The sequence below is a fragment of the Lutjanus erythropterus genome, chromosome 14 (genome assembly GCF_056507025.1).
Source record: "Lutjanus erythropterus isolate fLutEry1 chromosome 14, fLutEry1.hap2, whole genome shotgun sequence".
Lineage (NCBI taxonomy): Eukaryota > Metazoa > Chordata > Actinopteri > Lutjaniformes > Lutjanidae > Lutjanus > Lutjanus erythropterus.
In genome coordinates this window covers 23,466,900-23,611,078 of record NC_139330.1, presented here as the reverse complement: position 1 = coordinate 23,611,078, position 144,179 = coordinate 23,466,900, and the positions used below count along the sequence as shown (strand labels likewise).

The following is a 144,179-nucleotide window of genomic DNA, read 5'->3' as shown; positions in this document are numbered from 1 at the left end:
GTCAAGATGCAATACATTTTCAAATCAGCAGAGATCAGGAGCAGCATGTGTCTCACATCCATTTGTCAGTTTATAATAACCTTTAACTTGACACAAGTTTAAGATTTGAAACTTTGGAGCGAAACATCAGAGCTTTTCCTGACCCATTTAGAGAAGTTTCTCAGCAGCTGGTGACAAAAGCAGTGTTACATGTCTGTGTTACAGGGTTCAGTAGATTTTGAACAAAACGCCTGGTGAATGAGTTGATTTGATTCTGCCATAAACAACAAACATATAACACAAAGGAAATGAAGAAATCCCCCCAAAAATCCCACTGATTCAATCTAAAATGAATTCCAAAATGAAAAAAATGAAACAAACTGTAAATAGCATGTAACACAATCAAGGTGTTATGCATAACATTGAAGCATGCCGCAGGATAAAAAACACAAAAAAATACACCTCATCCACTGGAAAGAGAATTGGTAGTGACCGATATGATGCCTTCTGTTACAATGCCATGCAATGTGATATGATACAATACGGCACGGTGTGATACAGCACAATATGTTACAATACCACATGATAATTAAAGTGTGAGACTAGGCAGGTAGACACAACCACAGGTTTTAGATAAAAAAAAGTGGTTTTTATTTACAAAATTGAACTGAATGCAAAATACAACGGCTCAAATGACTCAGTTTGATCTTGTCTTCATTAGGCTCGAAACAGTACAAACTTGAACAGTGATTTAAAAAAAATCTGTCTGTGTGTGTGTAGTAACAGTGTATGGATTCTGCTTTTTGCCACCATTCAGTGCAGTGCAATAAAATACAGATAAAATCGAGAGGTGAAGTCCCTCCCCTTCCAGTGTGCCCCACAGGACCTTACTTCAGAAAAAATAGAGAGACAAATATGTTTTTGATCACAGATGAATTGTGTTATGAATTACACATATAATCCTGTCAATTTAAACAGTCATGTTCAAGTCAAGAAAGCCGTAGTTTGTGGCAGCTTTGTCATATTTTCATGGGAAATTGCTCAGTAAATTTCTTGTCTTGCACAATACAGTATGTGTCATCAACACCAACACTGTAGCGTTTTCTTACTTCAAGTATTTTATCCAGTGAGTTCCTGGTCCTTTTATCAGACAGGAAGTGAAAAAACAAGCAAGACCTGTTGACTACATCCTGGTATGAAAAGCAATTTTCTTGATTTGTAAAATTATCTTTGAAACCGACAAACACCATATGTGTAATCGACTCGAATGGCATGTCTCTTATCATATTTTTTTGGAAGTTGGTCCAGTGTAAGGGGAGTGACAGAGTTATTCTATTTTTTTTTGCATTTATTTCTCATACACTTTATATTTATTATTCTATTGTCTTTATTTTTATGTTACTGTATATTTTTTGAGCAATCTCTGGCACAAAAAGTGTGTCTTCATGCAGGATTAATAACATTCTGTCTTATCTTATCTTGTCTAAATGTCCAAAACAGTATATATATTGAGGTTTAACTTCAAAGTGCTTGCATGCTTTCAGCAGTTCAGCAGGTCATGTTGATACCACTGACTGCTGCAGACATGAGCTTGATTTCTAGCTCAACTTTTGAGAAATTCTGATGTGAAAGCATGAATTAGACTCAGCATATTGAACTATTATCTCAGCCTGCCAACGCAGAGATTGATTGCAAGAGCAGAAAATAAATTTATGCAAACAGTATGTCGAAACATGTCCGCTGCGCCATCTATTTGTCTATTTATCATATGGTCGACGTTTTCTTGACACAAGGAAAGACATCGAAAACACTCCTGACAGCAGAGAGTGTGCATGAGAGGAGTTAACTGGCGCACATGCATGTATGCGTGCAGTTATTGTGTGTGTATGTGTGTGTGTGTGTGTGTGTGTGTGTGTGTTTGTGTGTGTTCTCTCACCCTGTGATGCCAACCTCTCCGCTCCCTCCCAGCTCTGGCCAGGCACGACCCATCTGTCACATTCCTCCTTCCATCCCTTCTTCCATCCCTCCCCCATCCGCCGCATCCATCCCTCCCTCTGCGTACCCATCCCTTCTTTTCCATCCCTCCTGTTTCTCTATCTGCCTTCATCCCTCCATCTCTCCCTGCCTCCGTCACCCTCCACCCGCCCTCCCTCACACTCTGTTCCGTCTTCTTTTTCCGCTCCTTCCTGCAAACTCCTCGTCTCTCTGGCTCTTTTCCTCTTAAGAAGTTCCTTTCTAGTGTCCGCTCCTCTCCCTTTCGCTGCTTTTCTCTCTGCCTTTATTGTCTGTGTCAGCTCTAAACAACCGGGCTTGAAGAGATGAAAACACAAACATGTGGTCACTCCAGCTTGTGTAATAATAACAATAGTCATCATCAAAAGACAACACAATCGAGCCCAAGAGCTTTTTTCCATTGTAGCCCAGCTACTTGAGGCCAACGTGGGACCCTGCAGGCCCATGTAGAGGCCTAAGGCCCAGTGTTACTGCTCCATGCTGAACCAAACTGATCCAATCTGGGCTAGAGAGACAGGGGTCCTGCCTAGGGAACTGGCACTGTCTCCCTGTATGTGTGTGTGTGTGTGTGTGTGTGTGTGAGTAGTGTAGCATCAGGGGTGTAGCCTGGGGTGTACTGGCATGGCTGTGCATTGGATTATTGAAGGCAGCTTGGGACCATCTGTATGGTGGTGGGGAAGAAGTACAGAAGGAGGAGAGGAGACTGAAAGACCAAAAGAGTTCTTTCTTTCTTTCTTTTTGCATCTTTAATTTTTTCCTTATTTTGCATCTGTGCAAACAAATGAACAGAACTGAATTATTTCAGTTTGATCACCATGACCGCACTGTATATATTGTCATGTCTGCTGCCCTCATTTAGGGCCAATAGAGGGTCAGGACCCGTCAAAGTGGTAAGAGGATAGGAAAAAGGGAACAAGATAGGAAAGGACAAAAGCATAGTTTACTTTTTCTTTTACACTAGTATTGCTTTGATGGCAATGTTAGCACTTCAGCTGTTCCACCGCTTTTGAGAAAGTGAATACCTACTGTGATGCCACCCATTGGTTTGTGGACTACCGTTTTGAAACCTCAAGTCTGGAATTATGGCCGTCACCATCTTTATTTTTTTGGAGCCAGAAGTGACCAGAAGTCTAGACGCCAGAAGTGGAGCTGGGAACTGTATACAATGCTATGCCTTTATTCTGATTGGATCTGACTGAGAACCTGAGGACACTGTGGTAGTGACTTGTAAATCACAAGGTAGCCAAATGCCCAAAGTCAGTTAAACATTGTCTTTTGGGCTGAAACTGATTGGCCCATCGTGGCTTTTATTTGGACCAACATAGATGTGAAAACTGTGCCGTGTTTACCAACTGTTTTGGTCCAAAAGTTGGTATTGTGGTAGCCACAGTCTAAGCTGTACTTTGTATTTAGTGCTAATGTTGCAATAACATGTTGTAGCATGATAAATACATGCTAAACATTATACCAGCTAAACATCTGCAAACATCTACACCTCTTAACTTTGCCATTGTATGTGTGGGGCATTCATGTGGACTTATAGACATACATACAATACATCATTGATGCAGTGCACATCAACAGACGCTGTGTCAGAGACAAAGCGTTCCAGGTGCACAACGCCAAAAATAAGCAAAACAACATGTCTGACCTTGAATAATTGATGACTTTGTTTGCAAAAATAACTTTTTCCATTTTTTTCTTTTATAACTCTTCTTATTTGAAACCCCAGCAGTGAAGCTTCCTTGCACAGAGGAGTAAAAACGCAGCATGAGGTAACAGACACCATCATACAGTTTATTTTCTGCCACTTAATAACATTGGCAACATATTATTGCTTGTATTTTTAAAACATAGGTTTTACTACATGGTATAATGTATTATTTTAGCCTGCTGCCATTATTGTGTGACATCAAACAACTGCTTCTTCTTGAAGTCGGGGTAGATGGCTTTGCCCATTTTTGTTCACAAGTGGGAACTCAGTCAGAAATTTTCAAGTACCAAGTTGTCTGGAGCGCAACAATAGAGGACCGCGCATATGCATGCCTCATAATAGTATATGTATTAAAGTAGCATGTATTAAAGAATTTCTCAACTTTTCGTGAGTCTAGGTTTGTTGGAATGACATCCACATCAGTGAACTGCTCCAGAGTTCACTTGACAGTGGTCCAAGACCACCGCTTTGAGGCAGAGTTGAGTTTGAGTCTGGCGTTCATGCCAACCGTAACGAAGCGCACCATGGTGTTAAACACTCCAGGGTTCAGTTCAACCATAGTAAACAAAGCTGGTGTGAACCTGCCCTTAGTCTATTTTTTGTAAAATACTGAAGAGTTGGATCTATTTCAAATGAGCGGAAGTATCGCAGTTTTAGCAATGCATTTACACCAAAGACCCCAAAGTCTCAACTGTACAGCAACTAATCAGCCGCACAATCAGCAAACATGATTAAATGTGAGACATCAGAGCCTGTGAGAAAATTCTCAGTTTCTCGAGAGATCTCTCCTTTCTCTCCTGATACCACCTCTGATACCAGAACTCAGAGAACTGTATGATACAGAGTACAAATCTGACACCAGTGACCCGATTTCTTTTTTAATTCATAATCTCATTGTGTGGATCTGAGTCACTGTTTCACGTAAGGTCAAGAAAGTTCAATAAAGTCAGTATTGACGCAGACAGTTTGTATGTGGGCTTTCCCTCGGATAGAAAGTCTCAGAGGAAAGCCAACAAATCATCTTGACGACCTATTTTCCTTCCTCTTCCATCGAAGCAATTATACTGAACCAGGACATGGGCTGCTGAAAGAAACCTGCAGTATTACAGATAAGTGGAAAGCATTCACTCCACTTACTTGCAGTACTTATTTATACTGAACGGGGCTTGGAGCATTTCCCAGCACATGTCGAATGAGAACCTGGACAGGCCGTCAGTCTATCACAGCACTGACACACACAGACAAACAGTTTCACTCACACTGCGATTTCCAGTTCATCTGACCTGCGTTTCTTCGGACTGTAGGATGAAACCGGAGCACATGGAGAACACGCAAACTTGACTTGACTATTTCCAGTAGTCCAGGTGCAATAACAAATAAATCTGATGCCTCAGCCCAGGTATCTGATACCAGTGCTGTGTAAACCTCAGTACATGGAATTTATCAGAATCATTATCGTCCATCCATCTACATGGGTCTAACCAGGGGTCTTCTCCCAGTACGATGTGTATGAGGCTAATCACATGACCAAACCACCTCAGCTGGCTCCTTTTGACACAAAGGAGCAGCAGCTGTGCTCTGAGCTCCTAACCCTTTCTCTAAAGAAACTCATTTTGGCCACTTGTATCCATGATCTCATTTTTTTCAGTCACTACCCAAAGCTCATGACCATAGGTGAGGGTTGGAACGTAGACTCACATCATAATCACTATGTTTACTAAATTTTAGGACACAAAGAAGCTGTATTTATTGTGGATCTATAGCGTCATGGCTGATACCAGATACCAGTATCAGGGTCAGTGCTGGTCCCGTATATCAGATCAATGCACCTTCAGAATCTGGGACCTTCTTGCCTTGAGTGGACAGAGGACCAGCATGTTGTTCAAAAATCTTTAACTGTAAACCTAAAAATTAAGAAACTGTTGCTGCTCAACCTCTCCAGAAAGTCTTTATTCATAAAACTGAATATTACCTGAGAGTCTGAGCTTCTGACAGTTATTTGACTCTTCCTTGAGCATTACAGTAAGCCCTGATGTTTAACGTGGTCATAGTAAAAAGAGTCATCTGGAGACAGTGGTTTCAATTTCCCCTCTCTGCTATATGAGCTATATGACTTGAAAATATTTGGTACATATCCACCTCAAGTTTCTTAAGATGTGGGGATCCTTTATTGAGAGGTATGGACTCGGGAACTATATTGTACTCTGCTTTGATCCACCATGTTTTCAGTTTTCTGGGCTTCCTTGACCTCAGTTACTCTTGGTTCCATGGTCCTCTAACCCGAGATCCGCTTGTGGACATCTTATAGATTGGCATGCATACTGTTTGCTTTATTTTGTTCAAGTTTTTCATGTATATTTGTTCACTTTTGTTGTTTGTGCTGTGGAAAAATTTAAAAAGTTTGAGCCTGTCTACCTCATGAAGCACTTTGGATATATGAACGTGCAGATCAACATTAAAAAACAGCTGTGTCTCTGTGCATGTGTGTGTGCGTGTGCATGGGCGTGCATGTAACATGTATGGTTGTGTGTGTGTGTGTGTGTGTGTGTGTGTGTGTGTGTGTATTGTGGGTCTTCCAGCAGGTCTTCTCAAGAAGGCAGACAGGCTGGCAAGCAGCTGTGGTTGTAACTCTCTTTCTCACATACACACACACACACACACACACACACACACACACACACAAACCTTAGAACCCACACACGCACACGCTCACTCTCTCTCTCACACACACTTACACACACACACACACACACACACACACACACACAAAACACAAGCTGTTGTTGCTTAACGACTGGGCTGCTCCGGAGCACATCTGCACTCTGCATTATCATTAGCTCTCTCCCGCATCCCCAGGATCGCTGACAAAGTGAACAATACCGACAATCACCCCCATCAGCTGTGGCCATATGGGCGCCATCCATAGCCGTAGCCCCCCCTGGCTGGCTGGGTGGGTGGAGGGGATGAGGGGTAGAGTTGGTGGTGTTGGGGTGGGCGGGGGGGAGCATAGCAGCAATTGTGCCAGCATCTGTTTGGCACTCACTTGCTCACTCGGCCATTTTTGAAGATGAGTCGGCCGAGCTGGCGATGAAGAAAGTTTCTTTTTGCAGTTATCACAACAAACCCGATCTGTGTGTGTGTGTGTGTGTGTGTGTGTGTGTGTGTTTTCTTATTATCTCTTTTCCCACCCATCTCATTTATTACTCCTCCTCTGTTGCCCCTGTCTCCATTTACTCTCTTGGAAATAAAGGTGCTAACCAGAACTTTGACATGTTCCCACTGGAGAACCCTTGCACTTGGAACCCTTTCAGAGAGTCCTACCTAGAACCCAACATAATGGGTTATATCTAGAACCATCTGTGAAAGGTTTCACCCAGAGCCCCCAGAAGAGGTTCAACAACTAACCCTTCTATGGTTTAATGGTTCCACTCAGAACCCACTCATTTTACAGTCCAAGGGTTGTATTTAGAACCCACCAAGAGGGTTCTACTGAGAACCTTTTTATATTCCCAGGGTTCTATCTAGAACCCAGCCAAGGGATTCAACTGAGAAACTTTTTATATTTTTATATTAACTCTAACAAAGATTTCAACAATCCAGAACCCATGGTCTTACAAAGAACCCTTGACAAAGCCCTGTCCTCAAACAAGGATTCTTTAGAAGCAAATGGTTCTGGGTAGAACCTCAACCCTTCAGAAAGAACCCTTATTTCTAAGAGTGAACCTCTCTACCTCCACTTTTCCTCCGCTCCTCTCCCACCCTCCCGTCTCCCTCCCCTGGACAGTTAAATGTATTGCCAGGTACGCTCCTGTCGGCTGCGTCTTGTAATTGCCACCACCTTAATCCTCCGTCCTAATGGGCTGGGAGGAGGAGGAGGAGAATGGGAAGGAGAGGTGTGTGTGTGTGTTTGTGTGTGTGTGTGTGTGTGTGTGTGTGTGTGTGTGTTTGTGGTGGGGGAGTCAGCCCAGATGGCACAACAAGGTGCGCTCCACCACTCTTCTGCTAGATCCCCAAATCTCTCCCTTCCTGTGGCCCTCTCCGTCTTCTCTCCTACTTGTCTTTTCTCCCTCCTGGACTTTGAACCCAGCTGGCGGAGGTGTTTTTTCTGGGATCAGCAGCAGAATCCTTCACTGCTGTTCTAATTATCTTTCAACTCCAAACCCCAACTGTATATCATTCTTTTATATCCACATTCCTCTCTAACTTCTTTCTCTCTCTTTGCATTTCTTTTTCTCTCTCTCTGATGGATCACAAGCAGAAGCTTCAGTCGCTCCTTGGAGATTTTTGGAAAAACAGACACTTCACAGCGCATGTGTCACCTTGAGATTAGTGTTTGTTGATGCATAGTTTTAGTCTATTGGTGTTTTGGATGTTGTTCTTGTGCAAAATATGAAAATGTTGACAACAGGTGTAGCCATTCATTGATTTTTCTTTTGTTTAGCTATTTGCTCCACCAGCAGTTGCTTTAAACCCAGGAGGAATTATTTGGAAATACTTACAGCAAACTGCTGTGCAGAATCAGAAGGAATCATACATTCCCTTTGATTTTCATGTGCAGATAACTATGTTACTGCACTCTTTCTACAGTGTAGTTGGTAGAGAATCATGAGTTCCATAGTTGCATACACACACAGTAATACACACTTATCAGGAACTTTCATACAAGTTTACTCAATTACAACCAAGGCCAATTCATGAAAAGCTGATTGGTGGACTTTGTGATACAGTAAGATTTTGTTAGATCAGGAAGTTGATTTCTACATTTATGTGATTTATTTGATGGGCAGAAATGACTAAAAACTGCAACTGATAAGGTAAAATATCCTTTAAAGCAGCATTAATCAACAAAGCAGAGGAACAAGCTGTAAATATACCATGGGCAAATCACCTTCAGATGGCAATTAGTTGTCTGTTTACAAGAAGGAGTAGAATTCACGTTCATTTAGAGACATGTTTTAGGTTACCTAAGGAATGTAAGTCCAATATTCACTCTACTTTTAGCTCTGTTTTGGTCTCCATCAGCTCCTCTGAGAAATATCAGGCTCTTTAGCTACTAAATGCTCCACTATGTTCATCAGCTAGTTGTTAACTTTGCCTTCAGTTGATGAAAATATTGATTGGTGCAGCTTTTTCTCCCACTGCCCTCCCATTTGAATATTTTCCAATAATTTCCTGGAAGAAGAAGAAGAAGAAGAAGAAGAAGAAGAAGAAGAAGAAGAAGAAGAAGAGATAATGAATGTGAAAGTTTGTGCAAGTATCTCAACAAATGGAAGGAAGCTTATCATAATGATGAGCCACATCAGCCAAAGTCATTTTTTTGTAAAATATGACACATATTTTATCACACGGAGGGAATTTCATTACTTTTGGTGGTAACTAGACAAGTAACTGATGTCTACTGCTGTTTTAAACTAATAATACAATTACAATTAGTAAAATTTAAAGATTTAAATGGCTTGTTTCCCATTACTGGTGTCTTACATTAAAGTAGTGGCCAAATGCAGAGGATAGCGAGCTAAATTATTGGCTGTTCAAACGTTAGATAGAAAGGTAATGTTAAGTGTAAGCTATGTTAGTCCTGGCTTTAAATCGTTAATGCATTTTATTGAGAAGACATATCATTAATGTAAAATGTAATCAGGGGACTGATTTGAGACGATATAAGCAGTTGACTGGTATCTGGTTTGACTTGGTTTGTCTTCCTCGGCTTACAGCAGGGACTTGACTCGTGTGATTCTCACTGCAGTAACACGGGTCTTGCTTAAAACCTGAAGAGAAAGACTTGAGACCTGCTTATGACTTGCACGTTACCCCCACCTCTGCTTAGAGGTGCCAGTTCTCTGAAGATCCATTTGCTCTCAGCTGTCAGTTCCTGGTGTTTTTCCCAGCTGCCAGCTGATCTTCACCATCAGGGCCACAGATCAGTTGGTGAACGTTTTTTTTTTTTTCTCCCTGTTAGCAGCTTTTATCCTGGTGAGACAAAAACAGGACAAACCAGCCCTCAACCTCTGCCCATACAGCTGTGTGTGTACATGAGGTGCTCATAGGTCTCCATTCATAAACAGAGAGCATGTTTGTATGTGTGTGTCAGGTTGCAGTCCTACCCTGCTCTTCTTCAACTACCCCCCCCCTCACAGAGCAGAACAAGCGCCTCCTGGGCAAATATTTAAAGTCAAAACAGACTAGGCCCATAAAAAGCTGAGAGGTGGTGGTGGTGTGGCTACATCTGTCAGGGGGGAAGGAGAGGGAGAGATGAGAGGAGAGAACTGGGGGAGAAGAGGGGTGACAGCAGCTGCCGAAACGAGTCTGGACACTGCTGACGCCAACACCTGTCCATACTGGAGACAACGCGGCTAGCAAATGTCCAGCAGCCACAGCCCCTCAAAGATCACACACATGCAAACACACGCCTGAATGTTTCTATCTAAATGTGGAATACACTTATCAACACACACACACATACACACACACACACACACACACACACGAAGACACACAGATACAGACACAAACACACACCTAACCCAGCCCTTTGTAGCCCACCACACCCCTTTCCTCTGGCTGACCCCCATCTGTTGCCTCCCTGGGGAGTGTGTGCATGCATCTGTGTGGATGTGTGTGTGTGTGTGTGTGTGTGTGTGTATGGGTAGGAGGTCAGGGGAGGGGACAGGCAGGCGTTGGCCCCGGCTGCCCATTGATCAACAGCTGCTAGGCTTCTCATGCTGAGCTGGACGGCTGGGAAGGCGACAGCAGCTGGGTCGGGGAGAAGGTAAAAGCTCAGGGCCAGAGGCTGGGGGCCGGGGTCGGGGCCGGGGGCCGAAGCTTACAGGCTGGGACCGGGAGCAGGGTTGAAGCCGGGGCTTGGGCCACGGTAAAGGCCAGACATGAGTGAGTTTTCAGCTGAGGGAAGGGAAGCAGTCGGGGCAACAGGCGAGGGATGGAGCTGCCAGAGATGGGTAGCAAAGCTTTGGACGGCAGCCAGATGCTGAGCAGAGGACGGATGCCAGAAAGAAACAATGAGGGTAGATAAAGTAGAGTTTAGGCCGGGATGTAACTGAAACAAACTAGTTAAAGTCATCCGGACACATATAAAGAGTGTTAATACCTGTTCCCAGTGACCACACTCGAAGGTGAAATGAAAGCCTGCTGTCGTGGCGTAGCCATCCAACATGATGGAAGTGGTTGTGTAAAGAATAACGAGAGCTTCAGATCCCACCCTCTTCCACACTTTCACACATCTGGTCAATCGCTGCAAAAAGTGAATGAATGTTGGACTTGTCTGTTTTGGACGGCGTGGGTGGGGGGCTGTTTAGACACAGAACAGGAAAACTAGGGAATAGTATGCAGGCAAACTTTCTCACAGGAAATTAGTTCTCTTGATCTGAAAAAATATATGAAAAATGACTCTTGGGTTCAGTACGTAGGTGTTTATGAAGAATTGCGGAGCTTTTAATGGCATCAGTAGTGCAAATTTGTGCTTTCTATACAGGTGTTGGTTGGACAAATGAAGCAATTTGAAGACGTCACTTTGAGGCTCTGGGAAATTATGATGAACATTTTTCACAATTTCTTGATATTATACAGACTAAACAATATTCAATTAATCGATAATGACAATAATTGTCAGTTGTCTAATATATATTATTGAATCATAATTATCTAAGAGGCACATGACTTTAATGTTCCAGCTAAGAAAGGTGGAGTGGTTCTCTAGTGCCAGGGAGATCAATAAAGGATCATCTTATCTTAACCTCTTATGATATTAATTCCTTTGTTGATTATATTTTTATTATTAATCTGAATTTACAAAGTAACAAAAGGTATAAAATAAAGTAATAAAATAAAATATTGCAGCAAAAAATACAATACTTCCCTCTGAGTATTAGTGGCCTAGAAATAGAAAGCAGCAGAAAATGGAAATAATTGTGCAACAGTTACCTTAAAACTGTACTTAAGTACAGTACTTATGAATTTTCTTAGTTACTTTCCACCTCTACGTAGGTACAAAACAATGTGTCACAAAAACTGATGATAAATCTAAGTCTAGTACATATCAGTTACTGCGCTCTAATTTTTTTTTACAGCAGAAGTATTTAATATTTAGAACAACTTTTCTTCTTGGACTAGGAGTATTTGAGTTTTAAAAGTGATTAAAATAATAAATTTATTGATTTGAATAACATTTAGATAAAAGCTTTTCATGACTTAAGACTAAATGAAAGTGACATGACCGTGTGTGCACTCAAATTTTATCAAAAGGACAAGGATTACATGACTGAATATGTGTATAACTGCAGATGTTAGAAATATTTATTGTTTAATTGTTTATTGTTTTCAATCAAATTGAATTTCAGGATACTTATGTATTTGTTTCTTTTTTTTTTTTCTTTTTTTTTATAAATGGTGAATTCCCTTTGCAAACAACAACAACAACAAAAACTTTGCACAGGTTGGGTTTCACCCCTTGAAGTTTGTGCCACAACTGCTGCTGATCGCTGTTCGGAGCGTATATACTGTGGTTTGGTGTGTGTGCGTGTGTGTGGGGTGAGAGACTAAACAGGAGCTGATATAAGAGCTGACAGCTGTTAACGGTGTCGGCCGTCACACATCTGCTGCGTTTGGGCTCTTTTACAGAGCGGCCACAGTTCAGGGGGTGAGAAGAGGAGGGGAGGAGGGGGAGGAAGGGAGGGGCTGGAAAGAGGAGGAGAGAAGAACTGAAGCAGGTGAAGGAGGCTTTTTACAGCCATGCATTCCTCAGAGAGGTTGGAGTCATGGGTCAGCAGCAGAGCAGATCAGGTAGAGGTTTTCTGGGCGGCTCAAGGGCACTGTGGCAGCGGTGCAGAGCCTTAAATCACCTCCATGTTTGGTCCAGCCTCTTTAATGATTCTGGTAGTGTTTGATGAGGCATGAGAGACAAAGGACAGTGCGCTGAATTTCATTAAAGGAGTGAATACTGCCCAGTTTAAGAGAGAAAAAGCTCGACTTGACCTGACCTTTAATCTCTAAACTTTTCCCGTCTTGGCAGCAGGAGTTACGATAATATTTTAGATGCTAAACTTTTTTTTTATCTTCAGTTTGCTTTAGGGTGGAATGTCTCTTTTAAATGTGGTCTAACACACGTGTAACCTAAATGTCAGTAGCTACCTGACCTTTGCACACAAGTCAGACCACCTTAACAGAGAAACAGAGAAAATAACAAGAGCTGCGGGTAAACTCATCAAATGCATATTACCACCTTAAGCCCAGACTGCAGGACCCAAGTACTATCTGCTATTTAAAGGAATAGTTTGATAGATTTGGAAATATACTTATTGAAGTTACATGAGAATGCTGATATAACTATCTGTATCATGTCATACCTTGTATAGCTTAGCTTAGCATAAAAGCAGGAAATGGGGGAAACAGCTTGACTGGCTCTGTCCAAAGGTAACAAAATGTGCCTACCTGTTAAAGCTGGGGTAGTTTCATAATAACCTTTGAGCTTGATGTAATTCAAGTTGTCTGAGAGGAAACTAGGACTTCCACTCCTCTTGGGTCTGTTTTCAGGCTTTAGAAAAGTCTGTGATGGGAGACTTTGTCCAAGTTGTTGATTATTGAGTGTCATAGCGACCGATGAATGAGACTCAACAATCAACTATCATTCTTCAGAATCGATTCTTGAACCTTTAAATATTTTAAGTTTAATCTGTATAAAAACTGAATTGTGAAAATGAGCAGTTGTGATTTCACAGGTGGTTATGTTCCAGACTATTTCTTGGCTGAGAGCAGCACTTCATGTTTTCAGCTAAACTCTTGGCAGAAACTTCATATGTACGATACAGACATGAGAGAGGCATCGATCTGATTAACTAACTCTCCACAAGAAAATGCTGAACTATTCTTTTAACCACTGTCGCTGTTGAGAGATCTTGTAATCATTAGCTTCATGTTAATGGAACAATTTGTTTTAAAATAGCAAAAACTGGTCTTTGTCAGAGAATCTAAAACATGGTTGCAGATTTCATTCTCTCCTCTGGCTGCTGATGTTTTGGGGTTTATATTTGAATCTAGTTGTGTTTTGTCTCAATAACTAATATTATTATTATTTTTTCCGTGTGGTGCCATGTTTTGATATTTTATGTAATTTTTATATGTTTTAGGTGATTCTGATCACTTGAATGTTATTTTCTGTTTCTGTAACTCATCACTATTGCTGCATATCTTGACCAGGACACTACCTGAGAGGTTAAAGCTGCATTATCCACATTTCTATTTTAAAAATTGATCAAATGACTGCATACTGGGAAAGGATACAGATAATTATCACCAAACTCAGCAGTTCTTTTGATTCTTTTAGCACCTTTAAGCTCATTATTTTGGTTTTACACCCCTTAACATTTTTTTTTTCCGTTTTTCTCCTCAGGATGACAATAAAGCAAGGTGCAATCACTAAATGAACAATAAACATTTGTAAACAACCCCGTCCACCCTCACCGTGATACATAGCTTCCCCCAAATACAAAAAACAACCATAATAAAAAGAACATACATAAATCATAAACTATAATAAACTAGACCAACAGTAATATGACTATATTGATAATGAAAAAATAAACAAATATAAATATATCAGCCTGAAAGACAACACTCCTGACATGTAAAAGAGAGGCATTTCAGATCTTCTCTAATTCTTTAAAGGAACCACAAAAGATTAGTTCAGCATTTTCTAATTTAAGAAAATACAGAATATCTCTAATCCAGTGAGTAAAGGTAGGTGGAATTACAGCCTGTAACTATAGTGTTTGGTTTTACTCTCGCTGCTCTTATCACATTTCCAGCTGCAGGCAGCTGTTTGTAGGAAGAAAGCTCATAAAAAACTTGATTGTATGCTATTTGCCCAGCATCAATCAGCAGAGAGACAAAGTTAGCGACTACATGTAGCTGGTGAACATACTGGAGCTAAAAAGCCCTTCAAGAGAGTGTGGAGAGCAAAACAGAGATCATTTAGACTCATCAGGTGTCCAGATCCATATCTGCCACATCAATTTATGGTTTTAAAATGATAATACATCAATGTTTTGTTTACAGAGAACAAGTGGCCAAAGAAATCAAATAATGCAGATTTAAATAAGTAAGACTTTACATAATGTTCCTATAATAATGTGAATGTAAAGCAATAAAGAAACAACATTTTCCACAGCAGCAGAGCTCAGACACTGATGGAGGACATAATGGATGTGATGATATGGACACACTCTGCTGTATGTCTTGGCATTTCCATTTCACGAAGAGGTCTTTGTCTTCAAGTCAAAGGTCATGGACGCACGAACGAAACATGTCAGTTTAAGAAAACGTCTTCCTGAAAGGGTGCGTGTATGTTTGCGTGTATATTTGTGTAGGGGTGCATGTAGCTGAGTGCACCAGAGTGTGTTTATGTGTGTGTGTGCGTACTAACACCACAGTTGGCTGAAGGAGAAAACTCATTTGCTTGTCCATTTACTCTGCTTCCCTTTGCAGCACAATGCAGCGGCAGCCATTGGACAAAGAGGCCGCACTGTGGGATTCAAATGAAGGAGGGAGGAGGGGAGCAGCGCAGAGAAAGGATGAAGGGGTTGGTAGTGGTGGGGTACGGAGGTTGAGTTTGGAGGGTGGAGAGGATTGAAAGAGTTGTACAAGGAGGGGGGAGGAGGTGATAGATGATGAGGACTAAAGAGGAGGGAGGGGCGGCCGCCTGGTCACGAAATTAGCGCGGCCCCGACCCAAATCATGGGGCAGTGGTGCCCTCCGGCCTGCTGCGACGCCGTCCAGCCTCTCATCAACATAGTCGCACAATACAGAGGAAGGCTAGGCTTCATGCCAGATGCTACTGTGTGTGTGTGTGTGTTTTTTATGCGTGTTCAAGGTGACACAGTTTATTCAATGGGATGACCTCACCGCGGACAGCTGTGGAGGTTGGTGCACAAGAAGGCGATGGAAGTCCAGAAAATCAGGCGAGATGTTTTTGTGCTCTGAAAGCTGGACACATCTGCAGGTTGGATTCTGGATGTGTGAGACTTTGTGGGTTTTTAGAGGTTGTTGGCGCATTCAGATGTAGTCAAATAGGAGAGGAAGCGTGGTGAAGGCAGGGAAATGAGCTGCAGGTGAGGCTGTGGTTAAAGCTAAAGCTGTGGTCACAGAGTATTAATAGGAAACACTAAGAGAAAGGAGATAGAAAGGGAAATGTTTTTGCTTTGGTGGAAAAAGTACTCTGAACTTTTACTTAAGTTAAAGTAGCAACACTACACTGTAAAAGTACAGAAAAAAAATCTTAACATCAAAAAATACTTAAGTAAAAGTAAGTATTTAAGAATATGTGGCATCCTGCATGTTATGTTATGTAAGGAAAAGTGAGCAGGTGATTATTGCAAAATAAATAATTCATGATTAATAATTTAGCAATAATGGCCTGATTACTGTACATAACTCCACATATTATATAGCTACTTAACAGTAATTTAACACAAAATATTGATTAAAAATGTTTTTTATTCATTCAAAAAAGATTTCATTGCGTCTATGATCAGAGCTGTGTCCATATCACTGGTCTGTTATGCAGAAATAACAGACCTTAGAATACAGTAATTGACCAATCAGAATCAAGTATTTAACAAAGACATGTAATAATGGATTATAATTAATGGGTTACAATAAGTGATGCAGTAATGTGTACATTGCTTGTATGTGACAGCTGGTGAAAAATGGGACTCATTTTAATTACTTATATACTGCAAGGTAGCTTGTGAATTTCCCCCTAGTTCAGTTCAGTTCAGTTTAGTTTAGTTTTACATGATTTAAAAAATGCACAAAAATAGCAAAGATAATGAATATATAGTGCAGGGAGCAGCAAAAAATCCAGAGGCTTTATTTGAAGCTTCCACCTAAATAAGGTTAAAATTTCACAAAGATAACACACAGAAAATAACACAACTGATGACAAATGAATAGTAACAAAATATGTATAGCAAAAATAATAACAACAATAATAACATGGATGAATACAGTCTTATCTAATTTTAACCTATTATAAAATATCAGTTTATTTGCTGATTATATTGTGGATTATTAACCTGGATCTACAAAGTTACTGAAGTCATCAAATAAATGTACTTACTTTCCACCCCTGGATTTTAGCTGTGTGTGGTTTGTTTGGTTTCTCAGTAGATTAATATTGTGTTTAAAAACATTTGAACCATTTATAGCCTCTGTGTGTCTGTGACTTCATGATATCGTCCATAAAAGATTCCAGAGGAGAGAACAACTCTCAGTCGGGCTGCGAGTTCATTAACAAGTGTTTAAAATTCTCAGTCATTTATAATCAAATGCCTCCCTCTAGTGCTCGTCCAGAAAACTGGTCTCTGTACGCTCAGGACGATGCTGTGTCATGTCAGTAAATTATGAAAGAAAGTAAACTTTTGACTATTTCACTTACGTAATGAACAGATATATGAAAAATGGAAAGCTTTATAACTTTTTTTGTGGAAAACAGATTAGAAGACAATAATAACATGATGGTGAAAAACATTTTTTTTACAGGTTAATTTATTTGCCATAAATATTTTGACCTCTTTGTGCATCAAACAAATTTGAATGAAACCATAAGAAGTTTAGGGGTGAAACATGTCTTTGGTGAAGCTGCTTACAACGCACAAATAAATTCTGTTTTATTATCGGAGGTCACAAGCAAAAAGAGACTGGGGATTGGGAAGCATTGGATTAATCTAAGATTTGTAGAAACTGAATGCCTGCTATTGATAACGCATTTAACATGAATAGTTTTGCTTAGATATTCAGCTCTCCTTCCACCACTGATAATAATATACATTTCACATGCACATTTGTGCTCTCTTACATATTCATGTAATAACACATTTACTGTAATATAAAATATGTAATGTAAAATAATTACTGTAACAAAGGCTACAATTTAAGCAGAATTGATTTTTTCATCATATTTCAACACCTGCAGCACGTGCAGTACTGTGCAGAGAGTAACAGTTTGTAATATTAATAAATTATTTACTGTCTATCATGGAAATTTGTCTTTTTAACTCTCTAATTTATTGAGACAACCCCTCCATTTGATCTTACCATATGGGAATCTTTTGCAGAGCCACAGAACCAAAACCAGACTTTATGTCTATTCGTCATATAAAGCAGAGGAGTTTTTCACAATTAGGAAACCCAAAATCTGTTCTCATTAATGGCTTGTAAAATATCAATAAACACGAGTAAATGGATTATTAACCATTTATAAAGCCAATAGCTACTACTTCCAAATCATGACTTTGGTGTTATTGGGAATTTTATCACAGCAGTACTTCAAACACAACAGTAACCTGGATGTTGAGTCTTAATACCCTGATTATTTCTATTTCAAACACTCCAAGAAACAAACGACAACTAACAAATAATGAAGTAGAATAGCGCACAAGCCTCATTTATTTGACAAATGACACCAAATATAAACTCTTGAGCTTCAAACACAGTCGTACTGTTGACCACAGACTTTGTTTGTGGACCAGAAGGAATCAATCTGCCTTCATATTTGACAAACAAATTAAGTAATTTCATTAACACATCTATTAAATGTAGCCTATTCCTGGTTGTTAGCAACACTCAGTCTCATTTTAACATCTCAGTTCTCTGGTTCTACCTGTGACAGACAGGTGTGTGTGTATAAAAGGCATATTGTCAAATAAAGAATTTATTTGACAGTGCTACTTAAAATCAGGGCTGAATGTGACAATATTAAAGGTCCAGTGAGAAAGACTGAGGAATTTATTGGCAGAATATGCCTATAGTATATAGTATATATACTTACATGTAATTATGCAAATAACTTTATTGGTTATAAGACTTATTTGTAACATTCAAAGTTGAATCCAAGTTGTTTGTAGACGCAACAGAAAGATAGTTGAATACTGAGTGTCATTCCCAGGACGTCAAATACCAACACTTTGTGCCGGGGAAGTGTCCTGAACGCAGACAAATAATGAGAAATAGAAGACATAAAGGCAGAGGACAGGCTCTCTGAAGACTCAACCACTACCATATATTTTTAGTGGGTCAAAAGTGATGATTATGTTTATGAGTCTATATGTTTTCTTATGGACAGTATTGCGCATTATGCCTTTAACAGTTCTACTTTGATTGAATTGGGTAATATTTTCTCCTGCAGTAATATTTTGTAAAAACAAAAAATGTGTCTGGAGTAGGACAGATTCTTGATTGCGTTCTTTTGTTTCTTTTTGTTTACTTCTGGTGCTACTTGTAAATATTCAATAGGACAGTGTAATTTTGATAATGGAAACAACTTCTCTTTGATTTTCATTACTGAGTAAAAACATGTATGGGACCTTCATTAGGTTATTGCCTGTCTAATATTGTAGAACTGTGAGTATTTTCTTGGGTAGGGTACTCAGACTTCCCACTCTCACAACACAAACGGCAAAGGCCTACGTTTTGAAACTCTGATGCTGAATTGAGTCCAAATGATTGTCCATGTGATTAAGTACATGTGTGTGTATGTGTTATGAAGCCAGTGGTGTCAAAATCACACTTCAATCATTTTGTTCATCCAGGACTAGCGAATCGACTCATTAATGACTCTTTTGGTTCTGCATGTTTTTACACTCCCTCTCTTAAGCTTGACAGTTTACAGAATATTACAGACAAAAGACGAAACGGACAGAAGGGCGGGACTTGGAGAAAAAAAACAATCACATTTTCAAATCCATCTGCTATTTCAGCAGTGCAGACAGCGCCATGGATTCATCAGTACACAGCACAGTAAGTCTGCTGAAATTTCACAGCCATGGGGGCCATAGCTTCTAATTTGCACGAACCTCAAGTAAGATAAAGGATCAGTGAGTCAGGCAGACTAGACAACCATACTCAACTAAACAACCCTCTGCACCTGCACTCACTCTGCTACAAGGGGGTGAAGAGGGATGCACTTTGGTGCGGCATCCCCCATCAATTCACCTGCTAGTTATTGTTAGATATATCAATATGCTAGACAGCTAGACATCAGCTGATGTGTGTGTTTTGATCTCTTAAAGACTCTTGAACATTGTTCAAACCCACAGAATTTTATTTTTAATTCTAGTGGACATCCCAAAGTTTCCACAGACACCAAATAACATGTCAGGATAATTTTTTTTTGAAAAATGTGATGGTTGTTTCACCCTGAAAGTTACTTTACTGGAAATAAAAAAGGGGTTAACCACATGTGAAGAGGTTGAATGAGAACAAAAGAGTTAACATGATAACTTACAGTGTGTGTTGAGGGGTTTTGTGTGTATATTGTGCGTACATAGCCTTAAAACATTCATTTAGTCATAACCAGATGTCAAGATGGGAGGCTGCCCTTAAAAACTCAATGGGCTAAACAGTGAAGATGTAAATGTTCAGAATAAGGATTTAGTAAAGAAAAGACAGGAGGATGTAAAGGAGAAAATACAGACATGGACACTGTAGATCTTCAGATTTGAGAAATGTGATTCAGTGAGTGTTGGCAGTGTGAGCATGTAGAGAGATAAATGTTCATTATAATACAGTAAAAGAGAGAAAACAAGGAGTTGCTGTTAGGGAACAAGGACAAACAGATACCAAACATACACAATTCAGCCGACCAGACAGATGAGTGAATGATCCTGGTTCACTGTTTTCGTCCCTCTCAACCACCACCAGGGGGCAGACAGGAGCAACAGTCCGACAATGAATCAAAGCACAGTATGAAAATGACTTATTTTAATCAGTGAGAGCAGCTTTGCTTCTAACAAACGCAAAACCGCTTTTCCACAATTCAGACAACACCATTTTAAATTTAAAAGAGTTGTTGAGAGGCATTGTTTTCTGGAGTTTCACAACCGGTTACACACAATCTCAAGACAAAACAATCATGAAGAGTTAATACATTAAAAATTCCCCTTTTAATCAATGTCCTGAGAAAAATATTTCAGACTGAGTGAGTGGTCGTGTTTAGGTCACCAGAGAAGAGGTGGATTAGACGCTATTTTCAGCAAATAGAAGAGTTTTATTCCAAAATTACATATCAATCATTTGACTAAATGTTTCTCAGCAAAACTGATTTAATGATTAACTGCTTCTTTTTTTTAATTTCTGATATCAAACCCATTAATGTGTTCATGTTCATAGTTCATTGTGTTTTGGAATAAAACCCCAAAATGTGTAACTGTCTTGCTGCCACAGCTCAACAGGCTGAGTTTCTAATATCAGACATAAAAAAAAAACACATTCAACCTACCTATCTACAAATAATTCTTGTGGTGATGTTAAAGTGGAATATTTTAAGAATTTGTTCATATTTCAAATGACCACAATGTGTTTTAAGTACTTGGTGCAACAGCTGTGTGTCTATGAAACCTCTGCGACAACTTCAACACCAAAACCTTTTCAGCTTTACCAAGACTTGTTTGGTTTCCAGTTCTCAACTAAAACCTCTAATCAAACAAACCATTAGGCACTCATTAAAGGAGGATTCTGTCAATTTCATACAAAGCTCAGTTTAGTCTACCCGTCATGGAGAGCCTGTGAACAGGTGTGTGTCCTCTGTGGCTCTGGAGGAGCTTTCTGAAGTATGGCCTAATGCCACATTCATGTCATATCAAAGTTTTAAATAATGTTCATGTCAGTGTCCAAGTGGTGATTACAACTGGGATTTTCCCTGAAAGCTCTGATACATCCAACTTTGCACTTTATAATACAAATGTATATAGTGTTACATTGTCAATGCACAGTCAGCATGATGAATCCTGTAATCAAACAACCATCTTCATATATCAGATTGTGTCAAAGCTCACAAATCATTTACATTGAAGTATTTACTGTCTCTACCATCGATCCCATACAGTGTGATCATGGCATAATGAAAGATGCCACTGAGTAGCACTACGGAAAATGTAGGATCCAGCATTTTATGAAGCTTGACTCGACACTAGGGACTAAAAGTTAGGATATCTTGACCTGCGCTGCTTTGACAGTTTAAATAAATAATTGTCTGTTGTTATTCCAACTTATGGGAAAAACGATACTAAATCACTGGAGTACCCCTTTAAAAAAATATCTAAAGAACATATCTGGCAGTATACTAAACTAATTTAGACGTTTGTGTCATACTGTTAAGGCTGTAATTACCTGCAACCCAATTAGAAAAACACACAGCCTCAGCCTCCTAGTTGTGATTCACAGTCGGATATCACCAACAAACTGTTGGCAAAATGTCTGGAAAGCATCACTAACAATTACATCTAAATACAACACAATCATCATGTTGGAACAACGTGTGAACACAAGTTGGGAGTAAAAGGAGATTTTCCCGTTGTTCCCATTCTGCCAACATTGTGTGAACGAAGCATTAGACACATTACCATTTTCCAAGCTGTGACATCACATCAGCTCAGGTAGCTCTGATTGGCTTATTAGGATGGTGCCATTTCACTGGTGAAACAGTGAGGAGTAACAGCTTTTTTTCCCCCCTGGTCGCAAAATGCACCCAGACTAAACTTATTTAAACCTTTTTAAGAAGACTGGTCAGAAATGGAGACAGATGACTGTCTGTCTTATACAGTATTTATGAATCAATATTTACACTTTGCTTTGTGTAAAAGTTGTTACTGTTGCCTTCCTCTACACTTTCACAGAACATTGTTCTTGCACTTGAAGTGCAATAAGATCAACTATTAAAAGAATGTGAGTATAAAGATGCTGGCCTAATGAATTGGTTTCTGTTTGTTATAGCAGATTCTCTGTACTAGTTCATGGAAAACTCACCTGCTAAAATTAAACCAAAAAACATGAGCCTTCTCACAGTACAGGAAGCAGCATTCGGTGGAAGCAGTCCCTCGCTACAAGAAATTTAAAAGCAAATTTTTTTGGCTGAATAACAAGGCAATAAAAGAAGTCTTTACCCCAAACATCTGTCAGACAGATGACGAAAAAACAAAGACAAAAAGACACATTACAAATATTAAAGGATCCCTTTATCATGTCAGGATGTGCTGTAAACCTGGCAGAATAAAACATAAAGCAGATATAGTCCAAAGCATCTAAAGTGCTGAGGTTAAAACTCTGAAACTGATTTACACCAGACTGGCACAGCGCAGTTAAAACACAGCATAGATTAACAAAAATACACTTGAACAAAGTTTGACAAACCAAACGTCTGTGGACAGTTCCTCCGGGCAGTGGTCCCGTGTCTGCGTCAGCATGTCTGTGTGTGTGTTAGTGTGTGTGTTGAGTTCATTCCCTCGTGTCCTTTGTCAGACCTGATGCCAGCTGGTATTGCAGAGTGTGTTGTACGTCTGAAGTTAATGGCTACGATATAAACGGAGACAAATTAAAGAGGGATTGACTGTGGTACCGTTTTCTTAAAGTTTAAAAATCAAGATGGAGACGCTGGGAACCCTTCACACAGGGAGGTCAATCTGATGGAGTCTGATCCAGAGAGGTCCGGTCTTTAACACGGGACAGTCTGATGATACAGTGATAAAGCATTAACAATAGACATGATGCTCATGTCTCTGTCGGAGAGTTGAGACAGGTAGGTAGGCTGTGTGTGTGGGCGGGGGCGGGCAGAAGGGTACAGTTGATTGGCTGCTGTGCATCCTCTTTGCTTGTGTTTCTCATCCCTTCGTCTAGAACAGCTGGATCATGGACTCCCGGGACTTGCCAACTCCGATCCACTTGACTGTGGAAACAGAAGAGCAGAGGAAGGTGTTAATACCTCTACAGTACAGCCTGTCCTGCTGTGTGTCAATCAGTGTGTTTACATCAGAGAAACCAGGTTACATTGATAAGAACATGTTTACGTGCACTGTAGTAACCTGTGGTGGCTGCCCCGTAACAGCTGAGCAAGTTTTCATTAGTTAGTTAGTCGCAGAGGTAGTGTTTTTGCTAATGGAGTCTGGTTAATTTGGAGAGAGCAACATTGTGGTGATGTTTCCTGTCGGAAGGGGCTTTGAGGAGTTGTAGTAGAGGTGTTCTGGATGTGGATTTTTTTCAAATGTGTTTTAGTGCTGACCCTTTAAGCTTGATTGGATTTAAAACTGTTGTTTCACACACAGGAGACAGAGGCTAAAAGAATAGATGTCTCTGTTTGAAACTGGATTTGTGCAAGTCAGATTCAGATAGTTTTTTTTTCACATTTCTGAGCAAAGACCCTGTTTTATCAGAAAATTAATCAGCAACCATGTTAATAATTGATTAATCATTTTTCATGCAAAAATTCTAGACGTTCTCTGGCTCCAGCTCCTTTTTCTTCTTTTCGTTGTGATAATAAGTTGAATACCTTTGGGTTTTGGACTTTGAACACTGTAGTTCAAGGTATCTGTGATGACCAATTTTCCCCATTTTCTGACACAATAATTCATCAATAATGAAAATAATCACAGGTTGCAGCCCCCTTCCAGGTAGATTATCCATTATAGTCAACAATGACAACAATCCAAACTGGATTAAAATAGCATTGGGATTAAAAATGAGCATGCTGACAGAATGATACTGGGGAAAAAATAGTCAACAATCCCCATCTAGTGCAAATTCAAACATGTTAGTAATTCAGTTTAGTTGACCGTGTATTTTTGATACAGTCAGTTTAGACATTTAAAATCATATAATCTATAACTTAAATCATTTTCTATGTATTCTGAGTTCTGAGTGTATATGTGGGGTCATACCAGGCACTCCCACATGCTCCTCAACGAAGCGAACATATTTCTGGGCGTTCTCGGGCAGCTCCTCAAAGCTTCTCACAGCCGAGGTGTCGCTGTTCCAGCCCGGCAGCGTCTCATACTGGACCTCCACACGCTGCAACACCTCCTGATTGGCTGGCACAGAATCAGTGAAAAGAGGGGTTGGGTTTGGGCGAGGGGGTGATATCACACCATTAGTTTTACAGGAGACCTCAATCATGCAGCTATGACAACAGATCAATGTGTTTCTGTCTTGACATGGAGCTCCTGCTCCACCAGTGGGAGATTAGACAATATCCTCTTCAGGCACAAATACATCAACTCAATTTTTTCGCTGACAATGTCAGTTAAGATCTAATGTCAAAAGTCAGTAACAGTGTGATCCACTTGTAAGGTGGAAAACAACTGTATCACGGCACATTTTTTGCCTTTGGGATTCACTCCGAGTTATGTGAGGGGAAAAGGTAAAGGTAATATTTGTCTTAAAAACAAATATTTTGCACTCAGCTTCTCTGAGACCGATCATACCTATTAGCCTGACACTGCTCTACATTAATACTCTAACCCTGTCCTGTCTACCTGAGTACTGAGAGACTAGAGCCACGTTTCCACTGCATGGCACAGCTCAACTTGACTAGTTTTCCATAACAGATGGTACCTGATACTTTTTTTGGTGTCACTTTTGTGTCTCACATTTTGTGACTGACTGAGAGCAAGTGGCACAGAGTGAAGCTTCAAGGGCTGAAAGCAGCAGAGCAGAAAAAATGCTTGCAGTGAAGTTGTCAATCTGGCAGTAAATGTACAAGGTAGGTTACAGTCAGTGAATAATGACTGCAGCTTCTCAAGACAAAAAGCATGCGAATGTGTGTTGCTTTCCAACTGCTATGATGATCAGCTCTGCCTAAGTTGAGGGAGTACTATCCACAGTGGAAAAGCACCAAAAGCGAGTAGAGTCAAGAACTGCTGCACCACGTATTAGAAACACTGCTTAGTAATCTGTTTTTAACATTATTCTAGTACTGTCAGTTATTCTCTTAATATGTATTGGAATGTACTCATTCACACGTGAGCTCACCTGGAAAGTGAGGTATAGTTTGGTTGTCGACTTTGTACGCTACGCCCACTTTGATCTCTGCGAACACGTCAAGTATGTCCAGTTTGGTGAGGGCTAAACTGGGAGGACAAAAAGGGACAGGAAGGTTATAAATGTGCGCCCACAGATGGCAGAGCATCCTAAGGAATATACAGGTTACTTCTAAACAGTTTAAAACCAACCCTAATCATTCTCTGAGATGAAAGTATTTTATGAAGACAACAAAAATAATTAATAAATAATAAATAAAATAATAAATAACAAAAGTAATTTTGCAAATTTTAGACAAAGAGGCTGCAAACATCTGGTGAAACTCAATATGTATACCAAGCGATATGTACTGCAAAAGACCCCCAAAATGTATTTCTTCTACATTAGAACCTCTGATACACACACACAAACTACTGTAATCAATACAAACACACACTGAACTCACGCGGTGAAGCCGTTAATCATGTGTGCATATTTGATGAGCACCAGGTCCAGCCAACCACATCGCCTCTTCCTGCCTGTGGTCACGCCCACCTCCTTCCCCCGAGTCTGAAGTAGCTCTCCAATCTCCTGAAGACAAGATGAGAGCAGAAGGTTCATGAGTCTCAAGTCTTGTGAGGTTTTTTTTTTAGAAATATTCATCATTATACATGACTGGAGAGATAGACGAACCAGTCACAGACACACAAAACATTCAGCCAGTAAAGATCAGTTTCTGCATTCAGGCTTTAGCAAATCAAATTTGTTACAGCTTGTTATTGGTGGCAGTGTAGTAAAACCTCTGGGTGGTGCTGTTTGAGAGCAAAGCTATTCATAGTCACCTTCCGCTGTATACAGTACATATTCAAGTCATTACATGATTTAAAGTACATAGCTCAAAAGTTTTTACGTCATGTTTGCAAACCGCTGGCTGGTATAAGTAACTATGTGTGTCCTCTTACGTTGCTCTGCTCTGAGGGGAAAGCTCCGATGCCAACTCTGGTCGTGTACGCCTTGACAACCCCGTAAACCTCCCCAACATTCTGAGGTGGCATGCCGAGACCCGTACACACCCCACCCACTGTGCAGTTCGACGATGTCACAAACGGATACGTTCCTGCAATGACATGAAGAGCAAACATCGATCATACTTTCATTTATATTGTAGACATGGTTAAACAGTCTGACTCTGTGGCCAACCCTCAGACAAAATCAAAACAACTGGGACAAAGTTAATAAGGAATGGATTTTTTCACCTCAGTTAATTTTCTTTGGTCTATTTGGTAGATAATTAAGCCCCAAGTTTTGGAAATGCGGTTCACATAATGCACTGAGGGATGTTGCAATAGTTTCAGTGAGTAAAACTATTAGTTACAACTTGAACCGTGTTCAACAATTATCACTGGATTACTGGATACTGAAGAAAACTTAAAAATATCACGATCCTCAGGCAAGTCCTTTGATTTCTAAGGGATTTATTAGGCTCTTTCTCAGGTTGAACATCAGAGATCACAGTATCGTTGAAAAATGTTAATCACATTGAAATCTGAAAACACACTTGTTTTGTTTGTTTTGTTTCACACAGTTTTAGATTCAGTGTGTTGTAAGCAGGTTAGAAACTGGTCAAATGCACGTTAATTTGTGGTGTAGGTGAATTTAATCAATGTAGGAGCCACGGTGGCAGGTAAACAAAGCAGACCAATAAAACAAAATGAAAACGTCTTAATTTAAAAATGTGTTACTTTGTCTCTGATGCAGCTGCCTCTCTCACTTAACTCTTCACCTTAACTGTTTCCATGAGATGTGTGTCACAACCGCAGCTCCAACTGCTGACAATGTCGGTGAGCAGTCAAACCAGTGTGTCTTTTTTTTTTTTTTTTTTTTTACATCAGCTACAGTGGTTTGAGAGCGTGGCAAGATGAGGGTGATGTGCTGTTCCAGGACAAGGCACTGTGTTGAAAGTATATATATTTGTTTCACCACATGTCCTCATGTAGTTGACTAGACCTGAGAACTTGTCTCTCACATGCTCCTTCAACCACTGGACACTACATTTCATGTAGTATGTTCTCAAATACCGAGCTGTCACTGAGCTCGTCTTGAGGCAAAATGTCTTCTTGATAATTAAGCTGACTTCTCAAAACAAGAAGCAATCAACCATCTGACGCTTCTTCCAAACAGAACAAAACAGTCAAAAGTTTAAAGCAACTTTACTAGTCTGTCTTTTGTTTAGTCATGCCTGAGGAAGTCCCTGAAGTGGTAAGAACTTACCCCAGCTCTACCTCAGACATTCAAAAAATGAGGATTTTCAGAAATTGTCTTTCAACTACTGCAATAAAAGCAATGGACTAAATTTACACGTATATGCTAGAGGCTGCTCACATGCAGATCATCCCAGTGTTCGGAGAGACTGTTGTGTAATCAAAGAAGAACAGGTTTCCTGTCTATAGCAGCTAGTGTGTCTATCAGCAGTCCTGTCAAAGTGCTCTTTAGCTCGACACTGGTGCTCTACATGCTCCCAAATTCAACAAGTCTTGGTAAGAGTTTTGTGAACACATACGCTTTATGTAAAATACTACAGATTAACGTTACTGTGAGATTTACAAAAACTTGTAATCAAGTGTAGATACAGCCAGTCAAAAAGTGAGCTTGTGCAGGACACTGTGCCCTGATGCCATCAGAGTGATGGTGTTTTGATAATAACCAGTATTGAACCACAACTGTAATTTAATCTGCTCAGCGTCAGCACTGGTCTCAATAATGACACGTCTGCTCTATCACAGCAACAACGTCTAGAAGATTAGCATGTTAAATCTGCAGAATCATTATCTGCAAGGAAAAAAAGACACCATTGTCGTGCTTTGAAACAACCTCTTGTGCATATTTCTGGTTTACTCTGAAAATGTGATCGACTGACTGACAGACTGCTGATACAGGACAGCTTCGTGCTCATGCACAGTCAGGTGGCATTAAGTGGTTCAACTGTGAGCGTGCACGTCAAGCCTGGATGCCAGACCACATCAGTAGCAGTTAGTAGACTTACCATCATCTCTAGTCTGAGCTCCAAGCAGGCTTTTGTAAAGAGCATCACAAAGCTTTAAGTGTTTCAGGGCAACATCACTGGGTCACTGTAAATGCACTTGACAGCGCTTGGCAATTAGAAATAGCATTTAATTTCAGAGCACAGGTTAGCACACAGACGGCTTATTTTCAAAGGGATAATTGGAAAATATACAGAGTAAGGTGTACGGTGCACATGCATGCTCACACATGCACACGCAACAACATACTGACCAAAGTCTATGTCCAGCAGCGCCGCATTGGCTCCTTCCACCAGGATCTTCTTAGGAGGACCATGAAGAGCCTCGTACATGTAGTGCACCCCGTCTCTCACCATGGGCTTGATTCGCTCCACATAGTCCTGAAATTAGGCAACATAAAATATTACTACAAAGAGGAGAATTGAATGTTTCAAGAAATATTTTTCTGTTTAATTTCTGTTACCTTTAATTTGACCAGCTCTCCCTCTATGTCAATCTCCAGAGTGGGGTACATACCCTTGTACTGCTGAGCCAATACTTTATACCTGTAACAGTCAAAATTGATCGGTTTGGATAAATTCCCTCTCACTGTCATTTAAACCAGCAACTGAACCTTTTGAGTATTCCTGTTTGGGTTCCCCCACATCTGAAGAACCGTGAAGATTAGCTAAACTAAAACAAAACAAGTGTTGTGGCCAGTCTGTGAAGTCCCTTGGCCACCAGATAGCTTTATCCCTGGAAGATTTTATAGTGGGGAGCAGGAACTACACCCTAGGAACCACATTTTGGCCATGTTCAGACCGACATCAGCCCTGTGTAACAAACAAACAAACAAAAAGTCTCCTTATTCATTTGAATGAGGCACATCCAGTGATGCAGCATGGGGCCATAGCAGAGAGCTTCAGCAAATAAAAAAGTGTTCCTGGTGATTTTTGTCACAGTCCTTACTTCAGCTGTCCTGCTCACAAAACAAGACAACTCAAAAAAACGTCTCTTGAGTTTTACCCTGCAGCCCCACAAAAACAAACCAAATCAGGAAATAAAGACATAATATACATACAGACATAAATAACTGTCTGTATTCACAGTTCAATAACAGAGATTATGTACGATCTATACAGTGGGTACTCAAGAAACTGTCTAGGAAATATACAATCCACTGGATTTTTCCCTCTCCTGTCACAGATTCCAGAGATCTTCTGCTAACCACGAACTGATGCCATGGTAAAGCTGGCATGTCTCTACTCCACTGACCACAGAACTTAGCGTAAGGCACGCTGCTAGCAAGTAGCAGGGCCTTGTTAAAGGGCTAATAAATTACGTGATATTGGATTGGTGCACAGATACCACATTTTACGCAGAACTGAAGACATTTTCAGACTCTGGTATCAGTTATCACCAATGCAGCCCCTTGCATTGCTTTAATGCAGGGCTGTTTTCGGTCTGAACACTGCTTAGCCATGGGTTTCTCTGATCAAAGTGCAGGTAAAATCCTGAGTTTCCAAAAAGGTTCCTGGTAAAGTACCTGCTGCTGAAACAGGCAATAAAACTGAAACTATGTGTGTGTAGTGGAAATGCAGGTAAAGTTTCTGAGTGCTTTGGTTCAAGGAAAAGTTTCAGCGAAGGAAAGAGCCTGCAAGGCATGAAACAAACAATTATATTCTAAACTCACCGCCCAGTGCTCTTGAAGAGCATTATCATTACCACACTGGGCAAATACACTTCAATAAAGATTTCATCAAAACCCCAGACATAGTAATCCTTTACTATTGGCACAGACCTTTCAGAGAACTGAGTGAAGTCAGCCAGCAGGTCACATATCCTGAGACCGCTACGTGCTGCCTTGGCCGAGTACACTGGACCAATCCCCTTCTTTGTTGTTCCGAGACTGGATTGGGCCGCGAGAGGAGGGAGAGAGAAAAAAAAGAATAGAAGCAACATTAAAAACACACCTAAAACACACCTTTTTACAGTTTCGAAGTTCATCATGTCATCCATTTCATTAATGTGACACTCCTTTACACCTCCAGGCACAGTAACGGTAGTTTAAATTTACAGGAAAATCACAGCGTCTTAGAAAACCAAAAGTTCATACAACTGCTCTTGAGCATGTGATTTGGATTTAAGATAACACATGATTGTAGAAACTCTCTCACCAAAAAACAGACAGAGTGTTAACTGAGCATGGTGACAGTTTAACCTTACATGAACAGTCCAATGCTGATATTTTGCTACCTACCAAAAACAAAAAGCAGATGTTCTACAGTGTCATTGGGGCATTTTCTGCATCTCAGCAGACTTCAGGTGACACTGATGATTCCTTTAGAAACCCTTTAGACTTTTACTGACACAGTCTGATCCCTTTATACATGACACAGCATCTGCAAAGGACTGCTCAAATAGTAAAACGCTAAACTAGTTAACCATTTACATATGACATACTCAACACCTCTTTCGACTCAGCCTATTAAAATGAAGGCTTGCCACAGCAAACTTTACCCTACATGCAAACTACAGAATAGACAACAGGCAAAGATCCAGCCCATGTAAACATGCAGAATTCAGAAACCATGTATGCTCAGTGTATCAGTGAAAAGCCGATATGTTTTTGAGACCTGTTGCCAGTGCTGAAAGAAGTACTCAGATCTTTTAGGTAACTGTACCAAAATGATGTAAAAAAAACACTTCATTAAAAGTCCTGCACTCCTCCATTGTTTACTTATGTAAAAATACATAAGTACTATACACAAAAATGATCAAAAGCATAAGTATCTAGCCCAGCATTTGATTGATACATTATTATATTCTACGTTACCATTACCGTTGAAAATTAATATATACAGTGTAACATATTTTACTGCAGATGTGATACTGATCTTTGGGCTAATTTGTAATCAATTACATCTTTTGCAGTAAATTGAGCACACTACATTAGGATCAAATTTGAGTGAAGAGGAGTTGCTGCATCCTGTCATTAATATATTTATAACACAGGAAATTTTATACCAGTTTTTGTCTGTGTAGATGTTTCTATAGCTACCATGAAAATGGGCGTCTTCATCAATTTACATGAGTTGGTTTCAGCTGTTCTTTAACTGTGACAGTACTGTCAGTCTGATGTATGTTTTAGCATGTCAGTGGAGTTCAGGCTAAATTATGTGACCCGACTCTGTGACTGAGTTCTGCTCTTAGTTCCAGCAGCAGAGCTTGAAGGATGTCTGGAGAAATCCACCAGCCTGTTATACAATCTGCTGGAAGCTTAGAATGACTGTGCCATTAAGGCACCATGGTGAACATTTGTCTCCTCTCTGTCTCACACACACACTGTCACACACACTCATACGCGCACACACACAGTAGCTGGCTGGGAGTTTGGGGCTTTGGTTTCTGAGCTGGTAAAGACAACTGAGCTTTGGACAGGAATACACTGGATCTCTTGAGCTTAATATTGTGAATTCTCCACAGACTCAGCTTAACATTCCTAACGCACATTAGTACAGTTCACTGCCTGGGCTAATAATACAGGAGAGCTGAACTGTTTAAAAACTAAAAATAAACCTGCTGGTTTATGTGATGAAGCTCAGTCAGTCAGTCAGTCAATCAGTTTGTCTGTCTGAGGACGCCTCCAGGCAGAGCAGTATGGAGGTGTATCAGTATGCATGTGTGTCATTGTGCAAATTAATAGAGGGAAATTTAGATTTTTCTTTCATCGTAATTAAAAATAATAATAATATTCCGAATATGTCAACATTGTCCTATAGGAAAATTGACTGTATCGACTGCTTCTAATTTGGCAGCTACATGTATGTACAGTATGTACTGTGTATATAGATACAGTTTATGTAGTGCTCAATTAAGCACAGATCTGTTTTAAAAAATCTGGGACAGACCCCAGCAAAAAAAAAAAAAAAAAAAAAAAAAATCAGCATCATTTTTAATATTTTTTCCAGTGAAAATGAAATGCAAAAATAACCATTCCCACTAAAAGTGTGACTCACAATATCTGCACACTTTCTGTCAAAATAATGACATTTTGATTTTTTTCCATATCGTTCAGCCCTACTGTCGACATGTTGACCTTCTGACCCATGAGTAATTATTACTACATTGTTACATGAGTACTAAGTACTTATGAGTCAGACCACACCCATCTTTGAACACTGCCTTCGAACATGTAAACAACTGAGAAAAGTACTCAAAATCGCTTCTGTGGTGGTTCCTGCTATAGTAGACATCGCTAGGGCCACAATTTACCATGACGATACACACCCACACCCAGCTGGTAATAATCTCTCTCCTGAGGGAAACATCTGGCTCTTTAGCTCTTAAATGCTTGTACATCATATAGTGCTGAACAGGTAGTGCACAGTGGGTTTTTACTGTGAAAACTGCTGTGGCTGAAAACAACGCCATGAGATTATACCAAGAAGTTGCAGGTCAGAAAACTAATTAATGAGCTGAAACTCACTCCAAACTTCTGTAAAGCCGAGAGGAGCTGCATATTCAGGTGATAAATCTCATCAACACATTATTATCAGAAAAATATTGATTACTGCTGCTTGAAGTTTGAAAGAAAGGACCACAGTGTTGTTTAAGATACGTGTGGATATAAGACTACAGACTATAGTGGGTCTAAGTAACAGTAAGTTTACAATGCAATATACAGTGTTCAGATACAAAGAAGTTGCTTTGTTTTCCTTGAATGAAAATTATTAGATTACAACTGCAATAACATTTGCATACCACATTTAGCAACACACTCAGGATTATTGTATGTTAATTTTACAGCCTTGGTTTATAATATTTGGTTGATTTCTGTGTTAACAACAACAAATAATCTCCAAAATCATCCAGACAGAAGGACATAGACCTTACTAAAATTCACATGACTCAGGTGTTTGCATTTTGAAACCATTTACATTACTAAGGCTGAGGAATGCAAGACATGATGTATTGTTTTATCCATGTGCTGCTTTAGTGTTAGGAGGTTTGATTTCGAAGTTGTTGAGACAAAAAGTGTATGCTCATCTCAGGATTTTGACTGAGTGTTGGCAGCGACTCATAAGATCAAAGTGTGTGTGTGTGTGTGTGTGTGTGTGTGTGTGTACAGCAACCATTTTTAAGCAACAGGTTTCTTACTTCTTGCCTGCTTGCTCTTGTCTCTGCTGTTCTTGAACGCCATCAACCGCTTGGTGGAAGTCAAACACTGCGGAGGAGGGAGAGAGGGGACACACACTCTCACACACCTCAGAGAAAGCAGGGCTCACACATCCACACACACACACAAACACACATTTTTGCATGCATACATTCACACATAAGTCAGTCCAGGGGCAGACCTGGGAGGACTCACCAATATGTGCTCTGTCTGAGATGATCAACCTTTTCTCCCAATCTTTTAGACCTACACACACACACAAATACAATTTGAGTCTCCGCACATTAAAGCACAGTCTTGTCCTGTGACTGTCTACCAAATCCTCTATGTGTTAGAAACAACTCACCTTTTCCTTTGCGTTCGTTCTTTTCTGCCTCTTCAAACAGGCCGGGAAGGTGGATCACGACACCGTTGCCTGAGGAGAAAAATAATTAGGCGATGTTTAAGTTTGCAGTCTCTGATAAAACAGAACCATACAGAGTTTGATGGTTGTGTGCAAAGATACATCTGTTTCACATAAATTCATGATGGCTTTAATTCTAACCAACTGCTATGACCCACATCTATAAACCGACCAATCAGAATCCTATACGAAACTAAGCAGAATACACTGGCTGACACGATATTTCGTAAGCACCATTTTTTAATGAAGTTTGGAGGGAAAATACATACCTACACACATGCAAACCAATACAGCAGAGGTGAAAATAAAAAAAGGGGGTGGGACCTGATGGGAACTTTTGTGGGATTCTCTTATATTACTCCTGTGTTTCTTAACATAATTCCTATGTTTCCTGGAATAGCTTTAATGTTTTGTTGTAGATTAATAAATAAGCTGATGATGGACCTCTGTTCTCATAAATTTCTTTTTATTTACATTGGAGCACTGCAATTCACCACACATTCATTGACACAATCTGACATGCCTCCAAACTGTTTCTGTACATTCAGACAGAAGATTTTATTTGACCCATCTTGACCAGTGTTACATGTAATAAACCTAAATGTTCATGGCTGTTACACAGTCTAAAGACACCTTTAATCGTCTAGTTAAAAGTTACATCCAAACCAGAGTCAGAGTCAGTGTGAAAGCAGCCTCAGGTGTGTACTGACAGCCTAACTGTGATGTTAAGGGACACATTTCTGTCAGACAGAGCTGCTCACAAGAGTATTCAAACAGCTGGCCCCAATTATCTTTTTAATTTGGTTGCATTAACTGGAGGAGGTGAGGTAATTACTTTGGCCAAATTAAATATAAGAAATGTTGAAAAAACAAATGCTTTCAATGACATTAGGAATAAATGTGGGGGATGCAGATAGAAACCATTTGCAGCTCACAAATGTGAAAGACAGAAGCACAGATTTGCTCCCATAGCTGGAGGCCATGAACGTACTTTAACAGGCGGGGAGGAGAATGATGGTAAAACAAACAGAAAAATGTCTCCACTCTGGACAATGAAATGATTATAATGACTGTACAAATGATCATTGTTTGTTTGTTTTTCTGCCTCACGGTTTGAAAAGTAACACCGATAATAGTAAATGCTGCTACTGCAAGAGAAGTTTAGATTTTCTTTGCAAAATGACAAAAGTACAGAATGCAACTGAAAAGCAATAGTAATAACTGACTGGGGTTCAAGGTATGACAGCAGTAAGAGCTTTATATTAGGTCAACTTTCTATTAATTTGAAGTATTTGTATGACATATTACTATTAGGTTATTAATGGCTCTATGAAAACTGAATGTGAAACTAGTGCACCGACTTCTTGGTAAACTCAGAGACCTGTTATTCTAGACTATCTGGTTGACTGATCTATACATTGAATGTGATTAAAACAACGATGACAACAACAACAAAAGAATAAGACAGAAGTCTACACCCATGCATCCACTTGTTGCTGAGATATTTCAGTCTGGACTGAAGTGGCAGACAAACTGACAAACCAACCATCGCAATCCATAAAGCTGCTAGCACACTATGAATATCCATATACACAAATTGGCATCATCAAGCAAGATATGCCAATCTTTATATTTCCAATTTGGCCTCCATTCACTGTGAAATAATCCCTCTGCAGCTTTTAATGGAAAGAAGTGAGAAGAAAATGCCAACCATGGCACAGACCAGCCTGCTGTCTGTCATTTTAAAAATAATCTTAACACCTTCCCCCGTCACAGCAAACCCAAACTGTGATCTCAGACTCAGAGAGGGAAATTCTGACCACATCTACAGAGGAACACAAAAATGATCATTGCATTTTACAGCTTTTGCATTCTGGAAAGCTCAATGTGCAGAGCATGAATTGCTTAGAGAGTAGTGCCCTCACAGAGCTGATAGTACTTCAGTACACAGTTATAGTACTATTGGGCACTTTGGAATAAAAGCTTCCAACAAATTGAAAATATTGTTATGAAAATGCTGTTCACAGTGTCTACTGCTGGGGCTAATTGTTGCTTTTTGACAAGAACAGATCAGAAAAAGCTCCTTGTGCTAAAAGAAATTGAGTGAAAATGGCAAGAAAAGACAAAGTAGTAGTTGATGCAATTCTGTATGCAATTTAATCAAGGTTTTTTTTTTAAAGATGTCCTATTTCTATTTAAATATTCAAAATAGAAAAACAGATAAAGTAATAAAGCTAAATGCTTATGGAAACAACATGGGTGGGGCAAGCTCAAAATGCGCTGAAACATTGAGCCAAGTGCATGTCATACTTGATACACCATGCCACAAGTCTTTCTGAGTGTGTGAGCCAGCACATTAGCATCAATGTGTCATACATCAAAAAGGAAAAAGCAGAAATGTGATTAAGTATTGACGGATCATATGGTCTTACATGTTAAAGTGAAGACGTGTGGAGGGTTGGAAGCCAGAAAGAAAGAGTAAGACACCATTAGCTAATGAAGTTACTGCAGATGAGTGGATGTGATGTAGCCTGCAGTCTGGCTCTGAGTCAAGCTGATCACACTAACTGTAGCAGTCGTCAAAATGGAGGCCGTAACGCCAGCAATGACGAGTGCCAGACTAAAAGGAGACTCGATCAATTCATAAAGAAAATAGCAAGGAAAGATGGCCTTGGAACGAGAGCCAGTGCGTAATTGTGTGTGTGGGCAAATATGTGTGTGCATTACACACCAATGAAGGCGGTGACCTTGGGGTTGATGATGCCGCTGGGGAGGAGATGGAAGTCGTACTCCACCGAGTCGACCACCACTGTGTGTCCTGCGTTGTTGCCGCCCTGCAGAGAGGAGACAGAGAGTGATGAGGAGAGACAAACAGAAACACAGAGGGGCATGAGACTAATGGAGGCTCTCTAACTTTGTTTGGCGGTGCTGGAAGGCAGACTGAATAGTTTGGCGAGTAGCAACAAGCATCATACATAAACCAATGGCCTCTGTCTGTAAGTACGTGTGCCGCTGTGTGTTGTTGCTTAGAGACTCCTGCTCACTGTACACTCAGATCCCAAGTAAAGGTCTCAGTCCAATCTAAACCCACTGACAAATGTGTCAGCAGAGAAAAAGTAAAATGGATTGTTGGTACAATAGATTCAACAACAAAAAACCACAACCTGTCAGGGTGTGCTGCTCCCAACTCCTACATCCAAAAACAAACATCTAGCTGGAGGTATAATGTGCTGTTTTACAACACTCTAATAAATTACCCTTTCTTTTCTGGCACACTGTGCAATGCAAAAAAAGTGCAATGACAAAAACAAGGCCAAAAACAAACTGAAGCTTTGGAAGTCAGTGAGCCTCATGCAAGAATCACTTTTTTTCTGTGAGGTCTGTTTGTAGTGTTGGGGTCAGATTCCCAAAAGAGTAAAATTCAAGCCCTTTTCAAGGTACCTTAATCAAATATTTCTACACTCCTGAAGCCTTCATAATCACATCTAAACCGTGACTGCTGGGCGGAACAGGAAAATGGAAATTCACCAGAATGGAAAAATTGTCCCTTTGTCAGATAATCTAGCCCTGCTATGCGTCTGGTGTGTGACAGCATGAGACAAGAAACAAAAGTGAGGACCGAATTTTAAATTTCAAATCAATTTTAACTTTCAGAACCCTGTCATTAGCATAGTCCACACCTACAGTATTGTCATGTAAGGCTACCTGTTGTGCTTCATTTGTGGGCAAGTTTCATTCACAAAAAGGAGCAAAATGCAGAATTTCACATGGCGGAGCTTCAAGTCCTGATTTTAGACATCAGCAGACAAAAAGATACCAAGTTTAGCAGTGTCAGTATAGTGGTGTTTATTCAATAATGCAATGGCTAATCCTGGCTTAAAACTTGTTAACCATCCAAGCAGCAGAAAAACACAAAAACAAGTTTGGAGAAATCAAAATGCTAACAATGGACTGCTTAATGGTGATTGGCTTATCAAAAGCTGACGGTATGTGCCTGCTGAGTATGAATCTAGACAATGCATACAGGCCTGCACAGGATTTTGCACAGCTGATAAAAAATATAAAAATGCTAAAGTGGAGCCCAAAAGGAGAACAGTGAGTCCTAGGACAAGAACGTCACTATCTGGCCTGTTTTGCTCCTCACTGTTTTACATTTCACTCTGCAGCTCACGGATGCACAGAGGGGAAAAAATAGAGGATATCATCAGTAAAAAGGATGCATGCAGAGCATCAAAAACGAGGGTGAGAAAGGAAGGGACAAATGAATGAAGGAAAGTATTTTTTCCTGTGATAATAACGATGCAGCTGCAGATCCATTCATGCCTTTGCAGCTTGCGTCACTGCTCAGTACCTGAGGTGCCAATTCAACTTAAGTCTGTCCTGTGACCAGGATGTGTTCCTATTAATGCTGTGGCCTGTGGATATAAATCAAGGCCAGCATGTGCTTTGACCACATGGGGTTATTCCTGGCCACCACAGTACCCTGAAGGTGGACAGGGGGAACAGATGGGGGGGCAGATGCCTCTCCTTTTTAAATACTTTTACGATCTAGCCCAGCCCCCATCGAACATAACTCTGGTTCTCATACAGTCCCGTGATCAGGCTCTTATTCCCATCATGAGAAACTCAGCTTTTGATACTCACCTGCTACTGTGGTTTGTGCTCTGCTGTGGTGAAACTGATTATCCATGGTGTTTGGAGATTATCATAAGAGAGAGGATTTGATTTAACAGAATGGTGTCAGGGAAAATGAGCTGTTTGGCAAGATAGTGCTCACCTGACATTACCCGAGCTCAGTGATTTTACAGAAACAATAAAGAAATATACTTCACATATGTTCAAATTATATGAATAATTCTGTCATCCTGATTGTCAAGGACCAAAATTAGCACCAGGCAAATGCAGGTTTTTCTTTGCTTCACTCACAAGCCATAAAATACAATGGTACTCCATTCACAAGCCTTATGGCTGGTAGAAATTTGTGCTATTAGGCTATATAAATAAAATTGACACATTGAGAAAAATGCAGAACAAGGTTTTGGTATGAAATGAATGACAGGTCAATGAAAGTTTCTCCAATACCCCATACAGAATAAAGCAAGGACTGGGGGTGTAGGTAGGTGAGGGTGGGGGTCTTAATGGATCAGGACATGATTCCTGATTTGGACCTGTGACCCTGCTCCTCAACAAGGACGATGAAATGGTTACAATTTATAACTGTTCGTAGCAGCCATGGGTAGTTTGATAACTAGATATTTAAGGATCAATTGAACCTATCATATAATCTGTAGTTAGGTATTGTGATTATCATCAGCCCAAAATTAAGTTAAAGTTCTCACATAGACTCTTCAGAGGCAGAATTGAGTAAATAAAACTTTAATGTTACACCAAACATCATACTGAATCTTTTGTTGAAAAAAAAAATATATAAAATGTGACTTATGTGTATATTTAGCAGCAGTGAGCACTGCTACTAGTGATTATTTTCATAATTAATCAGACACTTATTTCCTCAATCAACTTTTATGTCTAGTAAATGTAAAACAAATGTCCTAATTTCTTTCTCTTTAAATGTTTCGACCGTCCGAAACCCAAAAATATTCAACCTCCAGTTGTGATTGAGAAGTTGTAACGAGTGTAAGTTTGGCATTGTGTAAAAGAACAACTCACTACAGACTTTTCTTGTGTCAAAGATGACAATCAGATATTGAATGTCAGTTCATTCTTTGCTTCCAACGTGTGTGTTGTGTATACCTGTGTCTCTAAGTGGCAGGGGTGCCTTGGTGAGCACAAACACCACTTCCTGAATAGGTTCAAGGTCTTGAGTTTTGATATAGAGTACCTAAGTTACACCCCTTCTGGTGGACTACCATGTGACCTAACTACAGAAAACATTTGAAATGTAGTCAATGACAAGTGAGAAATGAATTTTTGATCCCATTTGAATTGTGCCACTAATCACACATGTTTGTCAAATCAAAAAATAGTTTTACAAATTAAGAAAATTGCAGTTTATCATACAACTGTTAAAGTATAACACTGTGAACAACTGTAACTAGAAAGACTACACACCCAGAAATCATGTCTGTGACATCATGATTTTCTCCCTCTAAAAGCTAACGTTAGCCGCTGAAACTATGGTGCCTGTGTGTTTTCATACCAGGATGTAGTCACACAACAGCATCTTACTCATTCTTTCTCTTCACTGCTGATAAAAGCACCAGGAGTCGCTGGATAAAACACTTCAGGTAAGATAACATTACAAGGGGCAGTGAGATTGATGTTGGTGGCGTATACTGGGTGAGACAAGAGATGTAGTTGCTAAGTGGTTTCACACAAAACTAAACTATGACAAACTGAGACTTTCTTGACTTGTAAAATTATGTTTTAAATTGACAAACGACACGTGTGATTTGTGGCACAGTTCAAATGGGATCAAATAAATAATTTGTCTCTTGGCATTGACTATGGTTTATATTCTTTCTGAATTTAGGTCCTGTGGGGCACACCGCAAGGGGCGACATTTAGGCACGCTATTGGCAACCACCTGCATTTTAAGTATAGTTAAACATGAAATTGAGAACTTGTGTCAGTTCTGTGTGCCTTTTCCAGTAAATTGAAGCAGGTATTTATGCTAGGTGGATTTGACAGGCCTATCTGACCCTTTTAATTAACCCCTTTAAGTCTTGAAAGAGCTTATGCATACAATGTCTGTTTACCAAAATGTCCAGTGAAAGGGCTAACAAGCAAACAATAGTCTCTATGAGTCAAACCAAGTCTTGGTTTCAGTGAACATCTCCATAGCAACTGCGTCAAGCACATTCAAACCGTGTGCCTGAAGCTGAAATCATATATCATCATGACAGAGTCCATGGCAAATAAAGTGTCTCCTGGCATGCAAATACCAAGCACCGACTAAACCAGCAGTGCTCCAAACAGGAAATATCATCCGTTTAACTGGACAAGCTTGTTTCAGAGCCGTTCAGCCTGTTTCAAGTATGCCTCTGGTGCATAATTAACCATGAATTCATTTACGAATACTGTTTTTGAGGCAACCTCTTGATATTGTTTAATTTGAAAAGTCTGAACATTCAGTGCAATTCATTCAATAATGTACTTAAGTAACCCTCAGACAAGAGGCTAGACTACTGCTGGAAAATAATTCAGTACTATCAAAGTTCACCAATCTTGGTTCTGTGTCTGACTGATTATTTAATTTCTTCAGCTACTGATTACTTTCTCAATAATCACTTAATTGTTTTGACTTTGATAGGGTTGGGCCCTCTATCGTCCAAACATTGTGATTGAAATGACTTTTGGATTTGAGGTAGTGTGTCCTCTCAGAGTTGCCCTTATGCAGGAGTTGTTGGAGATATTTGTTTATTTGACATGTGGAAAATAAAGAAAGAAGTTGCTGCTGCTGGTCATTGTAGTACGTCCGTGTCTGTGTCCTGTCCTAACCTCCTCAGTTAGTCTCTCTTAGATATCATCATCCATCATTACATTACAAAGTGGATAAGTCGGCAGACATCGCCCAACTTAGGCTCTAAAATGTCAGGACTGTCAAAAATTCCAATTATATCTTTCCACTGTGACAATCAAATTGTTTGTTTTGTTCCACTAACAATGGAAAATATGAAGATTTTCAGTTTATAAACATGTGACATTTACCACAGCCACAGCTTGTGCTAACTTTGTTTTCATTATTTAACCCCTACAACACTGAGTTGAGTACACTGGAGCCTTTAAAGATGCTAATTAGCAAATACTTGCACCATTTTATTTTGTGAAGCATGATATGGATATATGACATTCCACAATAATGACAATCCTGTCACAAATCTCCTGAGGACACCCCTCAGCTACACACTCTTCTTTCCTTTCCTGTAACCCCAACAGTGACTTCTAGGATCTAAGCGGTCTGGACTGTAAGGAACACCATGCAAAGACTGCTGGCATGGCTAATTTTATAAAAAGATCAACACAGCACTTCACTGCTCACTCATATGCCAACAACCCCCCCACCCCCCAACAAACACACACACCATGATGTATATGTACGCAGTGAGGGACCCCTGCCAGAAAGTGGTTTATTTTTACACATCTCCCACCTTGGCAGGACTGCATTAGGCTCAGGAGAATCCTTGTAATGTCAACTTGTTATCAGCAGACTCAAATAATAGTCCTCTGATCTTCAGTTTATACAAGTAGTCACAAGATTAGCAAGAGTGTCTGTATTATCAAGGCAGCTAAGGAACGTGGTGTTAAATCTCACAGTTGAGAGACTGGAACAAGCAAGTATTGTTCGTCAACTGTTTTCGCTTGACCAATGACTCAAAGCGGTTAATCAGTTTTCACATCAGTTGCTGGTTAAATTTCTTCCAGTCGATAAAAAGTCATATTCCTCAGCTGGTATTAGCTTATCGTAGATACATGGCTCTGGTATCAGAGCATATTGCAGCCAGTAGTTACAAGAAATTGCAGTATGAAGAGATAATTTACTGTAGAAACTGTCTCCATTACACAGGCCTAGTTTGACTGACGAAAAATGTCCTGCTCAGTTCATATATTCAGTTCATTTTTAAGGCATCTTTAAGGGATCCATATGAAAAATTATTCTTATATGTTTCAGTGGAAAAAGAATGTCACCTGATAACTCATTATCTGGTTTTCAAATTCTCGATTATTGACTGTCCTGAATCCCAACAAGTTAAGATGCATTCAGTATTATATTGACACACCCAGTTTGACTCCAGGCAGTGACTTTAGTTTCACCCTCTCTCACTCTTTACGTCATCAGCTGCCCCATAATATGCAAAAAAAAAAGCCAAAATAGAAAAAACAATATAATACTACATATATTGTACAGTATACATATACAAACATTGGCCTCAAAATTGAGCCTATACTTACCTTGATGTGACTTTTCAAATCAATCGTTGTGATAAAAAGAGTGAAACATGGAAAAACATTTCCATTGCACTGCACAGTAAGCTTGTTATCCTGACTTTTTCACCTTTTTGCTTTCGCTCAGATCAGTTTATTTCCCCAGTCGGAGGACCCTTTCACCAGAGCATCGTGCACAGACAGTACAACAGGCAAAGTGTCAACAGAAACTACTGAGAGACTGCGAGGGTTTGAAGTCTATTCAACAGAAATAGGAAGTACTCCACACAATGAGTTGTTCACACGTTTTTTTGCCAGACAATCACTACTGCCAAAACATAAGGTTATTATTTTTTTTAAGTGCAGACAGGTTGACTGAACACACTGTACACAGTTACACGTCGTACACCACAGACCAAATATGACCAGTCCACTACAGGCAGGCTGGAGTTCAGCTTTCTTGGAGTAGTTGCGGTTTAAGTATGTGGCTCTAGGCCATCAGAGCAGAGGCTTTTTAAACATTTTAGGATGAAGCTCTGTCCTCTTTCCACTGCTTTCACTCGCTGTCTCCCCTAATTCTGTTCAGTGAGACCGAGGACAGGAATCCTTCCAGTACACAATGGGCAAAGAGCAGAGAAAGCCCTGGCCATGTCACAAGTCCAAGACAACAACATCTCATGGCATGTCAGAATCTCCAATCCACACATTTTGCATGAGGAAAGCACGGTGCAATGCAAACTCAACATAAAGCGCCAGGAGTTGAACCACTGAACCAACATGCTGACCAAGTCCAGATAGAGAGCAAGCACAGGCGTCACATAGCTTGATAAGATAACATAACAATTACAATAATTTCATGTGCTAAAACACTGAAGGTGAACAACAACTTGCCATTAACTGGAGAATCACTCTTTTTACATATACTGTGTGTCCACAGCCCGTATAGAGGATCATTCATAATCCATTTAAGACAAAGCCTCACTGTACATCTATGCACACTTTAATCATGACTGTAGAGACCTACATCTGATTGTATATTCTGACATAGTTAAGTAAATGTTATCAACACATGTATGTATGTATTCTCTTGTCTTGCACTGCACCATGCCCCATCCCAGCCTGTCTGAAATGATAAGGTGGTGTATTTATCGGCCCCTCAAAGCTGGACAGTGTGTGTGTGATCAGTGTATAGATAATTGTAAGTGTGGCTTGCAGGATCAGGCCGTTTGTTCTAAAGAAAAAACAGCATCCTAAAGCACAGGTATGTAGAGGTGTAACAATATATTGAATATTGTAATAAATAATGCCTTGATACCATATTGGACTGTGATGTTTATCTACTGTGATATTTTATATACATATTTTATAAAAGGACTGCTACTGACTGTTGCATTGTTTTTGTTTTGTAATTGTTCATGCATAAGTCAAACTTCCATTGCCAAAGACAACTAATGCCATTTTTTAAACATTCCTAGACAGTGGCTGGCTACTTTTATTTTACTAAAGAAGGAAAGCAGAAGCACTTTAAAAGAAAAAAAATGACACTGACAGTCAAATTTGAAAATATACTGCAGCCTTCAAGACCAGGAAGAGACAACATCTGAGACATAACGATCAGAACCCTACGATAAACACAATCCCCGATGAATCCCTGATACAGTAACATTATATCCCAGCTGTGTAATTAAAACTCATCATGTAAAGAGCTGCTCAGCCACAATGAATCAAAACCCAGCCTGCTGCCAACATTAGCAGCGAGCTTAACTTTCTAGCATTAATGCAGTAATGGTGACCATAAAAGCCCAGTGTGGAGTGATGCACCTGGTCACTTCAGTTAGCCAAAGGTGCCTTCAGCTCTCTCGTCATGTGCACACGACAGGAGACTGTCCATCACAGCAGTGTAGGTGTCTGAGGAGCTAAGCAGCTAGCAGGAATTCAAGGTGACATTAGCAAAACACTGACAACAACACTGACAGGGATGTTGGTTAGCTAGCAAAATTTCGTCAGCTAGCTGTAACTAAACGTCTAACTTGACTTGTTTTAGCTGATGAGGGGCCGCTAGCTACCTGCGGGGTTTCCCGTGACTGGCAGCACCGTGAACGGGCTCATAACAAGTGAATGCAGCATGAGGGCTAATAACCAACCTGACATCTGCACACCATGTCCGCGTCTTGTGCCAGAAGGTCCACAACTTTTCCTTTCCCCTCGTCGCCCCATTGAGCCCCGAGCACCACAGTCACCCTGTTGCCGACAGCCGGTATGGGTGCCCGTTTTGTCGGGCTCCCGCTGCCGTTTGGGGCCACGGCGGCTTCCTGACTCCCACTTTCCGACATTTCTCCTGGGTCGCTGCTGGCTGACTACACTTGTGCGCCCTTTCGCACCGCGCTGCGCCGTTACACCAAAGATAGACGACAGAGAGGAGTGAGGGAGTCCCTGTACGGTAACGTTTACAGGCCAGGAAGTAACACCGCTCGCACATGCGTACGAGTGTCTGATTTACAGTTACCATACATACAGGGTGCAAGTGTGAAGAGAAAAAAACATGAAAAACCGACGTAAATGAAGCTTTACACCTCAGTCAGGTAAGCTCGCAGTTTAAATTGAATAAAATAAAATACGTGTCCCTCACATGTTTAATACTGTAATTTTAGGGACTTTGCCGACAAAGTGTATTGGAGTCTAGTGGCAGGTGAACCATCTTGATGTTTTTATAATCTCAGAAGACACTCCCACCACTCTGGAGGTGTGTTCAGATCCAAAGAGGTGCACCGGTGGAAGAAGTACTCAACTAAAGGAGTTGTCAGTGTAGAAATAGTCCTGCACTTATAGTTCGACCCATATACAATTACAAACATATTGGTATCAAAATATACTTAAAGTGCCAAAATTTATCATGCAGAATGGTCCATTTCAGAATCATATATATTATATTGATGGGTTAAAATTATACATGCATGCAATTATGCTTGCATTGATGATGATGTATAGCTTGTGACCTAACCTTGTTGACGTAAAAGCACACAATACCAAAAAAAAGTACATAAAATACTGGCTAATTTACAGAAGAATAGTCTAAATGTATGCGTGTCTTTGAAAACCCCTGGTGAAAGTAACACTATAAAATATGGTTTTAATATTTTTATTACCAGAGCAATATTTGCAATGTGAATAATAAACTTGCCCATAGTTAAGATGAAAAAAGTTATTTATTTAATGTAAATCTTTATAGAGCCAAGTGCAAGGCATGGACCCATGCCACATACCACAGAATTTATTGCCCAGGCTCATTTGCAACTTGGACCCCAGATGGGCCTGTATACAAATACACAAATCTCAACAGGAAAGCACATACAGAGCAACACAATGACGCAATTAAAAAAATACCATACATTACTATGATCGTTTATGGGTATTAGAATGATCTGCCTGCTGTAGAAGAGAGAGACTGCACAAATTTATCAAAGCCAGATCTCATGTCTGTGTCATTGCAGGCTCTTTACAATGTTTTATCACAGTATTGCAGTAAATATAATAAATAAAGTCTTTACATGCATAGTTTCAGGGAAGTGGAGGCTTGACGTATATACATGAAGAATGCCTTACATAAATGTATATAGTCACATGATAGGTAACTCCACTTGAGGTTTTCAGTGGGAGTGACTGGATTTACAGACTGAGCAACTCTGTGTGTAGAAGCAGACAAGCATCTTATAGGTGAATAAAGATGAGATATGACATTTTTAATAAGTAACATGTTTAGTGCATTAATCATTTATTAAGGAGAATGCAGAACTCCCTCACTTCTAACCCTCCACTAACATTGTATTTTATATTCAGTAAATGCCATCTCCATTAGCTTCCAAATGGTCGCCACTCTTCCTGAGGTCCACACATCAAGGACAACAACAACAAGGAACAACCTCAAATCACACTGAAACTTGAACCATGGATATTGTCCATACAGTAGACTAATAAAGAACAAGGCTGGTTTTCATTCATATACAAACTACTTTTCATTCATATACAAACTACGTCAAGTATTGTGTTCTGAACCCACCTGCCCACACAAAGTAAAACTATAGAAAAAAACCCCCCCTCAAATTCTGCATAGGACTATATGACGTGTTTTCTATCTTGAATTATTTGGCTCCCTCTGGTGGTAATTATAGATGCATGTACATGCCCTGTTGCTCACATTTTGAAGCCTAATGTTGTTTTGATAGTGCACCTATATTTGATCCAGTTTAACACCCTCAAAAATGGCCCCACCAGAAATGCAAAAGCAACTTAAAACTGCAACATTTTTGAAGCAATGTCTGCCATACACAAGATGTTGTTTAGAATATTATAAATACAGGCTGATCATCCGTTAATTCTCAGTCATTCTCCAACTTTTTTCTTTTTTGTAGACATTGTAATTGTTATTTGTGCCTGTTTGCACCTGCTGCAGATGGAGGTGCATAGTGCCAGGTACAGATCACATCATGACTGTCCTTTCATCTCCTCTGCAGCTTAGCGTGGGACAGATGGTGAACATGAGTGAGTGCTGGGAGCAATGGGCACAGGTCACGACTCAGCCTCCTCCTCTTTAAAAGGGTCTTTTATTTGCTAATTTATGTCATTCTTTCAGGTTTTTCACATTGATTTTGTGACATAAGCACAGATAGAAGCACTGATTTCATGTTAGTGGTTTTATATTTGTGAAATTTCATGTCCACATACCTTAAAACATACCCCTTTATATGTATTTGTGTTCAATCAACCAACCAACATGCTAGTTGTACACAGATGTAGTGCACTGCTTCACAGCCAGAACCCTCAGAACCCTCAGAACCGGGTGTATTTGTTCATTTCTTGCAGAACTGTCAAAAGAAACGTGAAAGGAATATTAGCCTTTTTAGCCTGATAAGTAAAAATACCAATAAAACACTGTGAAAATACTCCTAATAAAAGTCAAAACCTTACTTACCTCAAAACCTTATCAATCTAATTTAGAAGCAAAAGTATTTACTGAATAATAATGATAATCTGCTCAAAATATATTCAAATCACTCATTTTACTCAAACTTCCTACAGTAGTTGTGTTCACTATTTAGGTGAATTGAACAATTTATGAGTTGTTCTGTACTGTTACTGTTATATTATGCATTAAATATAAGATGAGATATCCTTAGATTATGTCACTTAGTCAGGGACAGTCAGTTTACTCAATGATAGAAAGGGGGTGCCTTTAGGAAAAGGGTTGGTAACCACAGATCTAAAGCAATGTGTCATATTCTACAATATCATCATGTTTTTTGTGTGGCTGTCCAGGAACCATATAACAAAAAAACAGACCTGTTTTCAGCATTGTGACAGTGTATTTATCAGGCAATCCAAAGATGCTTTTGAATATTTAATTTAGCTTAAGAAGTGGGAGAATTTTTTCAACACACAAAGGAATCCTTAATCCTTCAGTCTGTTGGGGAAAAAAGTCATATTTAAAAATGAAATCACTAGGCAGGAACTATAGTGGCATTGAATAGAAATAAAAAAAAAGTACAAGTATTTCGGATTTGTATTTGAATAAATGCACAGCTACTTCCTCCACTATACAGTGAAGTTGAAGTAATGACACTTCCTCATGATGTGTATTTAGCTGTGCTCGGTGTTGTCCTGCAGGGGGCAGCAGAGATCTGACGTCGACACTCTTGTTGTGTGGTTTGTTTGTTGTTACTTCCGTAGCTTTTAAGCTAGCACCATAGAGCTAGCACCATAAGAAACTGACTCTGTTAAGTCTTCTGTTGGCGTTATTCACATTCATATAACGGTTGTTTAAAAATGTCTGCTCGGTTGACATTCAGGGCTGTCGTAAATGAAAGACTGACCGCCGCTCTCGAGGAGATATTTCAGGTTTTTGACAGAACAATCGCCAAATATGAAGAAGAAGCTTCCAGCTCCAAACAGGAGATTGAACGGCTCAGAGGTCTGCTGCTGGAGTTTGTGTCAAACCAAAAAACAGGTCTGTTCAGTGTCAGACAAGATTATAATAATGAGCCTTAACTTGTATGTTTATTTTCTGTAATCCTACGTGGTTTTATTTAACTGTTTGTTTTGTTTTCATGGCTGCGTATCAATAAGGTTGCTGATTGAAAAATCAACTCTTGTGCTGAAACTAGTGATTAGTTGGATCACGGTTTAGTAGTTCTACTTTACCACTTTGTTCTTTTCTACTCACATTTATATTTATATTATCATACACACTCAGTACGTATTATATGATTTAAATGTGTACAATTATCCTCTGTATGCGATTATTCAATACAGTTATCCATATATCTCTACATATGAAAGATGGACACAGATTAATTCATTAAATGAACATTTTTGAAACTTTTTTTTTTTTTTTTTTTACAATGGAAGATGACCATTCTTAGCCTGTCTAGTTGGGTAAATAATTGGAATTGTGAATTATTTATACATTTATATATATTTTATTTATTTTAAGTAATATCTAAAACTAAAAGGTAAATCTGTATTCTTATAACTCACTTAAAATTCAGAATCAGATTTGAGGAACATTGATGGAAAAAATTAACAACTGCAGTCTTTACAGTTTTTTTTTTATACAGCAGCTTTGGAAAAGTTGGAAATCAAATAAACAGTTTCTGATGCAGCAATATTTTATGCAAATAAGTACTTGCCCACTGTTCATACTACAGTATGTTAAATATGGATAAAGTAAAGTATAGTAAATCACTGAATAGCTCACTTGTCTCAATTAATTGAACACTTTCCCATGACATTTGAAACACATTCACCAATACTGCTATAAGGGCCAAGACATTTGAATATGTCTCGTTCAGCTGTGGGAAATAAAGGGCAGTTTTCACTATTTTCTGGCATTTTATAGACAGTTGAATTATTGAGAAAATAATAATATAATATAATATAATATAGTATAATATAATATAATATATATTAATGGCATACTGTATATAACCAACTTCTATCTGGCAACATCCACAACTTAGTCACTATTTTGATGCTGAAACTTCTAAATAATAAGTATACAAATTACAAAAGCTGCCAAAGTTTTAAATTGTTTTTACTATTTTTCCAGACTTCTCTCAGTCGTCCATCTGTAAAGAGGAAACTTCCCCTGAGCAGCACCACTGTGAGCAGGAGCCGAGCCTGAGCGTCTGTCAGAGGGACCCAGAGCCTCGACACATTAAACAGGAAGATCATGAACTCTGGACCAATCGGCAGCAAGACGAGGGAGAAGAAGAACAACAACAACAGGTCCAAGAGTTTGAGGATGCTTGTGATGGCTCATATTTACCTCATTCATCTGTCTGGGAGAAAAATGAGCAGGAGGACACAAAACCGCCTTTACAACCTCAGACTCAAAACAGTGAAAGTGAGGAGCAGTTTGAGGAAAGTAAAACTGTCCAGTTCACTCTACCTCTCGCCTCAACTTCACACACTCTGATCCAGAATGAAAGGGCCCAAGATGGAAGGGAAAATGAGAGACCTGCTGCAAGTTTTACAAACCAAACACAGACAGACCAAAATCAGAGCTCCTTTATCTTTTCCACAGAGTTTTCTCATTTGAACCCAGTTGCACCTGACTATCGTTGCCATTTGTGCGAGAAATCTTTTTCCTCCAATCACCACTTGATAAATCATGCTTTTCGCTTGCATTCAAAGGAGTCAGATGTCCTCTGTGCAGTCTGTGGAAAGACTTTGGCATCCACTGAAAGTCTCAAAGTGCACCTTCAATCACACAAAGGCTTGAGGTGCTGTCACGTGTGCGGTAAACACTGCAGCAGTACGACCGCTCTGGCCGAACACATGGCAAGCCACGCCGGGGTGAAGCTGCATCGCTGTCATGTCTGTGGGAAAGAGTGCAGCCGGAAAGGAGATTTAAAGATACACATGAGGATTCACACGGGTGAGAAGCCTTTCTGTTGCTCATACTGCTGTAAAAGTTTCACCCACAGTGGACATCTGAGGAAGCACATGAGGAGCCACACAGGAGAGAGGCCGCACCGCTGTGACATCTGCGGCAGAGGGTTTCTGCAGAGTGCACACCTGAAGTACCACCTCGGGACTCATCAGAGATACTGACTTTTCCATCCACTTGCATGGGGCTGGATTTATTGAAGAATTACACAAAAGTATAACTCACAAATCTTTTAAAGGGCCAGCTTAGGAGTAAAATGTTCTTCCTCTAAGACACTTTTATTGAATGACTTAGTCTTTACAGTGAAGTGTTCAAATGATCACATGATTAATCATATGCATCTATACAGCAGGAATAGCCAACCAGAGACAATGATTTACTCCACATCTGAAATATTGTTTGCTCTTTTTGTTTGTTTTTTTTTTACAAAAAAAACAGGTAACACTTTATTTGAATGGGTGTGTATAACATACTGACATGACAGAAGCATAGCCATGACACCTGTCATGAACACAAATGTCTTAATGAATCTTCACAAATGTCATGAAAGGTCATTTGTTCAGTTTTGTAATTTTTGATGCAACATGATGGTTGGAGTTCCCAAATAATGTCAGCTTTGCAAAGGTCCAAAATAACCTGTAAGCATAATGTAATTCAAGTGGTCTGAGAGAAAACGATACTTCTGCTTCTCCTCTTGGCTCTGTTTTCAGGCTTTAGAAAATCTATCCCATGATGGGAGACTTTGGCCAGTCACAGGCTACCAAGATAGTTTATTGTTAAATTGCATTGTCATAAGTCAGTATTCGACAACCTGTGAATGAGAACAATCAACTATCTTTCTCCACAATTATGTCCTGCACTTATAATGACAGTAGTCATAAACATTCATAAAGATTCTTTTGTGTTCAAGACAGGTGTCATGTCATTGTTATGACAATATTATGTCAGTATTAGGCTGGAGAAATACTTGCTTATAACCATGTGTTTGCATATGCCTCATGGCTGCCTCATGCATCTTGCATCTGTTTGTGCACATCCTCCAAAATTAACGCTATGCCTATGCGAATGCTTGGGTAAATGCAAACCCCTTCAAATAAAGTGTTACCAAAATCCTTAAATTTGACTGAGAGATATGTTCTTATTTTTTAAAATGCACAGTTTGTTTGCCTTAATAACATCATATAAATGTCTTAAATTGAAGCAAATAGACAACTGAACTGGAGCAGGAAACAAATTCTGCAGCTGATTTTCTTATTAAAAAATCATAACATTTTTCTTAGTTTGCAAGTAGGAGTAAGTTAAGTCCAGAATTTCACTTTTAGTAGTTTGATAAATACGGGCCTGGAGGTATACTGTATGTTCCTCTTCACTGACCTGACCTGTGCTCTGGTTGGAACTCATCACTCATTGACAGCTAATAGAAATGTGCACCTCACTCTTCGGAGTAATAACACTGCTGTTAACAATAGAAAATTAAAGTGTTTTATTCTTATTGCTCCTTTCACGTAACAGAATTTAAATGACCTAAATCTCTGTGTGTTGTTGCTGTAAACAGTAGTAGAACAAGCTGGATCAGGGTTCTCTTTTATTCCACATGAGTTGTCAATGAAGTTTTATTGAGCAGCTTGTCTCACACCAATAAAAACAAAACTGAACACTTTCATAGCTGGGTGTTAGCTTCTTCAACAACAGATTTTTTTTCTGTTGTATTCTGGTTTATTCTCTTTCAGGTAATGCCATATGTAACATGTCCGTTATTTGATTAAGCATTTCTAATTTGGAGCTAATTATAGGGAAAAGAGCAATTTTATCTATCCATCTGTCCATTTAATCCATTTTACGCCAAGTACATACTCATTCATTCTTATGTGTAGGAAATTATATTCTTCATATATGTTGAACTGTATTCTTGCCTGTTGTCAAATTTTACATTTTTGCACATTCAGCTGACCTGGTATATACTCACTTAAAGACTCTTGTTTTTTTTTTTTTCTCTTGGAGAAGAACTCCACATCAAAGCTAACAACATATTATTGAACATGTTAGAAAACACTGACACAGCCTGCAAAACATAGCTTTAATTTCTAAGAGTCTTGTTTCGGGTCATTGAATAAATTTAAGTCCATTATTTACATTTATTACTTTTTTTTTTTTTTTTCTGAAAACGGGGAACGATGAGCAGGGATGAGAGCAGTGACACTGAGCCAAACAGTTCGTTTTAGGACGTTAAAACAAAACAATTAGCTTAAAGAGTCAAATTAAGCTGTTGTGTAACAGTTGTGTTGTGAGTTGTGTAATAATTCTCTTGTTAGTTTGTCACTAAGAGCCTCCATTTATTATTATTTATAGTGTGTATTTATTATTACACACTCACACGATTGTTACTGCAATATTACAGCTTTAGTATCTAGCAGATGTTACTGTTACAACTGTATTTTATTTGTTATTAGGCAGTCTGTCAGTGTGATTAGAGACATGAAGTATTTGTATTCATGCTGCAGGTGATGTCACACTGACATTGACATTTTGGGCTTAATTCACATCTGTCTGTATGGGATCAGATCACCCACAATGCATTTTAGTGCTGACATGAACCCACTAGAGGGACAAGGATTGCTGTGGTTATGCAACATGAACTTCTGGGCAAAAACAACCTCATGAATCACTAAAAACAATGCAAACATGTTTCCTGACATTTTATGACTTTAGCCAAACTGACCTCAAAACCTTTTTTTTGTAGCTCAGATTCTCCAGAGGACTTTGAAAACGAGCCATCATGAAAATATGTATGCGCACCAGTTGTTCCTGTGAATTTTAAGAGAAGTCATTCACTATCAAGTGGTGAGGGGGAGTTGATGTTTTTAGAGTCTCTAAAGGGTCGATATGACCTCAAAACTCACAGGAGGGTCTGGCAACAGTAAACATTCCTAAAGTCTGATCATGAAGTGTGGTTTCAAAGAAAAACATGCTGAGAAAACCTCGGTGACACGGTAATAAAATATTTCCATTTGTTTACATATACAGGTATGTGTCAGAATATTTAAGGCTATCTGACCTACTGGACTTTTAAAACAGCTGATTAACTGGGTTTAAATATGCTAGTTTTTTGGAAAACAAGTAATAGTGTTAAAGAGACAGTTCACCCCAAAATCAAAAGTACAGTGGACACCTCACATCATGTCTGCGTAAAAATTTTCACTGTAAGCAGATGATTATTAGAATAAATTTATTACTACTACAATACTACTACTACTATACTAATACTAAACTATATATATTATTGTTTAGAGAAATAAGGCACATATCTTTACATACTCTTGTTATATATATTTTGCTATATTATCTATTATTGCCATTTTGTCTCTGTGTATATGGTAGTAGATTGTACAGATTTTCACACACTTTAAAAAAATATTTTCTCTATGCTATATATTTTTATATTCTTGAATGGGGGCATCTGTAATGTGAGCCGTGTAACCCAGGGATCAGTTTCTGATCAGCATATGAATCTTAAATTTCAGGTTTGTAACACATCATGGTTGTACTCAGATATAAGGACATTTCTCTTACAAAACAACTTTATATTATATTATCACAACTGTGTTTTATATTATTCAACTGTGCCCACAGGAGGAGTTATAGTTGTTGACCAATATATTAACAAATAATATAAATGTTCTCGTCTGAGAGGAATATATTTTCCACTAGATGGCACTGCAGGAGCCTTTATTTATCCATGTATCCTGCAAGTCAGTGAGGGTTCTTCATAGTCCACACAAAAATGGCAAAGTTTTACTTTCTTTGAGTTCAAATGAAGATTGTTGCAAGTCAAGCTCCAAATTTCTTGAGGGACAGGTTCAGTGTCGTTCAAAGATTTTATTAAAACTGATAAATGCTGCAGAATTACATTCACACAGTCACCGGGTTTTGAACCATTCGTCCATGACTTTTTCGGTATGATCAGAGGACTATAAAGGCCTAAAAAGCTCGACTTGGATCGCTCCCAGGTGGCCTGAAATTCTCACCCAGAACAGGGGCTCATTCAGGAATCTGTGTGTTTAGGAATCTGCTTCAGGCGATTCAGATTTTAGATTGTAAAGCCAAAGAGCTAATCGGGCCTCAGTGACCCTCAAGACTAAAACCAACTATCCTAATCTGGTTATGTAACCCTCCCCCCTAAAGACACAGGATCACTAGCAAACACCCCTCAATCCTTAGGAACAGTTTCCCACATGTCCAGCCTTCATGGGAGGATTCAATCACACAACTCTGCAAACCTTGGCTGGTCTGATCTGTTCAAATCACTGCTAAACTAGCTAGTACACTGCTCTATAGTCTTCTGTATGTACTCACAGCAGCATCTGACCCAGAATATGGCTACTTGGGAAAATAGCCCCATACTTTTCTGAAAAAAAGAGGGCAAGAGGTTAATCTTCTGTGAAGTTAAATTATGTGAAACTTACCCAAGGGAACTGGAGGGATTTTCTTTATGTGGGTCAGGCTGTCTCTCATAGATTAACACAGAAGAAGAGGGGTTATGTTGGCAGTGTGTATGTGTGTGAAAAGTGACATTTTGCACCCCCAAGCTGTTATAAAGAATTCACTCAGCAATCATCAGGAATTCCACTGGCCCTTGGTTGCATAACTGGGTCATTGAGTTACTCACCAGTCTCTGCACAGCACCGAGTGAGCCCAAATTATGTGAAGGGAATCCAGATCTACAGCCAGGTGTGGATGGAGGTGATCCAAGAGGAGTTCCTTGTGCAAAGGAGATGGAGCAAGATCTGACAGGATAATCCTCATGGGGTTGGATTGGTGTGGAGGCGGACAGCAAACATCTGGTGGATGTGCAAAGAAATAAGTTGCCGGTCAAAAACTATTTTCCTGTTTCTGTAATTATTTTCCAAACATCTGTTTAATGTTGGAGTTAATGGGAGGAGACGGTGTCAAAGAAAGTGCAGCAACATGAACAGTGATAAAATCTCTTGAGTTCATTAGCTGCAAACAGCAGCTCTAGGTCGCTCCATTGGTCAGTGGACAAAAATTTGTCCTCCCTTTGTGTTCAACAGTTTTTTCCCTAGGAGGCTGAAATTTGGCATGGAGGTTAAGTGTGGGTGTGGATGTGTATTACTCTTGTTGTGAGGACATAAATCTGCTTATACATTGATATTGTGGGGACTCGTAAATCGTAAATCATTGAATTTTAGGGTGAGGACTTGAGTTTGAGGTTTAAGTTAAGTTTATGGTTAGGGTTAGGCAAGTAGTCGTTACAGGTAAGTCTCTGGGAAATTAATGTATGTCAATGTAATGTGCCCTGAAGTGATGGAAACATGACTGTGTGTATCTGTTCGTGTCCATGCCAACTGACTAAAAAGGGGTGTAGCAAAGAGAGTAGCGTATCGTTAAAGGGCGCATAACTTCCAAATGGATTCATAGACTCGCAAAAAATTTGGTGGAAAGATTGATCATGAACCAAAGGAAATGATTAACTGTTCTTGCCAACTGGTTAAAAAGGGGTGTGGTAGGAGGTGCGGCCAATGACAATAAGGCGCATAACTGCTAAATGGATTCACGTATCATAACTCATCATAAACTCATGAACTGTTTGTTGTAGACTGTTGTGAGAAGCATCATTGCACTCAGCAGAGTTCCTTTATCATAAGAGACTGTTTGTCCCGCCCTTACTCTTTAGCCACGCCCCTTTCATCACTCATGAACCATTTGTTATAGAGCCCTCTGGTAGGTTTCACTGGACCTGGCAGAGAGTCCCTTTTCCCATCAGTGTGAGTTAGTCCCACTCCTTATACTTATGGTCATGGAGGACAATGGTTTCTGTTGTTGTGTGTGTGTGAGTGTGTGTGTCTGTGAGCGCATGCATACATGACTGCATGCATATATGTACGCTGCAGTAGCTGGTCAGAGATATTACAAATTTGCGCTTGTTTGGACACTCAAATACTGATGAAGAAATGTGTTTTTATTTTGCAGTGCATGTAATCATATTCCTGCAGTAGATGTTCTTCCAGGCCTCCATGGTGGAGAGTTTGTATGACTCAGGTCCCACAGCCGACACTCGAAGTTGTTCAACTCTTTATATATATTTTATAATTTTATATATCAGCAATTTTGTCAAGTTCTGTATTTAATGTAATTTTGTTATACATGTAATATCTATTGCATGTCTTTCCATCCTGCAAGGGGAATCTCTGGCTTTCCTTGAGTTTTTTTTTTCCATTTCTTCTCCGTTAAAAGGGTTTTTTGAGAGGAATTTTTCTTTATAGACAACGTACAGACACACACACTGTACAGATTGAAAAGCTCCCTGTGGCAAACTGTGATATGTGATATTGGGCAATACAAATTTGACTTGACTTGAGATGCTTTAGATCCATGGTATAAATTCAAAGACAGTTTGTTTTGTGGAAAAAAGAACTTGAGGAAGTCCAGATGATACATTTGCCTTGTTGTTTACCTTCTATTGCTAATCCTAGTGTATATAAATCACATGGTGGACCTTTCACTGACCTTACTTTGCTATTAGAAGCAGTGAGAATGACTGACGCTGCTGCAGCAGTTGTTGCTGTGGGGAGGTTTCCAACACAGTTGCTTCCCCATATACCTCTGTACACTCGTCCTTTACAGATCTAATAACTGGATCAAGTGATGCCTCACTTGTCATCTGTTACCTTTTTTATACAGTGTGGTTTACCAAATTATTTTTAGCATGGAATGAAAATTGGATTTTTCACTCATATGTTTCATATAGGAGAACAGACATTTTTCACAGCAGAACAATCTGGTGCTTGATACTATTCTTTAAATGTTAATGTTTTACAAAAATAATGAGCATGGCACAACTCACGCCACTAACACTATGATGATCAGTTTCAGTCATCCACCTGCAGTCTGTTCATCAGCAGACTTCACTAGTTGACATCAGGAGAAGATCCAGCTCTCTTATCTTCACAGGTCAGCATGCTTCGATTGCTAAAACCTTCCTCAGTTTTCACAAGTATACAATGAATATGCTTGCATCTCACTCTGATTACTGTTCAATGAAACACTGTCTAGAAAATCTGTGTATACTCTGTATAGGCTACTATATATCACTGATACTGTGTTCCAGAAACACAGTATGTTACATGGATGGTTTTCATTAATTGAGTCTTGTTTTTTATTGCTGCCAGGCGTAAAGCTGGAGGGAATCGTGATCGCCCATGTGTGCACGTGTGAATGACTAATGGACCCACAATTTGTCTGCAGATAAACTTGAATATTAATGGACCGATCAGTTTTTGTGCACATTTATGACTGCATGCTGAAGGGACTCTGTGATTCACAGTTTTTGAAAAGCCTTGGAAAACCTTTATTATGGCTCGACATCAGCGGCAGTCATGGCCACAGCCATTCTTATGAACACAATATCTCAAGAACACCTTGATGGAATTTACTTCAAACTTGAAGCAAATGTCCAATTTGACTTAAAAATATACTGATTAAATCTTGGTGAAGGTCACTGTGACCTTACAACACACATTTTGGCCATAACTCAAGAATTCATACACTACAAAAATTTACACAAATGTCTACTAGGATACTGGCAGTGTTTTAGGGTGACAAATGTACTTGTAATCTGTTATCTTTACTGAGAAAAAATATGTAATGTATTTACAGTTACTAATCAAAATGTTGGTGATTATAAAGGGGTTACATCCAAATATTATTTTCAGAACTTTTCTAGTTGCCAGTTTAGTCACTTCTGTGCCCTCTGAACAACCCTGTCTCCTCAAAATTACATGCAGTATACTGCTTCTTCGTAACTGTAAAACATGCCTACATTCTGAAATAAACATGTTAAAAAATGTTATAAGTTAACGTATCTGGCAAGTCACAAATTGCTTATTCAGAACGAATCTGCAAAATGTTCACTGACGATGTATTTCGTTCATTTAATTTGTTTTCTCAAAGCATCTGCTCATCTTGCAGCTAAAGCTGAACTTTGTTCATTAAAATGTCCTCATACTTCTTTCACTCCCACAATGACATAATTGTTGGAGGAAGACTAGTTACAGATGAACCTGATCTTTGTTATCATGGCAACAATAATAAATATGTAGTTAACAATATGAAACAGTTGTTTGGTTAGGTTTAGGCACCAAAACTACTTGGTTGGGCTTAAGAAAAGATGTGTTGAATGTGTTAAATATGCAAGTTAGTAAATGTATGTAAGTTAAGTTATGAGATGTAAGTTAAGCATGTTGCTTAAGTTAACTTGTGCATGTAAGGCATTTCAGTCAAAGGTTGCTGTCTGACAATAAATGTAAATATGGATCATAATAAGATGCTTAGACAGACGAGATAGCTGTATTCTTGGGGAGGACAGTCAGTTTACTAACAGCACCTGCTTAAGGTTAGGGAAAGATCATGGTGTGGGTTTAATATTGAAAATGTCAAGTCAGTGACTTGAACCATAAGAAATAATGTTTTTTCTTCATTAACAAAACCAGCATGTTTTCTTTGACTTTAAATAAAGTGTTTTAGTTGCCTAAACCTGCACCACACATGAGATTCAGGATGCAAAGCATTCAAGGGCAATTAAGTACTGAGCTCTGCACACCCACTGTTCACCCTGACCACTTCCCCACAACTTGCATCACGAACAGAAAACACAGCACTTTGTTCTGTAACCAAACAAACAAACAGACAAAACCCGGGTTGCAATTACATTTCTCTCAAAATAGATTTGGCAAAAATAAATGAATGTATAAATAAATAAATAATAGAGGGCCTACAGAAATGTAAGTTCCAGGTTGCTCTGACTGCTTTACAGTTGATAGGTGATCAATAAATCAACAGAGGAAATCGGATTGTGGTATGGTGATTGTCCTTAGTGCTGGATCAGGACCCAAACAGCTGTACCATGTGTTTATTAGGCTATTATTTCCTATATTTGGACTGTACTGGCATCTCTGAACTATCAGTAGAAGTGTGTATTGAGTAGTTTGTTCTGTGAATAAAGACCATTTAACTATCCCCTCTCCCTCTCTGTGACCCAGTATCTGGCCATGGACTCTGGTATGTTGTAAAAGGATTATAATCTGGTGGTTTATTTGTAAAAATCCAAAGTAACCAGCTGGCCTGCTATTTGTTGGAATCTGGACCAGTCAGTCACAGACCCCCCCCCCTGCCTGCCTGCCAACCCCCTGCAGCCTGCAACCCGTCTCTGCCTGTCTTTGTGTGCCCGTTGCATGAATGCGGAGCGTTGAGTTGAGTTTTTTGCTGCTGAATGAGACGAGACACAAACAGACGAATGAATGCATGAACGAACCGACGTGCTGCTCACATGTGAGGGCATCGCAGGGTAAGTGTGCGCTTCTCTCGCGGTGGTGATTGAGAGTGAAGGACGGTGTTCAGACTGCTGACACAGCCTGCCAAAAATACTGAGCCGTGAGGGGGAAGAGGGGGGAGCAGAGCGTGCAGGGTGCTCATGCAGTGCACGGTGCTATGCTCTGCTCGACAACAGGGCCACTGCAGATCCGTGGAGCAGCTGGAGGTCTAATGGTCAAGGTCAAATGGTCACAAAGTCGCAGTGCGCTGCAGGGACTTGACGGACGCATCAGTTCAGCTCAACGTGTGACTCAGGCCATTTGCTGATGACTGCACTTGATATGTGTTATCAGCCTGCTTGAATGTGTGCTGCTGCTGCTTTGATAGTCTATATTAAGAGCTGGAGTATCTCATCTCTCTCTGTCAATAATCCAGCAGCGTGCATGTTGATATAGCTGCAGAGGAAGTTGAAAGGACTCAAGTTGCTGTGGTTCAAAGGTGGAGGCTTGTACACAGTCTGAGTTGAGGCATCGCAGCAGGTGACAGTGTGAGAATATAGATGCTCCTAACACACACTCACACAGCAGGGGACAGCATGAAAGAGCTCAGAGAATAAACCCCATTGAGCCAAAAACCACTACTGTATCATGTCAACATTTGTACTACGCTATGTTTTCACACACACACACACACACATTTCACTCCCACGTCTCCTCAGTGTGCTTGATACAATGTTGGTGAAGTGTGTTTGACAACTTCTGAAGCTGCTTACTTATCAGCGCTCCTGGGGCTTTGAGAAAGCTGCCATTCTCACAGTGATAAGCCGTTCAGTTCATGCCAGTTGTCTAAGTGTTCAGCACGTAAAGAGGAGAGAGTTCAAGATGGCAGGCAGACGCTGAAACTAGGGGCAGATTAAGTGATTTTGGGGCCTGAGGCAAGCTCACACATGGGGCCCTCAACATACCTTGTCCTCCCCCGTATATCAATCCTTGAATAAATAATAAGTCTTAAAAATGAATGCTTATGTATGGTGGAGTGCAAAGGATGAATTCAGGAGTCTAAGTCTAGAGGCTGCTCTGAAGTCTTGTGGTACAGCAGCGGTTGCTTCTGCACTATTGCTAGATGGTGGAAGGGTGAAGAGTCTGTGGCTGGGGTGGGTATCATCTTTTTGCATCCTACCACTTCTTCTTCTCTTCAGCACCACTGGGGAAGTGTTGCTTCATCTGTCTGTACACCACACCAAGGTGGCTACTGTCTTCCTGAATCATTTTTGTATGTGCAGTGCGATCACACATGTTAGTGTAGTGGGCAAGCCCTGAGACACTCATGAATTAAGCATTATGATCCAGTTTTCAAATCACCAGCTGTTACTTTAATCGATAATCAAGTAGTTGATCATGAATATTTGAGCTTGCCTTTAGACAAAATAAGCAGCTGCAAGACAACTTTGTCTTATTTTTGTGACACTTTGATAGACTAAACAGTTAAAGGGAGTTTTTCCTTTAAACATGTTATACATGTGAACATAGTTGCTGAAAACGTAAAAAGACTGAGAACTATAGCACTACGTACTGAATTGTGGAGCTAGAACAGTAAACTGCTGTTCACAATTACTGTATTCAGGATTTTTGGGGTGGACCTGAAACATGAATCAGAGACGTGTCAGAGCCATGATCCCTCAGCACTATATAAGCCCCATGAACTGACACACTACTGACACCGCCTCACCCTCCCTAGAGTAAGTCTTGAACGTACCTTCAGCAACTCTCTCAGCAGTTAACTTCAGCTCACTTCAATTCAAACAACCCAACACAGAGGGAAAAAAAAACATCCTGTCAGTGTCCTTTGGCTCTGGTGGCTCAACCATGTCTGGACATGTCCAATAACACTGTTAGATGGAGCATCTGTGTTTCAGATAATTTTTCAGGTTCTTGGAGGTTAATAACATGTTTCTGTGGTGTGACTTATGCTTTATGTGATCTTTAAGTGGAAAGACTCACAAATGAAAGAGTTTAAAAAAGACTGGACAAAGACAAAGCAGCAGGGGCAGAGACATCCTGGCTTGTAGTCCCCTATGTGGGCCAACATATCCCATAATGCAACTGATAGTAACATATTTTCATTGGGCCCTACCTGCTATCTCCAAATTTCCAGTGTGTGCTGAGACTTTCTGTTTTAAGTCCATGTCCATATACACTACAGGAATGTTTTTTAAAATGTAGGCTTTCTGTCCATTTTGGGCTTTCGTCCACACACACAGTGTTTTACGTCACTTAAAACCTAGCTTTTGGAACACTCCTTCCAGGGTAAAGAAAGTGTTGACTTATAGACAGGGAATAAGTTTGATGTTTTCAGCCCAAATCTGTATCACAGGGATTATTTTGTCAGACTTGACAAAGTTCCTCCAGCTGTTTTCACTGTAGTTCTCCCTGTTACTGCCAAACTGATATTTATGTGCAAAATCAACAGAATTCCCCTTTAAACAATTATCTTAAAAGTCTTCTTAAGAACCAGACACAGAAAGAAAGGTCACAGGTCTTGATGAAATGCAAGACACTACTAGCCTTGTAGTCAGCCTTCAGCTCTGCAACTTTTGGCAACATTAATCAAGTTGTATTGCCCTTTTTTTTTGTTCCTCTCTGAATCACCTGATCTCTGACCGGGACCATGTGTCCCGTGACAACTAATTGCTATAATTAGAAAGTTCAATCTGAAAACCACACAAGGCTAACAGCACACAAGTATGTAGCAGGGTAATATGATGCAGTCAAGTGAAACCAGGTGACCAAGATTGGATCGTGAAAAGCGTCATTGTGTTTACCTTGTGTGCCCTCTTGCAGAAAAGGTCATGAATACTGATGAATCAGGGAGATTTACTTAGGGCAAAACAATAGTAGGGAAATAGAGACGAGCAGACTTTGATTAATCTATTGATTATTCAATTATTTGATGAATTGTTTAGTCTATAAAATGTCCAAATAATAAAAAAAGCCCCTCACAATTTCCTAGAGCTCAAATATATTAACAATGAGGTAAAACAGAAAAAGTAGAAGATTCATACATTTAACAAATGTTTGGCTTTTTTCAAGCCATGCTACTATCCTGGATCTGTGGATGGCAAAATCTGTCAGTCAGCTACTTTGGTCCAGACTGAAAAATCTCTGCAAATACTGACAAGAATAGACAAGAAACTTTGTACACAAATTTGTGTCCCCTTGAGGATGAACTGTATTAACTCTGGTGATTCTTACTTTTCATGTAGTGCCACCATCAGGTCAACATTTCAATTTGACCAATATTTTGGTTTATGACCACATTCCTGCAAAACTGATAACATTCCCTTCAGCCTTGGCTTCATTGTGTTAATTGGTAAGTCAGAAATGCTAACAGGTTAAACTAATGACAGGATGCAGAAGGGCCACAAAGCGCCCTGAAGCACTGCTTGCTTCCATTCGGTGCCCATATTAACCAATTGGGCTGCGTACAGTGAGCATGCTGCACCACAATCTGCAACAATAGTTTTAGCATCTGTTCTTTTTTTCTGAAAACACACTGATAATCTACTGTAAGCGATATAAATGATATGTTATATAAGACATAAATGATCTGATTTTGATAAATGATGAAATATGCATTCGATGATTCTTTTTCTCTACTCTCTCACTGCTGTATTATATAAATTATGTACTTATTTCCCATATTTGTCTTCAGAGAGGCAGTGAGATGAGCAGAGCAGACAGGCAGGAAGGAAGCCCCCCCCCTCACAGATCATCACACAAGGTGACAGTCCACTTTTTGCCAAGGGACACAAAGCTTCAAATTTGTGAGGTTATTATGAAGATCAGCTCTACATGTGATTAGGAAACAGCAGAGGAGCAGAAACACATGTTGACTGGGGTGAAGAAATGCGCTTCTGGGGTGTTCAGCCAGGCTGCTGCTCGCTCCAGAAGTGACGTGTTGCAATGCTTTGCAGCACCCCCACCTCTTGTGTGTCCCTGGGGTAAGAAAACAACTCAAAGCACTTCTGTGCCAAAGTACAGCCTTACAGAACTGCTGCCATGGCTGTTGCTTTGTTTCTTGACTTGACTTGACTTCCACTAATAAACTTATAAATCAAGTTATAAAAATGTATAAAAAATAAAGTACAAATTGTTTTAGAGAAAACAATGTCAAGTAGCGTAGTATAAATAGGAACAGGATCCAAATATTGAAGCGGTTGGGGTGGATGAATGGGTCAAACAAACACAGGACTTAGTCCAAGGAGGCCGCTAACTCTGTCCCGTGTAAAACAAAAAGTCAACATTGATTTATTTCAACATTATTACATTAAGTTACATAACTAACATCCTTATCTTAACCCACACCACAATCTTTTCCTAAACCTAACAAAGTAGCTAATCCTAATCAACCTGCGACATTTCAACCACAACAAAGATCACCATGGTGACGAAGGTCACTTGAATACTGTTAGTACTTCCAAAACATATAAAATGTGCTGGACTGAAGGCATTAAATTACAAATGCAGACATGACTTGAGAAATGTCTTTAAAAGTGGTGTGCTATGTATTCGCCATCCCATGAGATCATTTTGCTCTCATGTGTAAAAAGACACGAGGCCTAAAAGACGGACGGAAGGAGAAAGGGATTGAGAGAGCTCCTATTGTTGTCCATCCATCCATTGTCCGTAACCGCTTATCCTGAGGGGTCGCGGGGGGGCTGGAGCCTATCCCAGCTGACACTGGAGGAGAAGCGGGATACACCCTCGACAAGTCGCCAGTTCATTGCAGGGCTGAAACAGAGAGACAAACAACCACTCATGCTCAATTTAAAATTACCAAGTAACCTATTTTGCTGCATGTCTTTGGATTGGTACCTGCAGAGAACCCACACAGACAGCATCCTGTCCCACCCACAAACGCCCAGCCCCCCATCTAGCTGAGGGATTTGAACTCAGAACCTTCTTGCTGTGAGGCAACAGTGCTCACCACTGCACCACCGTGCCACCCAATCCTATCACTGTCTCCAAGCAAATACTGATAGTATAAAAATCCCTTAGGTAAGACCATATTTATTCAGAAAATAATTCTTGCTGCAGTTCAGTTTAGTTTAAACACGTTGGAATGTGGTATCATTAACTTTCCATAAGTAAATAAGCTCAGGGTTGTTATCACATCTTGAACAAAACATCTTATATACACACACAGGCATGAGGTTGTTGTTCTTAGAGGAGGTGGATTTGGGTCACTCTGGCTTTTATCAACACATTTTCCTACCAATTTGTATTCATCACAAAATTAATATAGTATATTATTTCACAATAAAAGAATGTGGTTTGCGCATGAAAACTGAAAGGGTAAGAAAACCATGTTTCATCAGGAGATGATATTGCATAACTCTCTCATGTTGGGTCAGGGAAACTCCTTGGAATAATCTCAAACATGTGTTTGCCATTTTAAACTTTGAAATAGCCCTGGAACGTCGTCATTGTTGCCTGTGTGCTCATGTTCACGTACAATTTACAAACTGTCTGCAGAGGGAACTGCCTGCACATATTGAAGTAAGTTTTTATAATATTTTTGGGGGCATTTTATGTCTTTAATGACGGGACAGCTGAACCCACGGCCACTGCAGAGGACTCACAGCCTCCGTAAATGGGGCACACGCTCTACCAACTGAGCTATCCAGGTGGCCTGTAAAGAGCTTTTTTAACACTAAGGAACATCACTGCCACCCCTTGATTACTTTATAAGCGTTTAAATAGTGTCTGACTGATAGTTGAACCTCAGATTCAGGAGTAACAGTTTTACACTTTCACAGTGGAAAAATTCTGCCTGCATGAATTATGTAGGAGGGATACAACTGTGTTACTGTGTAGCTGTTGAGCTTCTGTGGGAATGTGGTAGTTTTGGGTCACTGCTGTTTGGTCCTGATACACACAGATTGAGAACTTGCAACACTGACAAGCAAGAATGGTGATATTGGATGATTCTACAAAATCCTGACTCAATGTCATTATTTCTTTAGGTTCAGAGCCAAAGTTTTAAGACTGGTGTTTAGACTTTAACAGCACAAAATGGACTTCTTGCTTCCTAGAAACATAATGGCTCTTCCTAATTTTATGAGAAATGCTTGTAAACAAGATTTTGGACTGAGGACTACAGACAGTGAAGTCTTGCTTTAATGGATTTTCTGGTTCTCTTTATCTGTGGCCTGATATCCTGTGTCATACACAGGATATCAGGCCAAACTGGGAACAAATCTAAGCAGGGATGTAGGCAAAAAAAAGGGGAGCAAAGGCAGGTAAAAAAAAAACATGGGGAAGAACACATAGAAGACCCTGGAAAGCAAAAAACACAAAAGGGAAAACGATAATTGAGCAAGGAGCAGAGAAAATAGGGTTGTATATACAGTGTAGACCCTTTTACAGTTTGTAAACAATGAGAAAGCTGGCAATGGTACTTCCATTTTGGCAATGGAAGTACGGTGGACCACAACAGCTTGTCAGTGGGCTGCTGCAAACACAAGCAGTTTTAATCGCACCCTCAGTCCTGTCAAAACATTTCATAGCTTGCAGCTGTAGACGCCACCACTTGCTCTGAAACAGTCATGATCCTGTCGTAATTTTGAACAACTTGTATCGACCACTGGAATATCGATTCTGAAGTATCATATACTCAACATTTTGGTGATTTGGGTGCTGGTAAAATGTTTAATTCAACCTTTGCAGCTTGATAACTCGTCTGAATGACTGGGGGAGACCGCTACTTCTGTTGCCGAAATGCGGGTGCAGCGTTTCAGTGATGTCGGCTGTAAAAGGGTCTATATGGGGTGAACCAGGGCTAGCAGAAGTAGGTGATGAACGGGGTCAACTGATGGCATAACCCAGGGGCAGCACAGGTGTGGATAATGAGGACAGGAACTGAAATGGCAGGAGATGTTGTAGTTTCCAGAATAAAACAGGAAACACTATCCTTACCAAAAGTCAAGTCAAAAGGGTTATCACTTAAGTATTTCCCTACAAGGAATTTAAGGGAATATTTAATCTGATATTGATTTTTATAGGTGTATCTTCTTTAAGTCTCTAAAATACCTTTTGATGCTGACCCTGTCCACAGCAGTGCTTTGCTCAGCATTCATGCTGGTACTCCAGTCTGATTCTCCAGACTGGGGTCGTGCTGACCACTATCTCCTGTAGGTAACACGCTGACTATTCATAAGTACCTCATAAAACCCCATTTCAAATAATCCAAACTGTCCCTTTAAGAAAAAGGCAAACAAGTGAACTCTGGTCTCCTGCACAAAAGTCTGCCATGTTACCACCCTGACCTTCACCCTTCCTTCCTTCCTCCTCTGCACATAAAGGTCACACTATTTCCCGCGCTGGCACTTGACATAATAATGACATTGGACATAAATAATGACTGTAATTCCCAGAGCAGGAGCTGCTGTCATATTATTGGCACAAGACAAAGTTAATTTGAGATTTGATACATGTTCCTTCGTCTGTCAGTGATTGCTCGTGGTGCTACTGAGGCTTGGAGCTTGTCTTATATGGTCTGTGTTGTGAAGGTAAATAGACCTTTTCCACAGCAGCCATTTTGACAGAAAATAACAAAGTAAGAGTAAACACAGGTGTTCTCAATGATAGTAATTAAGATTCTGTTCCTCTCAGGTCAAACAGAGTCAGGGTGCTGCTGATTTTCTGATTGTTTGGAGTGGTCTTGACCCTCGTCTAGGGCTGGATGATAGAACAACCTTATCATTTGTCATATTTTGGTGGAAGATTTTTAAAATTATGACAGATACCTCTATTGTGGGGATTGATGATGATGGCCACATTTTACTTAGACTCCACTTAATGAGCTGTGGTAGGAATATTGTCCGATTTGATCTAGTTTGTATTCATGAATCATGTCATGGTGTATTTTGACATCAAGAATGACCCTCTTCAACCATTTTGCCCATCCCTATACTCTGAATACTTTTAAAGTTTTGTTTTTTCTTCTTCTCACATATTCTTGTCTTATGTTGTGTTTTCTCTGCCTTGTTTTGTCTGATTTGTTTCTTTGAGCAGAAAATCAAGCAGAGACAGAAATGAACACAAGGTACAAAGACAATCTGGCAAGGAGTAGGGGAAATGGGAGTACTGCTGTGTTAGAGACAATGTGACATGTCGGAATTTCCTGGTTGCAATTTTCCAACTTCTGGCCTCAAAGCGCTCCAGGTGCATGAAGCCAAAAGTAAACAAAAAAACATAGCTGGCAGTGATAAATTAATGAATTTCTTTTGCAAGAGGACACACAGAAGAACCCTACAGCCTTTTTGCAGCTCGGCAATAAACGACACAGAGGTGGAAATACTACAGACGCCATTATACATTTTGTTTCATGGCACTTAACACTGGCAACATATTTAACTTAACTAGCATGTATTATTTTAAGCTTCCATGGGTGCTGTCATTGTTGTGTAAGAACAAGCCAAAACCCACACACAGAGACTAAGTAGATTAAAGACATTTTCTCCAACCAAAGCTAAAAAACACAATGAAAAAAATAAGATTTGGAAAACTTTTCAGTCATGTCTGGAGGTAAAGTGTGTAAGTGTCTTTCCTTCATGCCCTCTGGTTCAGGTCCTCACTGCCAAGATATTGAAGTCAGACGAAGAATATTGCTGAATTCCTTCTAGAGCTGCTGGCTAAGCCACTTTATATCCCAGAGAGGAAATAACCTTTGAGTCTTCAGACTGAATTTTGGGTCCATTCTTGAATAACATGCCCACACAAAGACACACATTCACACACCCTTTCTGAGGTTTGTGGTTTTTCTTGATTCTGACCAAATTACTTAATCAGGCTAGACTTCCTTATTTTCTAGACAACCACAATTTACTTCAGTCCAGTTTAGTCAGCTAAACTGTTGAGCTGCTGCTCCTGTGCTCCTGTGCTGTGACACAAGCTCCGCGACCAGGCTTCAGTCTCTGCGATGTCTAGCATATATTGTCTATAGAAAACAATTTTTTTCAGTCTAAATTATGCTGCAAGTTAAATGTGATATTCAGAAAATTCTTTAACCGGAAATATGCTTGATATACTGTAGTTTATCCACAAAACATCTGTTATTACATTCAGAAACAATAATTAAATGAATTAATGACACAACAGACTCTTTAATCTGACATTTTGTTCACAATTATAAATTGTTTAAATCATTTATAAAGTAAAAAGACTCTTGAATTGAAGGATGTGTTCGCTTTTCTTTGTTTTATGGAAGATTGTATGCATTTTGTTTTTTGGATTGTCAGACAAAACAGACATTTCTGGTAACTTCTAATTGTATTTGATATAATCAAAAACATACAAATTATTTCAATAAAAGCATGGATGAACTGTAGAGCAACTCATGATTAAAATCTTCCCAGGGTAACTTAAATCTAAATTGATAGATCTCAGTGTCATGTAAACTACAGCTAATTTTCAAAAATACGGGACAGCGACTCCCAACTTTTTTTGTTTGTGATTTTCATTTCGTAATAATCTCAAGAGGGGACAAAGCCTCGAAGACCCCCTGTAATGTTTTTCCCCCAGTCTCCTTAGGGGGTCCTGGACACCAGGTTTAGAACCAATGCCTTAGGGTACTTTGTTGTAATCCATCTGTAAATACCAACCACCGTCAGGTTTCCATGTGTAAACTGAGGTCTGATGTTTCACTGTGTCATATGACAACCCCAGCGCCCTGCTGAAAGGGAGTTTTTCTGCTAAACACATTATAAATGTCAGAACATAGTTGCTGAAAACATGTGAAAACACTGAACTATGAACTATGTAGTACTGAATAGTGGAGTGGATTTTCTGGGTGACCTGAACGTGTTTCGGTGGCCTCCTGATGCTATATAAGCCCCATTAATCGACACATGAACAACACCGCCTCCCCCTCCCCTCACCCTCCCTAACAGTCAGCTGTGAACATAGTTTTAGCAGCTCTCTCAGTCCAATTCAGCCCAGCAGTTCACTTCAGCTCACTTTAATTCAAACAGCCCGACACAGAAGAAAAAAAAACATCCTGTCCCTGTCCTCTGGCTCTGGTGGCTCAGACACGTCTGGATATGTCCAATAAAGTTGCTGGAGTGTCCATGTGTCAGGTCGTTATCAGGTCATAGTGGTGTTTGACAGTGAGACAGTGGAGCGGAGACACCCATATCATTTCAAAGCATCAGACTGCTCATTTTTTCATGATTCTGAGACCTCAATTAGGCTGGGTGGTTGATAACACGTTTCTGTGGCGTGACAAACTCAGACACACATTTATTGTTGCTTTACATGATCTTTAAATCAGCTTGTGCCCTATTATGTATAAGAATTCAACTGTCTTTAATAATAATATTATGATGTGACTGTTGGCTCTTGGCCAGTAGAAATGAATTGAACCCGTCCCTGATCTGTGTGTTGGGTTCTCACTTCAGTGTTAAAGCTCATCAGAGTTCGTAGCCTGCGACATGTTACACATGCAGTTGTTGTGACATACATGTGGCAGATGCATCTGAATCATGTGAATGTCACACTGCCATGCGGTCATTTGCAGCTGAGGGATCTGGTAACAGCCTTTGAAATGACTGTATCTACGCCTGTACAAAAACACAGGGATCCTCAGGAAGGAACAGGGTTTGATAAATGCATAGTAGATAATAAATCTGAGCTTTCAACGCTGTTTTTCACCAAATTCTGCACAAGCATGACTGACTGTGGGTGTGTACCATAGACATAAGTCCATGGATGCATATAAGCAATATGCATTTAAAGGCACAGTATGTACATTTTGTCACTAGAGGGTCTTTCACATTAAAACAATAAGAAACATAGTTAGACATTGTCGAGAAGTAGTGGAATCATTGGAGCTGTTTTTTTCACTGTTAAACAACCACCATAGCAGATGAAAATATATCTGACATGATTTGGGCAGAAATCATGTCAATGACCCATATTATAGTTTTAAACAATGAACTGAAACTCACTGAATATTTGGGTGATAGTTCTCCACAAGCAACCACTTTTACATGGTAAAATAAATAGCTGTCACACATAGTCATTTGATACATACATTTTTAGACAAATACCAACTCATTGACACTTAACTACAAGTAACTTAACGTCTCGTGTTGCTGCAGTGATATAGAAATGCACATAAATTACAAATATCTTTCTGTCTTGCCTCTGATGGATAGTCATGCAGATATTTTGAGAGGAGTTGAGATGCGTCCTGAGATTTCTGCCTCCTCCTCAACACAATAATATATAAATGGAAATATGTTTGTGGTGTTCACATAATTTAAAATGACATTAAAAATCGAGCGGCTACTGTTTTTTTCATGAACGGTGACACCCTTACTCCAGATAATCCACACTGTCAACCCTTTTTATTAGAGATACCAAAGTGCTGATATTTGTACCTCATTAATCAGCAAATGATTTTTTCTTTTTGTGTAACAGTACTAACCTTGAGTATTGTTTTTGTGGATCTGATGGCTTCAGCAGATGGCCTTCAGGGTCCCGAGAGTCAAGCCAACAAGACGAGCAGGCTGCAAACAGTCAAGGCTTAATGGGCTGGTATTAATTAGACTGGAAAATATCACTGGTGCCGTCTCACGCAGCAATAGAGAGAGAACAATTGAGTAATGGGTTTTGGATCGGGCAAACAGGATGTTAAATGGACATAACCACGCCATAGAAAACATGGTAATGGCAGTGTTCCAAACTCTTGAACAAAAAAAAAGAAAAGACCTTGTCCTCATTTACCTCTGTTTGCTTATTTTCCTTATCAGGACAGACCAACTGGACAGCTGACAGCCTCCGATAAGATAAAAGGATGGGCTAAGATGAGGACTGATGATACTGTCTTTTAAATGATTTACAAAGAGACAAAAATCACTGAAGAGGAGGGTGGAATCTATAGATGGTCATGTGTTGAACAAAGTATTTTAACAGCTGAGACTATCAGAAGGGAATTCAGATTTCCTCAACTGATTTAACAGATGATGTTATTTATGCAGGAAAATACATGTGCAAAGAAAACATATCGTACTGCATGCAAACACACATACATTCATGTAAACAGATTAACACACACGCACACCGTATGCTGTATAGTAAATTTAACTCATAATGCAGACATCATATGCACAGCAAAGGAATGAGCGGAAACCCCTAAACACCACACATCCATACAGGCTGGTACAGACTGTACCATGATAAACAACAACATAATGACCAGCCAGATTTAACAGAATTGGCTATATAATGTTTAACCTCTTGAGAAATAAATTGATTTCCCTTGTAGCAATGTATTTAATGCTGCTGCCACCTTTCTCTGACAGAAATTCTCAGCAAATATTATATGAATTACACCTGTCACAATATCAGGGTTTCACCACACAATTATCATGGCTAAAAGAATTCACAATGATAATATTATCACAATATCTGTAGAGAACGTGTATTGTTTCTTAATAAATTGCACTCGATTGTAGATGGAGACAGTCTGGAACCATAACTATACCAAAGCACACAAAAAGAGCAACTGCATTTAATGTATATTGAAAAAGCAACCAGATGAACTTTGAACTATATATTTTTTTAAGCATCACAGTTATTGTCAATATCAGTGTATATCACTGCATCCCTGATATGAAGCATACAATCTTTAGAAATGAGGAGAAAGAAGTTTGTGTACGGCTGTCGTAATGATCTTGCACGACTCATTTTGCAGCTGCTTATCAGAAAAACAGCAATTTATGACCTTCTTTTGCTCTTTCAAAAAAATACTAAATAGAAATAACCTTTAAAACGTCAAGTGCAGCTGTGATTTTGTTCAGTTAGTAAGTGCACTCACAAAATCCAAATTTATTCAGGGAATCAAATCTCCTTTCTTCTTTTCATTTACCATTTAACAAAAGCTTGGACCAAAATACACTTTCAACTTGAAGATGTATAAAATTCACAGTAAACGTGAAGCACTCCATCTGACAATATAACTGGATCCTGCTCTACTTTGGTGACCACACATCTCTGTTAGGATTAAATTTGTATAGAGAAAGAGAGAGATAGATCAAAAAAGATGCACTTGTAGACAAGCAAGTGATAGGGTATTTATATGGACAGAAGTAGAGGAGTGAGACTTCATCTTATTTGGTAAATTATTCAGTGTAATCCAGTGAAATATCATCAGATAAGAGTATGGGGTTACAGAGTGTGACGGCAGAGATAAGCCTGTCACTGCTGTCTGATATGAATAAATCCAATGCAGATTAAACCCGCTTCATTCACACACCTGCTCCATAAAAGATGCATTATTATGTCTTCTAAATTTCTGGAACAAGAACTGAAAAAACTACAGCATCATGATGGTGACTGCATTTATCTGTTTAAACACAGATTTCAACTGTTTATTATTTGAAGTCAAGGATAAAGATGAATTGATGGATGTTTTTTTCTATACATGATGAACACCAGCAGTAAACAAAGGATTGGATTAATAAAGAAAATCAGGTCAAGTTCCCATGAAATCAGAATAGATTTTTAAGGGTTTTTATCACATGTGTTGCGCTATACGTCACCTATACACCAGTATCTGGGCTAACAAGGACAAAACTGTTGATGACTCATCCTGCACTAAACTTGTGTCTAATTACTAAACACTTTCTCGCTTATGATGCAGCAAAGCATGAAAGGAAAATGCATCAGTTCACCTGAGCAGATTGCATTGTTTCTGGCAGCCAGGCCTCTGTGAACAAAAACATAACTTTATAACTCAAACTTCAGAACTTAAATTTGGGTGAAATTGGGTTTAACCGCATTTCGCACAGCGCTATTGGCTTCTGTACGTGCCAACCAGTGCCTGCGAGAAGTCCCCCCCCCCCCCCCCCCCAGCTGCCTGATTTACAGGAAATTACCAGTTTAAGTGAAGACCATGTTTGATGGTACATTGGTTCTGTCTTTGCTCTGCACACACAAAGGTTTGGAGGGAAAATGGACTTGGGGCAGGGTGGTGTTTTCAAAACTTCCTCAGAGTATTAAATTAAGAATGACACTCTATTCAGTGAGTTGGGTGTGGTGGTTCAAAGGAGAGACTTGTGATTTAACAGTAATTTTCAAGATTTCCGCCTGGGCAAACATCTGAAGAAGTCAAATTAACCTTCTGAGACCCGTATAGACTTCAGCAGTTCTCTCCCATGTGAACAAGTGTGGATTTAACCTTTAACACCAACCCTGTCATCAGGACAACACTGCCGCTACACATTTTAAATGCAAGTATAACAGCAGAGGAATGCAGAAATGAAAGGAATGCACGCTCACACACACACACACACACACACACATCCCTCCTCCTCACATGCTGAACAGAACCTGAACTGTTAACATTGAATAATTCCCAAATTTAATGAGCAAAACAAGAGTAGGAACTCGCTGTTGGCCAAAATGATTGATGTAAACTCCTACTTTGCTTCAAGGCCTGTTTCAGCTCTCATTTATGTCATATGAATGATCACACTTGTTTGTCCTCACTGAAATGCATAATGAGGTTACTGACAGATGGGGAAACCAAATAGATATTCACAGGCTTTATGCGCAGAGCAAGAACCTAAAAAATAGAGAGGGATGCATTTGAAATTCATGGATGAACATTTCATCCACAAGTTATAGGCTATTAAATCTAAAGTGTATTTTGTAAGGTTGCTTCATTGTTTAGATAAGTTTGAGTCCAAAATCTACGCCTTATACATTCAGCATTTGCCAAATTGTTGATAGATGAGGGTTGTAAATATCGAAAGGGTGAACTGAGTGAACTCAACAAACAGAGGTCTGTTTTTGACGATTTGGGGTGATTTCCATGGTTGCAGAGAAGAATGTGAAGACTACAGATGAAGAATTTTGGGACTAATGCCAATTTTGAATTTGTTGAACTTCAACTAAAGAGGTGAATCCCATAATGGGCTGTCTCAAACTTACCAGTTGTCACTGAATGCACCACTGGATTTAGAGGAATGTATGTAGATCTGTTAATCATCCATCGTGACAGGGATTTCATAGTAGTGCGTGACCTTTGCAGACCACTCACACTCTGCTGGGAATCTGAAGAGGCTCTGAAGGTAAAGATGAGGAGAGATTTCACTCTCACAGATGTCCCTGAGGACTTTTTTCTTTGTTTGCCTGTCCTCTTTGCTTCAGTCCGAACCTTAATCCTCCAAAAATGGAGCCAGGCCTTGAATTTCTTAATCCCAAATGGGATTTACTTTACTCCCTCTGTGTCTCTGGAGACATTTAGGGGTTGAAGAGGCCATCCATTGGAATTCCTTTTTCTACCTCTGTCCTCTTAAATCTCAGTATGTGGTCAGAAAGCCACTTCCAGCCCATTCATGTCATGCCCTCCTCCTCTCTTCAAGCTCGCTTCTTATGCCACAGACTTCACAGGATATTCTCAAATTAGACATGTATGATGTTTATTTGCTCATAAACTTGTGTTCTATAAATGGCATGAGAGGGAACTGTCTGGGGTCAGCAGGAAGTTGATGACATAAGATTTATCTGACAATAGAAATGCCTGCAACCATGCAACAAAAAGGAGGCCACTGAAAGTTCCTCCAGGTTCTTCTTGACACTGTTACAAACTGCTATGGAGAAATAAAGTTTTCTTATCAAGTTGATTTGGCTTATTGTTCAACTTTTGTAGGCCAAATATGGCTGATTAATGGGACATATATTGTCACACAGGTGCATCATAGAAAACAGTTAGTGGCAAAGACCACAAGCACCCATAACGCACCTGTTTAGCTGTATTGAGACTGTTTTCACAGTTGGTAGTTCACTTTTGCTTTGTTCTTTTTTCTCATATTTTCAGAATCTTTTCATTCCTGTTCAGGTTTGTTACCTTTGCATGTATGTTCGGCAGAGATGTGGAGGAGAGATGTCTACAGTTAACCACAGAGATTATCTTTGATCAGTTACGCATGTTCGTCTATAGGTTATTTTGCGCGCACACACACACACACACACACACACACACACACACACACACACACACACACACACACACACACACACACACACACACACACATACTCCATTAATTGATTTACTAGCTAGTAGTCTGAGGTAAAGAATGAAGCACTGTGAGGGAACTTTTACTCCAGAGAAGCAACTAAGTCAAATGTAAATTGTGTGATGTAGAGCCATTCATCGTCTCCATCAAGGTTTGAAAATAATCCCAACACAGACCCTATGGACACATAGTAGTTCAGCCTCTTCGACAGGCATACACTGCCAAGACGCTGACTACTGTGGTGGAGACATGAGGACAAAAGGTGTCCTTTGTACTTCACACAATTTTGCATTTTTTCTGAAAAAGAGTCAGACTTGAGTCACAAATGTTATTCCTTCTGACACAACATGACAAAATCAAGAAACACTTTAAGTTCATGTTTGAGTGTAACTCTAATGACCGGTGACTTCACTTGGACTTTGACTTGAAAATACTTCATGCCTTGTCACAAGCCCAAAGGTTAAAATGTACGTTATTTCGGCCTGAACCCATTAATTTCCCTTCTCTTTCTAATGTTAACACTGTTTACTCCCAGCAAATCAACACTTAATTCCCCAGATTCACTTTGCTTGAGCCAGTCTGACAGCATCCAGTCAAGTTGCAGGAGAGAACGTGAAGAACTAATGTCATGTTTCTGAGTTCCATTTGGAAAAATGATACCACAGATCATTTCATTTGAATTAAAAAAACCTACAAGGTGGCCAACAAAAAATTAAATGCTCTATGCAAAATGTGGGGATTGAAATTACAGAGATGTAACAGTTTCCAATTTTGTTTGAAGTTGCATAAAAAATTGTGAGTCATGACTCTGTTGTTAAATGGCATTACATTTAGTGTAGAGTGCGTTGTGGCTTGTTCAGGACATGAAACTCAAAATTTGGGACCCGACTTTAGACTTCTCAGTCTTGACTCCAGACTTGACTGGGGACTTGTCTGTCTTGATTTGGGACTTGAGTGCAAAGATTTGAGACTTGTGACTCCAAAAACAATGACTTTGTCCCATCTCTGATGTTTAGTGTTTGTCTGAAGGAGGTGTCTCATAGAAACTATCTTCTCTTGTTCTTGTCTCTGTTTCCTGCTTCACTCTTTTTCTCTTATTTTCATCCTCCATGGAAAAACCCTGTCAAGTCTTTGCCCTGCTGCCCCGAGAAGCCTCTGACTGACTTTCCTCTTTGGCTACGCCAGCTAGTAAACAAATCTCAGAGGACCACAGAGAGTAGAGACAGAGCAGAAGTAGGAAGACATATTCAACTGCAAAAAATAAAGACGTGTACGCAACAGTAGTCTCTCAGTTCTCACTCAGCTCCTCCTTGCTGGGTTTGTGTCAGCAAGTGAACGAGAAGCCAGACTAGCGCTCCTTCACACATGGTTTCTGTCCATAACCACAGCAAGCTTTTTTTAGACAGGGGGGAGACAGGGTGTGGATGACTGTGTACCTACCACGACTATATGAGCAAACAGTCCGAGACACTTAGCACGTCCAGACTCACAAGCAGCACGAAAACAGACCATAAACAACGCCTCGGCACAGCAGTTCAGACGGGCCAAAGTATTACGATGAAATTATACACTGGTGTCAGTTCTTTCAGACACTCAAGAAAACAAACTGTGCAGTAAAAGCAATAGAAGAGGGAATTGTAGTATTTCAGACAGAGTTACAACAGGACATTGTGTTGCATGATAACATCAATTAATTGCATAATTTTCTTGAAATTAGTCAGTGGACTAATTAGATTTCTCTCATTACTTCTTGGACAACTCTTGCTTTCGTGTCAGTTTTGCCACAGTGGTGTGAAGGCAAGCTCCCTCAGGCACACTTTACTATTGTTATCCTTTATTTCTGTTGTTTTGTCCTTGACTAAAGTCCCCAGACTGTTAAACCTAGTCAGCATTGACCTTCAGGAATACATGCGCTGTTTCTGCATTTGTAAAAACACTGTGGTTAAGTGTGAATATAGTGCAGGGATTACATGATTCATGCTACAGTTTGAAAACAACTCCCTGACCGTAACCCATGGCTGTTAACACGCCATTTCTTCCTATACATTTCCACAAACAAGAGAATTAAATGTGAATATATATATATATATATATATATATATATATATATATATATATATATATATATATATATATATATATATATATATATATATGTATATATATATATATATATATATAACTTTGCAGTAAACTTCCATTTTACTTCTCAGTAAATATGAATAAATGGAACTTAGCTGCAAACTGTTTGTCACTGTGTTTTTGAACCTCTGTTTTGCTCCAGAAAAATAGGAAATCACTTCTTGATTGCAGTTCAGCTCAATGCAGTGAATAAATCCCAGCAGTTCTTCCCACAAACAAAGCAAGTCAAGCATCTAGAAAATATGTCTCCTGCTTCACTGCTTTTAGTGACTATAATTATCACTACACAGGAATCTGGATTATGTGATAATGATAAATAAGCATGAGAAGATATGAAGTTGTTTCCCACAAAGATATTCTACCATATCATTATACTGGGGTATTGTGTATATCTGGATAGGCCATATTGTGGGTAATGTTGTAAAGGTATGGTCAGAAATGCTTTGTGGCAATATTTAGTATTTTTATATCATGATATAAAATTACATATGCTGTGACAGAGGGTTTTAGACATATCAGTCACCCCTAGTACTGCATTTGGGATTGTTTAGTGGTCCTAATGCAGCTCAAATTTGAAATGTACATACATATATAATTTTAATAATGGTTATTTGTTACAATTATCACTCTCTCTGTTGACAGCTGATCATTGACTGATAATGACTGACTGGAAGTAGCTTGCTGTGTCTTTCATGATCACAGGGTATTTCTGTTGATGTGCCAGTACAGATATTTCTCACAATCAAATATGTTACAGAAATGGTCACATCCACAAAGTCATGGGGAGCAGATGACATGTAAATGCCGTCCCACACAAATTAGTATGAAATTTCCCCCGCCTCTCTCCTGCTGATAGCTTTAATTACGCTCGGAAATTCTACAATTAAAAGTTCAGGGCAGTTAAGTGACATAAAATTCATCCTAAGTTTATTGAATATCCATGTATGTATGCAGTTTCAGTTATAATAATAAAAATTTGCTTATTCTGCTTTTGTTCTATTGTTGTGTTTTAGTTTATGAGTTATATTCCTTTACTAAGACTTAACTGCATTCTAAGGTAACTGCTGCAGGTAAAATTCAGTTAATTATTGAAGTCAATATTATTAAGTGTCATTACAAGAATCTTCATTTTGGTGCACTTATCGATCTCTTTATTTTGCGGCTGAAAATGTTGTAAAATTACGTCCGTTCACTTTTTCTGGTTGAGTTGACTTTTCCGAGGAGGATTTGAAGGTAACACCCTTGTGGAGCGGTTCACTTGAGCTCTGAGGACACAGACTGGATCAGAAACAACACGCGTTCACAAGACTAATGATAAGGTAGGACATCTCACTGTCGTTAATGAAGACTGCGTTAAGTTACTGAATGTCGCTGTTAGTCCATTATAACCGCTATCCCTGAAGAATTGCGGCTGTTCGGTTTTGAACTCAATTCAAAGCTGAGGGTTAAGCGCGAATTTTCTGTTAAAATAACGTTAGCGGTTGCTCTTAAGTCTGTCTTCTTTCGGGGGTGTGCGGCGATTTTGTTCATTTTTAGGACTCTGTGGCTCGTGTTGATGTTTATTACTGTCTATGGGAGATAACAAAGAAGACGGGGGTATCGATGTTTTGATGCTGGACAACAGCGTGCCTTTGTTGACTGCAGCTGCGGGGAATTAAATTTAGCGCCCTTCAAGCATGGTCCGTCCATTGTCAAGCCACCGGGCAGTTAGCGTCAATTAACATCAGCCAGACCGGTTAGCTAGCCGGCTGTGATTTAAGTTAATACTACAGTTAGCTAAAGTGCTGCCTGATCGACGAAATACACTGTGAACTGAATTCTAATCGGCAGACAGACGCCGAAATGACTTGAAATGTAATGAGTCCCATTTAGCTTCATAATGTTTAAATCTGACATTAAAAAAATATCCGTGTACACGTGTTAAGTAGGGTCCTAAATATCGCACTTTCTGTCTAACTTGGAATTGGTTAGCTATTAACGAATGGCGAACGTTATATTTTCAATGAGGTGATCTTTTATTTTAGATCAAGATTTTAAGTATTCCTGGTGATAAATCATGTGGTTCACGACCACCTGCCTGTGGGGGAAAGCACGTGTGCCACTGGCAGGCAGCTTTAATGAAATTGGTGGTAACACGTGGGGAGACAGCGTATCACAGGACGTGATAGCACAAAGTCGAGAAAAGAGTCCTGTGAAAGTTTTATGAGAGTGTCCGTGATTCCACAAAACGGGAGGTAGGGTCTTAGAAACAGGCAAGGTGAAAGTGTGTCAAATTATGTAGGTCACTAATACAAGTCACAGTAATATGCTTTTTGTTACTTTAAATGTGCCTGTGGTCCTCAATAGTTTTGATAGTGTGTTATATGTTTCTATTACTAGAGGATGTGCTGCTGTGTGTTTTTGTCATTAAGGTTGCATGATATTTTAATGATTTTTGGAGATAGTTTTGTAGTATTCTTTTAGATCTTATGACGGGATGATTTAAAGTCCTCTAAATGTCGAGGGATCTCTCTGACTGTGAGTGAGTGTTTCCTGGCTTGGCTCCCTGTCACACGTGTCTGTGCTATTTGCAACTCTGCTGACCCCGGAGCAAGGAGAAGAGCACACCAGAATGGTGGCTTTGTTTTCCACTGAACAGCTGATGGGACAGCACCATTGACCCACCGCTGGGTGTACCCAAGCATCTGTTTTATAGTAGTGTGGAGTTAAGTTTTCCCATCTGTTACCTGGTGTGACTAGTGCTTTACCCACAAAAGAAAACAAATGTCATTCATTACTGCCCATGCTGGCAAAATAAATCATGTATCATGTCTGGCTGGAGGCAACTCCTCCTGTGAAGATGAGATTAGGATAAACTGACTCATCAAAGGGAAAATGGGAACCATGCCCCTTCTAGTCTTACTCACTTAAACCCATCAGCACTGACAGTATTGTAGACATGGTGATAAGTGGAGCTGCTTTGCCAGTTCATCAGCCAGCCACTTGAACCAACTAAAAAGACAGGCAGCTGGAGATGGGCTTTGTTCCTGCTCTCTCTGTGGCGGGAAATGATTTGTGGCGTCAAGGGGCGGGTCAGGATGAGCACAATGGATGTAGAGAACATTAATGCTCCCTCCCTCTTCTTGCATGAGTGTTTTTTTTTTTTTTTTTTTTATTTGTCTTTCCAGAGTTTTCCCCCAGGATGCTACTCTCATTAGTATCTCACAAAAGTCTCTCTTCCTGCCACTGTGTCATCGTTTCCCACTCTTATTTGTATTATCCTGATTACACCCCAGTTTTACAAAAGCATGACGATCTCTGTGGTTCACTTTCCTGGCTGGCGTCAGGATGGAAGTTTGTTGAACATTAATCATGTAAGAAAATAACCTGTCTGTGCTGGATTTGGATGTTTTTTCAGCTGATACTGTTAACCAATGCTAACATTCATAACCTGTAGTTTATGCACATCTAAGGATAAGAAAGGCTATCATGTAGTGAGCTTTAATATGAATCATAGCTCTAACGGATCACTATTCAAACAAAACGAAGAAAAGTTCTGACATTCATTTTTTTTTTCTAGTAAAGTACTTCAAAAAAACCTAACAAATAACAAACGTACATAGGCTTTTGAGAATTTTGTTTAAGAATACAAATTAAATGCTTTGACATAAGCAATCAAGTCCGATATTATAGCTGATATTTATCTGCTATAATTTCATTATTCCCATTCCCACTAATTTGATTCAGCCCTGAAAGGTATTGTGTTTCTTTAGAATAGAGCTGCACTCTGTCTTCATGTTGGTGCTTCCTCACAAAGATGAGAAGCTTTGCATTAAATGTAAATGTTCAGGATAAAACTACTCCAGTTGGCCAGCCTCATTTGCTGAGAAAAGCAGAATGTGCCAAGCTAAATTTTGTGTTTTGACTGGATTGTGACCCAAGCTTCCCAGAAAGTAAAGATCCAGTCAGTGTTCGTTAGAACTTTGTTTTAGTTAATTTTTGGTCTCTATGTCTCTTTGTTAGTCGCACCCTGAGAGTGTTACCTAGACCCACTGCCTGTGCTTGCTTTGCCTCTAAACACCCAAATGCCTCTCTGACCATGCAGAAGTGATGAAGTGAATATGTATTTGGCCACCTGTCAGGGTCCTTCTGTTCACAGTCTGTGTTCCCAGAAATTAGCTTTGGTTCAGATTGAGAAGTTGTTTAATCTGAGTTTTAGTTATTTATTTCTTCTTTTTCCTGTCAACTGGATTTAATTTGGCCACTAGTATAAAGCCAGAGGCTGACTTGAAAGGCCTGTGTGGACAAGCTGTTTGAAGGGACGCATACTGACTGTGAGATCGGCTTCCCACCAAACCACAGTGCCTGCATGTGATGAGAAGTTGTTAAATGTTTAGGCAATGGTGCATTTGCTGCCAGGGTGACTGGCTGCAAATACTATCACAAGTCACACTGACAATGCATGGCCTACTTCCATTCAAAAGGTGACCCAAGACACCACAAAATGCAATTATGGTAGATTAGTGATTAACTTGTGCTCACAGGTGTAGTTTCTGCTGTTAATTGAAATCTGAATCGAATTATGATCCAGACTACAGTGTGGACTTTGTTGTAGGCTAATTTGCAAATTTGTCAGTACAAGCAGTTCAAATTGTGCATTTCAGTGCTAGCCTGAGTTTTATCTTTGTATCTTGTCCAGTGGACTTTAGTTGTAGATCTACTTCCTGTCATTTAGAATTGCCAGGAAATTTGGATTTATATTTGTGCATCACAGTGTTTGGTCAAAAATATGTGATATTTAATTTTGTCCATAGCTTGTTGCTTGTTTCTTTTTCCTTTCATCATCTCTGTTTCTCTGCAGAAACAGAGATCATGTATCTTGAGACATGGTACTTTATCTGTTTTTTCTCAATTATGTAGTCTTTCAACAGTCTGTCATCTTTTTATGATCAGGCAATGATCAGCCACATGTTCCTGTGTTCATTGTTGAACTTGCTCTGAATTTTTTAACCTGTTCTCCTCAGACAGACTGAGGGACAGGGTCAGTGATACTGTCCTTGAAAGAGGAGCAAGAGGAAATGCAGTGTGAAATGGAAATCAGGGTTGTAAAAGTCAATGTACTGCAACATAACTGTAATGTATTCTTGGATGTCCTCAAGCTGGGCTCTTGAGCAAGCTGCATTTGATGTATGTATGTGTTTGTCATTCTGGGAGTGAAGTGAAATTGGAAACTCTGTGGTCAGGCACAGATGTGAATGGCACATGAATCATCAGTGAGCAGTGTTACGAGTTGTGCATACTAGACTTAAAATGGTGTGACTTTAAATGGCATGACGTCCCCCCTATAGCTGGTTGCCACTTGAACTCACTACCCAGAGACTGATCACTTGCCATTAAGGGAAATAATGATTCTTTTCTGTTGTTGCTTACAATGTAGAGGTGTTGTTGAAATTATTGATATTGACACTGAATATCAGAAATGCTTTCAATACTGTTTTTGTGGTATTGATACTCCGACACCGCCTGCGCCTTCTTCCTTTTTCTTCTTTCTGACAATGAATTGACATGCTGCTGTGCTGCACCCATAGTCCCGCCTCCTCTCTCTCACTCACAGTTCTGGCTTCTTCTCATCACTCATTCTCATTCATCTCCTCCATTGTCATGTTATAGCCTTGTTATATTTATTTTTTTCAATAAAAATCTAAAATTTTATGCCCTCAACATTGAGTCAGTTTTTCCCCATGGTATTGAAAATCTTATCAAACCTTGGTTTTTCCAAGTATTGTATCAAAATGAGAAATTCCAGTATCCTGACAACACTACACTGTGGCAGTTTATCCTGCCTCTGTTAATTTCAGGGTTACACATTCAGCAAAAACACGTGAGCACAGTGCACAATTTCAAGATTCAAGATTTTGTGTGACAAGTACAGAGTACTTTAATTTGACAATATCCAGTTTGTTCTGTTTCTGCTGAATCCAACAGGCGTGTTAAATGAATGGTTACAAAAATTTAAAGGCCTTCTATACCATTTTGTGTATACAGTAATTTCTAGCTACTGATGTGTAAAATTCAATTTAGTGGTCCATCTGCAACTAGCTACTTATTGCAGTTAATTGCATTCAGGTTGTATTTCATTTGTGAAAATGTTTTGTAATTAGATTGCTAGAATGGAACCTAGCAGGGTCTTTACATCCTGAGCACCGGGGAAGAGAAAGTAACTGTGGTGGTTGTGTGTGAGAGAGAGTGAGAGAGTGATTTCACCAGGGATGGTATGTTCACCATCTATAAGCACTGGGAAATGACCCAGAGAAAATGGGTTATACTTCCTTCTCCTCATCATATGACCAACATCAAACTATTGTGTGTCTGCCTGGGAATAAAAGCGACCCTGATACAGAGGTATGCTGGTGAGACAAGAAAAATGTTTGCTTACTCTTGTCCTGTTCTATTAAGATTTAACCATGTCCAACATATTTAAAAAAAACCTTTTTTTTTTTATCCAGTCCTCCCCATTTGTTTGTCTACTTCTTGTGTGCTCCAGTCCCTGTCACTAATATCCTGACTGATAGCCTGTGGAGAGCGGCAGACGGACTTGTGTTACCTCCATGGCATAGAGTTACCAACTAGCCACTTCTTTTCACCTGCCAGCAATGAGCTTCTCTGGAGAGCGTACTGTGCAGGGGTCCACACCGTCGCACCCATTCCACACTTTGCAGACACTCTGACCAAAAAGAGTGGAAGTTTTTGTATTGTCCCTCCAATACGCCAGGGTCACACTTGTTCTTAATGCAGATGTTTGATTTCAACAACAACAACAAACCCCATAACTGCTCCTCAGCATGAATGGTTGAGTTCAGGTTTCTATCATGATAGATTAGCCTAATTCTGTAAATTCAATTAAGATTTTTTTTAAAATAACAAAGTAATTCATCAAATTTGATTTTTTTGTTCTTTAACTTTGAATTTCCTTGCAAACAAAAACAACTGCCTCATATGAGGCAACGCTTGAGTTAAAGTTACCAGCTTGTTGCATTAATGCCACCAACTGTCACACTCACATCTAGTGGTTGACTGGGATGCACTTTTCAATTACAGTCTAATATACATTGATTATGTTATAACCTGACTGGTATTTTAGGGAGAATGTTGTGTGAGAGTTTTCATTCAAGTTATTACACTGCATTATTCTATACATATAACATTATTTAATGCTAGCCAGTAATGGTTTTAGTTTTCTTTTCATTCATTATGGGAGAAATGTGTTAGCATTTAGAAATTACAATGAGGAATGAGGACATTAAGGCCTATAGTAGAGATGCACTGATTTAAATTTTTTAAGCATCTGACCTGATGATTCCGATTTTTTCTTTCTAAGGTCGGAGATATATGTGCTGTTTAACTACGCATTTGCGTGCATGTATGTGTAGCATTAGCGTAGGGATGTGTAGGGGTGCGTATGTGAAAGCATAGTTAAAAGCAATTATATTTCCAGCATAAGAACTATAACTGACAGCTTTCACAAAATTTTTTGCAACTTTTCTTGTAAAATTAAAGTGGGTGTTCATAACAACACTGACTATTAAATAACTTCTACATTTTCTCTAAAGGTGCTCCAGATTACAGCCAGGCCTTACTATATTATTTTATGATGCTGATGATGTTGATAATGACGATGATGATAATAATATTTAATATTATAATATCAGTGCAACCAATTGCTGTAGTAAACCTTTGCAGTGAGAAAAGCAGAAGTTAAATGAGTCTGGATGAGAAAATGTTGGAGCAGATGCATCAACACAAGTTTTTATTGTTCAGCCAGAACAGGAGGTGAAATTTTAATTGTCAGTCTGTGAACGGCAGTCTGCTGCTGGATAACATTTGCCTGAAGAGCTAAAAACTACCTAAACTCAAGGAGGAGTGCTGACATTGTTCCACAGCAGCCACACAAGTCTGCCTGCAGATGTGTGTGAAGACAGTTTTTATTAGCCTGATGAACACAGGTATCAGCCAGTGCAAATTCTAGATTAACACGACTCGTGTCTTGACAACATGGTAAGCAGTCCTGCTGCCCAGATAACATTACCTTGTGATGCACCTGGATTTGTGAAATCTGGAGAGAATCCAACCCTGATTTCCTTCATAGCCTGCCCTGAATATAAAGCAGAGAGCTCCCATGGTGGAAATGGTATAGCCAAATTTATACCAGTGGGCACATTTCTAACATCACAGTGTAGGCTTATTTACCACCATTTTGCCCAACTCTTATGCACGGGTGAGTTAGAGTTCAGTAATCATCTGACCAACAGCAGATGCTTGTGGAAATTGTAAGGTCTTGTAAGAGCCTCAAGCATGAAATATCATTATTACACATTTTGTGAGCTCTATCAAACCAGGTTTTCAAGTATGCATAATTGTAATTTTGCACAAAACTGTGACCATGGCAAACAGACTTGTCTGAATGGTTAGAACTGTCTGAACTGTTGGCAAGATCTGAACTATATTTTTTACCTTGACAGCAGAGGAGGAAACAATAAATTAACTGTAACCCCCATTAAATCTTTTTCCATTTGAGTGCCGATTGTTGGAGTTGGATGAAGCTGAAAGGCTAGCTAGTTAAAAGTGTCAGATTAATGCCCAACCGAAGTTTTGTACCACTCTACAGACTGCAAAGTGCCTGTGTGACTGTGTGTGGTGGGCATCTTTTCAAAACCAGACAACGTGCGCCAGCTGGCTTGTTTTCACAACACGTTAGGTTGAGAGAGGCATACTCTACAGGAATCTGGGACATGGCTGAGCCAGTGAGTTTTTAAACTGTGACTCGCAGTGGTGTCTGTAATACCACTGGCTATGATAAAGTTTTGGGCTATGCTGTTTGATTTGACTGTGCCATGACAACCATAAAGAGGCAGGCACAGAAGACAAGTGTAAAATAAGTTAGACAGGGCGATTTGGATACTGACCACTGCTTCGGATTTAAAAGCTCTAAGGACAGGTCACTGTTTCTAAATTAACCTAATCATTTCTCTTTCATTTTTGTAATGGAACTTCTTTTTGCATATGGGCAGAAATATATATCAATATATCAGTGACAGACTAATATCAATACATTGGCCTTGCCAATCTATCAATCAAGTGCTAGCTTCTATTCTACAATTTATGTTTGGTCTCAATTATTGTGTAAATACACCAGAAGGATGCCAACATGCCAGATACCAATATTTTAGGTTGGTAAAATGTCTTAAGCACTTGAAAATAATGAGAGAAAGTGCAGAAATACAGGCAGAGGATCTCTGTAGATACAGCCATCACCACACATCTCTACTGGTTCCTAAGTGATGATTTAAAGGGATTATGTTTTTGTAAGTCTATAAATACACTTTTAGGAAAATGTTGCATATTATGTCTTAAATAAATGCAGTCTCATGTCTGTCTCCTTTCACATGCCATACAGACCTTTCTCATAGTCCGGCGTTTCTCAGGCTCTGCCCAGTCAATCCAGTATAGTTTAAATGCATGATACATAATGGGCTATAGTGTGTGTGGCCCCCTTTTATATAGAGCAGCCTCTGTCCTTACTGAAAGCATACTCATGACCAGCCAGATCAAACATGGTATTTGTCATGTCATGTGTGTCAGCAGCAGCAGCAACACCAGTCTATTCAACTGTGAATAAATTCAATCATATGGCGCTGTACCCAGCTCAGAATTTGTCAGTCGAATCAGATTTGGATGTTCAATACAAATATTCAACTATTCTCTCCCTTTTTTTGTACACTATCAGACAACACTTTATTGAACTGCTGGATTTCTGGTACATTCAGGGTGACAGTGATGATCACTTAATAGAGTACACAAGCAGTGTTAGCCCTTGGTAATGAGGGGTGTGAAATGTGCATTTTTTTGCCAAAACTGGATGACAAACAAAAGCCGTATTAAGTTGCTGTGAGCTGCAAATTAATCACTTCTAAGCAGAAGGCAGAAGATAATGTCTCACTCTGAGCCTTACCTGGCAAAGCCTCTCTTCCTCCAGGCAGCTTCAAGGCCTCTGTTTGCAGCTATATGTGTACGTGTCTGTTGTCTGTTAATCTAGGCTTCACTCATACTCAGACTCATACTGGGTTCTGCTGGATCCACAGCTGCTTGTACCTGTTGCAGAGGTCTAACAAATGCTTTGAATGTATTTCCTTCCTTGCAAGACATATGCAAAGCTGATTTTTCTCAAAAGTCTGAAAACCTGCGTTATTTGCATGCATCTTTATTTGTGAGCAGTCTTCTCCTCTGTATTAACTGATGCACTGCTGTGTTTCTTGGTACCATTGGTATCAAGCTGTTGGTTGAATGTATATCATGTCACCCGCATATTTCCTGGTGAGAACAGATTAGAGTAGATTAAAAAAAACAAAAAACTCCAAGGTACTTTTAAAAACTTTTAGCAGCCTATTATAATGAGTGGCTGATCAATCGGTGCAATCCATTTAGACATGTTGCATTTAAGTGCTCATGATTCTTGTATTTACTGAGACAACCTAAACTTTGCTGGGAGTTGTTTAGCTTGATTTGATGCCAAATTGCTCTGTGTTTTTTAAGGAGGAAGAAAAGTTATTCTGTTTTGTGCAGTTGTCACACAGCTATCTGAGCACATGTCTTCCATCAGATCCAGGGGGAAGAGTGGAGAGAGAGAATGAACTGTGTTGGATAAGTTAAGAGTGGCAAGGGCAGAATCAAAATTGAAAAAGGCCAAGAGAGCAACAGACATGAAACTGATAATGATAGAGGTGCTGAAGAGGAACAGTGGAGAACAGTGAATTAAATGAGATAAGAATTTAGAAGGCAGTAGGAAACGCCGAGGGAAATCAAGGGAGAAATAAAGAAGTTGTGGGTGTACAGATAGGTATATAAAAACAAGAGACTCAATAACATCATGGAACAATATGTGATTTAAAAAGCAATTCTTCATTTTCTTCATTTGCTCCTCATAGGATTCTTGTCAAGGAAGAATCTGACTTTTGCAATATTTACCGTTCCCTCGAAATGGTAGAAATTTGGGAGTTGACGTCTCCTTGCCAAAGATCGTCACACACTGTTGGAATGTGAATGTAAAATGTGTAGGAAGGGTCGAGGAGAAAGGGGAGTTTGAGGTAAAAGGAAGAGGGAGGGGTGGACACTGAAATGCAAAGAGGGCAGGTCCAATGGGCAGCAGACAGTAGGGTGTCAACCTACTAAACCTCTGTATGGTATAAAATGAAGCTTGTTTGGCCTGTGCTTTAGTTGAGCATCTGACCAGAGGAAAGAGGAGCCTTTTGCTGTAAGTAAGTTTAGAAAAGTAGTTTTGTCTAAAGTTAAATGGAGGCTGAAAATGGTCATGTTTCCACATATTTTATTTTTAGCTTATTTAAAGCATATTATGCATATGCTATTTTTTAAGCATACTTAAAAGTAATTCTATGCTTTGCCAAATGATGCATGTATGTCTGACCAATGTGAAGCTTGTTTTGTGAGTTTCACAAGTGTTATGCAATTTTACCACAAAGTGGCACAAATTCTTTGAACTGTAGTCCCTGAGAAACCACTCATTGTTCTTGTGGCTGGTTTGTTTCTGATGAAGACTTGTTCACAAGGCAAAAAAATTAGGAAGTTGCATTGCATAGGTGGTTGAGTTTTTTTTTTTTTTTTTACTGCTGGGGCTGGCATATTGCTACTGATTTTGGAGCTGATGGTAAACTAAACCTGACAGTGAGTTATTTTCTGTTCAAATTACATTATGCAGGCCATTATGTAATTGTTGTTGCGCCATAAATTAATGGGCTCATTAACATATTTAGCCTAAATATACATAGCAGAGACATGGTTTGCGGTTTACATTTGACACGTTTGTTATCTGTGCATTTCAGACTTGGTGCCACCCTGATTAACTCCTGACTGAGCACGAGCTTCTGACAATCTAAGGAGAAACATGACAGCCATCAACGCACCTCGGGACAAGTAAGAGAAACTCTTTTTTTAGATTCAGTATTATCTAACTGAGAATTGGATGAGATCCAGTGAATAAATTGTTGATATGATGTTGAATGACTTCATTGATGTACTATCATGTGAACTTCCTTTTTTTTTCTTTTTCCCTAGATACAATGCTGTGTGGATCATTTTCTTTGTCCTGGGCTTGGGAACCCTCTTACCATGGAATTTCTTCATGACAGCCACAATGGTAAGTCAAACAACATTTTAAGCCAATTGCAATCATTTGGATGTGAGCATATGTAAAGCTGAATTCAGTTAACCCTTGGAACAAAACAGATGGAAGGGGAAAGAATAGCCCTTTTGGTGGCCTTGTGGCTAGTTAATTAAAAGGTCAGGCTCCACTTAGAGGAAGGTCGCCTTGCTTAGAGGAAAAAAAGATTGTTTGTTTACTTTTCCTTCCATAACCACCTGGTTTTACTCAGGTTGCCTGACCTTACTCCAGCCAGGTGGATTTCTATACCAGCGGTATAGCATCTCTAATCCCCAACCATTCTTCTTGAGTTTAAGGGGTTAACTAAACTTAGGTGGAATTTCAGTTTCATTATCCGGGGGGAGTTCATTTGGACCAACCCTTAGGGGGGATTTTCAATGAAGCTCAAGAGTTGTTTTGACAAAGAACAGTTGGAAAAATCACTTAAAAGATAAATAAGATGAGCTTTAAAGTAGAGCCAGACAGATATATCAGCCGGCTGATGTTATTGGCCCAATATTGGCCTCACAGCTATATTGGAATTGGCATAATCTATTGACTGATTTTTACAGCAAATAATGAAGATTGTGATGTGTGTGTGTGAAAACAAAAGAAAACAAAAAAAACAAACTTAATATTCTTTAATTGTTCACTACAGCTGTTGTTAAGTTTCTAGAGCTGATAACGATTGTAAAAAATGTGCATTCCTCCATCCTTGTCTTCAGTACTTCACAAACAGGCTGAAGGACCCTGCCAACGACTTCTCCTCCAACACAACGACAAATGAGACTGTGGACACTCGCAGTGTGCTGGAGTCGAAATTTAACAATGTGATGACGCTCTGCGCCATGGTGCCTCTGCTCATTTTCACCTGCCTCAACTCCTTCATACACCAGAGGTACCCACCCTGCTCCATACTTATATAACTTCTGTAACTTGGCAGTCTTGTGTGTAGTACAGTATGTACATGTCTCCACCCCTGGGAAGCTTTGAGTTGAAGCCTAAAGTGAAAAGTAGATAATGGATGAACTCTTTTGGCTCAATTTCTGCACCTTTACATTCCTGCGCTTTCTGCCTACCCTCCTGCTTATCAGTACCCCGTGTTTATCCCGTGCCACTATAGGTAACATGATTCTGTTATGAATGTATATCTGTATGTCTCCAGTATGTTTGCTTTAATTAGAGACAGATTGAGAGAGATGTGGGCTGGACCCCAACCATGGCTGACTCTTTCCCAGGACAAACACACCCAGGAATGCTATTCATGCCCCCCCAATCTTCTTCTTTATTCTCACTGCGTTTATGCCAAAACTCTCTCTTGTTTTTTTACTCCTGCTATCCCTCATTTTGTCAATGTACTCACTTTATTTCTGATAACTCTTTTTGTTTGTTTTGTGCTGATTTTCTGTCCAGAAGACACAATGAGTTTTCTTTTTTTTTGATGAACAAAGCACTGCTCATTGTGAATTACCTAAGGAAGTCTATTTCCCTCTTTCTATTGCAAGGACCTCACTTGACCCACAAACGTCATAATCGGAAAATGTTTCTGGTTTTACTTCTGTAAGAAAAGTAATTATAATCCACCCACCTACATTTAAAGATGCATCCTGTCTTTATTCCGCTTTCTTTGAACACTTCTGTGACTAATATCCTTAATATATCCTTGCACTTTCCCGACATTTGTTTTTCAAATTAACTAAAGCATCCCAAAATGGTATGTGTAGTTTAATTTCCATTTCTCTCTATTGTTTTCATTATGTGTGTGTGTGTGTGATTCAGGATTCCTCAGAAGCTGCGGATTTCTGGCAGCCTGACAGTAATCTTTGTGGTTTTCCTGTTGACGGCGATCCTTGTCAAGGTGGACATGGAACCGCTGCCCTTTTTCACCATCACAATGATCAAAATTGTCTGCATCAACTGTGAGTTTCTAAATATATAAATAATAATAATTGCATGCTTCATTAGTAGTCATTGCAGGTGAAGTCCCCCTGCCTACTCAGAGAAATCTCACACCTACATCAAAATAACCAAGTTAGTCACAGAACAAAATTAAGTAACGTAGTTTACAAAATAAAAAGGGAAACGGAACAAAACAGGAGACACACAACAAGGCACGATAGCATTAAACTTTGGGTGCTCTTTTTGGGTGCTCTAACCAATCAGTACTGATATGTATGTCCTGTTTCAGTTGCCACAGCTTTTCAATTAAGTATGTTAATCCTGTCTACTAAGCACTAAATATGGCTGGGTGATATGGACAAAATCAATCACAGTATCTTTGACCATATACCTCCATTGATATTGTGATTGTGACTTTTAACAATATTGTAGGGAATATTGGTGCTTTTACAAAATACTGAACAACGAATTTTGATAATTGATATTCCCCAGCAAACTTTGAAGGCCAAGTGGCAAGTAATCTTTTGACAGGGGCCCAGTGTGTGATGGTGGCATTAAAGTAGGATCTTATAGTTTCTGTGATAACATAATCATGGCTGTAATTGCAGAATTGAGAATTTAAAAAAGCCATTAACACACATTTCTAAGTCGGATCCGAAAGCTGTCTGGAGAATTGAAAACATTACCACATTCTGTTTTATTAATAAGTAACATATTCAACACAGAATTTTACAAAGAATCTGATAATGTACAGTCTTGGATTGCTGTGTGTGTGTGTGTGTGTGTTTTTTTGTTTTAACAACAGAAGAAAGGGCAGGGCACAGACGCTTAGGGCAGGTAGACCACCAGGCTTGCAATACACTGAGGGAAACCCTGATCGTCAGTATGGATATAATGATAATCTGGGTGAAGGCGAATGATAAGTTCTTTATTTTTGTTTTTATTTTTATTCTTTATTGTTCAGTTTTTTGTTGAAACAGTTTGAAGACGTTTTAACATGGATTTTTAAATTTCTTTTCTCAGTTTTTTTCTCTCTCAATGTTTGTCTTAGGATTCCTCAGAAACTGGGCCTGACAGTAGACCCCTTTTATATCAATGATGGTAGACTAAATATCAGAAACACCTCTCAGTACAACACAATCAGCTCAACAGCAACACAATCAACAGTCCCCAAACTGACCATGAAGTTGGATAAACACCTGTCCAAATAAAAAACTGAACATTATAACCTCATTGAAAATGGGATTTACAGTAGCACTGTTTTATTAGACTGTGTTAGTCTAAGGATTGCCTTTCTCTCATTTTTAGGTTGAACTTATTCAAATGATCATTTTCGCGTCTTCTCCTTCTCTGATCCACATCATCTGTATCCACTGTGTTGGGAACATCATCTACTCTCTCATAGCACACTGAGCTTCAGAACACAGTCTGTAATCTCACTGTGTTTGTTTATTTACAATGACTCTCTGAGCAGTAGGGTTAAGCTCACCCCCCTCCTTATCCCCGTTGGGCCGGCCCTGACCCCCAGATCTTCATGAGGAACAGCCCATAGTGTTTGATTTAGAGGGGAGGATGCCGTGACCTTGAAGCTTTGATATTGACGTAGACACATTCCTCTTAGTGGACACATACCAATGGGTTACAACGTTTATACAGTTTGTATGAAAAAGCTTCATTGGCTAAAACATTGTGTAAAATAAGATAGAAAATAGTAGTTATACAATAGTTAGGTAAAACAATGACTTTGCATCAAGTTGTTTTTAGAAAGAGTGTCATCTCTCCTTTTTTGTGACAGCAGTATATTTTTTTATGGGCCTCTTTTGTTCTGTTGCTTGTGGGACCTGTTTTTTCATGTGTCACATTAACTTTTACCTAAGTTAAGTATATAAATTCTTTTGGTTTTGTTGTCTGTTTTTCCCTTTTCAGCATTCGGAGCGATTCTTCAGAGTAGTCTGTTTGGGCTGGCAGGGATCCTGCCTGCCTCCTACACCACTCCAATCATGAGCGGACAGGGGCTGGCCGGCACCTTCGCTGCTTTCTCCATGATCTGCGCACTGGCGAGTATGTCTCACTCACAAATATTAGTTCACCTCTTCCATTATTAGAATTATTGATACACAGGTGGTGGACAAGATATTACACCTACCAGTGCTGTACATTAAGTTTTCCAGAGGTACCACTGGTGCTAGACAAGCTGAGAGCTTTGTTGCACGAGAAACATTGTCTGTCAGCTGCAATGCCATTTCTTTCATATCTTTCACAATTCGTAATTTGAACTACATGTGCTGAGAAAATATTGACAGAAAGTTAGACTTTACTTTTGACCTCATGGTCTGGGCTTGTATTATGTCTCTTTATGGGAAAAAAAGTTAAAAAAGAAACAGACTGAATTGTTGATTATTTTATTGGAGAACTTTGGGGATTAATATGTTTGCCGAAAATGATACTGATTTCTGTCCTGGGAAAAAAGCATGTTTTTCCAGGAATCCCTTCATTAAATCATTAAAAGTCAAGTGTTTTCTGAGCCATTCTATTAAGCTAAGTATTCTACGGCTGGTCTGCTGGTGCGAGGCAAGGCTGCGAGTGCGAGCTACCTGCAACAGATGAATACAGTGAGCCAACCGTATTAACTACAGAATTGGCACAATCACAAGAGGTCAGCCTGCCACAGAATGAATTTGATGGGCCAAAACGTGTTACCGTAGTACCTACAATAGAGTTGTAATCCCACAAGGGCAGTCCCTGAGCATGCATGTGATTTTTAATCATAGTGCTTTGTTTTCATTAATAGGCTGTGCTGTGTTCTACCAGCGCACATCAAGCACACACACACACCTGCTGCATGTTTTATGACAGTAAACTGTTGGCCTACATTTTTCTTTATATATTTTCATATGTTCTGTGTTTATCACACCCATCATTATATTTCCGGGGAAATGCTCTTGATTAGATTTCTCGGGGATCATGTTTTCCCAGGATTAAAACCTAGAGCACACATTCGCCCACAAGTATTGTTCAATATTAAGTGTTTTCAACCTCCATTTCAGATTGAAACAGAAAGATTTGCTTGGCGCCCTGAATTGTTTTTGTCCAATCTGGCCGTCTGAGAATTTCCTCTTGAAAACATGACTCAGACCTGCTTATACAGCTTAGCTATTATCAGTTGGATCACACTTAGCTTGTAATTAATGTAACTAAAAAAAAATACAGTTTTTTTTCTTGGCTTCTCAACTACAGTAGGGTGCATTGAATTGTACAGATCACACCTTCTCAGTCCATGTGACGAAGCTAACGTCATTTTTGTTCTTTTAAATTAATGACAGTGGTTTACCAAGCCCATCATTAACTTTGTTATATTTGAATCTACAATATGAACATAGTATATTAAAAGATAAAACACATAAATGTATTTGCCAAGTTTTAAGTATGCTGCTAGTACTAGAGTGTTACTATGTCAATATTTGTGTTTGCACAGGATGATCTTTTTATGAGAAATGCTACAGTATGTTCACTGTACAGCCTTACATACAGAAAATACTTACAATGTCTGGTTATTGTTGAGACTATAAGAGGCTTTTATTCAACCTGATGGTCAATAGTCTGTAGTATTGATGACCTGACACACACGTTGGTGGCTCAGTTGCTTATGGGTCACTCTCAAAACTACAGTATAGTTTAGAGCTGAAATGATTAGTCGATTAATTGATGACTTTACCAACAGAAGTATAATCAACTATTTTGGTAATATTAATCGTTTAGGTAATTTATCAGCAGAAAAATGCCAAACATTTACTGGTTCCAGTTCCTCATTTTGTAGATTTGCCCTTGTTTTTTGTCATATTTAATCGTAAACAAGGTTTGAAGTGTCATTTTTGGTAAACAAACAATTTATTTGGAAATTGTGCTTTTCATTTAAAAAAAGAATATTAACTGACATGTTATAGACTAAACGATTGGATGATTTGTTGAAAATATAGTCAGCATATTAATTGATAATTTAAATAATATAATCCAACAACTGGAGTTTGAACATGTAATTTGAAAAGAGAAATACAGATGGCAATAACCTTTACAGGGTATTCAGCAGCTGGATTCACAAGATCATGTGAGAATCCATCTGTCTACACCAAAAGTGGTGCAGCCAATCGGTGTCCTAGGAGGGACTACTGGCAGCTGCAAGGGTGCAAGATGCATCAAGCCACTCATCTTAAACCAATGATGGTAGCTTCCAAAGACACTGTGATAGCTAAAATTATATCAGAACTGGAGAGTATTCTTTCATTGAAAGAAAAACAAAGAACGGCATTGAAGGCTTTGCTTGATGGAAAATATGTTTTTGCTCTTCTCCCAGTCGACTTCAGCAAGAGTTTAATCTGACTGTTTGAAGTTAGCCCTTGTTAGATAAACCAATGGTTCATCCAATTACCTGCCAAGTGTTTTTTAAACATGCCTGCCCTCTTCCAAACAGTTTCTAAGAATGTCTTCCCAGATGGTTCTATGTAACAAACCATCTGGTGTGTCAGGTTTATAAAGCTGTGGCACACAAGAAAAACTCTTGAATTAAATCAATACTTCTCATGGTCTTAAAAAACATTAATGATGGGTCTGTTCTTTGTCTGTAGGTGGCTCAGCCCTGCAGGACAGTGCTTTTGGTTACTTCATCACCGCGTGTGTTGTTATTCTCCTGGCCATAATGTCCTACCTCGCTCTGCCCAGGATGGTAAGACCTCATATTCTCCAAATTAAACATTGTTTTAGGTTAAAGTCTTTAAAGTGTTTTTCCCGTGAGGAATCTGTTTAAAACCACTTTAAAACGTGTCCTCATTTTGAAATTAACTTTTTGGAGAGCAGTGTGTGAAATTGAGATAAGTGCCGAGTGCTTTTACAGCACTGAAAACTAACTTGTTTTGTCCACCGGCCATTTAGCTAGTGATTGTTCAAACTACACCAGCCACTCGACATAGACAGTGAGGACACGTTCCCTGAGATGCTGTTAATTCTCACCTTTAGATGCGTTTTCCACCACCAGACAAAAAAACACAATTGTAATCTATTATCTTTGCTCTGCTGGCTCAGTGGAATTGGGTCATTATGATTTTTCTTTTTGTCAACAGGAATTCTTCCAGTACTGTACTGAGAGTAATGGATCCAGACCCTCTGCTGATGAGGAGAACAAGATGGACCTGCTCAAAAAAGGTACAGTGCTCACAAGCCTGCTCCAGTATCCAAACGTTAATAATTCTGGAAGTTGAAGCTGTGGACACGTCTTTGTTGTAGATTTACCTCAACATTAAAAGTTAGAGATCTTCTTTATTAAGTGCAACAAAATCATAACTGTTTAAATTTTGGAGCTATAACTGCAATTGATTGTGACAGTATGAGAAATGTGAGGCACAAGGATCAGGGTCACCTCTGCGGATGCAAGCTGGGTCAAGTAGTTGGTCCCACAAGTATTTCTCCCAAATTTATTTTTCCATTTCAAAGTTTTCATGTAATGACCTCTTCAGTGTAAACACAAGTTACCCCCATGTCGACCTCAAACATATCAGACGATTTTTTTTAGTCACATCTCACGCAACAGGAATGCTTTTATTTTAATTTATTCAGCTGTCTGCAATAGCTCTGTGCAGACTCGTGTCTCAGCTGCTTCTCACTGGCAAACTGTGGCCTAAAGTGTTTATTTTTGCTTCATGTCTTTGACAATACAGGTGTAAATATATCACTGATGCTGAAAAAGGCACTCAGTATATATTTAACTAGATTTTGCAAACTAGCCAGAGCAGAGTGTGCTCCTGAGCTAGAGAACAGCTTATTCTGTTCCAGATTCTAATATCACAGAAGCAGACACAGGAACTTCCTGAACTGCCTCTGCACTTTTTATTCGTGGGCAAATAGTAATACTTTATGTTTGCTGCCACAAAACAACTTCACTGCTAAATTTGAATCTCTCTGCTCTGATCACCGACACCTCTCTTGCTGAGTCTTTCTCTCTTGCTCAGCCTCACTCACCACACACTGCAGTGCTTATACCACAATCATGTTCATTGTATTGGCAGAAAAACAGATCAAGAATATTCACACATCGAAGCAAAACTGCACACATGGCACAGGAAGTATGACATTTGTGGTCTTGACACTGGGTTAACCACTTGATCTTAATGACACTGTATACGTCCATTGGTTTTGAAGGGTGTTTTTGTAGCTTTTTGGCCAAGCAAATCTTTGTTTGATGATTTTAATCTGCTGAACATTATCAGGTTTCTGTTAAGAGTAATCTTTATCCTATGTGTGCAGTTAATGGTGCACAAAATTATAGTTTTTATCCACAGAAATCATGCTTGGGAATTGTACTTAATATTACTTTTTGTTTTTACTTTCATTTTTTTAACTACTGAGGCAGAAGAAGAAACAGATGTTTTCAAACACTTACACATCTGTTGTACAGGTGGTTCAACCAGGAGAGTTTCATCTCCATCCAAGCCTTAAAGGTGCTTTAAGTGTGAGCCACCTTACATTACCTTTGCAGAAAATGAGCAGAACCTTTACTTGTGGGGGGGGGGGGGGGGGGGGGAAGCTTTCATCACAACATAACACTATGATAACAAATCATTTTGTGTTGGATATGTCTTAGCCTCTCCCTTACATGCCCAAACAACTGCTCTCTTACTACACACGGACCATGGAAGCCAAAACCATTTAAAGTGTTTGTTTCTGTGTTAATTACTAGTTTGCGAGGGTGAATTGAAATCTTTGCAGAAACCCGCCAATCCATGTGGTAATGATGGTCTCGATTGTGTTACTTGAGCAACAAAAAACAAAATATGAGTTTTTTCTTTTTCTTTTTTTTTTTAATAATCCAGAAAGTCCAACAGAGAAGCGGCCAGTGGTGAGTCTGACAGAGGATGAGGTCAAACCCAGCGTGTCTGTGCTAAACATCTTCAAACAGGTGAAATAACTTTCTCACATTGTGGCATATAAACACACATTAATGAATGCCATATGCAGTTACAGAAGCTCATATGACACATTTTCATTTAAAACTACATTTCTTTCCATTAGATTGACCAGTAATAACTATAGATGTTTACAGCTTTCAATCATCTCAGTATTAATGAAAGACAACCAGCTCCATTCTGATGACATGTTTATGCATTTCCCACCTTGTACCTGTATGACAGCGATTAAACTGGTTACATAATATTGATTTCTGTTCATCTTGTGCTCTGTAATCAGATCTGGGTGATGGCTCTGTCAGTGTGCTTCATCTTCACCATCACCATTGGATTATTCCCAGCTGTAACAGTCGACGTCAAGTCCACAGTAGCAGGTGGAGGTGCCTGGGGTGAGTCTCCATTTCTAACTTATGTATAAAGCCAGCATTTGTACCCTGCTACAGTAGCTGGTGAATCAGTTCCTTTGACAATCTGACATTTGAGAGGGGTGACTGCCAAGTTTTTGTCCCCATTGAAATGTATATTCCCACACTTGTTTGGGAACTTTTTTTTTTTCTCCAGCAAGAATAGAGAGAAAGAAGAAAGTGGACTGTAAGATTCTAAACTCCTAACCTCAGACAGGAAGATTGGGTGGTTTGTGGGAGGAGACAATCAAAACAGTTTATACTAATTCACGTAATTTTACTGTTAAATAGAAAGTGAGAACTGTCTCCAGCAGGTGATAATTAAATCTAAGACACAAATGTTTGAAGGCTTTTAATTATATAGTAAAATGGACTTGTTTTTTCACTCACTAAATTAGAATTAACTGTTGCAAAATCTATATAATTAAAACAGAGGAAGTCATGAATAAATCTTATTTAAGACGAGAGCAGCCTGCAAAAATACTGAAATCCGTTTTTAGTTCATGTAACAGGGTGTCTACAAAACCATGAAAAGTCTTAAAATGTTGGGAATTTAAATTCACCAATAAAAGGTCTTCAAATGTTGTGAGTCAAGAGACTGCCTGTCTCACTGTCTGCCAGACTCCATTAACATATTGCTCAGTTTAATCATTATAAACATCTACTCCTACAAGATGATTATTATGATGTTTTATGACCATAAATGGACATTAACTCATTCAGTGAACATTCAGCATTAATTTTAACTCCAATTAGTGTGAAATTGGCACAAAAAACACCAACAGAATAGAAATTTCAAAGGGGGACTCAGCAGCTGTTGCGTTGTTGTCTGAAAAGCCAGTATTTCAACTTAACATGTTTCCTTGATCACTGATGACCTATTGTGGTAATTTTATGATTTGTTGCAGAATTCTACTTTAAAATCTGTCTGGGATTGTCTTAAACTTTTATTTATTGAATATAATCTCATTTGAAAGCAACAAGATTTGAATTTAAAAACCTATCATACACTCTTAGGCTTTTGCTATTTGTGTTTGCTAACTTGTCTCTGGTAGCCACCAGTGTTTGTCTGGATGGCGTGGAGGAACTTGCCAGTTTCCTAGCCTGCAAAAACTCTGTTTCTGTGGGTGTACTTTGTCCATAATTTGAAGCCTTTCTCCAGTACCTGTGTTCATCCATTCATTTCCAGGAATTCAGAGTCAGTCTCATTCAACATTGCACTAGTCAGTTTGGTGCTGATTTGCATTGTACAGCATCTCACACATTCACTATTCAATGTATAAATAAGAGGAAGGATATTGGCTAAATAATGTGTAGGAAATGTTGCTGGGTAAATAATTGTCCAAAAAAAGATGAGCTGTAAAAATCGGGGCAATTATCAGTCCAATCTACATAAGGAAGATGACAAGTTCGTTATGACAACAGACCATCTGCAGACTAAATGAGACAGGGTGGCCTATACCTTTTTAATTAAAAGCCACATATGAACTGTAAAACTGAGAACCACTACAGTAATACCAGGGTCTAATTGAGTTTGAGCATAGAAATTGGGAATTCTACTGTAATATAGCCTCAAGTCAGAATTTGTTTTACTCAGAAGAGTATGCCTAGCATGTATTTTCACATGTTCAGTACCTCCTTAAAGTCATACACCTATCTGTCTTTTAATAAAGCCTCTCCTCTCTGTAGGCTTGCAGCGTAGCCAAAAAAATAAAAGTCTGCAGCTTTCTCCTTCATGGAGCACGGAAGCTGTTGTCAGCTTGAGTTCCCATGACCTCAAGTCACAGCACCTCCCACATAGTTTGAGACGTTTTTAAGACTGATTTTTATTATTTTGTTGTTGTGCCTGTGGGTCGATGTTGGAATCCATATTAACAGTTATGAATCCAAGTAGACAACAGTTGTTGTCCTCCATGAAGGAGAAAGCTACAAACTGTCCAGCCCCACAGAGGTTGGGTATTTATGTAGTTTTCTTTTGAGTAAAGTCTTGTTGTTGCTAACAACAACTTGTTTGTTTTGCTCCATCTTTAGAAACGTACTTCATCCCTGTGTCATGTTTCCTCCTCTTCAACGTGATGGACTGGGCTGGCAGGAGTCTGACAGCCGTCTGTATGTGGGTAAGTAACAACACAAATAACACCTTTTACCAACAGGACTCGACCGTTCTAACCTGCTCTGAAGGTGTTTGAGTGCAGGGGAGCAGCTGACTTAAGGTCCACACACTCAGTGTTAGAGACAGACGATGTATAGATTTGACTCTGATATATCCATGGTAACTGACCCAGAGTTGGAATTATTTTTCTGTCTGAAACTGAAAACCCAGAGTTTCCCTCATCTCAGGCTTAACAGACAGAGTTTTCACTAAACCTGCTTTCTGAGACGGGGTCCTGTCCGATAGTCTCATATTTGTGGATCCAGCTTGTCTCCAAGAACTTTACGGATATCTATAAAACTACTGGAGTAAAATATCCCACACCACTTTGCAGTAATGACAGTAACCGACTCTGCTACCTGAGGCAGCCGTATCAAGAAATCAGTCTAATAACAACACTCTTGTTTACAAACACTTTGCCTTAAAATGTTCACATCAAAATATTTAGTGTGATCTCTGTTGTCTGGCTGGCGTACGGTGCTGTGGAACACAGACACACTTTAATGAGAGCTCTTGGCAGCATAAAATGTTTACACACTAATAAATCACTGAGTCATGAGTGCAATCGTGGAAACACATCAGTCGCTCAGAGTTTCAGCGAAAATAAAGGAGATGAGTTTTGTTACTGAGATCAGAGGTTTGTTTTGGAGAAAAGCGTGTGTGCATGCTGTGTAATGGAAGTGGTTTTGATAATCAGATGATTGACTTCAGTGATTTTGGAGGTTTGCTTTTGGAGGTTTGCTCCAAAATCACTGGATGAACAGCTAAGACACCCTCAGACTACACATCGGAACATTTTGTCCGGTCATGGATTCATTTCTGCTTCATTTCAAGCTTGAATAGATCATTTCACAGCGTCTGCAGCTGCCTAATGTTTTAGCTTCACCTCATTCAGATGTATACATCCAAACTTGTCACTTGTTGTTGTTTTACATTCCAGGAATTGAGTGGCTGTTTTCTTTTTATGAATACATCACAACCATCACTTTGTTCCTGTCAAATGTTTGCTCCTTTTCTGTCACAGCATAAATTCAGATCTTCTAAAACTTTGTCCAGAAAACAACCAACAGGTCTAACTTCCTGAAATCCGTAGAGAAAAAAAAAACAATTGAACCAATTGAAGCAAAAATTGAATCAATTTACTCTGTGCAAACTGAGTACAGTTAGTTAACTTGGTTTGACCAGAACTTGAACGCAGCTTCCTACTTTATTGGCGCAGATGATGGTAGTCAGCTGCTTCAGGACCATGTGAGTTTCTGTATCATCATAAGACGATACTGATCAGAGCTGACCAGAGTTTTTACTGAGGTGCTTTTGTCAGGCTTGTGTTGAAACATGTTTCTTACATTAAGCTGAATATAAGACTGTTAATCCTACTTGTTAGAAAGTTAAAAATATTTGAGACAGTTTTGGAGATTTGGAGTTTGCAGCTCATAAATCTCCAGAGGAACTTTAACAACATTCTTTTCTTTTTTTTTTTCACAATGTTAAAGTGTGGACAGACAGATGTTACTTTTTGTGGTTGTTTCTTGATATCAATTAATTAATTGTTTAGTCTACACAGTGCTATAAAATAGTGAAAAACCGTGCATCATTAATCAAAAATCATGCCTTAATGAATTGCTTTGTCTCATCAAAAGTCTAAGACCACAAGATATTCAGATTGGTTTCATATATAGAGAAGCGACAAATAGAGCAGCTATTTGTTTTATCTCTGTAGTAACTACAGCTGCAAAATACTTCCTACTTCCTGTGCATGCACCAAAGCACCCACAGTAATTTGTACGTGCACACATAGACTCGACATCTATGTATTACAGTGTGTGTGTGAAAACGGCACCTAAATAACTGTTTCAGTGTTATTATCTAACCTAATGAGTCCCATGTCTGTTGCTGTGTCTCTCTGTAGCCGGGGAAAGACAGTATTTGGCTTCCTGTCCTGGTGGGTCTGAGGATCGTCTTCATCCCTCTCTTCATACTTTGTAACGTCCAGCCCCGTTACTACCTCCCTGTGCTGTTCTCCCACGACGTCTGGTACATCATCTTCATGATCTTCTTCTCCTTCTCCAATGGATACCTGGCCAGTCTCTGCATGTGCTTTGGACCCAAGTAAGAAACACACACACACGCAGACACACACACTGAACACTTGGAGGAATGTGAACACTAAGACCGACTCTGAGAGAAGAGAAGATGGAGAGCACTCTTACGTCTGTGTGTTAAAGGGGGAATCCCACTGATTTTACACATCAGTGTCAGTTTACATGACTTGGGGAAAACTACTACTGTGAAAAAAGGTTTCCCCCCTCATTCCACACTTATTATCAATCATTAATAATAATCAGGAAGCAACTGATTAATAAGGATTCAAGCTTAATTTTACTGACATTAAGGTCAACATGGCAGCATCAGCAAACTATGCCCCACCTGCTAACCAAAGCAGCTCTGGGCTGCAGCGGTACACCTGCTGTGAAGACATGAGGGTGGTCGACTTTTAACTTTATCTAAAGGGAAGTTTATTGTGAACCCAGACAAAACAGAACACACAAAGACTTGAACATGAAAAATGATAAGACACAGTAAGTACATTATAGAATATGTGAAATAAAAATAACAAAATAATAATCTCCATACACAAGCTCACATGAAATACTATACATCAGTGTTGGTCTCTTTCCCTTGAACTCTTCTGATGCCATTTCTGCACTTGAGCTGCAAAGATTAATTGATTAGTTGTCACATATTAAATCAATTGCCAACTGTTTTGATATTCGATGGTTTTGAGTAGATGTTTTGTTTTGAGTAGATCCTTAAATGTGACTGTTGTCTGGTTTCTTTACTCCATTTGAAGGTCCTCTTGGGCAACAGACGTTAGGGGAAGTGGTCAATATTTTTCACCATTTTCTGATAAATTATGGACCAAAAACCAATCAGTTAATTGAGTAAATGATCGGCAGATTAATTGATAATGAAAATAATTGTTCACTGCAGTCCTCATCTGTTTTTTACCACAAACAATAAAGTGTCCTGATGAACCACTCATTCCTAATGAATTTTATTCTTCCATTGTCTCCGTATAGGAAGGTGCAACCGCATGAGGCGGAGACGGCGGGGGCCGTCATGGCCTTCTTCTTGTCCCTTGGCTTGGCGCTGGGCGCTGCAGTCTCGTTTGCTTTCCGGGCCATGATCTAAAACCTCCAGCAAACCCTTCAGTAGATGTAGATTAGACCCTCCCCTGCCCTCCAGCGCCCTCCCTGGCATCACGCTTTATGGGAGAGCTACTCTACAACAATCTCCAGCTGGGTGGAGACAGCAATACAGACTAGAAGACTAGAGGACCTCAGTCTTCTTAAGTGTACAGTTGAGTCGTGTCTCATCCAGCTGCCTTGGCATAAGGTGAAACATGTTACTGAATTTTTTTTGTCTTGGGATATTTTCCAATCAATGCCATTGATCAAACTGGTTGGTCCTCTGCGATAAATTTAAGAGTGCAACTTGACAAACAAATGAAAACCAAAAGTGTTAAAAAAGAATCAGTTGTAGTGGACTCGTCAAGTAGAAAAGAGCAGAAATTCTTCCAGATGTTTTATGTTTTCCCAGATATCATAAAACTGCAAAATCGTGACCAGCCTGTCCATAGTATCCCAGAGCCTTGTTCAGAAAACGTTCTTTTGCACAAAATTATTTGTAAAAATGACAATGTTAAATCGCAATAAAGTTTTACATTACTTTCACTTTCTTAAAAAAAAAAAATCACATTTGTTAAAAATCAAATGAAGTTTTAATGGTGTGTAAATAAAGTCTGAACACTTTTTAAACAAACAGGGCTCTGGGATTCTGGTGTTTGGCTCGTCTATACCAACCACTAAATTTACCATGAATTTGTAAACTGTGATCTTTTAATGTTTGCACATGAAACATGAGCATTTGCTCTGGACTGTTGCAGCTTTTAACTCCAAAAATCAAGCCAAATACATGAAGACAATGTGGGAAAATGATGAAGGTCATGACTCATCGAACCGCTTCACTCCCTTTCTCTACTGTCAGTGTTGACTAGGATCACTTTTGTGTGTTTATAAGCTTCCTTAGAATAAATTTCTCAAAGAATGTAAGGATAGTCTAAATCCTGAAGACGAGGTTTTAATCAATAATCTTGGCCACTAGCCGGTCAATTTGAATTTTCCAAGCGTTTGTATTTGTCCCTCCTGTAGTTTGAGGTGAAGTCGTACCAGCTGTTTTATTGTCTGTTACTTCAGTTTGTCTTGAGTCACCCAGTAGAAGCAGAGGTAACATTTTCTGTCTAGATTTTAACCACATTGTGATGTTTTTACTGTTTGTGTCTTCCTGATGTGATTTTGCCAAAATGGATTTTTGAACGCAGCGAAAAGAAAAACAAGCAGCTTTCGGTGACATGAAACGTGCCATTGTCAGCGACATTCTTGAGCCTGTGATTTCTCATGGAAGAGATGTTTTATACCGGAAGTAGATTTTAGTTTTTTTTTTTTTTTTCCCCCAAACTTTACCTCTTGGCTGAGTTAGTTTTGTTATGAATCAACGGGGAGATGAAAGACCTGTCAGTGTTATGTTTTTGTTTATTTGTGGCTTTTTGATGCTTTTTTTTTTAAAAGTCGGCTTTAGTTGTACACAATAGTATTCCTAACACCAGCTGTATTCATCCTAACAGCCTGTTTGATTAAAAGCACAACGTTGGTCTGGTCTTCCGTACTGTGTTTTTGGTTGGTATGGTAGTCTGGCGTGGACCATGAAAATGTTACTTATACTGCAGCTTAAAACAATTATGTCATGAAATAAAACTGTGTATTTTTCAAAATCTGGCTCCTCCTTCTGGTCATTTTTGGAAATGCACTGCTCAGCATCTCAGCTGGTCAGGTTACACATGATCTGGCAATGAAAAATGGTGTCCGTTATGAAACATCTGGATACAGAGGCCTCTTTGGGTCACTCTGCTTATATAAGCAGCTCCTTACTTAATTACCTTGAATTTACAGTATTAACTCTCTGTGGTCCTCAGCTGATCTTTTCCTTGTGCTGCGTCTGCATGTGACTGAATAATGAAGTTAACTGTCCAGCCGGACGGAAACATGAAAATGCCTGCATGTTAGTTACAGAAAAGTGCAGCCTTCCCTCCTCTTTCCTCAGTGACCGTTCTGAATCGGTGCCAATAATTGAGCAACTCTGCTCAAAGAAAGCTACTTTTCAGTTTTACTCCTCTGAAATGTCATCATTTAACACTGAGAGAACAAACAAGTATGACACTTGTTTGACTTGTTTCACCATTAGTTTCTCTCCATTGTTTACACATTTTTTTTTAAATAAACTCATAAATTATCATACGTTATTTTAAGCATCTTGACTATAGCTGCTTTAAAAGAGCGGCACAGAATTAGATTTTTTGCCATTGGTTTCACCTCTTAGGCTACATACCAACTGACCTTTACTTTTTGTTACTCAAGGCTGAAATAGGGTACTGCTAATGTATTTTCAGGTAATATCTCTATTTACATATTCTCTATTCTCATAAGACATCAGAACTTATGTTTAGTAAAGAACAGTTGTCCTTGTAGTGAAGAATTAAATACAACTTAACTTTTGACTTTGCAGAGAGTTCAGAACAACTGGTTCTGATGCAACAGAAGAGAAATTTTGAGATTCATGCTTCTATATAAGGCTGTAATCCATGGAGAGAATAAACATTAAAACTTAAATGTCATGAATCATTTCTTAGTCATTTGGTTCAGGCAAAATGAAGTCTCATTCAAGACAATCTCCCACAACGAACAGACAAAAAGGAGCCAAAAGAGTTGAATTGATGATTTATTCTTAAGGTAAACATTTTATTCAAAAATAAATTACCAGAGACATCTTTAAAAGGCAGACAGACATTGTCTCCAACCCACTCGTCACAATCCAATAATTCTATCAGAATCTAAGTACTCACACCACATCCTCCTGTTAACATCCGTCCTTGTGAGAAGGAGAAAACTAGTGTGAACCCTACAGCAGCAACTTATCATTCTTACACAAACCAGACTGTTAAAGTTGATCAAGAGAAGAAAAAACAGCCATTGTCAACTGATTCACTATAAAATGCATATAAAGTTTATTTAAATATTTAATTCAACATACATGCCCAATTTGTAATATGTGAACACAGAAAAAAAGAGAGACTGTACAGTACGAGACTGGCGCTTGAGGTGAGAAATAATGTGGATGGAATCGATGCAAAAGAGCTCAGACAGATGTGGTGCAGCTGTTGAACAAAGCCAAAAAATAAAAGGGGGCAGGTTCAGTCCATTTAGTAAGAATAAGTCAGGGGTCACTCACCACTTGACTGATTGTGTAACTTTTGCTGAAGAGAGGATTTAATTTTACCCGACTCTACAGAAGGAGGGGCAAAAAGGCAGAGGGTTAAATCATTTGTCAGTTAAATGAATAGTTGAACATTTCGGGAGATATCCTCACTTATTTGCAGAGAGTTACATGAGAAGACTGATACCACTCAATGTCTGTCAGTTAAACATCAAGCTGGTCAGCTTAGTATAAAGTCTGGAAACAAGGTGAAAAAGCTAGCCTAGCTCTGTCCAAAGATTAAATGTCTGCCTACCTGCACCTCACCTGTCTGTTCAATTTGTACAAAGAGCAAAAGTGTAAAAATTACAATTGTGGTGTTATGGAGCAGTTTTGATACAAATTGTCATTTTTATTCTACAGCCTGTGTATGAACTTTACAAATCAGATATATATAGAATCAATTATTGAGCTTTAGAGGATCTACAGTTTTGAACAGTGTAGTTTGTTTCACCCTGCCTACAGTCTTTATGCTAAGCTAACTGGCTTAGAAAGAAAAAATGCAAAAAATAAAAAACGGGATTTCATGTTTAAACTTCAGTTTGTGTAAGGATTTAACAAATGAGTTATATGCCATGTTAATTATAGGGCTTTAGAGGTGCTGGTGTTGTGAGATTTTTAAATTCTGGATAAAGCGTGGGAGTTTGACCCCGTCTCCAGTTTTTATGCCAAGCTAAGCTATACAACTTAGCTGCTAAAAGTAGCTTAATATTCAGCCTACATGAGTGGTATCAATCATCTCATCTAACTCTCAGCAAGAAAAGGCATAGTTACCAAAACTGAAACTATTTGAGTTTGAGCTAAAAACAATCTATATCTCTTATCTCCGCAGAAGCAAGAATCAAACTTACAGCCTACAGGTCCTAAAAATGTGCAGGGAAACAGGGTTAGAGTGGCTTTGATGAAAGGCAATGGAAAAGAAAACGGTTCAAGATGACAGTCCCCACCTGGCTACACGACTACAGAGGCCTGGGCTCTAAAAGCTCTAAGCTAGCTTAATGCTACAACACAGTAGCTCTTAACGCCATGCAGAGGGCCAAACACCGGCAGGTCTGCTATGAGACACTAAAGGCCAGATAAAACTCATCCGTCTAAGTTAAAAAAAAAAACAGGTCAAACATCAGCTGAGAGGCTTGACACTTCCTACAGTTCTTGTCAGGGTCACATTCACAAAATATTAAAGTGGAACAGAGAGGGAGAGACTTGCTGAGAGAAAGCCAACAAGCAACCTGAACCCAGAGTTTGATTATGATATCTGGTTAACACACTTCCAATACTTAGTGAATCAACATTTTTAAGTTCAGATTTGTAGAAGGAGACTGATCAGTTAACCAGGACAGGCTGGCCATTTGACACTTCACCCTTCAGCTTGATCATGATTGGGGTTTCAACTTATTTTCAATTCAGTAGAATCAATAAAATGAAAATCCAACCCAAAAAGAAAGACAGAACTCCTCGTTATTAGTCTTCTGAGCTGATTAGTTGCTTGTGCTTGCAGGAAACATTAATAAACAGAATAAAGAGGAAATAAACTGAGCTCTGAACTGTCTGGCCTTTAAGACAACACGATTAAATGTACAGACAAAAGGGTTTTAGTTTGCATCCATTGTTGATAACAGCTGCCCACGGCGGTGTCAGTTTTCCCTGAATTACAGCTCAATCCTGAAGCGAGTGCAGTCCGCTACCAGCAAAGGTGTCAGTGTGTGTGTGTGTGTGTGTGAGCCTACAGTATGCATTAATGCACAAAGATGCATCTATTACAGCATGGCACACTGGAGAAAGTGACAGTCCTTCAGGTCCTGTTTTGGCAAGAGGGCTACACTGTCTGGCTTCTCTGCTCGGTCCTCTCCTGAACGTGCAGTTTCTGCTCTGAGGCACTGGGGGGCGATGAAGAGCAGGGCAGACAGTGAGCCTACAGGTCCACAACAGCATTTAGAGATGTGATGTGATGGTGGGTGTTTAGGGGGAGGGGGGAAAAAATATGAGGGTCAGCTTTGGTGTTGAACTAGTTCCACAGTTCTAGGATCGAACACATTGACAGAGTGGGAAGGAGGGCGATGAACGTGACAGAGGGAGGAGATGAAGAGGAGGAAGAGCGTCAGTGAGTCTTTAACTTGGTGTGCTGAGAGCCCTGTTCTGTCAAGCTGGCTTTGATGGAGTTAACCACCGTCTGTCTGACGTTGTCTTCCATATAATGTTCACTTAATGGCTTCAAAACCTGCAGGAGAGAAGACAAGAGAGTATTCTGTGTGAGAACAAATCAAATTTATGTGTCTGAAAATGGTCTCTAAAAGGGGACAAACAAACTGAATGAAAGTAGGTTAGGGAGGAAAAAAACATTAAATATAAAACAAAGGAACAAAAACAGGATGCAATCTCCAAGGTGCCAACCACAGAAACTTTTTAAACAAAACAAAGATTCACAACACAACTGAACGGAACCTCTTCAACTGAAAAAGAAAAAAAAACAACTAAAAAAACAAAACAAAACACAACAGTTAAAGAAAAAAAGAAATCAGCCATCCAAGATGATTAAAAACCGTTGCGGCAGGCTTCAAGTCCTTGAGATCCTGAGATGAGCCTGGTCTGCCAGTGTTCAGATACATCCAGTGAAGTTCAGAGAGGGTCCACACCGAGCAGGTTAAAGTAGAAGAATCCAGCACCACTGGACTGAAAATTAACAATAAAGAAGCCAGCAAACTGCAGAAGTTTCAACATGAGAAGGAAGTGTAACAGTCTGTGAATCTGCCGGCCGTCAAACAGCTATTTAGCCTTCTTGTAGTTATTGTTGAGAGGAGACAGAATGCTGAGTCCAAGTGTTGTTCCTGATGGGAATGAAGGGAGGAGAGAGACTGGCCAAGCCAGGCAGCTCCTGACAGGCTCCAAAAGTTTGGAAAACACCTGAGAGGAGGACAGCAGGGAGGAACGGGAGAGTTAAACAAGGAACAAGACTGACGGACAGACAGACAGTGGAGCAGCAGGAGGAAAAAAAGATGAGAAAGATAAATCCAGAAGTTTGGGGGAAGATTAAGGAGAAATAATTGAGAAAAAAGAAATGAGGAGACACAAGACAGAGAAATTGTAGATGTGGAGTCATACAAATGAAAAGAATGCAGGGAGACCAGTAGCAGGAGGTGCAGGAGAAGGAGAAAGTAAAAGGAAAGAAATAAGGAAGGATGGTGAGAATGGCAGGCAGGCAGAAGATCAGAGAAACAGGAAGCCACACCTCTCACCTTTCTGACAGTCTTCTGCAAAGCAGGGGAGGACAGATTAAGAGAGACAAAGACAGAGGAAGGAGGAAGAAGTCAGAGGAGACATGACGGCTGCATTTCTGGTGAATCACAAACATTCAAGAACCACAAAATAGATAAGAAATGGAAATTTGTGCTCCTGAGTACAGTCAGCAGGTCGACAGCTGGTGGAGGAACAAATAGAGAGAAAATAAAAAGGGGGGAGGCACCGAAAGGTGATGTGAGGTGAAAAACTGAGGTTTTTGAGAATTTGTGAAATGGATCACGGGATGTGAGGACAGAAGACGATCAACATGTAATGGACAGAAGGAAACAAAAGCTGATGGATAGATTCTTGTTTCTTGGACTTTATAAATACCTTGAAATTAATGGCAACAAACTAAACTTCTGTTAAAATCAGACTAATCTAGAAAACTACAACAGAAACTGGTGGCACCAACAGTAGGTAAACACATACATATGCAATATATGGTGTTATATTCCTGGAGGGGAAAAACAAGAATGTCACTTAAAAATGAAATTTAGCTCTTCAGCTTGTCTTGACTTTAATCTAAACCCCACCTTAACCAAAACTAATCTCCAATTTCATAAATCTAAATGACATTTAAACACAAAAGCCTTTCTCAAAAAATGTAAAACCACACACAACAAAGAAACTTAAGAAAAAAAAAAAACAAAACACACTTCCAGCATAAGATATTGTGCTGGTGAATTCTACACCGCCAGCACACGTTTTGGTTCATTACACTGTATGCATAAAAAATATGTCAATAAAAGACAATTACATTTTATCACCTAATCTGAACTAAATCTGATACTAAAGCTGACCAATAATGGGTTTTTGAGATCCTGATTTTTAAGAGTTAAAATATTCAAGAACAGTGTAACAGCTGATATTTGTTTTTGAATACAACGTCTGATAGGGATCACTTAAATGTTGCTATTGATCAGTTGTGACAGGAAGAACATGTTCTCAGTGGGACGTTACAGGTGAAAAAGAAACCTGTCAGTGCCCTCTGGTGTAGAAACTATGCAATGCAGAGCTGACCGAAAAAATTATTTGGCAGCTATTTTTAACAACTGATGGATCATCATGGACATGTTTATCAACATTTGTGAGTTCAAGTTTCTAAAATGTGATGATCTGTTGCCTTTCTCAGTCATATATCACAATAAATGGAACGTTTGTGTTTAGAATGAACAATGCAATAAAAAATGCAATTTGAGGACTATGTTAACTATTTTCAATATTTTCCAAGCAATTAATTGAAAGAGATAATGAAAAAATGAACTGATAATTAGAAAATAATTGTTAGTTTCAGCCCTCGTGTTATCAAGGCATTGTTTCTATATCACTTCAAACATCTTTGGTTGTTCTTGTTACCTATTAGACAACACATACGCTGATACTGAACTATCTTTGATGAACTTATATCAGATTTAATATCCAACACTTCCAATTTCCACATTTGCCAAACATTTTCAAATGAAAAATATTTGACCAGTTCTTGCTTTAAGTACATGATATAACTCAAGCTTAATACCCAAGTTACAGAACGATAACAATTACAACTTTAGCTGTTAATTGCTGAAAGCGTTATCCTTTAAACCAACTCATGTACATTAACCTGAACACACACACACACACACACACTCCTCCCTCCTCTCACATGGAAAGTGTGAGAGGAGCATCACTACCCACCTGTTCCCAGAGTGTCTCGGCCACCAGATCTATCATCGTTCCCACCTCCCGAAACTCTCCAGAATACTTCACGTACGCCCAGGCGCACAGTGACAGCAGTGCCACGCCCATGACCAGGTTAGCCAGCGCTGCTAAGGTGCTCAGACCAATGAAGCCCGTCAACCCAGACACCACATAGGTCACAAACATGACTGCGAAAAGCGTGGCGGGTGTGCGTGCTGCGTAGAAGATGTTTTTGCCGTCGTTGTGCTTGGAGAAATTGCAGTAGGCCGCGTCCAGCTCTGATTCCAGCTGGTTCTGGTAGCGCTGGCAGAACTCCTCGCCGCCCATTTTCTTCACGGAGCGGAAGAAACGCACAGAGTGCTCGCGAAACTCCTCATGGCAGCGCTCTAGGTCAGCCGGGGCGAGGTATGGCTTGTCCCCACCGCAGACCTGAGAGGGAAGTGACAGAGGAAAGTCATTAATGGCAAAACAAAGATTCAAACTGTGCACTAGCATCACACAGTTGGATATTTGCTAGGCATGATATTGGAGGACCATGACCACAACTGCTATCCCTCAGTGACACCTTGACATCTTTATGTTATCAAATTGGTTGTGATTCATGATGATTGTGAAGAAAAGAAAAACAAAAAAAACAGGTCCTTACCTGCTCCATGCTCTTACTGTACATGTCTTTGGCTCCTGCCACAGCAGTCAGGTTGTTGGCTTCTGCTGTCGCCTAACAAACAGAAAATGACAATGAGATTCAAGCTAAGTCTGATGACCACAGGAGGTGAGAATTAAAACCGAAAAAGTATGACCCATAGTTATTTAAGATCCCTCAGTTTTAAGACAGTTACTAACCTGCAGCATGGACTTGGGGTGAGGCAGTTCCTCACCTTGATAGATCTTTATGTAAGCCTGCAGGGATCAAAATAATACAGATTATCACAATGACATTAATACAACATAATAAGGACATTAATAATTAACAGCTTAGCAAGATATTTTTCTAAGACTCATTTTGGGGACATGCATTAAACTGACAAAAACAAAATTCACTAAAAGTATCATTTAGCACACCTGTGTCACTTGACGCTGGGTGAGATACCGAAAATATCTGACATATTTGAGTATGAATTAATGTGCAATACAGGAGATGACCGCATTGTCATATTTGAGTTTTCAGTGTCTCTGCTGGCCACCTCTGAGGGACGTTTACATTACTTCAGTTAGCCATAAAGTGTGTGGATAAGCTAAGGTTGCAGTTTAATATTTACTGCAAGGCTGTGTGTTGACAGAAAAGAAATAAAAAGTCCTGGTCTCCCCTTGTACTTTTCAGCAGAGTTGGTCCAGACTGAAAAGGTAACATTAGCTAGTTAGCAGCAATGAGTCGGTGTGGCTTTTGTTCGCCATGGCAGAAAAATATCACAAGAGAAAAAGCAATCAAATATCTGTTTGCATTTGTCAATCTATGTGCAGCTGCCAGCTCCAACATGTATATGGGGGACCTCCAGTTTTAGGGTATTTTAATCGTCTTTGGCTTGACTTGAAGCTGTTAACTAGCTCGCTCACTTTCACATCAAACCCCTCTAGACCTCTGTCACCACACAGTTAATCACAAAGCCAGCTTCTTTAAAGGGGAAGACTCAGCCAACTCAGTTAGGCAGTGGGTGTGCTACACAGAGGAGGAAGAAGGTCTTTAGTTAAGCAAAAGTACTAATATAAACCCCACTGTGAAAATAAAGTATGTTATAGCATGACACTGCCATAGAGGTTTAAGGCTGTGCTAATTTTAACTAGTTTATATACAGTTCTCTACAGCAATGTATCATATTCATCATATGTTTGCATTATTTGACACTATTTACAGAATGTTATTTTAGAGAAAATGTGTATATTGTGATATATATCATATCATATTATTTATAAGCCATATCGCCCAGCCTGCTTCCACTTGTTGTGTGTCAGAAAAGAACACCGTTGGTAATTTCTTTTAAAAACTGAAACAAGCTTTGTGTCGTCACCCTTAATGTTTTTGTCTGTTATTTTTGAAATGATTAATTCTACGTTGAGTGTCTAATCTGAGGCCGTTTATCAACCTGTGACTTTTCAATGTGAAAATCGTTGGACATAAATAAAATCATGCAGGACCTTGAAGTACTCCAGCAGATCTCTGCAGGTGACTTTGTTGCCTCCAATCTCTTTCTCTACCAGTCGATCTGGTGCCAGGAGGAGAGGCACCAGGTCAGCCAGCTCCCTCTTAAAATCCCCATCAATGTCTGAAATACAAACAAACACACACATGCCTCAACTGTCCTCTGGAGCGTGAACATTTCAGTCCATCAGCCTTAAGCCATCACTCTTCATTATTAGTACAAGAGTATGTTTGCGTTTTCACACCTCTCAGCCTGCCGTCAAAGTACGGGTTGGTGGCCACCTTGAGGCCAGGATGAGGCAGCAGGAAGCAGCCAATGTTGGAGAAGCAGGAGTGGATGTGCTTCCTCACGTTCTGCAGCTCTTCATGTTGGTTCTGCTTCACCTGTGTCAGCAGAAAATATACTCTCACAGTAAAAGTGTTTTGACTGATGTGTGAAAGAGTACACACATGATGCACTGAACAAATATGTGCCCGCCTGAATAGACAATGACATCAAGTTTGTCCGTGCTTTTCAATAAGAGGCGTGTCTGACAGAAATACCAAGTGTGTGATCTGTTGTAGAATATCTTCAGCAATGTGAACCAAAGGGTTTCATTTGTCCAGCAACCTGTATCCTCAAAAATAAATCTGCATTTTAAACTTGATTGAAAAGATGAGTCTCACCTGTAGCCTTTTCTCCAAGAAATTGTTGCCTCCTTCCAGTCCATAGTTGTGTTCATAAGGATAACTCCAGTCCCGAATCAGGAACATCAGGGACTGAAACACACCACCACCATCACAGACACACAACCAGCCACATTATATTTGATTAGATAGTGATAATAATTGTTATATGGCTACATGTGATCCTCTCTAATCACAGATTGCCCAGAACATTCCAACTACATCTCTTAATAGAGTGCTACAGGGAGGACATGTTTTGTAGACCGGCCTGTAAATTTGCATCATTCTGGTTCCCTCTGCAAAAAGCCAATACGATATTTCCATTGGATTTTGGATTAGTACAGAAAATAAGATCTGAGCTGAACAGATTTATGACACTTGCATATTTTGTTCAGATAATCATCATAAATTAACACAACATTTTAAAGTGTGAGTAAAAGTGCCAGAAGTAAAAAACTTAAGCTGTAAATGAACTGCACCACAGTTGCAAGAATTCATGTTACCACTACGACGTGACTAGTGTTTGGTGTTATGACATTTATATCTCCAAGATCCCCTGTAGTCTCATTTAGCCACTTGTTAGAAACTGCCTTTTAAGACATGTAAAAGCTTCAAAATTCATGAGAGGGGTATTTACTGACAAATGTTATGTTGTAGAACAAAGTGTGAAAATCTCTTAGACCTTATTTCAGGAATCTAAACAAAAACTAATTCAAAAGACCCACCGAAAAAGTACAAGCACAGTTTGCCTTAGTGGTCATTGGTCAATATTGATTTTGTGTCGTAGTTGTTAGTGTGATCAATGCAATTTTTTTTCCAAAACACATTTATAAGCAAGACTGATATTAATGCAGCTTTTATAAAAGTAATGTTAATTTCATAACTCAAACCATTTTTAAGACTTGTCAAAATCATATTTAAGACATTTTGAGGCCTAAAATTCAGATTATTGCATTTTAGGCTTTTAAAGGAACTGTTATTCTTTTAATAATGTCTGGATATTATTTATTAAAAATACATTACTTTCTGTGAAGCCACATATTTAATAGATTTTATAGACAAGGCGCAGTTTCAATAGCAAATGGCATTCATTAAAGTACATATAGATGTATATGCACACACAGTCAACAGTAGCAGCCAGTACCTGGAAAGGTTTCAGGTAGATTTCCTCCATTGCCAGCCGGCCATATTCTGTGAAGAGCTACATATGAGGGAAAAAAACATACATTATATTCAGAAAACAGAAGAGATGTTGTTGCTGCTTTTTCCTGTAAGGAGGAGAAATTAGACCAACCTGCAGATGCTGCAGGTCATCCTCCTGTATGTTCTGGGAGAGATTGTACACCTGAGAACAAAGAAACAAACACAGTGTGAGACATAAATGATGCCACTTTAAGAGAATTTTCCACCAAAAAAAGACATGCTTTAGGTCTCACCTGTACAGAGCTCGTCATTGTGCTGAGGGCGAACACAGTGGCACAGTCCTTTATAGTGGACTGGCTGTCAAATGCTCCCTGAGTGTCGACGAGGAGCACAGCAACCTGTTGGGACGAGACACAATACACTGCAAACCTCTGCTTCAAAACAAAGTAGGAGGATTGATGTTTGTGTGTTTGCTTTAAATTATTAAACATCTAAACATCACAGTGAGAGCATTAATCTAAAATTTAACAAATTGTCCCAAAAATAAATTTTATCATGTGTGACAACATCTGAAGGAGTCATTGTGTTGTTTGCTTGATAACTGTCTACCTTGCTTCCACCCGGCTTCTCGATGACAAAGACTTCGCTCCAGATCTGAATTCCTGTGGTCTCTCTCTCACAGCCTCCTCTCCATGTGAACCCTGTCAGGGGCTCATCGTCACCTCCCATCCACGACTCACTCTGCAGCAAAATAGAGATGAGACAAGTAGGAGGGAAGGTGAGAGGAAAAAGAAACATTTGGAGACCTGAACTTTATTATGATGCCAGTGGGCAACTGTTTCGTGAGTCAAGAGCAACACAGCAATAGAAAGCACAAAGGACAACACGAAAGCTAAAAGAATATTTTTCTTACACATACTGAGGTGCAAAAAACAATACAAAAGTCAAAAAGACATTATCAAACATATCACACCGGCAGAAGAAGACAGGCTGAACAAGGCGGAAAAACCCCAAAGTGAGGGGTAAAGTGTGAGGGGCAGAAGAGAGGAGGTGGAGAGATAATGGTATGAGAGGAAGAGGGAGGAGTGAAAAACGGGTGTAGGTCAATGGACTGAAGTCCACTTACGTACACATAGTGTTATACCATTACCTTCACCAAAGAAAAGAGGTTTTTTTTTGTATAGGATCCAGTATTTCCAAATTGATGTTGAATTTTGCACTTCTAATAGAAAAAAAACATTGATTTTGGTGATCCTACAGCACCATCAGGTCACTTTGACTGGACTTCTTTAACTAATCTGTCATTTAGCAGTACAATCAAAGTGACCACTAACTGGGATGATGTTTAGACCTCAGTAAAGGTCTGTACCCTAACATTGCTCCTTAGCCAATAGCATCACACTCACCACAAATTATACTATCGGCCTCATGATTTTACACAGTGCAGTCTACACAGCAATGGGTGTGAACAGATCAGTCTGGACTGAGGTGAATGAACCCACGACCACTGCAGAGGACTCACAGCCTCAGTACATGGAAGTGTGTGCTCTACCAACTGAACTAACCAGGCCACTGCTGCAGCACTACACTTCAATTTCAAACTGAAAACACAGCACAACCAGCAAAGTATTTTATGTTTATCTTGTTAGAAGTCCCTCGTCTCAAAAAAATGTTCAGTTATGATTTTAAACACAAAAAAGGTCAAAGTAAAAGCAACACACTGTGACCTTGGTTGCATTTCTGGCTGACAAGTGAGGAGATCAACTGACCACAGACAGGAAGCGTGTAAACAAGCCTCACAAGCAAATACCTGATTTACAAGGCAAAGCATGCGTGAACACTGATTCCTAGTTACTACAACACGACATTTCTGCTCAATGCCAAAACCTGAATCTTATGACTGAGTAAGATGTAATCCGTCATGTGATAATAACACATACCTGCAGTCCAATAACATCGACACTAGTTGTAACATGAACTGCTGTGCATGACTGAATATAATATAACAAACCACAGCCTGAACCAATAGCATCAGTGTTTGGTAAAAATGTGAACACATGCCGATCTGGTGGTCAAACTTCCATGAATGCCCATGTTCATGCTGCTCAACAGCTGTGGGAAACATTCCTCTGCCTTTCCTGTTGTGTGTGTGTGTGTGTTAAAGTGTGCATTTGTTAGAGGGAGTATGTGCAAGTGAGTGTAAGGTGATCCTGGCTGTTTCTGTGTGTCCAGCTGCTACCACAAGGGCTGAAGGACTACTTGTTGATACTTGTGTCGATGCAAATCACACAGTTGTGGGATGGGCATGCTAAAGAATGTTTGTGTGTGTGTGTGTGTGTGTGAGACCTGATTTACAATAATAATTAACAATAATCAAAAATCTGCCTACCTATAAGTCAGAGACAGTTACACCTCCCTGTCTTTTTCATACACTGTGCTGCACCTGGTCGAGTAAGATTCTCTGTATGAGACCAAACAGGAAGCGCCCGTCACATTCTCGTACACATGCCAGCACTGGTTGTAATCTCATCTGCTGTACCAGTTCATCTAGCCCACCTGCTTTCACAGTCTCTACCGACTGTGAAAGTTACACAATATTAAAGCGCCAGAGGAAACACACGTTGTTTTAAGTCTGATCCATTTAAGAACACCTCCATCAGAATGCGTCTTCTAATCATGAGTCACGATGGGCTATTTATATGGAAATAAGACCCTCAGTGATTGACACTAAATCGATGAAGTTTACATCTTAATGTCTGTGCCTTGACAGAAACTTAAGTGATTCATCAACAGATCAGATTACACCTTTTTGATTTTAATAAAAATAACACTGTGGAACAGGATTCACCAGCAACATAAATGTTATATCTACATTAACGTACATCTTCAGCAACAGTGTAGGATTTCATAATAAATCAGAACATGTGTGAATAAATCAGTGCTTTTTAAAGATTTCTGCATCTGCCTTTAACATCTTAGTTACAGTATAATAGAAAACTATACATGAGAGCAGCAATGTTAGTTGATTAACTGAATAATCAATTGACAGAAAATTAATAATAAAAAAATCACTTCCAGATTCTCTAATGTGAATATTTTCTGGGTCCTGTTGTCTTCTAAGATTGTAAATCAAATATATATTTGTGTTTTGCTGTAACTGGACAAAACAAGAAATTTGAAGATGTTACCTTGGCCTCTGCAATTGTGGAGGACATTTTTGACTATTTTATGGAGGTATATTTTTTAGAGCAAATGACTAACAGAGAATAATCAGCAGATAAATCATTAATGAAAATAACTGTTAGTTGCAGCCCTAATATACACACACAGCTGTTTGGCAGTCGAGGAAGAACACTCAATTTTATCTCTGCAAAATTACCATGCAATTCTCAGTCTTTGATATATGGAAATTTTCAATACTGCATGACCCAATTATGATACCTATCAACAATGCAACTTCTTCTATAAAAACAGCATTTACTAATCACACTGTACAAATTATCATTTGTGATGACTGTGAAAAAGTAGAAACACACTCCCCTACTTCCAACCTGTGCAAAGACATGTACAAATCACACATAAGTATTGTTTGGCATCATTTAACTTCACTGTTTATATTTCAGATTGGCCTCATTGTTAAAACTGAAAGTGTTACCAAAGCATCCATGATATCAAATTCTGACAGGATATTATTTTGTCCTGAGTATGAAATGTTTAATAAATATGCAGCATCGCATGAAGAACACTTGACATGCATTTAATGCTTGCTTAAAAATGTCTTTTCTCTGAAGTCTTTTCTCTGAAGTCACATGTTATTTTCCCCACCTGACTATGCATGTAGCGCAGCATGAAGTCCAGCAGGAATGACTTCCCCTTGCGGAAGGCCCCGGCCACAGACACGACCACCACATTCAGGTCCTTCACGTGATCCTGCAGCAGGATCTTCTCCAGCGCTGCAGCGTCCAGCTCAAAGCTGTGCTCATCCTCGTTGGCCAGGACGATCTGGATGGGCCTGGCCTTCTCTTCCTCTACCGCAGCCTGAAGACATGAGTTTGCAATCAATCAAGGCTTTCCCTGGCATCGAGAGAAGTTTAAGTGATTACACTGATGATGAGGCAGCTTTCATTGAGGGCAGAGGGAAGTGAAAATTACAAGGCTGAGATCAGCCAAGGAGCGGGAACAAAAGAGAAACAAGATGACAGGAACATATTCAGAAGTAAAGAACAGACAGCTAGAATTCAAAAATTTTCACATGTACACAAAGTGGTAGGACAACTGTATCTTCCCACCTAAGAATAGGATATATTATGAAACCACAAGAACTTTCTTTTCTCTGCTCTGTAGTACAGAGTCCTAACTTTTAACACCATATAGTGTTGATTTTCTACCTGCTTTCTTTGGCAAATTTACTGACTAAACATTGCCATTAGAACTGAAATGATCTGTTTGTTAAAAGACAAATAATTGACATTTTGATAGTCAATTAATAGCTTAAGTCATTTTTTCAAACGTGGCTCCAGCTTCTCCAGTGTTGGATAAGACGGGGAAAGAATACCTCTGGCCAAACAAAAAAAGCATTCTGAAGGCATCATCAGTCTCTGGGAAATTATTATGTGAATTTTCTGGTGATTTATAAAGCACACAACTAATTGATTAAGCAAGAAAATAATCACCATATTAACAGATTGTGAAAATAACTGTTACCTGATGGTAAAGGGAGCTAATGTATTTGAAATATCTCAACTGTTGCCTATTTTCTTCTTTAAAATGTACATACTATGTACTCACAAATAATCAACAAACATTTTTCTTTTAGATAAAGCGGAGAAAGAAGAAAGAAACAGGGATGTAAACTACAGGTACCTCAAATTTTAGTTAGATAGGGTATACAAGCTTGTCAATAGACAGGCATGAGGCAGGAAATACAGAAACACTTTACCTCTTCTTCCTCAATCTCTTCATCTGGTGAGGGGGTGAAGCTGGCATTTTTGCCTGAGTTTGAGGACATGGTGCTGAGAAGCAACTCATCATCCAGGTCTTCAGGCCTGGCTAAAGGAGGCCTCTTCTTATGGCGAAAAATGGGGACATCTTCCACGCCACTTAAGCCTTTAGATAACAGGACAAAGTAGAGAAAGAAAGATAAAATTACAGTGGCTAGATAACAGCATGTTAGTGTACAGACAATAGGTGTAAAGTGAGAAGACGGAGAAGAATGTGGTGGCCGGGTTATGTAGCAAGACCAAAAAAAAAAACACTTTTCTGAGGAGTAAGTTTCACTGTCTTAAGTTTGTTTACGTGTGTGAGACTGACTACTGTTCTGGGAGGTTAAAGACAAAGTGAGATGCCCTATATGTAATCAAATTATAGGCGGGAATCTTTCCAGCATTTTTTGCTGGGCTGAATACTGTTATCCACTCTAGTGTACACATCTAGGTCAAGCTCGAAAATAGCCCTGCACTGAAAATCACAGAAGGGCAGCAAAAAGGACACAAGAAAAATAAGTTACGAGGACATCGTTTTCACATTTTTTTTTCTCCGTCACTGAAAGCCTTTCCTTTAAATCTAAAGCACATGCTTCCTCTAAAACTGCAAGAATCCTTCCTTCCTGCCACAGTGCCACAACTGCAGTCTAAGCAAGTGTGCTGCTGAACCAAAAACTGTAATGCGTGCAGATTAGTAGCTTCTCTTGGAAGCATTATTTTGGGATGGCATCCAAACATTTTCATGATTGATTAATATACATGTTAGATGATCAATTAACTGTTTGCTCTTTAAAGTGTCAGAAACTGGCGAAACTATAAGTCCAAAACTCCAATCTGGTCTTTTTTTGTCTGACCAATAGTCCAAACCCAAAGATATTCAGTTTCTTATGATTATAGAAGAACCAGGAGATCAGACAAAATACATTTAAGAGGCTGGAACTGAAAAAAGTGAAGTGAAGTGAAGTTTAGGGTTAAAATAATTAATCTTGTAAAACAACCTTTTAAGTGTTAAGCTTTTATATTTAAATTGTTCTATTATACAGTATATTGACCCCCATGAAACATTGTTCACTACTGAAGCTTGGAAAATATGCTGCTTTGCTTTTAACATCATCACGGTTTACCCTTGTTCACCAGAACATCACTGCAGCAGGATTAAGATGACACTCCCTTTAGTACATACTGAGAGTGGCAATCCCTTAGCCATACATCTGATTCAGAGTCCACTAAACAGGTCAGACAACAAGTATCAAGTGTTGCTCATTCAAATATTTCATATGAGATCAGCCCTTCGGCTGTTCTGAGTTCTCTCTCATTAGATATAATTTCAGTCAACCAACAGGACCCAACAGATAGATATCGTTATTGCTTCATAGCACACCTTATATGGATATACCACCTGTATCCAACAGTCTGATGACACATCAAGAACTGCTGTATACAGCTAAAATGAACCGTCATGAACTCCCTGCAGATGTTACTCATAAGGTTTGGTCTGAATGCAGATTTAACGCTCACTAATTAGACAAACAAATGCTGTTCAGAGCTGCCACCATCAAATCCTCACCATTTAAGTCTGTGTCAAGTCTGTATGTTTAATTGAAAAAGCAATAATAGTGAGGACAAGAAAACCTCTCAAAGACACTCGTAAAGTTCTGTGCCTTGACTGCTGGATGCTGACACAGCCATCTTTGTGGTTGACAGTGAGAGCAGCTTATGCTGTACAAACGTGTGAATAAAAACTTTTGACTGTCACAAATATAAAACCAACAGCATGATTTAGGCAATGTTCAAGATAAAGACAATGACTCAGTCAAAACCGATAGTGACCATTTCAAGGTGGTGGGAGGGCAGTTTTGATCATATTAAGTGACATTCTTGCTCAGGAGGACAAGTGTAAATGGGGCATTCAAGGATCAACCTGGAGGTGCTACAAATTGTCAAAGGGCATCAACAATGATGTGCTAGTGTTAAAGGAGCTGCTAAAAGCACAAAGCAGTTACAGTAATCTGCTCAGCACACAAATTAGCCCTGCACATTTCCTCAGTCTGTAGTGTGCAGGTTCCCCTGAAGTCCAGAGCAGCACTCAGCACGATGAAGTGGCACAGACTGCAGCCATGGAGGGGACCCACACAAAGACGCTATTCTGCTGGGACTGCGAGGAGTCTGTATTGCAGCAGAATGCGTGTGAGAGACAAAACACAATAAGCATGCAAGGAGGCATAACAGCCAGTGAAAAACCATTATCTCTGCTGATATGTGCATTCACTGCTACACTCACACTTCATGATAAAGTGGCTAATGCACTGTCCTACTCCTCAGCTTGTGGAAAACGAGGGCAGAACTAAAATTAGCTGCATTGCTTCTTATCTTAAGGTGGCACAGTGCAGATGTTAACTGCCCTACATGTATCCCTGCCCAAACACACAAAGTTACCAAGAGATAAGTTTGAAGTTTATAAAGTACATCACGTTAAGTATTATACATAAACACATAAGTATATTCAGTCGTGCATCCCTCCAGTTCTGCTGAGGGTCTATCTTTAACTATGCATGGTAAGAATAGAGTATCTACGCAGAGCAAGCTAGCCTACATCTCAACACTGCATCCCAAATCAGCTCTCCTTTCCCTGGACTCCTGCACTATATCTGAGGCAGACTTTGATAAGGCTATGGTCCATTTAACTTCACCAGCTGTCCAAATATGGGAGGTTCCATACTTTAAAGGGACAGTTCATCCCAGAATCAAAAATAGATATTTTTCCTCTGGCCTACAATGTTATTTATCCATCTAGACTGTTTAAGTGAGTTGCGAAGTTTCGAAGATATCAGCTATCTCAGACATGTCCGTCTTCTCTCAAATAAAATGGGATTAAATGACACAAAAAAACATTTGGAAATCAATGTCTCTTTACAGAGATCATGGCCCTGTCACTTACAATAACCACAGACCCTGTTGTGAGCTGTTTCATGTAGGAACTACTTTCTTTCTAATAGAAAGTAAGTAGATCCAGCAGATTCTACTGTATAAAGAAAGTAGTTCTGGTAGATTTAACCAGAAAGAATGCAGTTCCTACACAAAATTGCTCACAACAAGGTCTGTGGATCATCTTGAGCTTGAGTAACAGGATCATGATTTCTACAAAGAGACATTGCTGTTGAGTTTTTCAAATGAGTTTTGGCTCTTTGAGCAACACAAGTAGAGTGCCATTTCGTTACATTACATTTGAGAGAAGGCAGACATCTCTATCTCCAAAACTCGGCAACTCACACCAAAACTTTCTAGATGGATAAAGAGCATGGTAAGATGTAAGAAAAATAATTATTTTTGCTTTTGAGGTGACCTGTTCCTGACTTTTTCAAGATGATTTAATGTAGTATTGAAAACCTTAACAAATCTTTGGGAGTGAATCATGCAAGGAAAATACACTACACTTAAAGTTAGTCAGTGACAAATATTCTGCCAGGCAGAGATGATGTAAAATGTTTGCTCATGTCTTGTTGGTTACAACATTTCACATGTTCAGTTGGATCATAAGAGAGAACACTGGCTTACATATTAAGAAAGTGAGGAAAACTTGTGCAAAAATCTTTCTAAAGTTGCAACACTGTATTAATCCCTGTGCTTCTACAAGCAGGGTTTCAACACCCTCTTCTCGCCCTGTCTGATCCAGGTCGTGCATTTCAAACAATCTGGGAAAAAAAAAAAATCTCTCAAGCGACCAGGCAGCATGTGTTTCTCGTATATCAACACAACAAGATTGAAGGGAGTTGAAGAGAATGAGGAATCCACTGTAGCCTATTAAGATGCCGGTACACTGACTTGCCTGCCCAACAGCGCCAACAGACAACCTGACACGGCCTCCCTGGACAAGAGTCAAGGAGGGCAAATGTTCAGTTGCGGCAAGCAGACCAATAGGGAGTCTGTGAGGACAAAGTGCAGATTAAGAGCAGCTGCAGTAAGTGAATGTTGTTGCCACAGAGTCAGCTGGTCTATACTGAAAGCAGACATAAGAATTATCACAAAAAGGGCCTTCTGATCATATTTCAGTGATGAATCTTGGAGACTATTTTCTTACCTGTCTTAATAAGGTTTACAGAAATGTAAAAATAACAAACTAAAAACAAAAGCTTGCTGGAGTAAATTTGCTTTGACTATTTCTTTTCTGCTGTCATACTGGCAAAGGAAGAAGATATTCAGTGTTTTTTCTTCTCTTTCAGGACTGTCAAAAAATATGTCTGTACTAACTGTTACATTAAGCTTCGGCTCTAAGTAACAGTTATTATACAAAAATGGCTTGCTTCATCTGACAGTCCACACCAGGGATGTTCGTAATGATTATTTTCCCTGCCAATTAAACAGAAATTTGAATTTAAGGTAGATGACTGGTCTAAAAGTAAGAAAACACTCAATTAATGTAATATTGGTTTGCCGAGTGTGATTAATGTTAGTTCACTAATCGTGCACATCCCTAGTCCAAACCCAACGGAGTCTGAAATTACATAAAGCAGAGAAAAAAGCAAATATTCACATTTAACAGGCCTGAACCAGAGAACATGTTCCATTTTTGCTTGATTAAAGCAACTGCAATGATTAATCCAGCACAAGCTATTGCTGATGCTAATCGAATTTATTGTCTTGGCTCTAGAGACAGAGGGTTGGCAACTGCCTCCTTTCCCCCACTTGCCAAAGCAGTTATCACATCATACTTCTTTAAATTCATTTTAAGATAGCACTGTTGTCACAGATGAGGAGATGGATCATTGCTAATTTACCATAATACTATATATTTGGTGGTTTCCAAATGAAAACACTGATCCTGACATTAAAAAAAACTTAACTAAGCTTACGAACCCTGACTGAAGAAATACTTATCATGTGTACTTTAAAAAGCTTAAGAATACAGAAATAAATACTTTTTTTTTTACTTTTTTCATGTAATTATCAATTACAGTAATTACTTGGCTTTCTCTGGGTGTAAACAGCACATACACTCATGTATCTAGTTGTATTCAGAGCACAAAATTAGCCTCGTAATTACGCGGATAAGTCTGCTGGCAAACTGAACAGACTAATAATAGTGTCTTTAAAAATACCCGAGTCATTAGAGGGATGAGAAGATTAACGTAGTTAGGTGTTTTGTATAGTTAGAAGCCCTGTTACAGGAAACTGGTGTAACGCGGACGGTTTCAAAGTTCAGCGCCAACACACGGTGACTGTGCAGCTACACACGGGCTTAGAGACGAGGCACCGCGGACAAGCCGCCGGTCCTCTCCGGACCAGGTGAAAGTGACAGCCGGACAAACGAGCCGACAGGTGTCGCGGTTGAATTTTGTATCCGGGTCAGAATCAGTTTCCAACAACAGCTTTACACCCTAAGTTATACAGGGAAAACATGCTTTGACAGAGTGAAAACACACACTGATAAAGGAGTATCTCCCTCTAGCTAATTTTCATACACTTTGGACTGTGTTGACACTATGTTTTCGAACTAGGGGAGACATATTCTGGCAGGGGTACCACATTTGGCAGGACACCACGGGTCTCCCAACTGAAAACAGAAGCGTCTGGCTAACGGAAAAGCGAGAGTTTGCGACTGACAAAGAGAAAGACGACAGAAACAAAAAACTCTTTAACTTTTAACAACCCCTCCTAAGCTCTATATTCTGCTCCTTGTCTAAACTGTGTTTGACAAAATCAACAACGCTTTACCTTCGTCAACGACTCGGCTTTTGCAGTTGGACTCGAAGTGATTTCTGCTCCTCAACCCGCTCACCTCCGCCATCTTGGACAACTGAAATCTAACGTGGCTGACGTCAAAGAAGCTTTTTTCTTCTCACGCTGTCTGCTGAAGTTCATGCTGCCCCGAGGCTGCCGCAGCTTGGCCAAGTTCACCACACTAGAATGTAAACTATTTTTTGAATTTCACAGGAGCAAAACACAGTCTCTCGTCATTTTCTTTTAAAGCATATTATACTTTTAAGCATACTGCCACCACATATTTGAAAAATGTGTTTCTTTCACGCTAGTCTGTGGTTTGAATAGAAAAGAATTCTGTTTTTGGAAATATGGGGGTTTCAGAGAGACGGGGAGTTTCCAGTCAAAGTATGGAGAAGTCTACGAAACTGTACTAATATACTTTATGAAAACATTTTTTTAAAATAAAATGTATTTAAAAATATGAGAAATGTTTAATTTAACTGTTAACTGTTTATTTTTTTTATTATATCTAGGGACCATACAGATAAATATTAGCCAGGTTTCTTTGCAAGTGTATTACAAATGTTAGCCAAATCAACAGAAAATTGACAAAAAACTAAATGTTCTTTAATAATGTGGAAAACTTCAGATCTTATGCTAATATTGTATAACTTAAAGTCATAAAATAACCAAAGTTTAACAGTCAGAAACTCAAATCTGTGTCATCATCAGGACTGTGTGTCTATTTTTATCCAGTTTGATTTAAAACTGTGTCTCTCTGGCAGCACAAGCAACAACAAGCAACAATGCGACTGTCATCACTTTCTGATTATGATTATTACATTGTTTAATTCTGACTGGTAAATGGAAATAACTTTTTCCAATATAACCCTATTTTTTCAGGGCCTTTAACAATTTTTATAGACAAGTTAATAAATAGTTCACTCATTTCCTTTTAAATGACATGTTTGGCTTTACTGAACAGTAGAAAGTGTCAGGTAACATGGGTAAAGTTAAGTTACACCTTATGAAGGGCTCTTGGTTTGACTCAACCATAAACACATACAATGCATCTTGCACTGCTGCCACACTGAGATGCACCATGCTTGAATATATATTAGTTTGTTTGTTTATTTTAGTGTAGTTTTGGTGTTGTTTAACAATGACTAAATACAGGTCAAACGCCGTCCTTTCTATTTAACGCTATAGACAAAAACCTGATACTCATTCACAAATAGGGTACATCTGAAACTGCAATTTTTAAACCTAACCACTGTATTACCACTTTTTCTTATTGTTGACAACTTGGCCTTATGTTCACATTGTTTCTTTTGTCTAGACTTCATAACTACCCCATCCACTTACGTGATCATCATCAACAATGCTGGTTTGCATCCTAAGAATGTGAGACAAGAATCTTGGAGGAAATTGAATCCATTTCCTCAGTATGTCCTGAGGCGGCCTGTACTCACTGTGTTCTGTTTTGTTTGGGCCCATGAATGTGTATTTCAAATCTAGTTCAAAGATTTGCTTGTTGTTGTTGTTTTGTTTTTTTTTTCTTGTCTGTCGATCACAATAAAAAATCAAGGTCTTCTTAGGTCTTCAGTTCCAATAATATTGAGCATAATTAAACTGAATGAATATGATTTATGTAGGGAAAACAAACAAGAGCTTATTTGGGGGTGTTTACTGGGGGGTGTTAAATTTTTCAGCATGGCAGAAAAAAATTGAACCATCATGTTACAATATATACAGCATGAACAGTAATAACAGTATGAGCAGTAACAATATGAACAGAGTGAAATGAATACATCAAGATATGTAAGATACAGCATGTGCAGCAGTTACAGGGGGCAAATCCAGGTATAAGTATAAGGGAAAATAAACAGTGCAGGTGTTAGAATTACTAATGCTAATGCTAAGTAATGCTACTAGTAGACATTAAATACATAATAAACAGCTGGATAGGACAGATACTATAGGACAGATATTTGCATTAAACACAGCAGTATAAAAACAGTACATATACACTATAGGGCAAGTACTGTATATAATCAGGCTCATTACTGAGTGGTAGGCTACATTAATGTCCCAGAGTAAATTATAACCACCATCAAGTTCAGATTTCAATTCCCATCAGCCTTAAGCTGCACTATTTATTTTATGCTAATTAGCTAATGTTAGCACACAAACAGGCTAAACTACAGTGGTTAACATGGTAAATACTATAGCTTCTGAACATCACCCAGAAAACATGAGACGTGCCAGATGTGCAGATAGCTTCTATATCACTATATGTGGTGCAGAACCACATCTGTATGTCTGCAAGATGTGTAAATCAGGTTTAATGACCACACTCTTGGACGTTGACATGCAGGTTAATATCTTAACGTCTGGTCAGGAGATTTTTGGACCACTGTGGACATGCAAGAATGGTGCAAGAAATCTGACATGTGATTAATGAAATATTTTGTACTTGTAATTGAACAAATAATAATTTATTAACAGCATATTTTTTGTTGTTTTTGTATAGCATGTGAGAGAGGGAGTTCAACAGCAACAATGGACATCCCTCCCTGGACATCTTTTCAACGTGCAACAAGAAAAAGAGGCCTTTTGGATGTAGAACTTCTATTGCTCAGTGGACAAGCTGTTAGCATTGTCCTCATGAGCATGTTGACATTTGCGTGTCGTTCAAAGCACCACTCTCTCTAAGTACAGCTTCACAGAGCCACTAGTGGCTGTAGACTTAAGGTTTGTTCAAATGTGACACACGTGTAATATTCATTGGTTTATTCACTCACTTCCTGTCACCTCTCTTGTGGCCACTGGTAGGCATGATAACATGTCTACACACTGAACCGCACTTCTCCACCTGTGTATTCACTACCTTGATGAGGTTACTTTTGCTTTCTCAGGCGGACTTGCCCACAGTAAAGATAAGACATATCTGCTGTGTTTATCTGTGATGCACTGCAGATATGTTGTTCTCCACTCACTAACTTTATGGTATTTTAACTGCTCTCAGTGATTATGAGTGCTAAACAAAAAGTCATAAAAGCTCTTCAACCCAATGGATAAATGCTTCATGTGTTTGCCCAGCTGCTCACATCCGACATTGTGCACTGACATTGAGGAAAGACTATCTGCTGACAGAGATGCATAAATAGGAAGGCAGCTTCTCTTCAAGCCTTATAATCCTATGTCAGATTCCACTTGGCTGGGGGGGGCATGGTGTTCAGTGTGGTGGTTGGGGAGATATGGATTTAAAACCTTTAATTGTGATTGAATTAAACTGAAGTATTTAGTGATTTTGATTTGATAATACAAATCTCCAGTCACGCTAATGGCTCTGTGAAGCTGTATTTGAGCTAACCAGCATGCTAACATGTGCACAATGACAATGCATTTCTGATGTGTATCAACCTGGCATAATGTCATCATGGCATGTTCATCATCTTAGTTTGGTAAAACTTGAGGTTGCCAGGTCTGTGTGATACACCCAGCCCAATGGCGGATCATAACCAGCCCAAAACCAGCCCAACGGCCAATAAAACCAGCACCAGTAAGCAGAGAGCATAGGCAAATTGTAGTCAGTTTGGTAGTATAAATAAATGAATTCATTTCAAATATGGATGTGCATTTAAAAATATTATTAATAGAATCAGCATGCAAATTTGGTTCACCCAACCAGTGGGCAAAAAAATGAATCCCACAGCAATTCATCAAAAGTTGCCCAAAAACGCAGACCTACAGCAACCCTGGTAAAAACTGAAGCTGACTGCAGGATTGGAGAAATTACAATTTTGATGGTGCTACATTAATAGTTAAGGGAACTCCAAAGTCTTTGCAGTCCATCCAATAGTTGTACAGACATAAAAATCACAAATGTAAACTGAATGGTGGCTCAAGACGTAACGTCAAGGGATCATCAGTGTCAGTAGAGTTTCATTCCCATGAGAATAAGACTCAGCAATCAATTATATTTGAGCCAGCCAATACAAAGAATCAGTAATTTGATGACCTGAGAACAAGAGTCAACATCTTTCTTAAGAATCGCATACTGCACCTTTAAAGTACTTTTACTTAAACTTCTGCAGTTCCATGACAACTGAGCAGTCCATCGGTCTGCTGTGGAAGATCACACCATATAAACAAAAACTTCACACAGTTACTAAATGGACCAGTGGTGAGATGGTTTTGTCAAGGATTTCACTTGTTCCTTAAATTATTTGTCCTCAGCAGGTGTGGTTAGGTTAGAAATTCATTGTCCTAAAACAGTAAAATGGGAGAGCTCAATAGGAGATTTAAATGCGGTTTATTAAGCACATGACAAAGAATAAAAAATTCTGAAATTCTGCATAAAAAGTACAGCAAAGTACAAGTACAAAAGTCGATAAGGGCTGAGGTTCAAGTTCAACTTTATTTGTTTCCAATGAGCAACCGATTTTGCAACATGAAGTACAACATAAAACACACATGGACACACATGGATAAGGAGGTAAGGGGAGCTGTCTTGTGCAACTGACATGTGCATTTAATAATTTAATTTCACTTTGCACAAATGATTTCTTATTCACACTTTTGGTGGCTTGTGGCAGTCTTAAATGCCTTCCTGAGGGAAGCACTCAAAAATAATGACTGTAAAGGATGGGGCGGATCACTTGTTATGTCAAGTGCTTTCTTTTTGACATTCAGCACATGCCTGCTGCTTAGTTGCATGTACTGAAGTCTTTTGTTCTGTTTGCATTAGCTGCTGCAGTGAGGTGTGTTTGCACTGGCATTTAGCTGCTGGAGTGCTGCTGCTGTTTGGAGAAAGTACTCCAAACTACTGCTGTCACTTTCTAAATCGAACTGATATGAGCTGGACACACCAACATACACATCACGGTTTACATACAGCTAAGGAGATTCAGAGGAGGAAAAAAGCAAATTGAAGATGCATTCAAAGCTGACCCTAAGTAACCTTGTACATGAGCCGATGAGACTGTAGTTGGCTAACTGTGATTGGGTATCTGTCGAGTACTGGATCAACAGTCTCCCTCTGAGGGAGAGCCTCACATATGCTAGAGATCCCGCTCCATCCCTGGATTAGATGTGACATTTAGGAGTCATTGAAGGGCTCTCTTATCTTTCCTCTACCGCTGAACATTCAGAGTCATACAGTAGATAAAGCTTTGTGTCAAGGAAATTTGGAGGTTGTGAACTTTAAACTGCAAGAAGTCATAAACTGTATTTGAAAGTCTTGCCTGCACAGGCTAAAATTCATAAAAACAGCTATTAACCTGCTACCACAAACACTTTGATGCTCAACAAATATACAACTAATACAGACCAGAATCTACAGTCTTATATTTTCTAGTCTGTTGGGGTTGTCATGGTCCTGATTTGGACTGCAGTTTCCTCAGTGACCTCCTCTCATCCCCCCCCCCCTTTTCCGTACATTATAATGGATGAGGTCAGTGGTTAAACATAGGTAGCCTAAAGGTCAAGACACACGCATAAGGAGGAGGACCGTGGGCATAACACTGACAGATGGAAAATAATTGGTTTTCACAAAGAGTCAGAGTCGAGAGAGAGACCAGCCGTGTTAATCTGTGTCAGTGCTCTTCTATTCTTAGCTGGTCCCATTGGCCAGCAGAAATATGAGAGACACTCGTGACGACAAGCCCTGATAAATTTAGAGAGAGGGTCGCCGAACAGTGACAGAAACCCCAAACCAGGGCTGAACTCCAGATGTGAGGACTGTATGGTGTGTAATGCGTATCTGGATGGTATAGATGAGCATTAAGTCTTCTACCTGGAGCCTTTTTTAAGGCATTATTCCCGTACATCCTTTTATACTTTTCTCATGAGTGCACAAGTCCTTTGGCCTCATGTTACAATGAGTTTAGCTGGGATTTACATGTACTGTACATTTATTTGGGGTCAGGAAAAGAAGAACCCTGAGTAGAGGGCTCCCTCTAGTGCTCTTAATGTGAAATACGTCTGCTGAAAAAAAAAAAAGAAGCCACCAGCAACTTTTTGACAGCAATGAAAACTAAACATTGACTGAGGTCTACAAGGCTATTTGCTGCTATTGATTCCAGTGCTTTACTCATGACCCGTAAATGTTAATGTAGTGATGTTCAGAATATCATAATGAGTCCGGAAAAGAAATGAACTTCTCTGGGGACATTTTATGCCTTTAATATCAAGGTGAAAGTAGAGACAGGAAGTCACGTAAGAGAGATACAACCTTCGGCAAAGATTTGTACCAAGAACCCTGTGTTTCATAGTGAACATTTGAAACTATGTTTTTCACAGGCTGAAACATCACAGATGATGTTAAATGGTGGTAAATGTTTTTGTGATATTTTCAAGTGTGATCACATGTTTGAAAGTTAGGACATGTTGTTCAGACAGTACTGTACATCTTATTTTCTAAGACATTTATTGTCACAGTCTCCTCAATTGTGGACATATTTTAAAACTTTTTACAAAATGTCATGTCCAGAATCAAAACAATTGGTCAATTATGAGATGGGCCACACCTTGGATAGGTGCCGGTTCATCACAGGGCTTTTAAAGGTTTTGGACCTAATTGAAAATAGCAGAAAATGGCTGGGTTACACTCCAAAAATATATGAAATCATTGACATAATTCAGGAAAATATTCATTTATTCATTTGGCAAAGAACATAAAGTTAATTATAGCACCACTGTGGGGTCCACTGGTGTAGTTATTGTTGTCTGAATAGTAGGCGAGTTTTTTAAGTTAGACTTTTAGCAGATGCAATTATGGGTTAATTTAGTGCACTAAGCCGTGCACAACAGATTAAATAGATGACTGGTGACAGGAAAAATTACATAGAAATATTTTTCTGGTAATCACAGTAAAGCTGAGTTGCAGAAGGTCTGCTGACTGTGACTGAATATACAGTATGTATTGGTTTTAAATTTTACCCCACAATAATGAAAAATAGAAAGAGTAAAACAAACCGGATACATCTACAGAAGAAATAAATAAGTTTTGGAAATGTTAGTAGTGTCAGATTTTCCACAGCCAGGCACTTCAGTCATTGATTAACAGCTGGAGCCTCATTTTTTTTTCAATGAAGAGGAATACAATATTTTGCCTGTGGTGATATACATGCCAACCAATTTGTGATAGTCTCACTTCGATCATTAGGAAAGAAACCCAAGATGGGAAAGTGTAAAGAAGAACAAACGTGATATAAGCAAAGTGTTTCACATCAGTTCAGTTGAATGCATGTCAGTAGAATATCATTGAACTTTTCTATGAATGTCATAAATAACACAAACTCAAATGCAGACAAAACATTTCACCCTTTGTCCTGGAACAGGCAGTCAAGACACAAAGAAACACAGGTTTTAAGTTTAAAGGTTGAGTTCATTTTCCCAAAAAAGATTCCACAAAAATAAATACCTGAGGGAAAGTAAATTAGGGATCCTGAAAAGCAAGCCCAACAAAACAAAATGTTTACTCATCTAACAGGCCTAATGACACCTGAGGGAACCATCTATACTGACAGATCAAACCAAAAAACACAGGGGAGGACAGCATAGATAAGCTAAAACTCAGCAGACAGAAACTCTGATCCTCCCCTCCATGCTGTCAGAGCTCTTGGTCTGGTCCCTGACTTGGGCTTCTGCATGAAACCAGGCTCCACCCTCAGTACAGCCTTTTGTCACACCTGGGAGGAGAACTGAGCAGCCAGGTGAGTCAGAGGCAAGGAGAAATTAACTTAATTAAACCAGCTAGCTATATGACAAAACAATCTAAACTACATGTGTGTGCTTCATCCAGAAAATGTTGTCATATGTGATAAAAAACAAATTCTAAACCAAACAAACTGCCTGTGTTATTTTAAGTGACTGCAAATGAAAGTAGCCGAACATGTGGTGATGATGTGTGTGAGCGTGTGAAACCTTAAACCTTCAATTGTGCGGCTGTGGTCACCACTCCCTCCTTCAGTCTCCATTTACAGGAGTAAGCAGCAGCAGCTGCAGCCCTGACCGAGACAATAACTGATTCAACAGTTCAAAAGCCAACTATGAACCAACCAAGTGAGTAGTTCTCGACATCTATGCTTATTTTCAAGCAATAAGACTAATTGATCAAGAATATTTAAGTTTTTTGTAAGTTTATTTTTTTGTAACTGCATAGTTATGTGTATACATATATCTATATCTATAGTTATAGGTTATTTGTTTTTCTTTTTTTAATATGTTTATTCTATATCTGAAGTAGTAGAAAAACGTTTGGGGCTCCAAACTCAGCAAACACAGTGACATCTGGTGGTTTGTTGAAATTATAGCAGCCCTTCAAGCTGATGCTGATGCACCACCTCACTACACTGATGTTATCTTTTTGGTCTCATAAATGTGCAATAAAAGTCCAAGAAACCTGTGTTTTATTATATCTGCAGGCCTATACTTTAGATCAGAAGTGCTGGATTAAATATGGATGTTGTTATGCGACATGCATGAATTGCCCAAAAAGCCTTGACTACATAAAAAAAATATTTTTTGCTGATATGAAATGTTATGTACTGGTGTATTTTAGTCTGAGTTCCTCTGTAGGCTCATGTTCTTAAACGTCATGGTTGATAATTATAATATTTCATAAGTTGCGATGTGCTGTGACTCAAGAGTGATATCCATAAAATGATCCTGTTAATTTTATTACATGATTATTTTGTATCACAAGGAAATGTTCTCATACTTCATTCTCATACAAAAAAATCATAATACATATTTTTCCCTTGACCTGTTGTGCTATTTATTCATCTAGATATTTTCGGTATGTGTTGCAGAATTTTGCAGGTATCAGCTATAGAGGTTTCTGCCTTCTCTCCAATATAATGGAACTAAATGGCACTTGGTTTGTATTCTTCAAGATGCGAAAAAAATAAAATAAAATAAATCCAAACCCGTGTATCTTTCCAAAGATTACAACCCAATTACTCAAGATAATCCAAAGACCTTGTTGTGAGCAGATTCATGTAGGAGCTACTTTCTTTTTGCCTGTGAATCTACCAGAACTACTTTCTTTTCTATGACAAAGTAGTTTTACTTACTTTAAAGAAACTTTTAAAAGCAGGACTTTTATTTATAATCTAATATTTTTACATTACATTTGCCACTTTAACTTAAAGGTCTGGTGTGTAAGATTTATGGAGATCTAGTGGAAGAATATGGAAAAAACAGAATATAATATTCATAAGTATATTTCCATTTGTTTTCATTACCTTAGAATAAGCAGTTTATTTATATAAAGGACATGGGTCCTCTTCCATGGAGGCTGCCATATTTCTACAGTTTCCCAGAAAGGACAAACCAAACACTGCATCTAGATACGGTCTTTTACATTTTGTGGGAGTTTTGCAGTGACCGTAGTTTTTCCTATACACTTGAAAGGAGGGATTGTTTCTAAGTTCCACACGGTCTCTAAATCTCTAAAGAATCTGAATACTGCTTCCATCAGTGCTTAGTTGCAAACATCAACAGTGAGCTGGGAGCAAATTTTGGTACATGGGCACGCTCTAACAAAATCAGGAAATGTATCTTAAATTATAATGTTTTATTTCTGTTTTACCAGCTTTCCTTTATCTCCTGTCTTTCAGCTTGGATTCAAACAGTTGCTTGCCTAAATGCTTTAAAAAGTGGCGCTGATGACAAATACTTGGCATCTAATCTCACAAAAATCCTTGGGGACAAGCGATACTTTTACTATCCAGCCTGTAACAGCTCTGAGCTGGGCTATATCCACTCCTCACCTTCTCGGCCTGCTTTCTCTGAACCTGGACCCTCCAAATCTGCACCAGGACCTGGAGGTCTCCATATGTGGGAGCCTGTTAGCAGGAGAGCTGACTTTCCTCAGACAAAGAAAGACCCTTCTCCCCTGATGAAGGCCTCAGGCAGTCTGACGAGTGATGCTGAGATTCCTTCCATGAGTCAAAGCACTGAGATCACAGAAAGCAGCTGGATATTAAGGACTCTTAGTCAGGTCACTTTCAGCTCCAACTGCCCTGACCATGAGACTGTTGGTCACAGGTACCGCTACGCTCCACCATCCGAAATATCTGGATATGTGGATGAGGGCTTCCCACCATGTACCCAGACTCATTTTGATAAATGGTCGTCGGAGGTCAAATCCTGGAAAGTCAGGAACATGGAGCGCTTATGATTGGATCATCAGTGAAGAATAAGAAATTACTGCATCCATGTGATTTTCTGAATATAAGAAAAAAAAAGAATAAAATCATCAGCATTTATTATCTGGAGGTTTTTACAGATTCCTGCAAAATACAGAAACCTTTGAACCTTTCTTTCTGGCTGAAACTGCATAAAATGAAACTACACTCTTAGACATAAGGGTTGCAAAAGGGTTCTTACAGAAGGGCTGGGGTTCTACCCAGAACTATTTGCTTTTGAAGAGAGCCCTTATCAAGGGGTCTTGTAAAACTAAGGGTTCTATTAAGAACCCCATTCATCTTAGTACCATATCATATATGCTGGGTTAGGTAGAACTCTATGAAAGGGTTTTAAGTAAAAAGTCTGTAGGAACAAGCTGAAAATTTTATGGTTCTACTTAGCACCTTTATTTCTGAGAGTGTATTCCTGTACAGCAGTCATTGTTCGACAGGTTTTTATTTGAGGGTTTCAGAGTCACACTGCTTTTGCAAAACTTTGTACCAACTTGTCATGTGCATTTAGCTTTGGAGTCTAACTTCTTTAATTTATTTGAAATATTTTTACTGGTTTGCATAATTGTTCCTGACCTCTTTAGCCTTTTTCTTTTGCTGCTGGGAGGAATAAAGTCTTTTATCTTAACTTTCTTTTTTACAAGCTGAAAAAAACAAAATTGTTCTCTTAAAAAAGAAACTGACACTGAAACAACAAATATATACAAATACCCGCCATCAGAAGCCAACACAGCATCTCAGCATTACCTTACATTATGCACTATAATGTTTAATGTTTTATTTGTGCATTTCTAAAAAAGAAACGTCAGAGAAAAGATCAAAGTAAAGTACATGAGCAGGTGAGGTAGAAATGCTCTACAGGGTTATCAAAAAACTCACCTACAAGAAAGAAAAAAGTACATAAATAATTATAAAAAACTGCCAAATTCAATATCAATATAAACCAATATCCAGATCCTGCTTTTGAATGCTTATAGGTGTTTAAACTTGTCAATACTGGGCAACATGTTTCAACAGAGAGAACATCTACAGCAGAGTTCTTGACCACATGGTGGCAGTGTTGGCCTGGTTGAATTTTGTGAAGCTGGTCAGTGTGAAATGAGAGGCAGCTCAAAGTGTTTCATGGCAATTGGAGGGTAAAGACAATTATTATTATTCTTAAGTGTGTGGTAGATTTAAATGAATATTTCTGTGTTTGTTTCTCTTGTTGTGCCTTCATTTAATCAGGACCTAAAAATATAGCTTTTTTCATGTTTTTGTTTGAATGAGAGGGTTTGAGCAGACATTTAGACACAAGTCTGAGCTTCAGCAGTCTAAATCAGCGTTTTATCACTTTGAATAAATAGAAAGAACTACAGCGCTCATGTCCAGACAGGATTTAGAGAAAGTCATTCATGCCTTGATCTCCAGCAGGGTGGACTATTATAACGGGGCCTCGTCTGGTCATCCCACAAAAACACAATCAGACAATTTCAACACGGTCTGAATGCTGCTTCCACAGTTTTAACCAAAAACATTTGTCTGTTCCTATACTATGCTCTTATACTGGCTTCCATCTGTAGATTTAAATGGTGATACTGGTATATTAACATCTATGATCTGTTTGAGGAATATAAACCAAATAGATCTCTTTGATCTTTAGGAGGCAGAATCACACAGGATGAAGTTGATTTTAGGAACAATGTGCCCAAACTTTTTAAAATTGAAATAAAAAAAAACTCTGTACTTCTCTGGTACCAGCAGGATCTGACCCTCAAATGTAGGTCTCCTCGTCTTATTGACGAAAGTCTTCCAGGATCGATGTGCACAGGAGTGAGGTTACCTTTTCCAAGCACACTGCAGGAATTTTAGCCATTTTGAATTTATTTGCTATTTATTGTTCCTCTGTTAGATCATTGTAAATCATAACGGTGAAAGGAGATTAGATTACATTAGATTCTATTTTGAATATTTAAGAAAAATATGTATATAAGAAAAGAACAAAACAAAACAAGAAAAACAGATGAAGTTATACGCCTAGCAGATTCATAATAAATAATTCATGTTTGAAACAGGACAGGGAGTGAATACTTATCAAGTCCTGCTCCTTTGTTATATTTCAGTGATAAACTTTATGATAAGCATGAATATTCCAGGTTCCTTCCCCAGTTTTCACTGTACAGAGCTCAATCAAATCAAGCAAAAGTAAACATTTTTAACACTGCATGAGCAAATAAGCAGAATGAAGCAAATCAAAATAAACCTATACATCCTGTCACCTGCCTTGTTCTGCTAGTTCCCCTCTCATCCACTCCATATGTGTTCAATATATATGGTATTTTGGAACATTTGGTTGAACTTATTTAATGTTGAACATATTTTCTTATCATCATTATAGTTGGCACAGAGTAACTTCTTCACTTGCAATGCAGTGACCCTCAGAACTTGTCCTGACATATTGGCTCTCAAATTGTGTCAACTTTTGCTTTATATTTGGTTTGACTTGTTTTGAAGTTGACCAACTCTTAAAATTTTAGTGCTTTTACTTTGATAAAGAGAAGGTAGGTCGGTTTCGCTATAAGTGATTTTGTTTACAATTCACTCCCAAGAAATTTCATAGATTTTATGTCCACCTTCAGGATAGGTGTCTCCATTCCGAGTTTGATCACTGTTCCTGTGTTATTATGTAAAGTTGCAAAGCCATTTAAGAACTTAAATACAGTATATGTCCTTTGGTTCATAAATGTTAAAGCCTGGACAGCCTCAGAGACGTAAAGAGAAACAGACAAGAGGACAGAAAGATCTGAAATACTACCACACATTAAGCCTCTCGTATTCCTCTGCAGGTATTAAAATACAGCCTCATCCCGTACAAACCTCCACTCAGCAACATGTTTATTGTCCCCTCTCTCCAGCTCCTCATACAGTTTGGGTTGCTGAATCAACAGCATTGTTGCCAGGTTGTCATGGTGTCTGATTGTTGAGTATCATGTCACGCGCCCCATCACAGCCGGACGTCCCTCCGAGCCGAGCCTGCAGCCGATCCCATGGTCGCCATGACGTTTACCTTGGCAACCACAAGAGGCTGGCAAAGATGGGGGAGCCAGGAGAAGTTGGTGGTGTCGTGTCACAGTGAGGTCTCACATGTGAAATCTCCAAAACTAAACAAAGTTATATTTGAAGACTTAAGGCTCTGAATTTAGAAGTAATTGATAAGTGTTTCTTAGTTTCCTTATAGAAACACGTGTGATGTTTTATCATCAAAGTAAACTATACTGTGGGTGGATGAATGAATAAATTAATTCATTCTCATACTCAGGCATACACATAAAATAAGAAAAACGTCACACACTTAGTCTGTTCCTGTGTGTTTAATGCTAGTTTTGACAGTCAGCGGAGGACACTACTGGTTTGACAGAGAGCAACAAGAAGAATAGTAATTAAACAAAATATATAATATATATTTACCATTGTAAAGCTTAATTTTCTCTACCAAATCAGGTAGTTCCTTATTTATAATTAAAGCAGAGGTGGCAAAAGTATACACATTTTTTCCTCAAGTAGAAGAACAGAGAAGAACTGGTTCAAGTTATTTACTCAAGTAACTGTGAAGAAGCAGAGGCTCTGAAATGTACTCAGTGTCTGAGTACGAAAAAGTAAAAAGTAGCCCTCCATAGGACATTTCTACCAGCAGTATCTGTGCAGTTACTGTAACTGCACTTCACATTTTCTCCATGGAGAAGTCTCCCTCTCTTACCTGTTTTGTCTTTTTTCATCTTTTATGTTGTTTTCATCTTGTTTGTCTGTCATGTGGGATATGCACTGATGGATGCACCAAGGAATTTTCGCACACCTCTCCCATACATTTAGGTAAAATTGGTCTTGATGTTGGGAAGGTGGCGCACGATGATGCAAATTAAAAATAATCAATAATTATCCTCAAATGCATTAAAACTAAAGTAATGAGCTTGTTTTGAAAATGTAAGGAGTAGAAAGTGCAGAAGCAGAATCAGAAATACTTTATTCAATGTAAATAATCATAGCTGTAAAATTATTGTGGAATAAAAAGTACATTTTCATTGCATTTTGAAATGCAATGGCAATTTTGCACCTATAGCACACTTTACAAAAAGGTAAATAGGTAACATAAGCAACATAAATGTAAGAATATGAGCCTGGGTGAAAAGCAGGAACTGAATCAATAAAACATCCAATGTACATCAAACACACCACACGACAATAAAACCCCCAAAACATCAATATAATCAAAAGACATGAGGACGGAGTACAAGTATAAAATAGCAAAAAATCTAAACACAAAAACACAAGTGTACAAAAGTGAGTGAGTAAGTAAGTTTTTTGTGCATCAGAAACTTGTTTTGGAATTGTGCATGAGCAGGCTACAACATATTTGCATAAGAGGTGATGTGTGTTGAACCAGGACCCAGGCCTCTCCAGGATCCTGGTGTCTCCAGGGCTCCGAGCCCTCAGGGGCATGAGTCTGAAAGGGAAAGCCAGAGAGGAGACTCCGAGGCCAGGCTAGCTAACATGTCAGCAGGGGGTCTCATCACTCTCTCCACACTTCTGCTGTCAGGGCTTTTGTTTCAGCAGCATTACTTACTCACGAGGCCCTGCCTCCCAGGTAACTATACTGCTGAGCTGGTGCTGCTGGAAGGAGAGACAACACACTCTCTCACACACACACACACACACACACACACACACACACACACACACACCGAGCACCTCGGTACAGCGCTCACAAACTGTGGATCAACCAAATGATAGCAAGAGAGGTTATCTTCTACAAAATCTCAAAGTAAACCTCACCTCTCTGTAGCTTGATAGATAAGTGGCAGATTATTTGGGAAGTGAAGAAACAAAACACAGACTGATTGACAACAGCCCGACCATTGAGACTATACTGCCTACTTTATATTATTAAAGGGAGAGTTCACCCTAAAATCAAATATACTTATTCTTTTCCCTGGCTTGTGGTGCTGTTTGTCAGTCTGGATTTTTTGGTGTGAGTACCAGATTTTGGAGATACAGAGATGTTTGCCTTCTCTCCAATATGTTGGGACTATTACTTGTGAGCGGTTTCATGTAGGAACAACTTAATTTCTAGAAAACACAAAGTAGTTCCAGTAGATTCTATTGTAGACAGAAAGTAGTTCCTACATGAAATTGCTCACGACAAGAACTGTAGGTTATCTTGAGTAACCTAGTCATGATTTCTGGAAAGAGACATTGCTGTTGAGTAACTCAGTACCTCACAACAAAACAGTGTAGATGGATAGTTAGCACTACAGGCCAGATGACAAAATGTATTGTATTTTTGGGGTGAACTTAATCCAGCACTTTTTACACTCTTATGCTGGAGATATACTTGCTTTTAAAGCATGTGTCTGTGTTTGCATACTGGTAGTGGTAGCATTCATTTCTGAGGACACAGACAACCATCACTCCAGACGGAAACAGGATATGTAAGGCAACCAGAACGCTAATGTGTCAAAAATTGTGAATCATCGCAACCACTGCGATCTAAGGCTTCTTTTGGTAGCAATCATGTCATGCTGGCTTGCCATGAAGTATTGTCATGTCAATTTTTTCTGATGGAAAAACAGTCAAGGCCATATTTAAAGGGAAACATTGACCTCCCACCTCTAGAAATATGAATGAAAATGTTTTTTGTGAGCCTGTCCTATACAGACATGCCCATTTTATATATATAGTGTATTTTCACTTATTCTAAAGATGGTGTATACTGGAGTGGCATATTGCATAAACTGGGAGAAGAGAGAGGAGAGAGAGAAAGACATGGTAAATGTCAAACACCTAATGCTTGGGCCACACAGAAGGGGAAGACCTCAGTCTATGCTTTCTTACTACTACAATGATTTAATAAGACAATGTCTTAAAAAAACAGAAAACCTCAAATAGACA

The 144,179-nt window shown here is 39.2% G+C and overlaps 4 protein-coding genes and 1 long non-coding RNA gene across 8 annotated transcripts; 3 read left to right on the top strand and 2 right to left on the bottom strand.

Annotated features, from left to right (window-relative positions):
• Nucleotides 1-22,706: 22,706 nt before the first annotated feature.
• Nucleotides 22,707-45,477, bottom strand: adss2 (adenylosuccinate synthase 2). Of its 2 annotated transcripts, XM_084735337.1 has the most exons (13): nucleotides 45,134-45,340; nucleotides 36,835-36,937; nucleotides 34,047-34,115; nucleotides 33,896-33,946; nucleotides 33,682-33,748; nucleotides 30,323-30,430; nucleotides 29,006-29,087; nucleotides 28,796-28,922; nucleotides 26,464-26,618; nucleotides 25,968-26,092; nucleotides 25,514-25,611; nucleotides 24,424-24,573; nucleotides 22,707-23,435 (listed from the first exon to the last, which is right to left on the bottom strand). In XM_084735337.1, the coding sequence occupies exons 1-13, from the start codon at nucleotides 45,320-45,322 to the stop codon at nucleotides 23,383-23,385; spliced, it is 1,377 nt and encodes a 458-aa protein (XP_084591463.1). In that variant the 5' UTR covers nucleotides 45,323-45,340; the 3' UTR covers nucleotides 22,707-23,382. The 2 variants fall into 2 exon arrangements, with proteins under 2 accessions (XP_084591463.1, XP_084591464.1); XM_084735338.1 differs by having other exon boundaries at nucleotides 33,682-33,946; nucleotides 45,134-45,477.
• A 3,225-nt stretch (nucleotides 45,478-48,702) lies between these two features.
• On the top strand, nucleotides 48,703-51,647 carry LOC146315588 (uncharacterized). Its single transcript, XM_084735850.1, has 2 exons — nucleotides 48,703-48,990; nucleotides 50,092-51,647. Exons 1-2 carry the CDS (start codon nucleotides 48,810-48,812, stop codon nucleotides 51,096-51,098), a joined length of 1,188 nt encoding a protein of 395 aa, XP_084591976.1. The 5' UTR covers nucleotides 48,703-48,809; the 3' UTR covers nucleotides 51,099-51,647.
• Nucleotides 51,648-79,699: 28,052 nt separating this feature from the next.
• LOC146315587 (equilibrative nucleoside transporter 1-like) lies at nucleotides 79,700-106,921 on the top strand. 3 transcript variants are annotated; one of them, XM_084735495.1, is made up of 13 exons: nucleotides 79,700-79,811; nucleotides 90,366-90,456; nucleotides 90,598-90,679; nucleotides 91,408-91,580; nucleotides 92,462-92,601; nucleotides 94,508-94,642; nucleotides 97,204-97,301; nucleotides 97,696-97,777; nucleotides 99,442-99,527; nucleotides 99,815-99,923; nucleotides 101,970-102,055; nucleotides 104,000-104,199; nucleotides 105,171-106,921. In XM_084735495.1, the coding sequence occupies exons 2-13, from the start codon at nucleotides 90,428-90,430 to the stop codon at nucleotides 105,280-105,282; spliced, it is 1,332 nt and encodes a 443-aa protein (XP_084591621.1). In that variant the 5' UTR covers nucleotides 79,700-79,811; nucleotides 90,366-90,427; the 3' UTR covers nucleotides 105,283-106,921. The 3 variants fall into 3 exon arrangements, with proteins under 3 accessions (XP_084591621.1, XP_084591620.1, XP_084591622.1); XM_084735494.1 differs by lacking the exon at nucleotides 79,700-79,811 and adding an exon at nucleotides 89,673-89,779; XM_084735496.1 differs by lacking the exon at nucleotides 79,700-79,811 and adding an exon at nucleotides 89,754-89,783.
• Nucleotides 106,922-109,026: 2,105 nt separating this feature from the next.
• atl2 (atlastin GTPase 2) lies at nucleotides 109,027-128,194 on the bottom strand. The gene is made up of 14 exons (XM_084735492.1): nucleotides 128,056-128,194; nucleotides 122,301-122,467; nucleotides 121,187-121,399; nucleotides 117,971-118,102; nucleotides 117,655-117,759; nucleotides 117,513-117,563; nucleotides 117,363-117,419; nucleotides 116,219-116,311; nucleotides 115,798-115,936; nucleotides 115,549-115,676; nucleotides 114,259-114,315; nucleotides 114,062-114,133; nucleotides 113,413-113,844; nucleotides 109,027-110,677 (listed from the first exon to the last, which is right to left on the bottom strand). Exons 1-14 carry the CDS (start codon nucleotides 128,126-128,128, stop codon nucleotides 110,558-110,560), a joined length of 1,839 nt encoding a protein of 612 aa, XP_084591618.1. The 5' UTR covers nucleotides 128,129-128,194; the 3' UTR covers nucleotides 109,027-110,557.
• Nucleotides 128,195-135,597: 7,403 nt separating this feature from the next.
• On the top strand, nucleotides 135,598-138,366 carry LOC146315585 (uncharacterized). The gene is made up of 2 exons (XR_014771860.1): nucleotides 135,598-136,113; nucleotides 137,673-138,366. It is a non-coding gene; the product is annotated as an uncharacterized LOC146315585 (long non-coding RNA).
• The last annotated feature ends 5,813 nt before the right edge of the window (nucleotides 138,367-144,179 follow it).

Excerpts from the sequence above, each read along its gene's own strand:
- adss2 (XM_084735338.1), bottom strand. The coding sequence starts at position 45,322 with ATGTCGGAAAGTGGGAGTCAGGAAGCCGCCGTGGCCCCAAACGGCAGC. Across the intron at positions 24,574-25,513 it reads AACTATACCTCACTTTCCAG|CCAATCAGGAGGTGTTGCAG; the intron begins GTGAGCTCACGT and ends ATTCTGTGCCAG. Across the intron at positions 23,436-24,423 it reads GGAGCATGTGGGAGTGCCTG|TCAAGTGGATCGGAGTTGGC; the intron begins GTATGACCCCAC and ends CTGTTTCCACAG.
- LOC146315588 (XM_084735850.1), top strand. The coding sequence starts at position 48,810 with ATGTCTGCTCGGTTGACATTCAGGGCTGTCGTAAATGAAAGACTGACC. Across the intron at positions 48,991-50,091 it reads TGTGTCAAACCAAAAAACAG|ACTTCTCTCAGTCGTCCATC; the intron begins GTCTGTTCAGTG and ends CTATTTTTCCAG.
- LOC146315587 (XM_084735495.1), top strand. The coding sequence starts at position 90,428 with ATGACAGCCATCAACGCACCTCGGGACAA. Across the intron at positions 90,457-90,597 it reads ATCAACGCACCTCGGGACAA|ATACAATGCTGTGTGGATCA; the intron begins GTAAGAGAAACT and ends CTTTTTCCCTAG. Across the intron at positions 92,602-94,507 it reads CAAAATTGTCTGCATCAACT|CATTCGGAGCGATTCTTCAG; the intron begins GTGAGTTTCTAA and ends TTCCCTTTTCAG.
- atl2 (XM_084735492.1), bottom strand. The coding sequence starts at position 128,128 with ATGGCGGAGGTGAGCGGGTTGAGGAGCAGAAATCACTTCGAGTCCAAC. Across the intron at positions 115,677-115,797 it reads CTTTGACGGCAGGCTGAGAG|ACATTGATGGGGATTTTAAG; the intron begins GTGTGAAAACGC and ends TTTGTATTTCAG. Across the intron at positions 114,134-114,258 it reads ACCCCAAGTCCATGCTGCAG|GCGACAGCAGAAGCCAACAA; the intron begins GTTAGTAACTGT and ends TCTGTTTGTTAG.